Below are 136,476 nucleotides of genomic sequence, written 5' to 3'. Positions count from 1 at the left end.
TTTAATTCTGGAATAGTTTAAAATGTATGGAACAGTTGCGGCAACAGCACACAGAGTTCCTGCCTACCTCTCACCCAGTTTCTCTAAGGTTAACATGTTACGTTACCATAGTACTTTTGGCAAAACTAAGAAGCCCATATTAACATGTTAACTCCAGACTGTATTCGATTTCACCAGTTTTCCCATAAATGTCCTTTTTTCTATCCCAAGATCCAGTCCAGGTACCATATTGCATCTGGCAATCCATATTTTTTTAAATACGCGGAAAGAGGCCCTCTTATGCTACACCCGTGGAAAGGCAACTGAGGTTTCGCAAGCCTCAAGGGCAGGTTTGCGTTGATTTGCAACAAAATCAGGCTGGGCTTCTTTCTGGACCCTGGACTGCTGGCCCTGGTAGGGTGTACCCATGTTCTCTCACCTTTGTGCAACTTCCCTTCTAGAAATACAGTCCAAGGAAATAAACATGGGCACAAAGATTTAGGTACAAAGATTAATCAGGAAGGAATCTTTGCAAACAACAAAAACAGTGCTGAGGACCTTCAGGAAGCAGGGATTTGTTGGGAGGTGCTGAGTAGCCCTCAGGATTGTAAGGAGTGAGGTGGCTTGACCTGGGAAAGATGACACGTTGGCCCTTTTGGGGAGTCCGGTGCCAGAAAGTGGTGGCTGTCTCTCCAGGGTGCTGCCAGCTGGTGACTCAGCTCCAACTGGCTTCCTTTCCCGGGTGCCGCCCTTGGAACTCAAATTCCCACGGCAGAGGGGAAGGGAGTCTGAGTCTGAGCAGACGTCTGCTCTGGAGTCCTGAGACCAAGGTCCTGGTCAGTGGGAGGCAGACTCTGCTAACCATTAACCCCACCAGTTAGGTGGAGGGAGGGAGGATCAGGTCTCTAAAGGAGGAAGAGCAGAGAGAACACCCACAGACGACCACCACAAAGGATTCGCAACATGGCCTTCTTTTATTTATCAAAACTTAAATGATTTAAATTGTTATTTTATAGTGGATGCATTAAATAAATTATGGTATATGCCACTTAATATGGGGAAATGTTTGCAAAGTAATGGAAAAACTTTGTAAAATAAGATGCATAGCGATGCTAATTACAAATACGATTGAAAGAAAATACATCAAAATAAGTGGTTATTTTGTGATGGTATCATGAATTTTTTGCTTTTTAAATATTTTCTGATTTTCTACAATGTCTTATCATTGGGAAAAAAATTTTTAAAGTCCATGCATGCTATTTGATCTAATAATTTCTCTTCTAGCATTCTATTCTGAGATAACAAATGTAAATAAAGATCTTACACAAAGATATCCATTACAGATTTGTAATAGTGAAAATGGAAAACAACAGTGCAATATTGTAGGAATGTTAAATACATTAAATATATGGGCTATATTATAGACACTAATAATATTTTGGAGGAAACTTTAAAGACATGGAAAAATATTTCCATGGCTAAATGAATACAGCAGAATCTAAGATTGCTTACACAGTATAATCTCAGCTATTCAACACAGTTTCTGTTTGATTCAGTGCTAACTACTATGTCACATTAAAGTATATTCTCTAGGACAGTTCTTCTCAAACTATAGTAAAAAATTACTTTAAAAAATTTCCATTGTATTGATATACCACCTTTTGTTTATCCATTCATTCTGGATGGACATTTGTATTATTTCTGCTTTTTGGCTGTTATGAATAATGCTATGAATATTTGTATACAGACTTTTGTGTGGACATACGCTTCCAGTTTTCTTGGGTAAATACCTAGGAGTGGAATTGCTGGCTCATATGGTAACTATTTAGCATTTTGAGGAACTGCCAAATTGTTTTCCAAAGTGGCTCCATTTTACAGCATCCCTAGCAATGCTTTCTCCACATTCTCACCAACACTCTGTCCACCTTACTGTAGTCATCCTAGTGCAGGTAGAGTGATATCTCATTACAATTTGGATTTGCATTTTGCTAATGACTAATGCGGTTGGGCATCTTTTCATGCGCTTTACCATTTGAGTATCTTCTTGGAGAAATGGCTATTCAAATTTCATTTGCCCATTTAATTGGGTTGTCTTTTCATTTTTGAATTGTAAGAGTTCTTTATACATTCTAAAAATGTATCAGGTAGATGATTTGCAAATGTCTTCTCTCATCCTGTGGGTTGTCTTTACATTTCCTTGATGGTGTCCTTTGAAGTGCAAGTTTTTAATTCTGATGAAGACCAGTTAACCTATTTTTTCTTGTCACTTATGCTTTTGGTATCCTAGGCAAGGACTGCCTTATCCACTCATGAGAATTTACATTTTCAGTTTTTTGAGTTTTATAGTTTTAGCTCGTGCATTAGATCTATGATCCATTTTAATCACTGTATATGGCATGAGGTAGGAGTCCAGCTTCATTCTTTTATATATGGATTTCCAGCTGTCCCAACGGTATTTGGTGCAAAGACTACTTATTCTTTCTCCACTGAACTGTCCTGGTACCCTGCACTTAGATTTTTAATGTTGCCAAATTGTCCTCCAAAGAGGTTGTGCTGGTGTACATGTCCACCCATAGGAGCTAAGGGCCAGTTCCTCAGGATGGGCATCAAAGGTCAGGAGACATGATGAAGTGCAGCCAGCAGGGACCATCAGTGTGGTGGAGGGGTGGGGTGGCTTGTAAGACAGTGCCTTGCTAGGGTGGGTTGGAGGAAGTAGAAATGTTTCTCTCAGAGAAGAGAAAAAGGTGGGGGAATATAAACTCTGAGTGGCCCTGAGTTTAAAGCCCTGTTCTGCACCTTATCAGCTGTGTAGCCCTGGGAGCCTCTGCTTCATTATCTTATAAACAAAAATGGTGACCGCTTACTTTTGTGGAGCCATGAGGAGTAGGTTTATGTAATATCCCAGCCCATGACAGGCCCTCGACAATAGCAGCTGCTGTGACATTTCTCTGTGGTATGTGTAGCTGAGATTGTGTGACTGTTCGCAGTGGGACAGTGTTGGACCATTCGGTGAGTGTGAGATTTTTAATGGGTCTGATCTTGTGTAGAAACTTCGATCTACTGGTATGTGTCACTGTCACCCAGAGCAAGAGGTACTTGAAGTCTTTGCTGTGACATGCTGAGAGAGGGGGAGGGGAGAATGTGACTGAGATTGAATGTGACATCAAGACAGGTCCTGAGTGACAGGACTGGAGTGTGCGGAGGCAGACTGCGCCAGGCCAACTTGGGGGTGCCCAATGGGGCCGTGTGGAGTTCAGAAGGCAGGGCAGGTACTGTCCCCTCGTCCACAGAATTCCCTCCCTGCTTCCTGAAGGCAGCGAAGAGGAGAGAGGGGATCTGGGTCCAAGTGCAGAACCTACAATCTAAGGAGCTGCAGCTCAAGCACCTTTGCTGTTGTCACCCAAAGCTCAAGAAAAGAACCTCCAGGAAATGTGTGCAGATGGGAAGGGTAACTGGACTCATTTATCCTCCTCTGGGCTGTAGTCTTCAGAGTGACTGATAAAAACAGCTTTGAAACCTAATCATTCCTTCCTCCTCTCTGTCCCCTGGCGGAGAGAGGAGAGGAATAACTGCCACATCTCATTAAGCTTTTACGAGCTCAGGCAGGCAGAGTGGCCCACACCGGAGGCGGGCGGGGGGCTGGGGTGCTGCGGGAAGGGGAGCCCAGCTCTCAGGGAGGATCTGTCCCAGACCTTGGAGGCCTGCACGAAATGAAATAAGGGGTTAACAACAGATGTGGGTTAACAGCTTTTATTAAAATTGAAATCAGACGGGCAGCGGGGACAGGAAGCTGTAATGTGGGGACAAGAGAGAGAGGGGCAAAGATGTAGATCTACTGAAACTGGAAGTCAGCAGTGAGGCACAAAGAGTCCCGAGGGCGGAAGGGAAGGGAAGGACTGCTTTTTGTACTGTATGAAGCTGAAAAAAATGAGCTCATAAATAGGAGTGGGAATCTTATTGCCTCTGATTCAATGTGACTTTAAATACAAGGTGAGATTGGTATGACTATTAGTTTGAATAGGGGAAATGGGAACTCTTTCTCTGCGCTCAAAAATATGAAAGAATTAAAACCATGACTGAGACTGCACAGGGATCCAGAGCGTAGGGGTGGGAGCGAGAATAAATACAAAGCAGACCATAAACCAAGGAATGAGATTGGAGGTGCACAGAGGGTCATTTGGCTTTACCACCACGATGCCACATGGCATGAGCGAGTGCTGCCTGCCCCCTGTCCTGGGCGTGAGGGGGAGAGGTGTCCCAGCAGCAGAGTGGCCTGGGCTTCAGCAGAGCAGGAACACCCACTGCTGACGAGGTGGGAGCTGGGATAGGGAGTCTGCAGACATATCTGGGCACCTGGGCAGGGCTTGTAGTACTGGAGTGGCCACTGGAGGGCAGCAGCAGCCTTCCTAGGCCAAGGGCAGTTCACACCTACCACCCGACTGGAAAACCATGGGGTTCTGGGACTGAAAAGCCACACAGCCGGACTCTGGGCAAAGCCGACTTTAGCCAATTAGAGCCCCTGTCAGCGGCCAGGTAGACAAACTCCTCCCAGTGGGGGAAGGTGTGAGACTCCGTGAGCCTTGCCCAGTCCTGAGCTCTGGGTGTCTGCAGCAAAGTGGAGTAGTGCCTTAGTGTCAAGATAAGCATCTAGCAAGATAAGAAGGGCTTGGGCAGCACCCACTCCCTGTCACTTCCGTAAGAATTTCTTGTTGAGGAGAAAGATGAGAAGGTTGACATTGACCTTGGCCTTGTTGAAGAGTTTCATAACAGCCACACCCTCATACTGGAGCTGCAGGAGATCCTAGGAGGGAGGGAGGGGGCGGCGAGGAGGGTCTGAGGGTGCCTCACTGGGGCCCAGCCAGCCTACACAGCACGGACACCTGAGAGCCTCACTCGGGCACCCACTGGCACTGGCTGTTGAACTGCGGCACTGAAATCCCATCTCCCAGATGAGTAAACCAAGGCCAAGAGGGAGGGACAACCGGACCAAACATCAGTGCAAGCGGAGCTAGGGCTTGAAGTCAGTTTTCAAGTTTTGGATTTAAAATCACTGTTTCCCTGAGCACTGACCTATGACTTAGACCAGCTTCTTAACCTTTTGGCAACAGAGCCTGTAAAACAGGGATAATGCTTCAGAGCTGAGCTGTGGAGAGGATTAAATGAGGTAACGTGTGAAGTTCCTAACATGTGATAGGGCTTCGAATATTAATCCCGCTTATGGCATCACCAGCCCACTGCACTCTCCTCATGCTTATAACTGGGGTGCTGTGTCGGGGCATGGGGACAGAAGGGCTTGGGCTGTGCAGACCCCCACCCTTTTCCTCAGAGGGGACAATGCTGACTGGGTAGGGAACAAAGCTGGCATCCTCAAGGCCTAGGCGAACAAGGCCAGCCTGCTGTCATCAGGCCAGCACCTAAAGCTTGGCAGGTGTCCTGAGGGTCCCCTCACCTGATAGTGAAGCTGAAATCGCTCCATGTCCACACCCAGGAACTTGGCATTTACTTCAAACTTTCCCGCTTCATTTCCAGGGCTGATGTCAAAGATCACATTTCTGAAGCTATCAGGGACGGTATTCAAAACGGGGACCCATGGCCTCTTTCCAGGGCCCAGCCCCACTCTCCCACCCAGGCTGCTCACTCAGGCAGTGGTGTGTCACCTAGAGCCCAGACATCCTCTCTGTCACCCCCAGGGCCACAGCTCTGTCTTTCCCCAATTCACACTGGCTCGCCACACCATCTCTCTTACACCTGCCTGGCCCAGAGGAGCTGCTGTCTCCTCCAGGAAGCTTTCCTGCATCCTCTACCTTGGTGGGTCTAGAACTGTGCCAGACCACATCCACTCCCTTAACTTTCTGTCTGGAGGTGTCCTGTCTTCCCCATCAATCTAACAGCTCCTTCAAGGTGAGGACCATGTTCCTGCTTCCCTTCCACTGGGTGCGTGGCCGGGAGGTCCACCCCCAGGTTAGGGCACAGGGAGGGTCTGACATTCTGCTTTCCAGAGACACATACTGAGAAGTGGGAAGATCTTCGATCTCCAGCAAGACGCCCTTCTCCAGGAGCTGGGCAGCAGTGTAATGAAGAGATGGCTGCTTCTTCCCTTTTCCAGAACTCCTGGTTTAAAAAAAGTCCCAGAGAATTCACCCAACAAGCCCTTCCACGGCAAAGACACTAGCTCTCTCTGCGGCCGGCAGGAAGGAAATCAGAGCCCGAGGAAGACTTCTCACTGATGGGAGACAAGAGTGGGGCTGCCCTTGAGTGTAAGACTTCGCAAGGGAGACTCAAAGCACGGTTTGGAAGGGACCCCGCTGTGCTGGGTGACATGTCCTTTTCAAAGCTGGTAGACAATGGGGCAAGGTCCACACAGGCCGGGCGAGGGGTCACAGGAAACCCTCGGAGTGCTGGAAGGGGGCACCTACCTGGAGCTGGGGGCCAGGTGGTCCAGGCAGGCCTGGATGTACTGGCTGTAGTAGTCGCCCTGCTCCTCATAGAAGGTGGTCTTGGCGCCCAGGCCCTGGAGCGTGGCCTGGAGCTTCACCAGCTCCGCCTTCCGCCGCTGCCGGTGCCTGCGCTGGTGGCGGATATCCTGGGGTTTGGGGAACCGAGGGAGGGGGTGAGTTTGTCCTTCCTGACAGGAGAGCCTCGGGGCCTAACTAGGGCCCAGAGCAACTCACTGTGAGGACCTTCAGGCAAAATAGGAAGAGGAAGACTTCAAGGCTTCTTTTAGGAGGAGAGCGATCTCAAGGGTTCTGTCCCGAACCCTCGAAGCATTTCTCTGGGTCTCTCTCCCAGCGAGGAGTAGCTCTTTTAAGACTCCTTGTATTTTAGTAAAAGAGGGCTGCAAGAACACCCCCTTTCCTGACTAATTTTAAGAACTTTCCTTCAAAGAGGACCCTTTAGAGGTCTCTTGGTCTTCCCTGGCTGGTGACAGTCTGGGTGGGCACCTACCAGGGAGAGGTCTGCCCTTGAGGTATCAACACTACGCATTGGTATGCACGTACACACGCACGTGCACAAGGATCCCAGGCCTAGGCTGTTACCTTGGCCAGTTCATCCACCAGCCCCTGGTAGCCGTCGCTGGCACTGACCAGCCCCAGGCCCTCGAGGCGGCGCAAGTTCCGCAGGACACGCCGCTGCTTCTCTGCCAGCGGCAGGAGCGAGTGAGCTGTCAGCGAGCGGTGTCGTCGCAGTGGCCCTGGCGTTTGAGCCTCACAGGCCTGGCGTCGGCCCATCATCCGCTCGTGGGCTGCTTCCTGGGGGACAGAGATGCTAGAGGGACTTACCAGGCTCTCCCACTCTGCCCCCAAGCCAGGGCAGCCCCCAGGGGCACCAGCCCCCAGGGGCACCAGCCCCCAGGGGAAGCCTGGGCATTCCAAGTACCACCAGGAGAGTCCCCCCAGGGGAGTGGGGTGGCCCATGAACACCAGAGTGTAACATCACAGACACGGAGAGGCCTCATGGATCACCACGGGGGGAAGTGGTCCAAGGGAGACGCAAACAGAGCTATAGCACAGAGGATTCTGGAGCTAGACTTTATAACAACAGGGCTTTGGGATGACTTCAGTGTATTTGGGGGCATTTCCCTCCTGTCCTGTGTTTTGGGACAAGCCTCTACTGGCTGTCCCCACCTTGTCTCTGGGAAGTCCCTGACTTAGTCTTCACTTTAGCTGATCCAACTTACCCAGGCCCCCCACCCACCCCCCTGCCACTTCCTCCTGCCTGCAGGCCTTTAGGCAGCCCGCCCCGCAGCTGCACGCCAGTCCTTCTGTGCTCTTCAGGGAGCCTTTCCAGACTGCGTCTCAGCAACCTGGCCCCCCAACCCCCCACAATGTCCAGCACTGACATCAGGGGCTGGTGTCCCTGCAGAGCTCACTCGTGCTTCAGTGGGCAATAGGCAGAGAGGTGGAGTCCCAGGACTCTGCAGTCTGAGGCTCCCCACAGCTAGGGCTGCCATCCTCAGCCTGTGGGCCCTGGGGCTGGGGGTCAAGGGCAGAGGCCTTGGTCCTCCTGAGTTCTCATTACTGGTGAGCACAGGTATCTGCCTGGGGCAGACTGCAGGTACGGTCCAGAGGAAGGAATCAGCAGGGCTGGTGGGGTGAGGTCGTTGTGAGCTAGCCTGGCTACCCACCTGCTCTCTGGACGCTGAGAGGGACAGGATCTCCTTGACTGAGTCCCCAGGGTGGCACTGCATGATGTCAGCCAGCATGTGCTTGGTGCTGCAGGAGAGGAGTGATGGAGGGGAGGTGAGGTCCCAGGGAGGGGTCTGGACATGGGGCTGACCAGAGAGCTGAGAATAAGCAGACAATGCCTCTCATCATGGCTGCCAGGGACACTTGGGAGGGAAGGACAGAGAGCAAGGAGGGAGAGACGGCCTGTGTGGAGAAAGGAACCCAGGAGGGAGACCCAGAGGTGGGCTGTGGGCCTGGGATACAGACTGCCATAGTTCTGCACACACTGTGCCCTTCTGTGCCTCTGTGCCCTCCCACAAATTATCTGTGAGTCCACGGGCTGAAAGTCCTTCCTCCATGAAACCTTTCCTAGCCCAGGCGGCCCTTCTCCTGAGCTTTCCAGGCACCTGATGCCCACCTCCCTCTTCCTTTCGGTGGCTCTGGCTGTGTGTTCAGCCCTAGCCCTGCGATATGGCCTCTGCTGGCAGGACAAAGCTGAACACCAGCTCGCTTTCTAGCTGCGAGGGAGGATGAGCAGAGGGAGCTGCCTTCCTGGCAGGGGGGCCGGGGTGGCGACTTCGCTCCTCTTCCATCCAGATGACCAGCCTGGCTCTGCTGAGGGTCCTCCCTCACTTCTGCAGAAATGGGGGCCAAAAGCTCCACGTCCACCTCCTGACCCTCATGCTCCAAGGACAGGGAATAGGCCATAAGCCTCACCGCGGACTGGCTGTGCAACTTTAGGCAAGCTGCTCAGGCTCAGTTTCTCTCCTCGGCCGTAAAGCAGGGAAACCATCACACACCTCACAGTTTGTTTCTAAGGTTAAATGATAGCATTTGAAAAGCATTTGGTAAACAGCATGACACGCAAACATCCATTGCTGCCAATATCCTAAAAATTCCTTTGCCTTCAGCTACAACACAAAGCTGAGCTTGCCCAGAGGAAATGCTGAGACCACAGCAAGGGGAATGGCAGTTGGGCTTCAGGGAGAACGTTTTCATAGATAAGAGCCCAGGGAGAAAGTGGGAAGGTCGCTTCAGAGGGGGGCCACTTTCTCAGCCTGAGTAGGGGCTCAGGCTGACAGGGGGCTGAGGCAGCCCTCACTCACCTCAGAAGCAGGCTCTGGACATTGGCGTCATCAGTGTCTGCCTCTAGCCCTTCAAACTTGTTGGTGAGCGTCAGGGACACTTCCAGCTTGCTCAGATCCACATCACCATCTGCAGCGATGTTCTCCCCTGAGGTCAGGTAAGGATGAGAGCCAGTGTCCGCGAGCGCACGCACAGGTGGGGTCCCGGCAAATGCACAGCTTCATGGGCCCCTCTTCCAGAAAGCTTTCCGCGCTGCCCCATGGCACCTGGTCCCCTCGAGCCTGAGCCCCAAGGGAAGGGCTGCTGCCCGCAGAGCTTACCCTTGTGTTACTGGGGATGTGCCTCTCCAACACCCTCAGCCTGGGTGCCCCGAGAACGGGGCCTGGGCTCCCCCACACCTGCAGCTCCTGGCTCTCCCATCACCACCTTCACCCTGCCTTTTCTCCCCTAACGGCTTCCTCCCATTTCACAGCTCCTAAAATCCCTCCTGCCAGAGAGTCTTTTGAGACCCCAGTCATGCCCACATCCCTCCACGTCTATCTCATATGGTTTAATTGGCAATTTACATGATGGTACAGGGTCCCTCTACTGTCTGCCCCCTCTTTCCACATCAGTCTGTGGCCATGTGGCCATCTCAGGACCAGAGGAAGAGAAGAGGTCAAGCGTATGGCTGGCTCTCTGACCCACATCCCGGGCTGAACAGAAACCTGAGAGAGGGCACGCTCATCGGCCTGTCCCTCCCTCCCTCAGGCCCCCTGGCTGGCCCCAGCTGCCACGGGTGGCACGTACCGATGAGGTCAGGGACGGTGGGCAGCTCCCCGAGGCTCTCCAGGAGCTCACACAAAGGGTCGTGGTGATCAGGGGCAATACAGTCCTGGTGCTCCAGCAACAGCTGCAGGATGGAGAAAGAAAGGGGATGCAGGGTCCGAGCTGGGCGCTCCTCTGAGGGCCAGCCCAGCACTGCATCACGGACTTTCTGGCACCCCCCAGGGTGCAGCCCCTCACCCTGTGGGTGTTGACCAGCTCCTCCACAGTGATGTACACCACGGGTTTGGCCACAGCCACCATGTCTGAGTACTCGTCCATCGCAAAGCGCTCTTCCGGCTCCGGCACCTGGCAGGCTCGGCAGATGAACCTCCTATCTCCAGAGAAAGGGCACATGAGGGAGTGGGGTGGGCCAGCACCCCCCACTGTGACCCACAGACCGCCCCCTGACTACTCAGGCCAACTGTGACTCTCCAGTCTCGGCTCTGGCACCTTTGTCCTGCCCGGCCTCTCTCTCATGTCTCCCCAAGCCAGCTTTCCTCAACAGTCCTCCCTTCTCTCCGCTCGGCAGTCCCTCCAACCATCTCTCCTGCAGCCCACTAACTATGCGCTTCACCTCTAGGTGTCTTTTCCTCATGGAGTCTAGAGAGAGGAAGCTGGACATGAAAGAAGAGAAAAGAGGACAGGGAAAAATAAGATGCCGGGACCCGAGACCTGAACTTGAGGTGCGTCTCTTCCAGATAGTCATTCAACACCTGCAGATGTTGGCTCTCCCCAGAGAAGGCCTTGCCAGCCGCAGCATGCTGCAGGAGTTGAGCCACAGCCCCCAGCGCATGGCGCTGCGGGGCGGCCAGGGCGCCACCTGCTGCCATGGCCACAATGTCGAAGGCGTCGGGGGCCACGACAGCCGGGTTCAGGAAGCGGTAGTACAGGAGGTTCCCCACCACCTGAGGGCAGGAGAAACTGTCCAGAAGCGCCCTGGGGTCCGTCTGGACAGCTCCACCCCCCCTCTCCCAACTCACTTGGCTGGAAGGGACCACCTGGGCCAACTCTGTTCATTTTATGGAAGAGAAAAGACCCAGAGCAGGCTGGCAACAAAGGTGACAAGGCAAACCCAAACAAGAGCTGGGAGTAGAACCCAGATCTCCTGACAAGTCCAGTGTTGTCCACTTCCGTTAGCTCATGTCCCAGTTGCCTTTCCACCTGCCCCATGAATCCCTGCTGGTGAGCCAGCATCATTTTACAGGGTAGAGAATAATTTCCTTCCTGGATTTTTATAGTATAGGATTTTCTGTCCTTTTGTCTCAGTCTGAGGGTTCACGGGCACCAGCAGGGCAAAGGAGAGCTCAGGAAGTCGGGGAGGGGAGACAACACTTGCCTTATAGACCTCATTCTCTGTGGCACTGGGGAACTTCTCGGCCAGAGTTGTCTTCAGGACCTTGGCCACGTACCGCATCCCGTACCTGAGGACAAAGCAATCCGTGCACTATGGTGCTGCCCATCTCCACCCGAATTCCAGGCTGAGCGCCTGCCTCCCTCGGTCTGTAGGCTCAGCTGGACCAGAACAGAGCTCAGGAAGCGGCCCTCCACTATCCCCAGCCCACTCCATGCTGCCTTCCTCCACGTTCCGGGCCTGTGTCTCCCTCCTGCCCTGTTGTCAGTACACGGGACCAGGGCCCTGCTGTCCACTAAGCTCTCATGCAGCCTCCAGGCTGACCCAAGAGTCTCTTCTTTGGCCTTCTCAAGCCTCCCCTGGGAAAACACCCTGGATCCCAATAGCCATCCACCTTCCCCCACAGAGGCACCATTAGCCTGTATCTTGGGTGTGCGGCCCCCACAGCCAGAACCCCGGGAAGCTCTGAGGCAGCCGTTTTTGTCTGTCATCACAGAATGGTTGTGAGGCACCTGGTCTGGGCTAAAGGCAGGGCCTGAGAATGCTGAACTGGAGAAGAAGCTCCAGTCCTGACTCCACCGCTGACCAGAGACGTCAGCTTAGGCCCCTTCCCTGCCCTTGTAAACCTACTCCCTGGTCTGGAAAATGGGAATGATCTCTGGGCCTCTCTATCTCACAGGCATTTGTGAGGATTAGGTGAAATTATATCCGTGAAAGTAATACATAATGGTGGAGTGCTATTTAAACATGCTAGACTTATTATTATTTCTATTATGGATGTGCCACCTATAGATTTAATTAAATTCATTTAAAGGTTACTTCCACCTCCTGGGGTACCTGAGACAGAAGTTTACAGCTCATTGTGTATTTTCCTTTATTAGCCCTAAGACAACCTTTGCTGAATCCTAACTGTAAACCTTTCATTGTTCTCCAGGTTTGGCAACAGGGCCATGAGCTCCGTGTGGGGCCCCCTCTCCAGCACTCCCACCTGGGCCTATGCAGCCCCGAGCAGCTGAAAGGGAGCGATCTGAATGATGACCTAGATGAGGCCCACCTTATCAATATTTTCAATCATTTGCTTTTCAAAAAACACCTATTGGTTAAATGCTCAGAAAGGAGAGAACTATGAAGTGCTTTACTGGTTTGAAGTATTTTTTAATTTTGACTTTGTGGACTGAGGAGTCCTATTTTTTCCCCCATTTGCTCTCAGATTATACTGTGTCCCCATAATCGCTTGCAGTTCCCTTCTCTGGCTCCAGGGATGTCCTGACTGGCCACACACAGACCAGCATGCCATATTGCAACTCAGGTCTTCAGCAGAGGCTTTGAGCATTCTCTACCCATCTCCTGGAAGCCCTCTGAGCACCCCCCGTTGTTTCCCTTCCTGCCCCCTCCCTTCAGGGCTCCTCTGCTCTCCCACTGTGGCCCTCTTGAGACCCCATGCCTAGGCTGGTGGGTGGGGCTATTGCACGTACGGAATTTGGTCCACAGATGAAATGATGGCTACAAGGAACTTATCAGTCATGGAGAGGAGGCTGCGGAGGGAGATGTCCAGTCGTCTCTGGACCTCAGGATGGCTCAAGGCCTGCTCTGGGGTGACATCGTAGGGGAGGTGGCTGTCGGAAGAAAGACACAAGGTATCAGCCAGAGTCCACTGCATGGCCTCTCCTCCATGAAGCCCTACCCTTTAAACACATCTTCTACTAACAGGATCTCATATGCACATGCTAAGGCCAGCCCAGCATGCTTAAGGGTTAAGGCCAAAATAAGAGAAAGGATTCAGGACTGGCGTGACATGGGGAGAAGGTAAAGATGGAGGAGTTGGAGTACCCACAGGGGTGGGAGAGTGTAAGAGGGGACGGAGAACTTGGGAGTCTGTAGAAAGACTCCTAAGCAGAACAGGAGGAGATCAGTGGGGCTGACAGGGAAGACTGGGCCAGGGCCTTGCAGTCCCCTGACCTCAGGCCTGTGTGCCACCCAGAGAAGTCACCAGCACTGCCCACTCTCCTCAGCAGTTCCATTTCCCTAGAACCAATTTCTCCCACCATCTATTTACCTATTCATTTGTAAGTCTGAATATTCATCTATACCCCTACCAATAAGGAGTCCATATCCCAACTCCTAGCAAATCTGACATATCCTTTGCAAGCACTGACATAGTAATTACACACATTTGCATATTCATCCATGCTCATTCTATGTTAAGCACACCATGTCTGGTGTCATTTACATCAGTTCCATGTTAATTACCAGAGGGGGTCCTAAAAGGCAACCTTATTTCATCCCATAGGACTGGTATCATATTTGCATAAATCAGCATGCTCATTTATATGCCATTTTCACAGCACCTCCAAGCTGTCCCAGTGAGGCCCACAACCAAGCTGATCAAAGAGAGCGCTCCCTCTGCCCATCTGCTCACCTGCGCTGTCCTGTCTGAGCCTCCGTCTGGTTGATCCAGCTCTTATACAGGTGGACGGGGTCTGTGTGGACGCTGAGCAACTTGTCCTCCAGCACATCCTGGATAACCTTGCCCAGAATCTCCTGCAGGGCACTCTGTCCCCGCCCATTACGGTAGAATCTCACCACCAGTCTCACCACCGTAGGGTTGCCTGTCACCATGTCCTGAGGCTGCTCCACCTTTGACCTGTGGTTCAAGAGGTCATTGAAGCTGGACTCCTGCCTTTGTGTAGGACATAGTTGCTTTCCCTTTTTGAGATTTTTGGCTCTTCAAAGCTTGCTCTGGTGTCCCTCCTCCTCAGGAATGTTTGGTATCCTTTGTGCTAACATGTCGGCCCATGTCCTCCCACCGTGCTATCCTAGGAGATTCTTATAGTCGCTCCACATGAGGCAGAGAATAGAGGTCTTCAGATTCCATTTCTATCCTTAAGCCTCAAAAAATGTGTCTCCTTGTGAAGGAGCCAACAGAGGCATCTCTTAACCCATTCTCTTCCCATTCCTTTGCACCTGGAAAACCTACTTGATTTCCTCCTGGAGTGCTGTCTTAAATAGCTGGAGCAGAAGATAGGCCTCGCGGCGGTTGGAAGCATAGCTGTATAGACTGAAGATCACTGACTCCATGAACTTGGTGGTTTTGTTCTGTGGCATCTGAAAGATCAGCTTGGCCAGGTAGATGGGCTGAGTCTGCAAGCAACGGGGGAATACAGGAGTGGCTGATAATTCACCTTGAGAGTTAGTGATCACATACAGAGAGGCTTTGCTGATGGGAACCTGGAATGGAGAAAGCACTGTCACACTTTCTCAGGGGTCCTAAAAACATTCTAGAAACATCCTAGACAAACAGGAGGATGCAGTCTCTTTCTCTGGAGTCAAGGAATTAGGATTATGGGAAAGGACATCTTACATGGAGGCAAAGGCATAGACAGGAAGGTCTCAAGGTCCCAGACCCTCAGGGATGGTGGCGCCATCTCCTTCCAAAGTCCTCGGCTCACCTGGAGCAGGTAGAAGAGGTGTTGGTAAGCTTCTAGTTTTTGCCTTTTCTCTTTGCTCAGTGACTTTAATCCCTTCTGCTTGTCCAGAACCATCATGTCCGACAACTGTTCCTTGTTCTTCTTGGTCAGCTTCTTGCAGTGGGAAACCACCTCCTGCAGTGGTGAGGGAGTGGGTGGTACAACCAGCCCAGGGCAGCAGAGAGTACAGCACATACGGTCTAGAGTCAGTGCCTTGAAAATCCAGGGCTTTCTGCTGTTCAAGGTATGCAAGACAGGAGCCCAGGGAGGTAACCAGTTCTAGGGTAAGGAGGGTCCCTCCCACTGCCCTGAGACTCCACCTGCACCCCTGCTCTCACAGGGCGAGTCCCCCAAAGGAACTGGGATGCCAGGCTGATACATCTGGCCTATTAGCTTTGCAATGATTTCTTATTAGACTATTGTACAAATGTGAGGTGGAGATAGCACTATATCAGCTGGGTTCTTCCCGACCTGGGTCTATCCCAGTGACCTCGCACCCCAACGACAGAGCTCTAGCTAGCCCTCTCTGACGAGCCCCCAGGGCCCCCATTCTGATTTACTCCTTGCTCTTGCTCTCATCCTTCATCCCAAGTTCACCTTCCTATCAGCCCTGCCTGCCCCACCCCATCACTGCCTATGTGTATGATAATTTACATTTTAAGAAGCTTTCATATCTATGTCTACATTTGGCCTGGCAAGGTGGGCACTCTCATTATTCCCACTTTACTAATGAGGAGACAGACTCACAGGTTACATGGCCAGCCCAGTCTCATCCCCAGGAATCAACAGAGCCAGGCATTTCAATTCCACGTCCAGTGCTCTTTCTACCATAGCCCGTTCCCTCCCCACAACAGATTTCTAGGACAGAGGGCCACTGGAAAAGGGACCCGAGTCAGGTGATAAAATCCAGACAGTTAAAAAAATATTTGATTAGCAGCAGAGAATGGTTAGTATCAGCTCTCCAGAAGCAGCTAGACTTGGGGGAGAGGGTGGGCCAGTGGGCCTCTCACCTGCAGGGTGATCCGGTTCTTTACCAGCTGGCCGATCTTGATGTCCATGAGGTTGAGGTCCTGCTCCAGCTGCTGATTGGACCGGATCTTTCTGACCACGTCTTCCTGGAGCCTCAACAGCTCTGCCTCAGCCAAGAAGTCCTGCTGGCTCTGGTTCAAGAGGTGGGCAAATCTGCGCACCACGCTGAGAGGGGGGTGGGGAGCATGGACTGGCAGGAAGGGAAGAGGCGTCAGGATTAGACATGCCCTCACCAGAGGCTTCCTCACCAGTCCCCTACCCCGGGTATCCCACCCTCAGCCCCTATTCTGCTTGAGGCCAGCAGGTCCCCAGCCTCCAGTCTTTTTCTAACTGGTTCTGCATGTAGTTGGAGGGCAGTGGGCAGCCTCCCAGCCAGTCCTGTCCCTGAGCTCCTTGTCTTACAACCAGGTACGAGCTGTCCTTCCCTTGCCTCTGGGTTCTCCCCGACCTGGGTCTACCCCAGTGACCTCGCACCCCAACGACAGAGCTCTAGCTAGCCCTCTCTGATGAGCCCCCAGGGCCCCCATTCTGATTTACTCCTCGCTCTTGCTCTCATCCTTCATCCCAAGTTCATGTTCACCTATCAGCCCTGCCTGCCCCTCATGCAACCTCCTGCAGCGGAGGGAGGTAGGAGGCAAGGGTAGAAGGAATGTTCAGTGGGTTTTATAATATAAGGAGGTCAGAGTTAGATGGTGATTCCCCTTGACTCTCTTTTAGAATGGGTATATAAGCAGAGAGGCCTCTGAGCTAAGGTCCAAGGAATAATAACAAAACTACAACTAAAACATAATGTTTACTGTAGTACAGAAACTGTTCTAAGTGCTTTACATATTTTAAACAACCCTGCGAGTAAGTACACTATAACTTACTGATGAGATCACATAGCACAGAGAGGGTAAGTAACTTGCCCTAGGTTACCCAGCGAGTAATAAAGGAAGGAGTCAGATTTAGAAGATGAATAAAACTAGGCCCTGTCCTTACAGGCAGTCCAGTAATGGAATTAGACAAATAAACCACAGTTCATGACAGTTTGGTCAGTGCTTTGAGAAGAATGAGCACAGGGACCTCAGGGGAAACAGAAGTGGGCCAGCCAAGTCCCCCGGGAAGTGAAGAAAGGCTTCCCAGAGGAGGTGAGGCCCAAGCTGATGTCTGTGAAAAGGAGGTGAGAGGGAGAGAACACAGCTGTCTGGGGCATTCTGGGTACAGTGCAGAAGGCCCCGGTGGTGAGGGCCAGGCCCACAGGCTGTGAGGCTAGAGGTGCGCAGAGAGGCTGGGTCACGGAGAGCCCTGGAAGCTGTGGACAGGGGACTGGCAGGAGGGGGATGAGATCACACGGACAGGCTGCTGCATGGAGGATGGATTTTCGAGGAGTGAAGAATGGGAGAATGGAAGACAATATTGATGGCTTCTTGGAGTAGATGAATACAACACATTAACTCATTTAATTAACAACCCCACAGATAGGGCTATCATGTCCACTTTATAAATGTGAAAACTGAGGCAAAAAGGAAGTAAAGTAACTGCCTAGGGCCACACAGCTGGTCAGAGGTGGTGCGCTGAGTGGAGAATGGGCTAATAAAATTGGGAGACAGAGCTGGGACAAACAAATTATTCCAGGAAAACTTTAAAGAGAAGGAAAAGAAGATAAAGATGGCCAGAGCCATGGTATTAGCATAACAGAAAGAGAAAAAGTAGACTGGCCCAGGCTGTGGAAAGATAAGGAGGGAAGGCAGCTGGCTGCCCAAAAGCAGATGGGCCAAGTGCCCACAGCCAAAGAGAGGCCTGTGGCCTCAGGCCCAGAAAGGAAAGGGCACTACCTCTTCAGGAACCCAGGGCTGGAGGTGAACTTGGAAACGGACCACTCGTCCACTCCACAAAAAGGAGGGGTACTTCCAAGTTGGGCTTCTGGACTTTAAGGACAGAAGCCAAGAGCAGCCTAGACAGACCTCTTTAATCAGATGCATACCCCGCTACTGGGAATATTCCACAGAGGGGAGACCGGCCAGCTTACCCAACATCCTGTAGTCATCCCGGGCTTTCCTAGCTCGGAAAAACGCCTGGATCTTCACAATGGACTTAACCTGCCATGAACACAGAAGGGAAAAGGGTCGCAGGCTGCCCTGGCATCATGGGTAAAGGTTGGTTATGGGGACAGGGAGAGCAGGATGACACTCACGTTCTTCTGGAAGTAGCCCAGACGCCTCCGGTATCGCCTCCGAGCTGCCCACATCCGGGCCCAAGCCTGAATCTGAGAGAAGACACACTACCTTAGAGCTCCAGGCTCAGGGGCCCACCCTCAGGCCCAGACCCACTTAGCCATCTCCAGAGGTCATGAGGAAGTGAGAAGACTAAAATATTTTCTCAGAGGGTCCTTCAAGAAAGACAGAAATCCACTCAAATCATGGTAGCTACCTTGATTATGGTATCCAAGTTTGCTTCTAAATACTGCAACCGTTTCAGGTAAATCTTGCGCTGTCTGTAACCCCTCCACAGAGCCTGTGCATTAGGAGAAAGAAAGAAGTGACCCCACCTGGTCCCTGGGGGCCTGAGAGGCCCCAGGAGAAGCCTTGCCTTGGGCTCTCCAGGGCAAAGGGGTAGAGAAGCGGACAAGTAGATGGGGGAGGGGAAACTGGCCTTGTTCACAAAGAACTTTCAGCTTCACAGGGGAGACCAAACATTGTACATAGCCAACCATACCCTCTGCCACAATGCCTGCTCCCGGCACACACATATGTGCACACACACACACACACACACACATGTGTACTACACAAACACGCACACCTATGCTAACCAACACCTCCTCACAGAAATGCAACAATAAGATACAAGCGTTAAGTATATTAATAAAGCACATAGCTGTTCACCAACCTCACTAAAGCAGGCACTCGGGTAGCTATCTAGAGGCCACCCACACACTATCACACACCCATCCTCCCTCCATGCCGTCTGGAGAGGCGCATGCCGCCTGGGTGGAAAATGTGTACAGGCACAGAGCTGGGCCAGTGGCCATCTGGGCAGCAGGGCACTAATGCTCTCATAACTTACACTTCTCGTTGCAACTGCACCACCCAGCTCCCAACACCAGCTCTAAGGAAACCTTCCCTCCAAGATCTCCAGTAATTCGGCTGTCAGTCTGATGGCCTCTCCCCTGGGTGATTTGCTGCAAACGGTTCATCTCCTCCATAAATCACAACCCCTTTGGTCTCTAAAACTCAAATCTCATGGCTCCTTTCCGTTTTGGTCTCCTGCTTAGGGGCCTCTTCCCTTTTATACAAAGCTTGTGTGACATACTTTTCCTAAAGCACCATTTGGATTATGTCTCTCTCAGCCCCAAAGTTTCCAGAAGACCTCAACCATCTGATCCCACACTCCTATCTGATTTTCTACTGGTTCCCTACTTTCTTAATTATTCTAGCCACATCAGACATTTCCATTTCTTCTAAACATGCCTTATGATTTTCTGCCCCTGAACCTTTGATTATGCCCCCCTCCCTTCAGCTCTATCTCTACCTGCTGAAATTCTTCCTGTCTTTTGGGGCCCAGGTTCAGGCTCTGGATGATTCCCTACCACTGACATTGTTGGTGTTTGGTGCATTAAGAGCATCCCCTTGCAGCCAGCTCCCCTCCCAGCTCCCCCAGCCAGGCTTTCCCCTAAGGCTTCAGCTATCACTGTGCTGGGAAAGGATATAAATGCGGCAGCTTGGCCCATGATACCAGCTGTCCATCTGCAAGTTGGGAAGCCAGGGAGCTCCATCCATGCCTCTCCTACTCCAGGTACTACCTGGCTTGCCTTCTGGACAGTTGCTGTGGTGAAAGGCAGAGGGGTCCCCTCTCTGCTCTTCCCCCTACCCACCACATGTGATACGTCCTTAAAGAGAATGCCTCTCATCTGAATGGTCAGAATTCAGGACTCTGGTCATGGTCAGGGTCAGAGCTTTTAGGAGAGATTAGTCCCAGTACATCCTAGCGGCCTCATTTCTCACTCTCACTTCCCTGTATCTGGAAGACAAGTGGCCTGAAGCTCTGGGCCACCCCTCTCTTCCCCTGTCTCCCAGGACTCAGACCAGAGCCCACACAGCTCCAGTATTAGTAGCAAGTCTGCCCTCTCTCATCCCCTCTCCCACTGGACTTTTCTGCCTTAAGAGTTGGTGTGAAATTCCAGTGTGGGCACAGAAGGGAAGAATTCCTATGATCAGATCACTAAATGCTAATTGCTACAGTTCTGCATTGACTTCTGGGACCAGTTCCCTGAAGTTTAACATCTGATGATGCTATACCAATGGAGCGCCTACCACACTAACAGCTACATGTGATTTCCTACTTAGTCCTCACAATCAGCATACAAGGAATACCATTATTATGAAGGGGGAAAACGAATGTTGGAGAGGGCCTAAGTAAGGTGCCCAAGGTCGTAGGATCCCGGAGTGCTAGGACTAGGAGGAAACCTTCAGCCTGACACCGAAGCCTAAGTTCTCAGTTACCACCCCACATGTCCTAGATCACAGTCTCAGCCTGTGCATGTCTCTCTCGGGGTTCTCTGGCGTTGCCTTTGTGTCCCCTACATCTAACATCAACTATATTCCCATTTCCATGAGGGGAGAGATGTGATCGCTCATCTGTGTCTCACGCCCGTCTCCCACCCCTGCCCAGCACGAAGTGGCATCCTGTGCAGATACTGGGCATTCAGAGATGTTTATTAAATAAAGTGTCTTTACAATGCCAGCATCTCCATGAGACCCTCCAGGTCACATCTACCTGGGAAGGCCTCTGTTTGCTCAGCGCCCATCATCCCTGGCTTGTAAAGTGCCTGGGCCGGAAGCTTAGCTTCCCAGCTGGCTGTGTGTCCCAATTATTTGTGGGTCCATCTCAGAGGCTACAGTGGACCATCCAGAGGTTGGAAAAATTAAGATGGAAAGGGCTGGCTGTAGAGAAAAGTTAGGTGTTCTTTCCCTAAGAGATGGGCCACCCCTTTTCTGTTTAGGCACTACCACCTCTTGACGACTCCTATTCTAGTCAGGAAGTCCTCTGGGAGTCTGCACCCTGGTGTCTTACCAAATCTGGTTCCAGTCTCCCCATGTGGAGGCTAAAAGCAGCTCTCATACCCTCTGGACAGTGATGATGAGAATAGTAACCAGCACTTGTCCACGTTCTTGCCTATCCACCAGCCACTGTTTAGGTGCACTTTAGATACTGCCTTGCTTAATTCTCCTAACAACCTTATATGGTGGGTGCTACACTTTTCAAACTCCTATTTTCCAGATGGGGAAACTGTCAGAGCATAACTTACTTGTTAAGGTCACCCAGCTAATAAGTGGTAGAGCTGGGATTCAAACCCAGGTAGTCTAGGCTCTAGAATCCACGCTCTTAACCACTATTATTCAAAGGCCATCATACCATCCCAACTCCACTCAGCAAAAAGGAAGTAGGAAGGAAACCCTGAAGCTCAGAAAAGCCCAGGTCTTGAAGACTTAGAAAGCCAGAGGCTGCCACCTGGATCCTGATGATTGCTGGAAGCCAGGCTCTCAGAAAGTGGGAACGCTCGGCAAACTTCTGCCGAACCAGGAAGCCTCGGAGACGGGCCTGGAGCTGGATGACGAAGCCAATGTTGGCCTTCCAGAGCTGCTGGCGGTCATGGGCAGCGGTGACTTTGGTGACGGCTGACTGTGGAGGCAGGAGGGAGAGCCCGTGGTACCCTGGTTGGAAGGGGGGCACCCTCTCTGCAGGGAATCCCCCATCCACGATTCTCTCCCTCACAACAGCACTGCCAACCTGGATCTCTTCCCGAGTCAGGTGGGAGGTATTGAGGCAGCAGCCAGGGGGTCGCTCCCAGGTTCCCTGGAAGGTCTGCAGGTGGAAGTAGTAGGAGGTGCCATCCTTCATGTCATGTTGAACCCAGAAAGCTGCATCCCCTAAGCAGAGCCAAGTGAGCAGAGAAGGCTCAGGGGTGGCAAGAGGTTGCCGGGGCAGGCAGAGGGTGAGCGTAGGGCCATTACCTGGATGCCGCTTCTTTGCCATGGCACCTTCCAGGACTCGCTGGTAGCTGTTGGCACAGTCAGGAACCACCCCTCGGAGGGCCACAGAGGGGTTTCGTAGCACCCGCACCGTCTGGGCTGCCTTGCCCTCCTTGATGGCCTGATTGATGGCAGCCATGCCAAGAGCCACTGAGAGGCACAGCAGGAGGGGCTGGTCAGTCCTTCCCTCAGTCCCTCCCATAGGACCTGTCCTGTCCACTGGGGAGGAAGGGACTCAGTGGAGAACACAAAGGCACCCTGCCTGACGGAGGGGACAGGGACCATCCTAGAATGGATGCAGATGAAAAGCAGCAGCCCACGGCTATGCAGTCTAGGAAGGCCCCGGGAGGCAACAGGCAGCTGGGCTGGGGCTTGGTGCAAGGAGCCAGCTCCTACAGAAGCTCAAAGGCAGCAGCTGGGCAGAGACCCCACCCCAGGACAGTTTTTTAGCAGGAGAATAAAGTCTAAGAAGTGTGGCACCTGCCTTCCAGTCACTCAGAAGATGGCCAGGGGGACTCCAGAACTGAGAACTAACACCGTAAGCACTCTGGCCAAGCACCAGGCTCTATCTGAAGAGATCCGGCCTGCTTTTCCTCAAAGCCAAGCCCTCTTCTCCACCGCCAACACTAAACATTCCTTAGCCAGTACTGTTAGAACCCAAATTCAAGCTACTAGCAGCAGACGGGATGGATTTTTGGCCACCACCTGGCTGCACACACTGCCGTTGCGGGGTAAGTGCCACAGGAAGGCACAGAGGGAGGAGGTGGGTGGATTACGGGCTGTCAACCCCTGAGAATTTCCTGCCCAGCTGACTGCTAAGAAATCCATCTTACCATCCAAGCAGCAGCCCTCCTGTTTGGATTCTGGCCCGCCTTCCCACCAAGGTTGAAAGAGAGGGGATGGGAGGTGACCTGATTACCTGGACTTCTGTGGAGCCCACGCCTCCTTTCTTGCCCCAGCCCCCTCACCTCCGCTCCTGCATCTACACCCCACCCCCACCCCAGGCATTTACTTCTCTGAGCTGTGCTGGTGTCCTCGTTGGCTCTACCCACTTCCTGGCGGATCTCTTCCAGCCACAGCACTGCGCCAGGATCCCCTGTTACCTGATGAGTTGAGAGACGGGAAAAGATGAGAGCCCAGGCTGGCCTCCCCATGTCCCCAGGCCCAGCTGCGGGGGGAACCACACTGCAGGCAGATATCACCAGCCAAGGGACAGCAATGTCCACTCCCCACCTCCTGCTCTGCAGGGGCACGGCCTGTGGCTCTCTGGGACTACCTCCCAGCTCAGAGGGCTCATTCCTATCCCGCTTTCAGGCTGGCCTGGGCATCAGCTCTGCTCAAGCACAGCACCTCTGAACCTCCTAAATGCTCTGCATCCTCCATCCTCTCAGCAGCCTGCTCCCTTGCCCTTGTGCTCAGCCATGTCCAGGGAGAGCTCACGCCCGAGACTCCATCTACGTGCACCTACTCCCCAGTTCCTTAAGCCTCAACCCACACCCCTCAGGCAGATCCTGATCCTGACCTTCACCGTCCCACCTGATCTATATTCCTCTACCATGTAAGGTAGTGGGAAGACTACATGTGATCACAGGTCAAGTGACAACAGGTCAAGTCTGCCACGATGTCAGCCTTGTTGCCTCTCTTGCCTCATCCAACCCGAACCCAAGACTCTACTCCCTCCCAACCCTCCTCACCAAAGAGTGGACTTTCTAAACTAACATTTTATTGAGTACTATGTTCCAGGCAGTGCTCTAAAGCACTGAAGCAATACTTGTAAAGCACATAAAACAATGCTTGGCACAGAGTGGGAACTCAATCAGCATTAGCTAATACTACTGCGATATTATCTCATTTAAACCCTGTAACTCTGAGGTAAGTTCATTATTATCACACGTTTGGAGTAAACTGGCACAGAAAGGGTAAGGAACACGGATGCAAACTCCAATAGTCTGGCACAGGAGGCCTAGCCCTCAGCACTTCCCATACGCCACATGCTCTGGGCATTAGAGCTTCAAAATCCTGCTACATTCTTCAACTCATGTGATTTTTACAGGAGGTAGGTAGGAACCAGGGCATGTGGTATTTTATGGATGAATAAGTAGAGCTAAGAGACATCAGGGATTTGCTGGAGACCACGTGGTCACCAAGTGTTAGAGCAGGAAATTCAGCTCGAGTTCTCTCGCCCCCAGGCTTGTTCTCTTCATGCTGGCAGCTAGAGCTCTGCCCAGCGCCCTGGCCAGATCAGAACCTCCTGCCATCCATCCGCCCCCAGAAGGGACTGCGTCCATCAGACCAGGGCTCTCGCGGGGTGCAGAGTAGGCGCAGCTCTGTCCAAGCGGGACGTTCCTCCTGCTCTGGTGACCAACCCAACCAGCCCAAACGTCACCTGAGCCTTCTGTCTTTTGGCTGCCACAAGGAGGAGATGGTATCGAGGGGCAACAGGAAGGCTGATGTCGTCTAGGCCAGCTGAGGGAAGCAGAAGGGCCGACAAGGTCTTCTCAGGGCTACCCTGTTCCAGAGCCTCGTTGATAAGGCTGACTGCAAGGACCTCTGGGAAAGAGAGATCTAGGTGGGCAGAGAGCCCAGACTGCCCAAAGTGGGCCATCTTCCCCCAGCCCTGGACTCCACTCACGATCGGTCTCTTCCTGGACCTGGTCGTTGACCTGGCTCACGGTGGCCTGCAGGTCGTTCCAGCTCAAGGCGGCCCCATTCACTCCACGTACCTGTCGCAACTTCACCAGAGCATCAAAGTAACTGGCAGCAGGGTGAGAGAGAATGACATGAGCAGCGTGTGCATTGTCAGCCAGAAGTCAAGGGACATCCTGAACCGCTACACTCACTTGGCCTCCAGGACATTACGTTCTCTTGGGTCTCTTCCAACCTCATAGGTTGTTCTTTCTCAGCCTCCTCTGCTTGGTCCTCCCTGACCTCTAACATTGGAGTACCCCAAGCCTGTCTTCAGACTGCTTCTCTCTTTACACTCACATCCTAGGTGATCTCATCGCATGGCCTGAGACACCATATTCTAATGACTCTCAAAAGCATACCTCACAATGCCAACTGCCACGTCGGTATCGCCACATGAATGTCTGATAAACACGTCAGACCCCACAGCTTACACCTGAACTCCTGATTCCCCGCATTCAACCTGCACCTCCCACAGTCTTCCCCATTTCGATAAATATTCACTCCAGCATCTCAGGACAAAAATCTTGGGGTCATACCCGACTTCACTTCCCCTCACACCCTATGTCCACGATGTAACCGAATCCTGTCAGCTTTCAGAATGCAGACAAATCTGACTCCTCCCCACCACCTCCACTGCTACAGCGCTAGGCCAAGCCTTCACGCCATCTCGCTGGACCACTCCAGTGGACGTCGGACAGGTCTCCTGTTTCTCCCTCTCTAACCCTGAGACGAGTCAGAGCCCAGCAGCCAAAGTCATCCTGTTAAAAGTAGGTCAGATCGTCTCCCTCCTTGCTCAAAACTTCCCGTGGCTCCTTCCTCACTCAGGGTGGAGTGGCCTCCATGGTGTGGCCACCACCAGAGGCCTCCATGGTGTGGCCGCTGCCGCCTCATCTCCCACTCTTCTCCCTTCCTCCCTCCATTCTGCCACACCACTTCCCAGGGTTCTTTGAACACACCAAGCCCACTTCTTTCTAGGGCCTGTGCCCAACAGCCTCGACAATCACTCACGCCTTTCGGGTCTCTCTCAAATGACCCCCTTACCAGAGACCATCCTAACCATACATTATAAAACAAACCAGCCATCCTACCATGTCCCCACCCTTTATATCCTTTGCCCTGTTTTACTTTTGCCATAGCTCTTCATCTCTTCTAAACATTTGATGTGTTTAATTTTTGTCTGTCTCCCTCTACTAATGTGTAAGTTTGAAGAGAGCAGGAATGTTTTGTTCACTGTTGTTTCCAAGTCCCAGTATCTGGCATGTGACTGGGTACTCACACCTCTGCTATGAAAGAAAGAATAAATGGCGGAAAGGGGAATGACTGAACCCACCAATCTTAGGAGGAACAGGCCAAGGAACTGCAAACAGACCCGGAGGGTGGGCCCGGGCCCAAGGACAGGGCACCATGCAGAAGGCTGAGCTCCAAGCAGAAGAACTCCGAGTCTTGGATCCATTCCCTCCATCCGCTCACTCCCAACATGGGGCTAAACCGTTCTTACCGCTGAGCATTCTCTCCTTTCACCTCGGCCAGGCCCGTGGCAGGGTTCACCAGACTGTTCCAGAAACTGCTGGCATTCCTGGCCTCCAGGGCCTGGTTAATCAGGACCACAGCAGAGAGCATCTCCACAGCTACAAAGAGCTCCTCCTGGCTGAGCTCCTACAACAGGGGGAGGACCACATCCCACATGGGCCAGTGAAGGGCCTGGGGGCCTACCTGCCATGCTGCCCCCCAAGACTCTCCTATATCCTAGAGTCTCTGTCCCAAAACCCCAATGGCCTAATTCACTCACTAAATAATTCATCATACTTAGTAGTTGAGAAGGCTTAGTCTGGGCAATATATAAGTATTTCACACACTTTATCATTTAATTGTCATAACCAGCCAATGAGGTAGGTACCATGAACATCCCCATTTCGCAGATGAGCCCAAAGTCAAATAATCTGAGTTAACTTCACTGCCTGATTCCAGGGCCCACACCTAACCAGTGAGCTCTGCCATCTCCTTCCTGGTCCCTGGGCACACAAAGAAGACAAAGTGGGCCCCTCCATGCTGTACCACGTACCCAAGAGGCCCTGGCCCCACTGTCCCGCCCAGTGTTCCCCTTTTCAAACATGTGCTTATGCTGTTCCCTCTGCCTGGAGCACCCATCCTGTCCTCTACACACAGAATATTGCAGAGAATAATAATAGCTCAAACATATATGCCAGGCTCATTTCTAAGCACATATGTTAACTCGTGTAATCCTTACAACAATCCTATGGGGAAAATACAACTACTGTTCCCATTTTTTATATGAACAGAGGGGCAGAGAAGGTAAATAACTTGCCCAAGGTCACATAGCTGGGAAGTAGCAGAGCTGGAATTTAGCTTAGGCAGTCAAAAGTCTGCAGCCTTCTCACTGGGCTTTCCCTCTTACTACTTAGCTTATGTTTCCTTGTACTAGTCTCCAGCGTTGAAACTGTACCCTCCTTAAGGATGGTCCCTGCTATGGGTATGGGGTATGATTCTCTCTTGAGTCTCCTCTCTCCCAGGAAGCCTTCCCAGACCTCCCTGGCAGCTCTGTTCCCTCCATTTCTCTAGTCTGAAGTCATCTTCCACTGCCATAATCTACTCTGCCCTCCCTGTGTCTCTGTCTGGACTCTCAGATGTATTCTAAACTCTTCCGACAGACTGGGAAGTTCCAAAAGGGGGCCCTGTCTCCTCACTGCCAGAGAAGCTGTATGGCTTGGAGTGAGGTGGGGCAGCAGGTGGCTAAAAGCTCAGGCTTCAAGGACATTCGTGTTTGCACTCACTCCCAGCACTGCCAGTAAGAGCTGTGCTGGGCAAGTTACTGACCATCTGCACCTGCTTCCTCATCTCTAAAATGGAAACACTACTCCTCAGCTTATAGGGTTCTTTTAGGGATTAAATGAGTGGGTACAACAGCATTTGCTCAAGGGTATTGGCTATTACAACACACTCAGGATGGCAAGGATGGAGCCCTCCTCCTTCCCCTAATCTCTTGCCAGCATGTAAGGGTGCCCTCAGACTGACTGCTCAGATCCCTCTCGCTGCTGGGGAACCCGAGAGATGGACTTTCATTTCTGGGGCTCACCCCCTGCTGCTGCCGCTGGAGCACTTCCAGCTCCTGCTGGTACACAGCTGAGGCAAAGGGGTGCACTGGAGGCAGCTGGGCTTCAGGACACATGAGCTCCTTCACTGTGTCCGCCGCCACTCCGCTCTGGATGGCTCTGTTGATTCTCTGCACAGCCCACAGCACTGCAGGGAGGAGGAAGAGAGGCTGCCCAGGCAGAGCATTCAGGGCCATTCGCCCTCTCCTAGCTAACTGGCTCCTGCTGGGGATCTCTGAGGAGGAATGGCTTTGTGACTGCTCTTGAAAACTGTCCTGCTAGGTTCACAATGCATTTCGGGAGGAAAAAGGGCTGGGCCACTTTAAGAAGAGGCTCTGGAAGAAGCAGTGTCAGACCTAGATGTTGAGCAGCTCAGCAGGTAACAGGGAGGGCTGTCATGGTGGAAGTGAGTTCCTAAGGTGGCGAGCTCAAGACTGACAGGAGGCGACGGAGTGTGACTAAGATGAGGTCAGTGAAGGAGCTCCAGGGACCAGCCTGGATGATAGCAGGGGGCATAAGGAACCAGCTCCAACAGCGAGCCAGTTAGGCCGCAAGGGGCGGGAGTAAGCTCCTTAAATGGGCCCGTGGCACGTCTATGTAGTTTTAGTTTTCAAATGCCAGGCCTTATAAAATGCCAAGCAGATATGGGCACTGGCATCAAGGAGCACACAATCTACTGGGGACAAATAAGGATACACTGATACCCATGGCGCACTGCTGTCATGCTTATGGCAGAGGTCCCACCCCTCCTCCAAATGCAGCAGAGGAGGGATCTTAGGGAGAGCAGAGGGAGACTTCACAGAAGGGGAAGCGCTGGGGGCAGTGCTGGGGGATGTCGTCACCTGCTTTCCACAGGTGAAAGTGTGGGACAATGTGTCCAGAGGGCCAGAGGCCTGGCAGCAGGGAAGGCTGGGGGCAATCAAGGAAGAGCAGGCTGTCAGGCTCAGCCGGGCTGGGGGGGAGGTGAAGAGATGGGATGGGGGAGAACTCGGAAGGGGAGTATCTGCCGCGCAGAGGAGATGGGACTAAAGTCTAGGGTAAATAAGGGAAGAACCAGTGAAGGTTTGAAGATGTTCAACAAAAAAGATGAGATCAGATCTGTGCTTGAGACATTACTCTGGCTGCAGGAATGAACTGGGCGATAAAACAAGCAGTTAGCCAGGAGTGGCCTGGGGGCTCCGCAAGCTGGCACCGAAAGCTGTTAGACAAAAGTGAGGGGTTACTGAGCAACCTCAAAGCCTGGCAGCAAGTCAGGACAGAGTCAAGCAGTGGTCTAACAAGCCTGGCATCCACAGGCTACCTCAGGGGGGCTCGGTACTCCTCTTCACTCTTGCTCAACACAGTGATCCCCCTGGAGGAACACCACTAACTCACATTCTTTAGTAAAATATTATAATGGACAGAGTGTTTTTAAGGCAAACTGAGTTGATCATGAGTTTCTCTCATGTGGGAAATCACTACACTTCAGAAGCTAAAGGAACTCATGCAGGTTGAAACTGTCAAAATACAGCAGAAGTGCCTAGAAGGAAGCTGCCTGCCCCAGGAGTCCAGCCTGACTGTCATTATCTCTAAGGCCTTCATGAGCTTATCGTTGTCCCTCCAGGCAAGCAGGAACAGGGCACACTATGTGAGGGGAGAAGTCTCTTGCCAGGCTGGAAAATCAGGTAGATTTGCATTGCCCAACACCAAAGCCAGCAAAGGTGTTAGATTCTCTTCCAAGAGCCAGTGATACACCCAGGCCAGGCCTCAGCCTGGAGGTGACTTACTGGCTTGTTCCTGATCACCTCTGATGTTGGCTGCAGCCACACCAGCTTGGACCTCCTCCTTTTCCAGAAGCTCCACGAGGCCCAACTCCTGGAAAGGGGATTAGTTGCAGTACAAGAGAGTCCAGCTGGAGCAAGGAACATGCTTGAGTTCCTGGGCGCACTGCTTCACCCACCCTTGACCCCAGCGCTCCTCTTCAGGTAGACTAACCTGCCCTCCCTCCATCCTATTGACCCATCTCTAACCTCTGGCTCTTTCTGACCCAGCAAGCATCTAAAACAACACGGGCAACACGAACATAAACAGACTCAGGGAGAGAGTCAACAGCACAGAAAGTAAGATCACAAAGCTGAAGCCCCAGTTCAGTGATAGAGCATATTATGTCTCTTGGGCTACCCCTGGGTGGCCCCGGCCAGTCTGAAAGATTCTCAGAGGGCAGAGGCTGATCCCTGTAGCCCATGAGCCTTGAGGTGATTTAGGCATCCTAACATGTAGTCAGCACTCGGTGAATACAAAGAGATGACCAAGGTAATGTCTTAGTATGAGGCCCACCCACCCTACAGTCAGCCAGAGGCACTAGACAGAGCCTGACCTGTGCTTTCAGTTCTCTGTCTGAGCTCAGCTGTTCCAAGTACCAGTCAGCAAAGTCTCTCCTCACTCCTCGCACAGCCAGGGCAGGGTCCTGGAGGGCCTCAAGCAAGGCCCGAGGGTTCTGTCTTTCCAGGGCATTATCAACAACTTCTAGAGCTCCATGGACTGAAAACAACCAAGACCCCAGAACGCGCAGTGTGAGAGCTGCCCCTTACTGTCCCCAGCCCAGCCCTAGGAATTTGCCCTCCTCTTGCTGGCCCAGAATTACCCCCATCCCTGCCCCCTGGGTTCCTGAGGCCCATTTGGTCCAGCCCAAATTCTTCAGCTCAATCTATACAGCCTCCGTGTCTGACCATCCCAGGCCCTGAGGATATCTGGACCAAGTAGGCAGATACCCATCCAGAGCCTTCAAGCAGCCCCTTCTGCCCTGATCTCCCCATTCCCCCTTCCATTCTCCACACCCCCTTCTTAAAGGACCCCAGTTTAACTACTCTAGCACCAAGGGCCTCTGTCCTCTCCATGGGTCTCCATTCAAACAGGAGCTCCCTTGACAGGGACCACGTTTCTAGACTTTGATCATTATAAAGCAGAGCACACACTGCCTTGATTTTGATCTTCCATTGAAACAAGGGTTGGCCCAAGGGTTGGCTTCTCTCTTACCATTGACATGGTTGATGCTGCCCTGGATTTCAGCCTGAGTCAGGTAGCAGTCATAGATATCCTGGCCTTCATCATCCTGAAAAAACCACGCTGAGGGGGGCATCTGGGAAGCCGATTCCATCTTCTCCTATTCCACCCTCCCTGTTCGTACCCATTTCTTTTTCTGGGGGTCTTCCCAAGGCCAAAGGTCAGTCTGGTCAGAAGCAATCTGGGGAAATCGTGGGATCCAACCCTCTGGCACTGACACAGTTAAATCAAACCACCCTTTGGAATCTCCAGTCCAACCTCATCCAGTTCCACGTTTGAGTCTCTCTCAGCCCTCCCTGAAGATCCATCCCCCCAGAACCTCTCTCCTATATTCTCTTCTGGACTTTCATTAGTCTCCTGAGTTCTTCCCCTATTTCTCTAAAATAACTGACAAATGAGTTTCTCCAAGCAACTTTGGAACCTAGACACAGGATAGATATGAATCCTGGTTTGACTCCAGATTTTCCAGGCCACCCAGCTTTTCATCTCCTGCACTCCAAGACCCTCCTTACGCAGTTCCTGGCATTGGCAGTCTTCTCCATTTTGGCCTGGGCCAGCAGCTCCTGATAGATGGCTGCCAGAGGCTCTCGAAGATTCCCCAGCAGAGCACTGGGATTCTGCAAGGCAGCCAGTGTGTCCTCGACCACCCCTCGGTCCACTGCCTCATTGATGGCAAGAATAGCTGCGTGGACTGCAAAGGGATAGGGAAATAAGGTCAGGAGGCCAGAACAAACCCCAGACCAGTGGGAGCACAACCAGCTGCAGGCCACTCTGACACCATCCCCTTTTTCCATCCACAGGGCCAGGCAAACCAAACCAGGTAGCCGGATGGCCCTGCCCATGGATGGGAGGTATCCAGAATCCAGCCGAGGCACAGAGGCTAAGAGTCCTCCCATTCTCCCTGAGCCTACCCCTAGCAGGGCAGGGCTCATTTCCTACCTGCAGCCTCATCTACTGAGAGCTCATTGGCCAAGATGCCCCCAATCTTGCTGAAGGCAGGCAGCTGGAGGCCATATTTGGCCAGTTCAGAGGCCATATTGCTGAGTTCCTCCGCTGCAATGAAACCACAGGTGCTCTTTATCAGGTCCAGAACCCCCAAATCCCTGCCCAAACTGTGGTGGTTAGGGAAGGAGCTGAGCTTACCTGTGAATTTCACTTTCCCATATAGATCATGTATCTGAGGGGCCAATCCCAGCCGGAAGAGGAAGAGACTGGGAAAGAATGGAAGGCATTGGTACCTATTCATTTTAACACACTACTCATAATGGGTTTGCAGGAGATATTATGGGGACTTGGAAATGAAGACCACTCAGCACCTGCCCTCGAGTCACCCCCAATTCACAGAGAGCAAAGTTATTGGAAGCTGGCCCAAGGCAAGATCTATAGAAGATAAATAAGATGCTAAGGGAAGCCTGGAGGGATTGGGAAGGCTTCACAGAGAAGGCACATTGTGATAGCAGGTCACTGGATGGAGAAAGAGGGCAGGAAGGACATCGCAAGCAGAGACCCACTGAGCCGAGGCGCAGAGGCTTGAAAGGACCTGAGAAATGAAGTCAGGAAGAGATGACATGGTGGGCACAGGAACCAGTCAATCACTTTCTATGCTTTAGCCACCTGGCTGCTGATAGCTGGCCGGGAGTATAAACAAACAGCCTTCACCGTTCACACGGAGTGACTTGGATGTGACACTTGACGGGCCCTGCTGATTCCTTTGCCCCTCAGTCTCAAGCTGAAGACCCTTCCCTGCCTGCCCTTTTCCTTCACCCACAAAGGTCACACATACATGTGCCCATAAATATGCATAAATCTAACACAACTACATGAATCTGAAATCTTTCTCCTGAGGAGAGTTCCCTCTGGTCTACCTCCCAACATTCCTGCTGCAGCATCTGTTGGTCGGTTGTTGGCATCCACGCAGAGGAACCTGGATGACAAAAGTTTGGGGTCACTCACCTGAGTGCATGGATGCAGTAGACCACCCGGGGCATGTTCTTCTTATCATAGATGTCGGTGGTCTCTGGGAAGAAGGTCTGGGGAGGAAACCAGCTGGTTATTGCCATTGGAGACCTTTAAGCAGCACCAGATACACAGAGAGGGGGCTGAGGAATGGGGCATCCTATCTGACCGGGGGTGTGCACCTTTGCTGCCTGGGGGTCTTAGGTCAGTATCCCCAACCACTTTCCCCAATGCACTCAGTGTGAGAAAGGCACTGGGGACGCATACTGAGCCACACACAGCCTCAGATTAACCAGACACCAGACAAAGCTATCAAGGCTATAGGATGCAGGCCATATCCTCCTGGGGAAATGGGCCCCCTAGTCGTCCTAGAGACAAGCAAGCTTGTGGCCCCTACTACGGACTCTCATCAGAAAGGTGGCATGTTTGAGATCTGGCTATGTTCCCACAGGGCCCAACGAGGCACATACTGCCAAGGCTCCCAAAGGGTGAGGGCATCCCTGGCTTGAAGCCAGAGGCTTCTGACCAGTGGGACTCCTCTAAGAACTGAGCTGCCCCAGGCATGGCTTCCCATGCCACCTGATGACCATAATGAGGTCTAATCTCAATATATCTTGGTTACTTTAGATTCATAAGAAAGAACCAAATCCAGAGACTCAGAAGTGTTTCAGCCTCACTGAGGACACATGGCCTCTACTGGTCTTTCCTCCCCACAACGCATCTTTCTTTACTGCCATTTCCTTGTTCACAAAGGGAGCTCACACAGCTCCTGTAATCCTCCTGACAACCATATCAGGTAGACAGGGCAGGATCACTACCCCCATTGTGCAGATGAGAAACAAACTGAGATTCAAAAAGTAAGAGGACATGCAGCATGTGTTCAGCTGGGGTCTTGGGCCCACACTCCACATCCACCACCTAGGAATAGACTTGGTAGGCCTTTGCTGTGTGCTATGAAATCTGATGGACGAATATGAGGCCCATCTCCTGCACTGCACAGGGCCGCAATGACTAATGGGAACAGTGCGACTTGAGCCTTCGCCTCCCTTTACTTCTCTTACCCACAGGTAAGTGGCAGCAGAGACCAAGTAACATGGTTCAAAGACACACAGCTCCAGAGAACTTAAGTCCTTAGATTAAGTTAGTTTAGAAGACACACGCCGTGAGAGCTAATGGGTCCCAGGAAGGTAAAGCACGTGTGTGGCAGGGGTGAGGTTGGGGGGACTGATGAAGAGTAGAGATGAGCCCCGATCTTGAGCCCAGTGTTACCGAAGGTAGGCCAACGTGGGCTATTGCAGACAGCCAAAAGTTGATGTTGTCTGTGTGACGGAAATGCAGCCCAGTTGCCTGAAAGGGAAGGGAAGAAAAGAATCCATGTTCACAGTTCTCAGGGTTCCCTATAGGCAGAGCCCAGACCACAGCCTGGAGATGCAAAGTGCAGGGGGAGCCGGGGGATCCTGCCCTCCGGGTCTCTGATCCCCCAGGACAGAGACACACAGAGAGAGACCACCAGCAATAGATGACCCGGCAGGTCATTTGGGAAGGATGGCACAGGGGTGGGATTAACAATCTAGTAAGGCTTCCTAGAAAAGCTTTCTGGAGCTGGGATGGGAAGGAGAAGAGGGTCGGGCTGGCTAGAGCACAGGGAAGGGGCAGCATGCCCAGGAAGCACCTTCAAGGTGCCAAAGCGCACAGCCTCTGAGTGTAGACTGAGGGCAGAAGAGGCTGAAGTCTCATCTCAGGGGCACCTCATGGCCCACCTAGCAAGTGTCCCCTCCTACTAAGGACAGTACACACCACCTGGCTGACAGTCGCCAATTGAAAGCAGTTGTCCCAGTGCAGTGATTAGTAGTGTCCCCTTTCACCCTCAGAAGAGTCCTGGTGAATAAGTACAGTCACCCTACTCTCACAGCTTTGGGGACAAAGGTAAATTTGAGAAGAACAAGGTAGAAAGTAGAGACCTGTATTCCTCACCTGGTACCGCAGCTGCTCCACATCATAGATCTTCTTCAAGGGAACCACGGAGGGTGCGAAACAGTGGCCCAGCTTGGCCAGCAGCACTCCGTTCCGAAGGCTCTCCTCTAGCTCCACCGGGGAAGGAAGCTCCTCCTTCAGGCAGGCCTCCATCCAGCTGAGAGCACGAGAGCAGCATGAGAGCACCTTGTCACCTGCTCCAGCAGGCCACAGCAGTTCATTGTAACCACAGGACCTTCCTCCCTCTCTCCTGACTCCTGATCCCGCCCTACTCCCAATTCCCGCTCCTGCCCAGTACCAGGCTGTTTCTATCCTGTCCCAAGCTGCCCCAAACACCTGGACTGGACAAACCTTAGCCCCCACCCACCCCAGAAAAATCTTGCCTGACAGAACCTGAACCTGCCCATCTTCAGTGAGGCTCAAGCCAGCTGACACCTGTTACGTGATATAACCTCCTATTCAGTCTGATTATGCATTGGACTGTTGAACCAAATTGGATCTGCTCACTTCTCTCATTCTGCATGTTCTCTGAGAACCCAGGCACAGAAAGGTCATGTCTGCCTGAATGACTTACACAGCTCATAACCCAGCTTTGATGATGATGAGGGTGGTGGGGAACCCCCAGGGTTGATGGGAGGGGAGCAGCACAAAGGGGCAGAAGGGCCACAGCCCTTGGAATCAAAAAACCTGTTTTCCACACCATCTCCCCTACTTCACCTCTCGAGCCTCAGGTGCATAGTCTGCAAAATGAAAATAATACTCTGCTCTCCTTCCTGTTTCAGTGGGCAGATTAAATGAGCCAAGATTAAATGAGCTAATCAATGTGAAAACACTGAAGATAAATGAAAGTATTATTATTGCTGATGGTTGTATGAAGGAGATAATGAGGGTTCCTCATATGGGATCTCCAAACCTGTCCACGTATTAGAGATTATAAGAAAGTCTGTTTTCAAAGAGAGAACCAGTCACACTTTACTTCATGCCTTCCCTGACACAGACACTTGATTTCCCATCTATCTATTCCTACCTTTTTTGGAGAACATTAAAAATATATTATTGATCAAAAAGAAAGAATTAAGCTTTTATCCTGTCTTTAGAGTCAATGTCCATTTATAGGAAACATGGAGTACAGAGAAAGGAGTTGGATGACACAAGGAAGCAAACAGATAAAACCAGAATGTAGGATATTCTACAGGGGAAATGACCCAGTTTTTTCAACAAGTCAATCACATGAAGAACTGAAAAGGGGAGGTGGGCTGTTCTAGTTTAAAGAAAACTTAAGAGACATAGTAACCAAATGTAATATGTGAACTTATTTAGGTCCTTATTTGAATAAGCCAACTATAAAAATTGATTATTTTTTTCAGACAATCAGGAAAATATGAAAATGGCCTGGGTTGGTTTTCCAAGGATTAATAGATCATTTAGTTGGGTATTATAATGGCACTGCAGTTATGTAAGCAAATGTTCATTCTTCTTAAGAGATATGTATTAAAGTATGTAGGGAGATATGAGGATGTGATGTTTTGTTCTCAGATGCTGTGATCATCTATGTAGAAAATCTGAGAGAACACAACAAAAAAAATCCTGGAACTAATAAACAGTTATAACAAGATTGCAGGATACAAGGTTAATGTACAAAAGTCAATCACTTTCTTCTATACCAGCAATGAGTAAGTGGAATTTGGAATTAAAAATGCAATACCATTTATATTAGCAGACTCCCCTCCCCTGAAGAAGAAATACTTAGGTATAAAAAAAAACTATAAGATCTATATGAGGAAATCTGCAAAACTCTGAATGAAATCAAAGAAAAACTAAACAAATGGAGAGATATTTTATATTCATGGATAGGAAGACTCAATCTTATTAACCTGTTACTTCTTCCCAACTTGATCTATAGTCAATGCAATCCTGAACAAAATCCCCAGCAAATTATTTTGAAGATATTGACATATTGATTATAAAGTTTACATGAAGAGGCAAAAGACCCAGAAGAGCCAACACAATATTGAAGGAAAAGAACAAAATTGAAGGACTAATACTATCTGACAGCTGCAGTAATCAAGACATTGTGGTACTGGTGAAAGAATTGACAGATCAATGGAACAGAATAGAGCCCAGAAACAGACCCACATAAATATAGTCAATTGATCTCTGACAAAGAAGCAATGGAGCAAAGATAGCCTCTTCAACAGATGGTACTAGAACAACTAGATATTTAGATGTAAAACAATCAATCCATAGACCTTACACCCTTCACAAAAACCAACTCAGAATGGATCATTAACCTAAGTATAAAATACCAAACTATAAAACTCCTAGAAGACAACAGCTAATATGACCTTGGATATGGCAATGACTTTTTAGATACAACATCAAAGGCACAATCCTTGAAAGAAATAATTGATAAAGTGGACTTCATTAAAAACTTCTGTTCTACAAAAGACAATGTCAAGAGAATAAGAAGACAAGATACAGACTGGGAGAAAATATTTGCAAAAGACACATCTAGACTATTTACTGTTAAAAGAACATATGGGATGTGAACAGTCCCCAGGAATGGGTTGTTTTAAATTGTCTGATTTCTCTCAGACTGTTCAAGTTCAGTTGGACAATATCCACCATATCATAGATAAGTTTTCACAAATGCTTAAGGTGCCTAACTGGTTTTCTTGGTTTCACTGGAGATGGCTGGTAATTATAGGTATGCTTTGGTTATGTAACTGTATTCCTATTATGTTAATGTGTGTGCGCAATTTAATTAGTAGTTTAAAACCTATACATGCTGAAGTTACTCTACAAGAAGATATGTCAAAGAAATAATCAATCTTCCCATGTTTTCTTCCGCCTGCAACTTCTATAGCTTTTCTTCTTCCTTCCTAATTACAACCCCTAAATAGAATTCGTGCCTCTTATCGAATTTACCATGTATCACAATTCTTCCAAGTGGTAAAGATACCTCAAGACAAATGCTGGGCATAGAAGCCACAGGGCATAAATATGCAAAGAAGTGAAAAACTAACCCTTTCAAACAATAAGGCTTCTCTCTCACTTACCAACTTTACATTTCCCTGTATGGCCCTGGAAGATGACTGGTTAGCCAGAGACGGGTAATATTCCTCAAGGGAGGAACAACCTAAGACAGGCACAGTTGCAGGGGGGCCATCAGATGAGAAATTGGGGATCAACAGAGGTGAGGCTTAGAACCCCCCCCCCCCGCGTTCTGAGAGAAATCTGCTGCATCTGTGGATGTCTTATTGCCCTTGTCTAGCTTGGATTAACACATAGTCTACAGGCACACACCTGATCATCTACATTTGCTCTCTTACAACACTAAACTATGTTTTCTACCTTTATCTTGCATCTACCTACCACGTCAGCATTTTATTAAAAATAATAATAATAAAGAGAGAAATGTGGTATCCACATATAAATCAAGTATAAAAATCAAACGAATATTCATATTTGAACTGACTGTTTATAGTTCATAATGCATGATCAAAACCGAAAGTTTCTGTGATGACTGCCCTTGTACTATTTACCATGTAACTTATTTATTATGTAAGAATTTGTTCTCCATGTAAGAACTTGTTCGTTATGCTTCAGAAGATTGGAGACTGACGAAAATTAGGCCTGGGGTGGATTAATGATTATACATTGAACATTGAGTCCCCTATACAGAATTTTATTGTTGTTAACAACCATTTGATCAATAAATAGGAGAGATGCCCTCACAAAAAAAAAAAAGAAAAGTGCACACTTCCAATTGTAAAATAAATAAGTAACCGGGATGTAATGTATAGAATAAGGAATATAGTCAAAATATTGTAACAACTTGGTATCGTGATAGCTGGTACCTAGAATTATCATGTATATAAATGTTGAATCACTGTGTTGTACACCTGAAACTAATGTAATACTGTGTGTCAACTACCCTTCAATAAAAAATAATTATCAAAAAAAAAAAAAAAGACACATCTAATGAAGGATTGGAACTCTTAAAACTCAACAACTAGAAAAACAGTAACCTGATTTAAAAATGGGCCAAACACTGCCATTAACAGACACTTCACTGAAGAAGATATACCGATGGGAAATAAGCATTTGAAAAGATGCTACATATCACATGTCATCAGGGAAATGTAACTTAAAACAACAATGAAATACCACTACATACCTATTAGAATGCCCAAAATCTGGAACACTGACAACATCAAATGCTGACAAGGATATGGAGCAACAGAATTCTCATCCTTTGCCAGTGGAAATACACAATGGTATAGCCACTTTAGGAGACTGGTGGTTTCTTACAAAACTAAACACACTCTTACCATAGGATCCAGCAATCACACTCCTTGTAATTTACCCAAAGGAGTTAAAAACTTAAGTCTACACAAATACCTGCACATGGATGTTTATAGCAGCTTTATTCAGAATTGCTAAAACTTGGAAGCAACCAGATGTCCTTCAGTAAGTGAATGAATAAATAAACTATGGTATATCCATACAATGGAATATTATTCAGCACAGAAGAGAAATGGGCTATCAAGCCGTGAGAAGATACAGAGGAACCTTAAATAGCATATTACTAAGTAAAAGAAACCCATCTGAAAAGTCTATATACTGTATGATTCCAAGTATATGACATTTTGGAAAAGACAAAACTGTGTAGACAGTAAAAAGATGAGCAGTTGACCTGATCATCTATATTTGCCCTCTTATAGCACTAAACTATGTTTCTACCTTTATCTTGCATCTACCTACCACTTCAGCATTTTATTAAAAATAAAATAAAATAAGGGAGAAATGTGGGATTCACATATAAATCAAGTATAAAAATCAAATGAATAATCATATCTGACTTGATTGTTTATAGTTCATGATGCGTGATCAAAACCAAAAGTTTCTGTGATATGACTGCCCTTGCACTGTTCACCATGTAAGAACCTATTCACTGTGTAAGAACTTGTTCACCATGTAAGAACTTGTTCGTTATGCTTCAGAAGATTGGAGACTGTTGAGAATTAGGCTTGTGGTTGATTAATGATTGTGCATTGAGTCCCCTATACAGAATTTTATTGTTGTTAACAACCATTTGATCAATAAATATGAGAGATGCCCTCTCAAAAAAAAATAATAATAAGTCAAAATAAATAAATAAATAAAATAAAAGATAAGCAGTTGCTGGGGGTAAGGGTGGGAGAGATGAATAGGCAGAGCACAGGATTTTTAGGGCAGTGAAACTATGATACTGTTGACCAAAAAAGGCAAAGCTATAAAACAGTTATGTTTATTTGGCATTTCAGGGATTGCAATCCCAAACACAGATGTGTGAGGAAACCCAAATATAAGCACTCTTTAGGGTTTTTAAAGGCAGCAAGGAGACTTGAAAGGGCTTACATGAGTTGTTTTGAAAGAAGTATAATAGGCTAAAGATATCGTAACCTACTTTTATCTATACCTAATTAGTTGCTAAGGTAATTCACTAGGTGAAAAGTCCACTTTGTTGCAAGCAGCAGATATTTGTCCAGGATGTTTATGGTTTGACAGAATACAAAGTTTAAGGTTCTTTTAAGAATAGTCAGTTTCCCAGAAGAGGAGTGCATAATAGACCCTATTTCCTTAATGGACCCTGTATTCTACTTGAGTTTACTTTCATTGTTAATGTTAACACCATTTTGTCTACATTTATCATTAAGTAATGATGGGTACCTGTTACTATACATTTGCCCAAACCCATAAAAGTGGAACAACAAGAGTGAACTCTCAGGTAGACTATGGACTTTGGGTGATGATGTGTGGGGGATGTTGACAATGGGCGAAGCTATGCATGTTGGGGGGCAGGTATATGGGAAATCTCTGTATCTTCCTCTTAATTTTGCTGTGAACCTAAAACTGCTCTAAAAAAATCAAGTCTTTTTAAAAAAAAGAAGCTATTTCAACTCTCCTTTTCCCATGGAATGGACTCTTGTCCTTTTGAATTTTCTTTGGGGGCAGGTGCCTGGGAGGGCAGGGTGGGAAAGGGGACCACAAAGAGGCAGCCCCTTGACTCACCGCTTGGCTTCCTCCAGCCGGCACAGGTACTGGTAAGCGACGTTCTGGCGCCTCTGCTCATCCATTTCCTCTGCTGTGAGGCGCTCATCTGAGGGATGAAAGGGGGTATAGTCAATGAAGTAACATAGCACTGAAGCTTCTTTTTTACCTGACTTTCTTAGGCAACTATGCTCAGAAAGCTGGTATCTCCACACATCTGGCCTCCCCTTCCCAGAACACCCTGGGTTCCAATCTTCTCCTATCCACTAAAGTGAACCCGTGAGTACCATGTTAAAGGATGGCCTCTCCACCCTTTACCAGAGGATTCCTCCTGCATAGGAGGGGCTCCTTCCCCTTCCTTGGCACCTGGCTTCCTGACCTCCTTCCCACATCTATTTCACAGCTTCCCTCAGTGCCTTCTAGCAGAGATGTCCAGATCCCTCCTTGGCTGGGAACTTAGCTCCTAATTTTGCCCCTAATTAGACTCTGAGTTCTCCAAGAACTGGACTTGGGTCATCCTCCTCAGGTATTCTCCCAGAGGCTTAGCAGAACCAACTAGGACTCATCATTCAACAGTCATTCATTTATTCAATACCTCCTATATATATGTCAGGCTAGTGGACCCTCTACTTTCAAGAAATACAGAGATTATTACTAGAAGAGAAAAACATGTGAGTAAAAATCTCCAACCTAATGTGGTAGGTGTGATTACAGCCATGGGTAGTCTATAGAAGCAGCAGAGGAAAGCAAAGGATTCTACCTATGAGTAGACTCTTAAAGAATGGGTAGGCAGAAAAGGGGGAAAGGCAGTTCAACTAAGGGAACAACATGAAAAAGGCCATTCACTTGGGATTGAATGGAAAGACACAGCATTTTAAAAGATCACAAAGGTATCTTTACTGTCTTTTTGACATAGGTCAACTGAGGAGAAAAATAATCTCCAAGCTAAATAAAATACAGATAATACTCTGATGACCAAACTCAAGAATAGGGAATCCTTAACTCAGATGGCACCCATATTCTGCCTTAGCCACAGCCCCCCTTTATCTTTCTCCCTTCTCCTCTCCCCCATCTCTTTAGTCTCTTAAGGGAAAAAAACCACACAGGATGACAGAAAGCTACACACATACACCAAGAAAATTAATTCAGAGGGCTTGAAAAGAGACAGAGCTTAGTCAATCTGCCTTTGACTCAGAACTTAATGTCAATCCCACTCTTTATTTCCTCATGTTGCATATCCTGCATTATAATTTGGAGGAGAGGCAGGGTTTATTTGAATTGGCAGTTAAGTTAAAACACACACACACACACACACACACACACACACACACACACACACACACACACACACCCTTCCACAGTCAGATTTGAAAGCACTAGCCAATTGCAGGAAATCCATCAGTTACTCCAAGGGGGTGGGTGTACAAGGAACAAGTGTTAGTTGCTAAGCATGGAAAAGGAACCAGTAAAGTGAATGACATCACCTCAGAGGTATGAATTGAGGACTGTGAGAGATGGGAGGGACTTTGTACATATACACACGGGAGTCTAAAAAAAAAAATCCGTTTTCCTGCCCTTCTCAAGTCTGGAACTAGCTTTCCTTCAACAGATCAGTGGAGGTGGACAATGGTTTTTGAATCCTAATGGAGAGGAAGGGATAGGGGGTGGATGAAGGAATTTTGCCTTCCATTCAGGTCAGGTGGAAACCTTTCTGCCGTCCCATCCTTCCGATCCCAGTCTCTTTCTAAAGCAGTGTTTTTGAAAGTGTGGTCCGTGGACCCGCATCACAAGTGAGGGAAGAAGCCCAGTCGTACTTGTTAGAAATGCAGATTATGGGCCCCAATCCAGATCTACTGGCGCTGAAGCTCTGGGATAGGGCTCAGGAATGTGCATTTTAAACATTCTTCCCGGATAATTTCGACACTGTGAAGACTGCGAGGCATTATTTCAAAGTGGCACCAAAAAGCCAAGGATCCCCCAGTCTCTAGGCGTCCTGCCCGCCTACAAGTATTGTTGCTATCGGTAACTGCTGGATTTTAAGGGGCCATCCAGACCACCCACATTCTCCCGGAGCCAGAGCGCCAGAATTTGGAATAAGGGAGGAAACTCTTTGTAAGCTTTGAAGCGCAGCAGAAGGTCGGGGCGTTTCTCTGCCCACGGTTCCACTCCAGCCCGCAGGAGTCGGCGCGGAGTGCTCCACCTGCACCGAGCACCGTCCCGCCGTCCCTTGCCTGGCAAGCCCGCGCCCACCCCTCGCCCACCCTCCCCCGGGCTGCCAAGCCCCTGACCCAGTGGCACCACTATGGACCCTCCACGGCCCCTTCTGGCACTTACACACCGCCCGGCCCGGGCCCGCTCCTCTCCCCTCCATGTTCCTCCTTCCAGGTTTGAATCTCCCGCCGCTGGGCCACCGCCCCTCACCGTCGCCGAGTCCGACAAGGCACTTCCGGTATGCGGAGCAGGGGCTCCTGGGACTTGTAGTTCTCGGCTGCGGAGGGGCACCTCTAACTTCCGGCGGCTCTTTTGCTGTTCCTCTAGGGCACCTTCATTGCTAAACCGCCTCATTTCAAGTAGTCCTTGCCCCTGCTTTCGCCGTTTTAATTTATCCCTAGTGTTTCCATTAACCCCGCGCCGCCTTTTATAGTATTCTGTGGTCCGGCTAACTTGAGGTGGTGCATATGCTGGGATAAATAAGAACAGTTAATGCTCTAAGGAAGTTTGCTGTTCTGGAGTGAGTGGTAGACAAAGTCAAACAAATTTGAGGTCAGTGATACACGGAGGAAGGAAGTAATTGCTGTAATTAAGATAAGAGCAATGAAGGACGGGAAGACCGCCTAGTGGAGGTGACAGGTGATCTGAGTTGAAAAGTGAACAAGAATTCATCAGCTTGAAGGAGACAGGAATTTCAGTCAGTGGAAACTGCATGTACAAGGGCAAGGAGGTGAGTTCAGGACCTAAGGTCTGTTCAGTTCCATATGAGAACAAAGCTCAGCTTGGGAGAGATCCTAAAGAGGACAGGGCCAGATCCTGCAGGGCGTTGGGCACCATGCTAAGGTGCTGGGATGTGGTCTGGGAGCAGTCATGAGCCAAAGAACACTTTAGATGCGGAGCAGAGCCAGATTTATATTTTAGAAAGCTTCCTTTTGCCCCAGGGGCTTGTGGAGTTGAGGCTAGGGACCAACAGGGAGTTTTTTTTTTTTTCAGTAACACAGGTGAGAGATAATATGGGTCTGAATTAATAAAAATAATTATAATCACAACTTTACTGGAAAAATAACTTTTGGTATATTACCTAATAGGCTTCCCTCATCTGGTATTTCTCCTTTTGCCCTTACCCCCATACCCCATTCAAGCAGCTAGGCAGCCTTGGCTCATAGCCTCAGGGGAGAAATTTGAAGGGCTAGAAAACAGAAAATATCCAAAGCTTCAGAGGAACAGAGGCGACTCAGGGCTGAGACAAAACTGGGAGAAGTGGGGTTTGAAGAGAGAGGGTGTTTCCTGAAACCAGAAGGGTTCCCTTTGCCCTCCACCAGGGGGAAGGTAGAGAATCTAGATGTTGGTGGCTCCTGGTGATAGAGGTCCTACTCCCTGCTTTCCTGGGAAGGATGTTAGGAGCACAGGATCTTGAGAAGGAACAGTTGTATAACGAGCCAGCAGATATGCCCTTAGACAGTTGTTCAGAAATTCCCCAAGCTAGCCAGAAAGGAAATACCTGGACGAGTTACCCAGTCCTGTGCTTGGGACCAGGGCCCCTGGGCCTGATAGATGAGAAGAAAGGGGATGTCAGTGGATAGTAAATATATGGTCAAGAGCCAGATGGGCATTCCCTCTCAAGTCTTTGTATCCCATACCTCCCCCCAGTTTGGACTTCACCTTAGGAAAAGGGAAGGGGCAAACCAAACTGACTTACACATTGTTTTCACCACCCTAGTGCAACAGAGGCTTGAAACAGGGGCTAAGTAGAGATGTATTTCTTGCATGCCAGAGTTATGGACAAAACACGACAATAACATTCACTGAGTATTATATGCTGGTCCTATTTTAGCATCATCTTATAAGGACCATCTTATTTAACCTTCACAGTAAGGAAACTGAGGCTAAGAAATATCACACAGCTAAAAACTGGTAGGGCTAAGATTCAAACTCAGATAGTCCAACTCCAAATTGGACTTGAGTTCTTAACTAGTATATACCATATGCCACTTCCAAGGCCATGGCCATCAGACTGCACAAGAGAGGGTACACTGGAGAGAGTTTTCAGAGGTAGAACTGGTAGGACTGAGAGCTGGAGGAGAGGGCGAGTCATAAATTTCTCTCAGATTTCTAGCCACTAACACTGGGCATATAGAACGGGAACATAGACTTAAGGAAATAGGAATTTGCTTAGACAAGCTAGGTACACTTAGAAATGACTTGCTTATCAGTAGTTTTAAAATCAGAGGAGTGGATGAAATGTTCATGGAAGGGTATGTAAAGAAAAGACCTAAGGACAGCGTGTTGGGGAACACTAGCATTTGAAAGATGGACAGAGAGCCTAGCAAAGGAGATGGAGAAGGAATTGTCAGAGCAGGAGAAAGAAAGCCAGGACACAGTGGATCATGGAAGCTAAGTGAGGAGAGAGTTTTGAGGATATATTAAATACAGTGGGAATCAAACCAAGAAAATGATCCAGAAATCATCACTTGACAGTGAGAGGTGATTGGAACCTTGATGAGAGCAGTTTCAGTCCCTGTCCCCTCCACAAATCATCCTCTCCCCTTAAGGGAAGCCTGCTGTAGGAAAAACAGCCTGAGCTGCATATTTGGCCCTGGCCAAGCTGTGGTAGCATCCTGAAGGGCCAGCCCCTGGGCAGAAGCTGCCTGCAGCTGGAAGAGCCTGCTTCAGGCATGGGCACCGTCCGAGGCACACAGAACCATGCTTGCACAGAGCAGGCACTCAGCAAAGGCTGCCAGCAAATGCAGGTGAACCAAGCTACTCCCTTAATAATTTTGTTTCTGGAAAAGGTCTCTCTGTTTAAAAGAGGCCTTTCCTCCAGGTAAATGAGGACATTTGCTTTCTGATGCAGGCTATCTTTGGTGAGTTAGGGCAGTAGGTGACCATTGTTGTGGGGCCTGCTGCCCTCTCATCGAGCAGAACTCGGAGGTTGCAGATCACTGGAGCTAGAGGGAGTCCAGGGACAGGGAGGCTCTTCTGATCTCCAGGCCTTTCCTGACCATCAGCCTTTCGCCCTGTTCCCAAATATGAAACTACCACTCAGAAGCACAATGTGTAAGAGTGTGTGTGTGTGTTCGTGTGTGAAAGGGTTCACTTCCGGGACAGCCCAAGCCTCATTATAGCTTGCACTCAAAAGGTAGTGGAAAGGATCCTAGGCTAGGTAGCCCAGACTCAGAAAACCTGAGGTCTAATCCCAGCTATGTGACTGTTCTGCAACCTCAGGCAAAGTCACACCTGCTCTCTGAGTCTGGTACCCACCTCTGTGAAACGTGGGTATGGGACAGATGATCTTTGAGTTTTTGACTAGTAACATGCCCATCCGTGATGCTTTGATTCATTGCTTGAAGTGAGGGACTTGAGATGTCTGTCTGCAGGGGTGGAGAGCAGTGGGGCAGGAAAGGCTGTGGCATCCAGGTATCTGTGCCCAAGCACCATCAGTGTTCAGTACTAAGATAGGGCACCTGAGCTGTCAATCAAAAAACTCCCTAGAAGTGGAGGGCAGTACCTGGTTGTCTAGTAACCCCGGAGGCTCTGAGCTAAGAGCTAGGGGAAGTAAACCAAGCCCCAGAGACCATTCCAGGAAGCCTGCTGCAGAGAAGATCGAAGTAGGTAAGGCATCCTGTGGCTAGGGCCCCAAGACCCGGTGCAGATGCCTAGGAATGCCCCAGGGGTGAGGCCTTGAGGGTGGGCTTCTTGGGTGTTCTTAGGAGCAGAGAGAATTTCTTTAAAAAGAATCACCTCTGCCTGCCTCCTCTAAAAAAGAAGAAAGATGGAAGAAAATGGGAGGGACTGAGAGCTCAGTGCCTGACAAGTCTTCTCCACTCTTATTCCTGCCTCCTGGAAGGAGAGTTCAGTGAAAAGGGGACAGATACAAACAGGGAAACACATGCTGGTGAGAGAAATGCATTTGGATTTAAGAGGACCCTGACTACCAGAGCAGGATCTTGGGGATCAGAACTAGCCAGCAGACAGTCGGCCAAGGAGTCAGGGAATGGGCAGTAAATGAAAAGACAGAATCCTCTCCTGGAGGCTGTCTCCTTGCCAATTCAATAGGCTGTGCAGCTTTGAGCCCCCAGAGCCTTGTATGGGTCCTGGACATAGCAGCAGATCTCGGTATTTGTTGAACTGACTTGAACTACATCTTGAGATTAGACAGCAGGGGTGCTTAGATTATGAGTGGATGGGTATATGAGGAGGCACAGCGTGGAGGAGATGATGGGGGAGAGGCCCATTGTGTACTCTGTTCATTTATTCATTCAACAAATATTTTTTTATTAGAGTAAAAAATATATAGCACACTCTTACACATTGTCCTTAAGATTTTAACCATTTTTAAGTGTACAGTCCAGTGGCATTAGGTATGCTCACGTTGTTGCAACCATCACCACCATCCATCTCCAGAACTTTTTCATCTCATTCAGTGAACATTTATTGAGAATTTACTATGTGCCAGACCCTTCGAGTTGCTCCAAACCTAGCAGGGGAGATAGACAAGAAAGTCAACAACTTTAACCCAGTATAAAGTGCCTTAAAAGACAGGCATAAGTAGCTCTGGGAAGGAGAAGGACCCAGTTGGGTGAGGGGGAGGAGGCTTTCTGAAGGAAGTCGTTGCTTAAGCTAAGTCTTGAAGGAGGACTAAGAATCAGTTGGGACACCAGAGTGAGAGCTGGTATGGTGCCCAGTGGGCTAGATGAAGCAAAGTGAGATGGCAGAGAGAAATCTTTAAAACCCTGGGCACGGGTAAAGCTGAATTTCCCTAGAGGGGTCCAGCTTTCAAGGAAGCCACCGGTGACATACTGACCCCTCTGCTCCCCACTGCCAGCACCATGTCTTCCCCCACCCCTGAGGATATCCCCCAGGAGCCTGAGCCCTTAACCTCTAAGAAGAAAAAGAAGAAGAGACGGTGGCCACAGCAAGAGGCCAGCATCCAAGCCCTCACCAGGGCAGGCCATGGGGCCCTGCTGGCCGGCCAGAGCCACAAGGCCTTGACCAACTTCCAGAGGGCCTTCCTCCTGGCCTCCAAGGTCCCACAAACCAGGGACACCTCTGTGCTCCGGGCCTGTGCCTTCAATCTGGGGGCTGCCTACGTGGAGACTGGGGACCCAGCCATAGGTCTCGAACTGCTCCTGCGAGCCCAACCTGAAGAGAAGGCACTGGGCAAGTGTCACGGTGACCAGTGTTTCAATGTGGCTTTGGCCTACCACGCCCTGGGTGATCTGCCTCAAGCTCTGGCCTGGTACCACATGTCTCTGGGCCCCTACCAGCCACTAGGTGACCAGGGGCAAGCCCAGGCAAAAATGGGAGCCTGTTACCAGGCTCTGGGACAGCCTGAGCCAGCAGCCCACTGCCTGCAGGAAGCAAGCCGGGCCTATGGCCAAGCAGGGCAGCCCCGGGCTGCAGCCCTGGCCTTGGGGGCTGCGGCAGGATGCATGCTGAAGAATGGGCAGCACGGGGTGCGTGAGGTGGTACAGGTGCTGGAGGAGAGCTGGAGGCTTGCTGAGAGGAGCACTGAGCAGGGACTGCTGGGTGAGGCCTTTGGGCAGAGAAGGCATGAGATCGGGGGTGATTCAGACCTGGTGATACTCCGAGAGGCGGGCTGGAAGCAGAGGCATTTCTGAGGGCTGGGGAAGGGGCTGAGGGGACCCAGGGAGAGTGGGCAGGGGCTGCGCCCATACACTTTACGTTGCATCTGACATGGCCACCAGTGACCCTGGCCATGCCCTCTAGGGCAACTCTATAACGACCTTGGCCTAGGCTACTCCAAGCTCCAGCTGTTCCCGCTGGCAGCAGAGGCCTTCCTGCAGGCCCTGCCCCTGTGCCAGGGGCTCGGAGAGGAGGCCACGGTGCTAAGAAACCTTGGGATGGCCCACAATGCCCTTGGCAACTACCAGGAAGCCCGGGACTTTCACCAGAGGGCTGCCAACCTGCATGGTAGGTGCCAGGTGCTGGGGAATGGGATTAGTACCAAGGGAGTAAGCTGGTGCCCCAAGGTCAAAGAGTAGCTGGATCTTCAGGATGTTATGAGACCTGGAAGCCAGAAATGGGGGGTGAGGGCTGGGGATGCAGGAGAAGGGATGGCCAGACAGGATGGGGGCTGTGGGTGCAGAGGCTGAGGCCTGGGGCTGGGAGGGCAGCAATGGGCAGAGGGAAGAGCAGTGGCTGGGAGAGGAGGCCCAAGTGGAGCCCAGTGCCCCTGACCCAATGACTGTGTGCCATTTGGCCAGTCGTTTTCACTTTCCAAGCTTCAGTTTCCACAGGTATAAAAATGGAGCTATGATTACCTGGCTCGCCTGCCTCACAGGGTTGTTGCAGGGCTCACACTGGCCAGGGGGAGGTATCCGGGACAGAACTCAGGACTGAGCAGACGCTGGTTTTGAGAGTCAGGACTCTGGTGCAGGAGCTGTGTGCTGGGGCTGAGACCAGGACTCCTGGGGACCCTCCCTTGGTTGTTGGTGGGTAGAGTCCTAATGCCCCAGCAGCCAAGTTCCCCTCTTAGGATGGGGCCTGTTCTGCCATCAGGCTCTGTGGGGCAGCGTTGGGAGCAGGGCCGGAGCTTCGGCAGCCTGGCATTTGCACTGAGCCAGCTGGGGGACCACGAAGCTGCCAGAGACAACTACCTGCACGCTCTGCAGGCTGCACAGGATGCTGGTGAGGGCAGGGGCACTAGCAAGTGGCTTGGTGGTGGTGGTTGGGGGACGGGGCAGAGGCTGAGGGTCCTTGGGGCTGGGAGGGAGGCAGATGGGGGGACCTGTGGGTGGGGAATACCCATGGAGGGGGGAGTCAGTGGGGTAGGGAGCAAGGGAGGACCTCTCAGGCTGTCTTCCCCAGGTGACGTGAAGGGGCAGTGGCAGGCCTGTGAGGGGCTGGGGGCTGCTGCAGCCAGACTGGGGCAGCACGATCAGGCCCTGAGGCACTATAAGGAAGCTCTGGCCCGGTGTCAGGTGAGACCCTGCAGCTCAGAATCTAACTTCCTGCCGTCCCTCCCGGAAGCCTTCTCCAGTGACACTCCTGCCTTCACTCTTGTCGTCTCCCCACCATTCATGCATTGGACACATTGCGTGCCAGGTCCGACACTATCAGGAAGAGGCTGTCCCTGTACACAGTCCTAGGCAGGCAGTGGCAGGGCCCTGGCAAAGGCATGTGGATGGGGCAGAAGAGAAGGAAGACAGCACCCTCCCCCCTCCCTTTGCTGTTTCTTTCTCCCCCAATCCCCAGACAACTGAGAAACCCATTACCCCATTATCCCTTTACCCGTTCCCCACCCTCTCCCCAGAAGGAGCCAGATCCCGTGCGGGAGCGTTTGGTGGCCAAGCTGGCGGACACCATGAGGACCCATGTAGCCCAGCGTGGGCTGGTCCCTACTCACACTCTGGTGAGATGACACCTGAGACAAGATGCTGGGGGTGGGCAGAGATTACCTAGAGAAGGGGGTGGCATAAACAGAGCTTAGGTCCCCAAGGGCCCTGAGATCAATCAGCTGCTGTCATCTGCCCTGGGGGCCCCTATATGGGACATATATCACTTTCCTGAGGCCACCTGGGGAAGTGGGCAGAAGATGTGGCACGTCTCTACCACTAGGGCTGTGCCATGGCTTTGGCTGAGTGGTAACTAGCCAGTGGGTGAAGGCCAAGGAATGCAATCAAGGATACTGGGCCACACCCAGGGGGAGGAGGAAACATTTATGTCCTTGACTGCAATTCCCCAAATGGCCACAGGATGGGGGTAGTGCTCCAAGGCAGCTCCTCTCCCATCTCCCATTCTACGGGGGGTCATTTCTCTGTCGCCTCTCCTCTGGTTCCCCCGGCCCCCACCTCGCAGCCTCTCTCAACAGGTCGATGTCTCTCCTACTGCCTCCTCCCTCACACCTTGAGATGCCCTCAGGCAACCTCCCACCCCAGAAGCTGAAACATATATTTATTCCATTTATTGAATAGGTTTTATGCCCCTTCTTATTTTAAAGATTAGAATACCGTATTTATAATTTACAAGCAAAATAAAATTAGTCTGGTACAGGCAGAGGACTGGATTGGGGGTCAGAACACCCGGGTTGCTTCCGAAGTCGGCTGGCAACTTGCTGTGACTTTGTCCCTGGAGGTGCCAGGCAGGATGGGGTGGTGGTCAGGCTCTGGGCAGGTCTGTTAGTCTGTGAGCCCAAGTTCTAACTTGAGAGGCACTAGCAGGGGTCTTAACAGAACAAAGGGCCTCACCCCGGAATTTATTCTCAGGCATGGGGTATGCCCTGGTCTGTCTCTAGCACTTCTCTCTCCGGGGCCACTGAGTGTGGAGGGCACACACACTCATGCACACATCCATAGCTGGGAAGGCTGCTTTTCTCAAACGGATCCCCTTTACTCCCCTTCGTTCCCAGAGGTCGGCTCCAGAGAGGCCCCAGGCTCCAGGTGGGGCCTGCTGCACAGTGACTCCAGCCAGGGTGGGAAGGGGCACAGCGCATGGGCAGCACAGGTGAAGGGGGCGGAGGCAGAGCTCCCCGGTGCATGTGGCCTCTGGAGGGTGTTGGGAGGTGGGCAGGCAGTGGAGTGGGACCTCAGGGGCACCTGAGGGAGGAGGGACCTGGCTGGGGCACCACTCTGCCCCTTCTCCTGCCCCTACAGATCTTCAAATGGGTGGGAAGAAGAAGAGTTAGAGGGGGTGCACCAGGCAAAAGAGGAAGAGGAGCTGGTGAAGGTTCCCATGGAGTCCTGGGCACCGAGACTGGAGCGTGAGTGGGAGCAGGCCGCCCCCAGCTGTGCCTCCCCTCCCCCAGGATGGGGGCACTCTCCCTGACCCCCTTACTGCCCTGTCCCCCAACCCTGTTGTTCCCCACCCAGCTCTAAAGCTGAGGCCTGCCCCCCATAACCTCCAGTTTCCCAGCCCTGACCAGCTCTCCCCCCATTTCTGCCCATCTCTCCAGGCCCTGGCCCATCTCCCCTGAACCCTGTCTGGAATCCCCGCTTCTTCCCTGCTTCCAGGGCTCCCTGATTTCCAGAACTTGGCACCCTGGAGCATCATGGTTCATTGAAAGCCCACTGCATGCCAGGGCCTGGGTACTTTTCTTACCCTAGCCTGCAGTTCACCAGTCTCTTCCCCAAAGATCTTGAACTCTGAGGGCAGAGCTCCTTGCTACTTCACTTGAATTCACTGATGTCTTCTTTTAAGTGTGTTTTCTTCCAGGCACCAGTGAAACCTTCCTATGGCCCAGGTTTGCCAGGCACCTACCCCCGTCCAGAGCATCGTCCTTGGTGCACCCTCTGTACAGTGACTAACGCATCCTTTGACACCCACCCTCTTTGTTCTCCTCCCAAAGCTTTCTCTTTTCCACCGTGATGGTTCTTGTTGAAGAGAGTCCAGCAATGTGTCTGTCCCTCTCCACCCAGGTCCAGGACCCAGGGCCCATCTTCCATTTGGAGGCCAAGGGCCCCTCAGAATGGAGCACCCTGGTATTCTGGTACCCCATGGCCCCCAAGCCAACAGGTGGGTCATCGGGAGAGGGGAGAAGACCTGTAGAATGGATAAAAGAAGTTGGAGAGGACGTGGCTTGGAAGATTTTAATGGAACATGACCTGTTAAAATTGGGGAAGATGTGGTTGGGTGCTTGGGAACATAGTGCTCTGAGCCTCTTTGTCTTTGCCCTGTAGCACAGTGAACAACCCTCACCCAGCTCTGGGGGCCCGGGGTGGTCCCTGCCTCCTGCCTGGCCTGACTGTAGGCTTCAGGGAAAGGGAGCGTCCTGCTGAAAGGGGGGAAATGCAGCTTAAGCCTCCTGCCTCCCACCCTGGAACCCACCAGCAGAGGTAAGGGCCGGACAGGGAAGCAGAAGCTGGAGCCGGGGCAGGCTACCTTCTGTTCTTTCCCCATCACTCCCACTGGCGGGCCCCTCCTACCTCCTTCAGGTCCTCCAAAGAGCCCGGGGAAACCCCCAGCGGGAACTCTCAGAGGAGACCCACCGGGTCTGGGTTCTGCACAGTCACGTGACCCCGCCCTGCTGGCCACAGCCCTGGCCTCTGTGGCAGCTCCTCAACACACACACTTGAGGGTTTCTAGAGACCAGGGCCCTCCCTGGTTGTCCAGTGCTGTGTGGACACGGAACACAAGATGGTCATGAAGTGCGCTCCTGAACCGGCTGGACAAGGGCTTTGCTGGACAAGCACTGTGTTTGCTCTTTAGGGTTTTTGGACTGAATAGGCAAAAAAAAAGAAAAGGAGATGGTGAATTTCCCTCTTTTCTGTCTGGGTCAAACTTCGTGACAGCTATGGCCCTTGCCAGTTCTAAAGCCTAAGACATCTTGGTCAAGAGGCTTTGGAAATAATGTAAATCAACTGTATGTCAATTAAAAAAGTAACAATAAAAATTCTTGAAAAAGAGGCTTTGGAGTTACTGACTCAAGGGGGATATAATACCACAGAAGATTCATCTTAACCACCCGATGCATCCACTGCCTTCATGAAATATAGCGCCTGCTGGAGCCCTTGGGCCTGTAGCCTGTAGGACACAACTGCTGCCAGGAGCCGTAACATTTTGTTTTGTGACATATTGATCACGTAACACATGCCACACACTATTCTAAGTGCCTCACAAGTGTTTTCCCCGTTAATCCTCACAACAGAGGAATCCCTTCACAGATGAGGAAAAGAAGACACAAAGGTTAAGTAGTTTGTCCTCCCAAATCATGCAACTAGCAAATGGAGAAGCTGGATTCAAACCTAGGCAGTGAGGTTTGTAATTTTAATATGCTATGTGGTTCCACTCCCCCAGTTAAGCCATTGCTTACCAAGAGTTGGTTGCTTGATATCAGATGTGTATGCCGGTTGTATGTGTTATTGTAATTTGCAATTTAATGAAATATTATGTAAATTGATTAATTGAAAGTGTGAAAACAAGCACTGTTTCAATGAAAATTAAGTTGAATCCTTAGAAGACCTGATTAAGGTGAGTCTCTTTAAAAACTGTTGAGTAGATTAAGCAAGAAAATTATTACAGATTGGAGGAAAATAATAAAAATCTAGATGAGTTTTGCACTCAAGATTACTTCAAACATACCGTTAGTTATTTGTTGTACCTTAAGGAAGCAAACTGGAAATTGCATGTTATACATAACTGAGATTTAAGCAGTAAACATGGAGAACAATGATTATTGGCCCTATCAAAGAAAAGACCCTGGCCACACTTTGACAAATGGCAAATCAATGTATTTTTTGTTTTAAGTTAAAATAATCCACTCCTGATCATTTAAATAAGAGGGCTTCTAGTACAAGGTGAACTACTTCACAGTGAGATTTTGAAGACTCATTAAAATATTTGTAGAGGATCTGCTACATGTCAAGCACAGGAGCAGGTGCTGGGGGCATTGCTGTTAATCTTCCTTGTCTAAATGAACCTTATTATCTTGTCAGGTATTCAAGATGTCTTGATGCAGGTTAATCAGCTGTAACAAAGGCCAATATAACAGTGCCTTTAAACAGAAAACTTTATTCCTTTCTCATATAAGCAGCCAGGGCTCACATAGTGTCTCCATGGAGCTTGGGGAGTCAGGCAGGATGCTCTGCAACCCTCAACACATGGTATCCTTCTCATGGTCCAAAATGGCAGCTCCAGCTCCAGCATAATACCTTCATTCCAGCCAGTAAGAAGAAAAGAGGAGGGGGAGGGAAACATTCATTTTTTAAAGGGTGTGACCTGGCAGTATACTATTTCTCATATCTCACTGGTCATCACATGTGCATGCCTACCTGCTGCAAGGGACACTGGAAAATGTAACATTTAGCTGGGCAGCCATCTGGCCAGATAAAACTCAGGGGTTCTGTTACCGAAGGAAGAAAGGAGAATGGATTTTGAGGGACAAGTCTGCCACACAGGAGTATTGCTACCGAGTCAGGCCAACCCACTATCAACCATCACTGGCTCTACCATTTAATAGCTGTATTGGGAAATTACTCGACTTGTCTTTGCTACTCAATTTCCTCATCTGTAACGTGAGGATAAAAGTACATCCTATAACTGACAGGATTTAGATAATGTATGTAAAACATCTAGAACTCAGCAGGTGCTTGATCCCCATGCCCTCTCTAAACTTTGAGGTTTTGAAGGCACTTCCCAAAGAAAACTTCCAAATCTGAAAGGCAGCAATAAGGTGGACTAGGTCTTGGGCATCACCTTCCTGGGGATATCTCTCATTTGCTTGTTGTATAAATTCTGGGGGTGTCGGGTGGGATATAGCTTGTGTCATTATTTTACAGCTACAATTGCATCAGAATGAAGTCAGCACACAGCCCTTTAATTACATACTTCTGCACTTGGGGAGGGCAGTTCAGCATAGAATTATGCTTTACAATATAGCCTCTAGGTCAGGCTGCTTGGACCCTAGCTCCACTGACAGCTATTGCAGTATCACTGGGTATGGCATTCAGTATCTTTGAGCTTCCTTTTTCTCATAAAATGGGAATAATAACAGGATTGCTGTGAGGATAAATGAGACAATTCATTTTAGCACTTGGCACATGCAAGTATTCAAAATATTATCTATGTCAAAGAAGCATGCTTCACGTTGTGTTTAGAAATGAATCTTCAGAATCATCAAATTAATTTTCTCAAATAGGCCTACCTCATAGGCAGTCTTGACTGATATATAAAAGTGAAGCTACTTATATACTGGTGATCTTATAAAATAAAGTTATGAGGTCTTGAATCAGATTATCCAGTTGTCATGTACACTCTACATTAAAATTTAGATGAATAAACTCAATTTCTGACCACACAGTCTAATGAAAACAATCTTGCACCACACGCAGTCTGATAAATTCAGTTTCCAAAACAAGCACAGCTGGAAGCCAACATTCCATAGGAGATGACAAACCTCTTACAATTAGAAAGGAGAACAATAAAGGAATAGTTAAAACAGGTGGGGTTCTTGACTTTCTCAGTGAACTCACCAGGAATGCAATTCGTAATACAGAAAAGAATAAACTAGCAGAAAAACAAGACTGTCATTCCACTTGGATAATTCTCTTTACCTTAATGCCTCAATGGTAACTGGCTTGGTATTCCAAAAATTTCTTCCTTAATCATGCAATCGTGTCTTCGCATTCTTACAAGTTCTCAGGTAAAAAATTTAATCTTCCTCTTTAGGTTTTCCTTAAAATGTCATCATGACATGAAGTCTCTGTTTTCAACTGCGTTTCTAACTGTGGCATACTCAAACTATTAAAGAATTGTAATTTTCAATTTCCATAGCTATTATCTTGATAAAAGTGGATAGGTTAGTATGTATGATTAAGGAAGTACAGCGCGCTATCTTGGTAACAAAGGTAGGGGAAGCAAACATACTACTGGGCAGAGGGGTCCTAAGTTACATAAAAAGCTAGTACTGTAAAAAAGAACATTATCCCCATTTTATAGAGAGGAAATTGAAACCAGGAGTGCCCAATTTCGCTCAGCTAGTGAGTGGTAGGGCCAGAAGCCCGGGCTAACGGCTATGCTATACACAGCTTCTTGAAAGGGCGACAAAAACACGAACAATTATTTTCAAAGGGCGATTGAGAGCAAAACACCACGGCCTGTCTGGAAATGTGAGGCAATATGTAAATGCTCCGAGGAAAAGGCTGGGGCCCAGGCAGGATGCAGCTAGCACACAGCGAGGCCGGGCCGGGTAGGACCGAACCCCCAGGGCGGGGCGCACCGGAGCGCCCTGGCCCAGCGACAGCCGGGACGCACACAGCCCGCCAGCGACCACTTCCGGGAGGGGCGTGCGGGCTCCGCCTCACTTGGGGGCGGGGCGAGGCGCCGGGCATGCGCCGGAGCAAGCCGGGCCGGGGGCGCGCGCTCTGCGGGCCGCATGTCCGGGCTGCGGGCGCTGCTGGGGCTCGGGTTGCTGGTTGCGGGCTCGCGCCTGCCCCGCTTCAGAGCCCCGGCCGGCGCCTGCCTCGCGGGTCCCCCCTGGTGGGGGCCGCAGCGGTTGAACTCGGGTGGCCGCGGGGACCCAGAGGTCATGGCGTGCACAGCGGTGAAGTACCTGAGGTAGGCGAGGCTCCGGGCGGGCACGGGCCGCTGGCCGGGGTTGGACGGCTCTCTCCCCGGGGCGGGGCCTGCGCCGGCTGCGCTGCCCCGCGCGGAGCCCCCGAGGGGCGGGGCTCAGGCTGTGGGTGTTCTCAGCCAGGAGGAGGCCCAAGCCGTGGACGAGGAGCTCTTTAACGAGTACCAGTTCAGCGTGGACCAACTCATGGAGCTGGCTGGGCTGAGCTGTGCCACAGCCATTGCCAAGGTCAGTGGCGCACCTCCAGACCTTGGGGACGAGTCATGTTTAAGCCTGCTGGCCCATCCACGATGGAGTGGGAAGGACAGTGGGGCGAAACCTGCGCCATTTCTGCCCAAAGACCTTCTGAACACCCTCTGACTCTGCCTCCAGGCATATCCTCCCACGTCCATGTCCAGGAACCCCCCTACTGTCCTGGTCATTTGTGGGCCCGGGAATAATGGAGGAGATGGCCTGGTTTGTGCACGACACCTCAAACTCTTTGTAAGTATGTGGGGAAGGGCTGTGGGCGAGGGTGAGATTTCTAGGATCTAGGCTTGAATTACCCCTTTCCTTTCCCTTAGGGCTACCAACCAACCGTCTATTATCCCAAAAGGCCTAACAAGCCACTCTTCACTGCACTGGTGACTCAGTGTCAGAAAATGGACATCCCTTTCCTTGGTGAAATGCCCCCAGAGGTAGGTGGCTCCACCTCGGTACCATACTGCCAGTGTTCTACTCTCCTGCCCTGTTTCCAGGCCGAGCTCATTTGCTTATTTTCCTTCCTAGATGATAAGTTCTTAGGGGGTAGGCATGGTGCCTGACTGAGAAGGTGCCTGAACAGGGCTGTTTGGTAGAAGCAGTGTAAGACCCTCCTCCGTGCGGTGGCTCTGAGTCGCCAAGGCCATCCATCCCCGGGTCACTCCTTTACTCTGCAGTCAGTTCCTCCCACCCTAGCATGCAGTTAACACGTTCTCTATACCATTTCAGGGGCTGAAGTGACAGCCTCATCCTAAACCCTTTCTGTAGATGATTTAGGGGAGGGGAACTTGAGAACTTGGTTTTATTTTGAGATTTCTTAACACATTTTACAGACAGAGTCTGAGGTGCAGAGAAGGCAAGCAGTTTGTCCAAAGTCACAGAAACAGATCACAGTGGAGCCGGGACCGGAGGCTGCCCTCCTGACTCCCAGTCTCAGGCTGTCCCACACTGTAGCCTCCCCAGTGGCAGACAGGCACTCAAACAGAGAACGTGTCTGGACTCGGCTTCGCCTCAGTGACCAACCTGCACTTAACTCTGGACCTCTCAATGAGATAAAATGTTTGTGCCTCTGTGAATGGTCTGTGGGTGCTGAGGACTGCCCGCTCCCGTTAAGGACCCTTTGTGCAGCTGCTGGCTCTGACACCCTTTCCTTTTCCTGCTCCACCACAGCCCATGCTGATTGATGAACTGTATGAGCTGGTGGTGGATGCCATCTTTGGCTTCAGCTTCAAGGGTGACGTTCGCGAGCCATTCCGCAGCATCCTGAGTGTCCTGAATGGACTCACTGTGCCCATTGCCAGTATCGACATTCCCTCAGGTGCTGGGACCAAGGAGGGCAGGGGGACAGGGAACCTGCCGTGTCTTGAGGCAAGTACCAAGAGTCCTGACGCTTGACTCAGGGCTCAGACCAAGTCTGAAGTAAGTCAGGTCTCCAGCAGAACAGAGCTTTGTGGATCCTGCAACAGGGCCAGGGAGCAAGGAGTTCAGGAGGACCCTGTACAGGTTGGCTCCAAATGCCCAAAGCCCAGGGGTACGTGGAGTTTCAAGGATGAGTTCTCAGGTGGGAGTGCAAGGGCTTCTCACTACGGACGAGGGGGAGCAAAGTGTAGTAGGGGAGCAGACACCTGGCCTGTGCTGTTCTTCCTGAACACGGCCCACTTTTCAGGATGGGATGTGGAGAAGGGAAGCTCTGGAGGGATCCAGCCAGACTTGCTCATCTCCCTGACGGCACCCAAAAAATCTGCAACCCAGTTTACCGGTCGCTACCACTACCTGGGAGGTCGTTTCGTGCCACCTGCTCTGGAAAAGAAGTACCAGCTGAATCTGCCGTCCTACCCTGCCACTGACTGTGTCTATCGCCTGCAGTGAGGGAACGTGGGTGGGCCTTCTTCCCACCAAAGATTTAGTGCCTCTCCCAGAACTGTGGAATACTGGGAGTTCTTTCAGCAATAAAGGTTAATGGGTGGCAGGAGCCGGAGCAACCCTGGAGTTACAGTGCCATCTCTCTGGGGGAACAGAACAGGCAAGAGTGCTGTGGCATTTGCGGGGAGCAATGAAGATTGACTCTCTGATGCTGAAAAAGGCTCCCCAGTGAGGTGTACTGTCCTTTACACACACGATTCTTAACCATTTGGGATGCACAGGGTTGTCCTCTTAGCTTGCTCCTTCCACTTAACAGTGTAGCAAGACTACAGGAGGCTCACAGAAGGAATTTCTTCAAAAACATCCAAGGAAACTTATACTCAGGACATTCCTGGCTGGAAATGGAGTGCAAGTCAGGACTTACATTTAGGCTAGGAGCCAAAGCTGGTATTTATTTAATCGTTTGATATAGTATTACAGACTGGCAACCTGTGGGAATTCAGTGCTTAGATCTAAATTTGTATGTTTTCCTTAGCCTTCACAATACTTAGAAATGTGTACTTTCACATAAGCATCCGTTTTCAGCTTTCAGCAAGGATGCCTCTTCAAAGGGTTTCTGCATTCCTGTTCCCACAGTCCCCAGCACTCTGTCCTGTGGCCGTCTGGCTCCTACGGGCACTGGAGTTCGTGGTGTCTGGGTCCAAAGCTGAGCTAGGGCACGGTGCTACGGCTCTCCTCTCAGTAGACTAGTGTTCAGCGCTCCGCTTCCTCCCTGGGAGGCACTCCTCACCTGAGAGGGTGCAGAAGACCTGCACTGACACAGGTCTCCGGCTTCAGCTCCTAAAAAGGAACTGACCGAGCCCCACCTTGACACCTTCAGTCTCTCTTCCGTCTCTTCTTCGCTCTCTGGTCAGTGCTAACTCCAGCTCTTTCCTCTAGTTGCTGCTGCGTCTTCTTTCCTCTGCTGCTTAAGCCAGTGTGTGCTCTGAGCTCTGCTTCCTTAGTCTCGCCCACCTCCTCATCTCCTTCATCCCTTGCACCCAAGGCATCCTCATCCTCTTGATGCCGCCGCCTCTTCTTGCTCTTGCTTTTCCTGTCACTGCATGCTCTGCTCTCTGCCTCCCTGGTCCCACCGTCTGCAACAGCCTCCTGGCCTGCTTCCTCCTGTATGTTCACGTGGTCCTCAGGCTGCCGCCTCTTCCTGCTTCTGTTGCGTGGGTCAGTGTGTGCTCTGCTCTCTACCTCCCCTGCCCTGACCCCACCGACAGCCTGCGCTCCTCCTCTGTCTGAGGTCCTCACTGCCACCGCCTCTTCATGCTGCTGCTGTGTCCTTGTCCTGAAGTACTGATCAGGTGGTTCTCTGCTCTTCGGTTCCCAGAGCCCACTTGTTCCTGTGGCCTCTCCTGCCTCACTCCCCGGTGCTGTTTCCTCTCTCTCACCTGCAACCTTTTCTCCCTGATGCTGTCCTTTCTTGCTCTTCCTGGCGCTCCGGTTGGTATGCTCTGGGGTCTCCTCTGCGTTCCTTTCAGTTGCTGCTGCTTCCTCTTCCTGCTTCCTTTTCTTCTTTTTCTTTTTCCGGTGGGGCCTGCTCTCAGACTGCAGTTGAGGGGTCCCAGGGTCCTGGCCTTTGAGATGAGCCAGGAAGGCCTGCTCCTGGGCCTCCAACCGAGCAAGCTTAGCTTTCATTGTGATCCCCAGACGGGCAGCCCTGAAACAGACGGGCCTAAGTCAGAGCAAGGTATCGGAGAATGGGCCTGACCCTTGAGACTGTGGGGAACATTGGCAGGGAGGAACTGCCTATCTTCAGGCAGCTTCGGACATGGGCAGAGGGTAGGACTCATTTGCATGAGATGGAAAGAGTACAGAAGTGGCACAGGCCATCCTCAACGGTGGACCTGTGATGGGGAGACAAGAAGGGATCCCAAGGCACTTGTCTCACTCACTTGTGTGCAGTTCGCCCCTCACAGGCTTGGAGCAGCATCTCATCGGTCAGACTGCAGTGCGGGGGAGATCAGGAATCACAAAGAGATCTGGTGGGAAGGCCTGTCTCTCCCCATGTAACACATTCCATCAACACTAAGTTCCTATTCAGGACCTGGCACTTCTAGGTGCAGGGGATACAAAGATTAGTACAACACAGTTCCACCCCAAAAGAGACCTAGTCAAGAATTAGACGTAGTCCTTTCTTAGATTTGAAGCCATCAACTCCCACACACCCCAGTGCTAAATGAAGTCTCACATCTTTGGAGGCCTGGGCCGCTGGTTGTCGTCATCACTGTAGCTCTCCACGTCCTTGTCTGGCTTCTCCCCACTTGGAGTCAGTGTGGCCGTCTAGAAGGGATCACAGGGGTGGACAGGGCCCACTTAACACCAGTGCCATACCTCTTCCCTCTGGAAGACCCCCCAGAAATCACAGCCATAGGCACACATTTGCCAGGACCCAACATTGCTCCTTGCAGACCCACAGAGTTGTGCCAAACTGCATACTTCAACTAGGGCAGGAGGTAGGCTGCAGTTTGGGAGGCAGGGGTGTGGGTGACAGTGGCAATCCTGGCCTCCCTGACTCAAGCTGGCTAGTAGGCAGAACAAGGGGGGGGAAGGACTGTCACCAGGTTTTCACAGTAGGGCAAGTGACCCCTGGTGGTCACCCCCACCTTTCCCTGTGCACAATACTTACTTAACCAGATTAACTGAGAACCTGCTGTGGGTCAAGGGGCTGGGGATACAGAGTGGAAAAAGAATGAGATGGATCCAGCCTGATGGAATCTACACAGTGGAGAGAAAGGAATACAGCAGAACACAGGCAGTTATGACAGAAGTGTTGCCTAAGATAAGTGGAGGGGCACCTAACTCAGACTTCAGGGTCTGGGGAATAGTTTCTAGAAACAGCTGATCTCTGGAAGGTAAGTCAGCAGATAAAGGGAGAAGGGAAGCAGAATGTCCCAGGCAGAGGGACTAGCATCTGCAAATACGTGAAGGTGAAAGAACATGTATCTTCGAAAGAATCCAAACCCATCTGGTTAAAGTGTAGAGATCCTGAGAGAACTGGCAAGGGACGATTCTAGAGAAGCGGCAGGGACAGGGCAGGAAGGGCCACATGAACCAGTCTGATAAATCTGGACTGTATCATCCAGGGTCAAGGAGGAGCCAGTGACACAATAAAGTCTGTTAGAATATTCTGGATGCTTTGTGGAGGATGAACTGATTGGGGTGGGGAGTGAGATTAGAGGCAGGGAGTCTGGTTAGGAAGCTGTGAGAGAAATTAGAAAATTATGGCCTGAATGAGGGCGGAAGATGGCCATAGAGATGAGAATGGGAAAGAGCTGCTAGATAGCATGCAAGCACTTAGCACCTAGTAAATGATCACTGATGCTTAGTGCCTTCTGCTGGTATGCTAGAAAGCAGGAGTCTGCAGACCTGAGCTCTACTGTCTGCCGTCACTAACCAGCTACGGGCTGTCTTCAGCAAGCCACTCCCCACCCCCCACACCTTTTGGCCACATCTGCAAAATAAAGATGGGTCAAATAACCTGTCAGGTCTCCTCTGGCTTCTAGGTCCTTGGACTCAGACATCCCCTCCCACCCTGCTCTGTCAACTCCTGAAGGTACCGCACCTCCCACTACCTATGCTGCCCCTCAGCAGATGGCAAGGATCCATGCAACCTGAAGACCTCAATTCTTGCTGTGGGTCTGGGCAGTCTAAGTGAGCAACTGCAAGGGTCGTTGGTCGCAGGATCCCACTATGTTATTAGGACTGTCCCGAGAATAGGTAAGGCATACAAGGCGACTATTTAGGCCCCAAGGGGAATCAGGGATGGAAAAGAGAATGGACTCTCTCACCTTCACAAACTTCTGATACAGCAAGTTGGGCTTGGGATGTTTATGACGGGTGGTCTCCTTAGAAAGGTGCCTTATCTGTACTCCATCCTGTGGGGAATTACCAATGAGTGGGTGATATGCCACATTTCCCTACACCCACATGTCCCAGGCCCTCATGTGTCATGTGCCCACTGTTAGGGCTCATACCTGCCTAGTTTCCACCACCAAGTTGGCTGCAGTCTTGTTGAAGAGCTCACTCCACCAGTGGTTTGTGAACTCCTTGGCAGGGTCATGGCCCACCTGCCAGAGGAAGACGTATGAACTCTGAGGACCTGCCCCACCCAGTCCTCAACGGACCTCTCTCCCATCCACACCGACTCTCTCAGCCTGACCGGTCTTACCCCATAAGTGTCCTGCTTCAGCGTCACCTTGAGGGCCTGGGTGATGCCGTTCTCCTTCCGGCCCAGGCCTTTGCCTGCAAAGGAGAGTAAGTGACTTGACTTATTCTGCTGCTTGCCCCGGGCCCTCCTAAGGCACCCCAACAATGCCACTCCTTGCCACTGCACACATGTAGCACTGGGCATATTCTGTACCTCTCGGAAGCCCTCCCAGTTCCATTCTCCCTAGACCTCTCCATGGGTCTCCCTACCTTTTGGCCTGAACTACCTTTTCCTTTGTAATTTAGGACACAGGTCATGTCTTTTCCTCCCTCTCCCAAACCTCCCAGTCTCTTCTTTCTCACTATCCATTGTCAAATTTCTTGCATTCTTTCCTTTTCTGGAAGTCAGAAAATTTCTTCCTGCAACTTTCCCTTTAAACTAGCTTTTCCTTCTCCAACTGAATGGACTACATAGGGGCAAATTGTTGAGGGGGTGTGGAAGGGGCCCCACGGGGATCACCATGATTCCATCCATGCTTTAGCAGCTGCTCCTCAGCAAACTTCATCCCACGACTCTTGACCTCCGGGGTGACACTCATGGTGAGAAAAGAGTCACTGTCCTTTGGCCCTCACCAGAGACAAGGTCACGATCACCCCTTTAAGGGAAAGGGAAAAAGAGCCCGAACATTAACTCCATCCTGACTGCCCTTATGATAATTCTTTCTTGAGCAAGGGGGAGATGCAGAAGGCAGGCCTAGTCCTTGGGGGTCTTCCTGTCTGATCACAGAGAGGTCAACATCAACATGTCAATAAGTCAAGGTGGACTCATGTTAATAATACCTAAACTTATGGGGGGCTGACCACAAGACAGGCTGTGCTAAAACTTAACATGGATTATTTCATCCAATCTTCCCAGAAGATTTCCTGAACTTTACATTCAGGAATATATTACTACCCCTGTTTTATAAATGAGGAAATTAAGGCCCTATGAGGCTAGGTGACTTGTTCAAGGTCACACATCTGATGTGTGTAGAACTCAAACCTGGCAGCCTGTCGGCAGAGTCCTCACTTTTTACCACTATGTGATAATGTCCCCCACAACTTATTACCATGTAAAAACAAAGTGGTGAAGTGCTTGTTAATGGGAGTTACGAGATAATAGTACTTAACAGAGCTTATATTCTATACCCGTTCCCCCAGCATTTATGTGTCCTCTAGATATAGGGGCTACACACCTCTCCCCCATTGCCACTGTCTTTCAAGCTTGTTGCAGCAGCCCTTCTGGAACACTCCAGCTTAGGAAGGGCACTCTTACCGAGCCTTTAGTGCATACCAGGTAGATTACACATATTGAAATACTGCTTCATTTAATCTGGGCAGTCCTGTGTAATAGGTATTATCCTTATTTTACAAACGAGGAAAGCAAAGCCTGGGTTTCTTGCCAGGCGTTACACAGCTAAGAGACCGAACTGGAATATGAGCCCAGGGTGCCTGACTCCAAAGCAACCTCTCTTCTGTCACCTCACCTGCAGTTCTTTATAGTCACTCAGATGCTCCTCCTTTTGGACCCCAGAGTGGCATCACCCAACCTATTACCAAATTTGCCTCTGAAATGGTTAGTATGGCTTAACACACAAGACATTAAAAACTAAGACTACTATTGCTGCACTGCAGACTATTTTTAAAGCTATTGCCACTACTGGAGTAATCCCGGAGCTTTCCAAGTGACAGCTTTGAAGGAGAAAACTTTTGAGTTCAAGAAGGTATAGTAAGTATGCCTAAAAAAAAAATTAGACATATCATTTAAGTCATCCCTCCTAATATTAGGCTTAAGAATGATGACTGTTTAATATGAAGAACAATGAATTCAGGATGACTCACATTTCTGTTCATATTTCTACTGTGAAGAATGCTTACCTGAAAACTTCACTGATACCATGAGAATCCCAAGAGAAAAGCATTGAGTAAAAAATGGTCCTATTTTGCTTCTAGACATTGTAAGGAGCAGCAAAATTCAAATACTGAGGCCTTTAAGGCCACCTCAAAACTGCCTCAGAAGTTATCTTTATCAGCCCTCAAATTTCAATAATATCTTACATGCATTTACTCAGTGCCAGCCTGTTGCTAATTGTTTCACACAGATTATCTCATGTAATCTTCCCAACAGCCCTATTAGAAGGTGTTACTACTGCAATGTGCAAATGAAAAAATGGCACTGAGAGGTTTGCCCAAATCAAATACCTGGCAAGTAGTGGATCCAGGATCGCAGACATTTCAGAACTGGTTCTTAATCACTACATTCCTCAGTCTCTTATAGTTCTTTGTGCTTTCTGCTTCCTTATCCCTTGTCTTAGTAATTAGAAACTATACGTCCCGTACGTCAGAAACGGGCTTTATTCCCCAGTTCCAAGGCACTCAATGAGACGCCAGGAATCGAGAATGCGTTTAGTCGTTATTTGAACTGAACAACATAGGTTGGGAATGGCATGACTTCTAACGGGTTAACAATGGACAACCGTGGACAGAAGCAACTAGGTCCCAAGCTGAGTGCTGCAGTCTTTGTGAACGCTGAGCGCACACTTTGTGGAAACGTCTCTCCGATCGGAGTTTCCTGGAGAAGTGGCCCAGGGTCACTCTTAACAGCGGTTCTAAAGAGCCGGCTACCCTCTCCCTGGGTCTCTGCCTCTTGTCTAAATTCTAGCCCTCCCGCTGCAGCTTCACTTGGGTAAAATTACTCCCGTGCTCTCACGTTTGCCGCTGAACCCGGGCTCTGGCTGCCACCATTCAGGGCACAGCAGCCCCTTACCGTCACCGTGAGGTTCTCTCCGCGGAAACATGTGCCCGTTCTGACTGGTGCGCCGCCATCTTCCCGGAAGTGTCGTTCCGGTCCTTCTAGGATGTCTAAACCATAGAGATGCCCCGCCGAAACTAAAACCCTGGTCCTCCCAGGAGAAGCTACGTAGGTTTCCATTGGCCTACATGGTTGCCCCAGAAACTCGCGCGCCCCCGCCCCCCCCCCCCCATTTCCAGAAGTTCTGGAGGTGGTGTAATTGCTTCTTCCCTTCTCTTCCGCAGTGTCCAAGGGTCTTCAGCCCTCTCTTGTCCTCTCAGGATGCCAAGAACAGCTTAGGGTACGACATTGGGCTAGTCCTGGTCACAAATAAGAGGAAGAAAAACTAGGGAAAAGCATCGAGAGTGCCTGAGATTCGTGGAGGCAGAGAAGGAGGTAGCACCTCTGGGGTGATCTTGCGGATATGTAAACAGCCTGCAGGGTCAGTTATCTATAAAAGCCTAGAGAGTAGAGGTTTCAGTAGTTTCATCAAACACTTTGTGCTAGGACCTGCCCCTTTGTTACTGGTGACACAAAGATGCGTAAGACACGAGTCCTGACTTCACTGGGGGGCTCCTAGTCTAGCCAGGGAAAGTTGGGACCTTGAGTGGAACTGGAGGAGATGGAAATGGGGCATGGAGAGACATGCAAGATCCCGGAGTGCATGCCAGGCTGAGGAGTTTGGGCTTGCCTTGTACGTATGAGGATCCACTGAGCAGTGGAGGGAAAGAAGATACTGCGAAGAAGTCAGCAAGAGGGTTTGCCATATACCCCCATCCCCACAAACTGTTCTAGGCTTCACTGAGCCACCCAGAACCAAAACCGGAAAGTTTCCTTCATCCTGCCTCGCTGTTATCAGTGTTGCCGGGTACTTAGCGCCCCCTAGGAACTTCCAAAGATAAAAAAGAGCCATTTCACAGTAAAGCCTTGTCACAATTGCTCAGTACGTCATGCTCCCTCATGCCCATTACTTTTAAAACATGCTACATGGTGACAATACTTTAAACAATGGGACTTGATTAGTGGAATTTTAGACATTTGAAGAAGGGATATGGAGAACTTCAAAGATACTCCTCGGAGGCTGGATTCAATAGGGGAACATTCTGTGAATGGGAAGACGATTTGAGTCCTTTTCCTACTCTGCCACTAACTGTGTGATCTTGAACAAGTCGCTCCTCGTGTTCAAGAGCACCCTTTTCGTGGTCTGAAAATTCGAAAAGGATGAGCTTTATGGTATGTGAATTATATCTAAAAAAAAATCAGTAGGCACACTAAAGGAAGAGAAGAACACTAACATGTTATAAACAGTCATTCCCAGGTGCAGGGATTATGAGTAAGTTTCCCCTTCTTTGTATCTTTTCCCTGAATTTAAAATTTTCTGTAATTAGCATATATTATTTGATCAGGGAAAATAATTTTGAAATAACAAATGGATACAACTCAGAGTTACTCAGTGCCAAGGCCCTTGGCACAGAGATGAGGATAAACCTGATAGGCAACAGGGGAGAACTTCAGAAGGAAGTGAATGTGGCGCTGGCATTACCAACTCTTGAATTCCTTTCCAAATTTCTGGAGCAAAATTAAATCCTAAAAATTAAGATACTGAGTTATTTTTCTATACTGAGTTTAAATCCACTCAAAGTGTTTTAAAAATCATACTATGCCAGCAGATCCCTATGGCTCATAAACTCCTAAATTACTTCTCTTCCCTCCATCTCGTGTTATTTTTCATTAGTGAAATCTGAGACTGAGGGAAGAGAAAATAGCTGTGGTTGCAACTACAATGTGAGAATTTTAAAAGCCTATATCACAAATACTGGCAATGTTTATGTAATAGACTTACTTTTCTTTCTGTTGAGAAAGAGAAGGTGTGTCTGTGTCTCACAGGGTTTTCCTTAGACTGACATTATTTCCTAATACTTGGCCTAGGAAGTGTCTATTTTCCTACTTCATTAACCATTTGAGTTCATGGTAATAAAAACATTATCCCTTGTGGTGCTTGGAAGTAAGGAACTGTGTTTTTTAATTTAAAAAAGTGGTTTACACTTTAAAATATTCTCACAAACATTGTCATATTTAATTCTTACCATACTCTCATGTTGTATGTAACTGCCCCATTTGTATGTAACTAACCTGACGGCCAGATAACCCAAGGAAAGGAAATGGAGCGAGAAGACAGGTCTCAGCCGCTGAATGCTGTTCCTTGAGTCAGTCTAGTAGGAGTTCTGCTTAAGGAACATTTACTTCTCTTTGAAGCACCACTGCTGTCTGGCTTGGGTACCATCACACTTTCCAGTTGGGGTCGAGACCTGTCTGAGTGCCGCATCACTCTAATTCTTTTCTCTGCCTTTCCCTGGCCCTGGTGTCTCCTCTGTGAGGGGCTGAAACACCCCAGTGTGTAAGTGCCTGCTGTGGTGGGGGTGGGGGGGAGAATGGAGGGGAGCGGGGCCCCCTTTCCTTTATAGCACCTGCAGCCACTTCCAGAGTTATCCCTAGACAAGTGCAGTTTTCAGGGGACAAGTGCAGTTTCAGGGGAGCAGAAACATCCATCTGGGTAGCTTTTCAATATTTTTAAAAATGAACTATTTCCAGATACATCAGTAAAAATGCCGTGCAAACACTTCTGAAAGGGGCAGTATAAGGACACCAACACGAGTGGGAGGGGAGGACCATGCTGGAAAGAAACCAGCAAGGAATCCCAGCCTCGTTCTTCCTCCTGGCACTGCTGTCACGGGGGCTAAGAAATGGCTTTGTGAAATCGGGGAGCTTAGCTAAGCACACGGAAAGCAAGCGCCTGAAGGCCGCGTCTGGAATTTGGAGGTCTCGGCGGTGGCGTTTCCGTCTCTGAACAGCTTTGGCCTCAGGCCGGTGGCGATCCCCCTACCGGGCGGAGGACGCGAACTCCGTCTGCGCTGGTAATGCGGCTCTCGCGCCACCTGCTGGCTCTATGAATTATTGCACGTTGCCATTTCAATCAGGACTAAAAAAATTGCACGTAATGTGTAAAACGTCTTAAAAGTGTGGAAGGACAGACAACAAAATGTCAAAATTCACTTTTTCTGTATGGTAGGATTAAGAGGGATTTTCATTTTTACTGTTTTTATGTTTGTCAAATTGTCTACAATTAAGTGTATCATTGTGTAATCTGTTCTTTAAAAAGCAATAAAAGTTGTCTTCCAATTTTAAAAATTATCATTATATGATTTATTCTGGCTTCATTTTTACATTTAAATCTTTAAGTTTCTTGGATTTATTTAGTTTAAGAGATGAGTTATGGATGGTTTTTTTTTTTTCCCCCAGAATGACTAACTAGTTGTCCCAACCTCCAGCAACCTAAATATCCATCAACAGGCAGGTGTCTTGTTAAATAAGTTGTGCTACAGCCACCACTGGAATATTATGCAGACAGAAAAGGATGAGAAAGCTTTATGTCATGTGCTGATAGGACAGATGCTCACAGCACATTACTAGGTGAAAAAAAGATAGGGAACAGTTTATATATGATTTCAAATAGATTTTTAAAAAGACTATATTCATGATGTAGGTTTCTATTTAGATGCATTCTTGTAGATTCTTTAAAACTTTCTGGACAGATACAGAAGAAGCTTAACAATGGTCTAATTCTTCTAGGAGGAAGGAAGGAAGGAAAGATTTTACTTTTCATTTAATCCCTTTGATAGTGGTTGAGTTCTTTTTCACTATGCACATGTATTACGTTTGTTTTGCTTTGTAATAAATAAAAATAATTCAGTGGGACAATGACTTTTACGTGTCTGTGGTTTTGTGTCCTTAAAAATCATGCTGTCTTAAGATCAGTCACTCAGTATGTGTTTTGATTGATTCTGTTCCCTTTGACACTTTCCCCCCACCAATATAAGGGCTGAAATGTATTGAGTGTGTTCTGTGAGTCAGGCACCCTTCTGATTATTGATGATGTCATTATCCTCAGTCGCAGATGAAAAGAATGAAGCAGAGAGAAGGTAGGGAAGTTGCCTAGTATTATCCAGTTGGTAGGGCTGAAACTTATCCACACTCACATTCCAGAGCCTGTGGGTGGAACTTAAACTACTATGCAATACTGCCTTTTGTTAAACTTGCAGAAATTAGAAGAAAACTTTAATTTTATTTATTTGTTCAGTAAACATTTTCTGCATGTCTAGTATATGCCAGGTAAGAAAGCTGTTAAACCCTTTTTTGCTTTTGTTAAGGAAGACTTCCTGGAGGAAGCACAGTGGCGTTGCAGTAGTGATGGTGGCCCACTGGAGCAGCAGGAAGGCAGGGTGGAGGACTTTTGCTGAGAAGGCCACCTCCTCTTGCTGTGCATTACATTGCCGGGCCTCTGTAGGCTGGAGCTAGTGTCCTCCCCTCAAAGAAATTTCAGTCTCTGGGGGAAATCATGTTAGTCCCACTGGTGGATCTGCTATTTGAGGGAAGCAGAGAGTGCTAGTGTGTTGCCTTTAATACAGAAGTGGAAAAACAACAATTCTCAAAGTTATTTGTTCACTCATGTCAAAGTGAACTCATTAATGAGGGAACCAGGAAGAAAAAGAGTAAGATAGCTAATTTAGGTATAAGACTGGTCAACAACTTTCTAGGGGAATAGAACCCAAATTCCTTTGTGGTAACTTTTTATTAGGCAATTAAACCCTATCATTATCAGCCACTAATAGTACAGACTGTAGATGTCTGTACCTTTGTTGATTGTCATTTATCAAACACACTGAAACAACTGAAGTGACATTCTCCAGGACAGTCAGATACATATCAAGCAAGCCTTTAGGCAAGGCTATGGAGTGATAACAAAACAACAAAAAACAAGCAACCCTCATTTTACTTCCTCCAAGTTGGAGGAATTATGCTTCCACATAAGAGAAGAACCCATTTGGCTTTAGAGATAAGCTACCTGGGTTACTTCGTAGCTAGATGACCTTGAACAAGCTACTAACCCTCTCTGGATATCAGTTTCTTCTCCATAAATGGGAACGATGATACTGTGCTAGTATTTGTATCACCCGTGTGAAAGAACATAGAGCCATAAAATGGGGCTCACTTTTTAAAATTATTCAAATTCTGGTCTGAGAATGGTTAATCAATACTTGCATATCTTCTTACTTCCGGGTTAAGTTTGAAGAGGAGCCAGAAGCTAGTTGCAGCATCTGCAGAGAACGCGGCTGCAGGGGGCAGGGACGCAGCTGTGTGTGACCTTGAATTTTGGTAGAAGGAAAGGAAGCCTGTCAGTCACACCCAGCCCCTCCCTGCAATTTCCCCGAAAGTGCCATCTTGCCAACTTTTCCAATCCTTCATGTAACCATCCCACTATTAAACGGGGCCCATGCTTGCCATCATGAAGGGTCAAGAAAATCGGTCAGCTCAATCTGCCTGGATGGTGGAGGCTGAGTCTGGGGAGTTGAAGAAAGAGGCGCCAGGACTCTATGCTTGTTCTAGATTATTCCAGCTAGCCCTGGTCAGTTAGTGGCAGGAAGGCAAAGGCCTCTCCTCAGAACAAGCCAGTTCAGTGAAAAGACACCAACTCAAGCCTGAGCAGACTCACCCCATTCCTATTTCGAGGTGTCTTGGGGAAAACTGAGAATGGATGTGACCCTGAGCAAATGAAACACAGTTTGGCTGCTCACCGTGTTCGAGCCATGGTCTACTCCTTTTTTGTTCTATCCTCAAAGGGTTCTTTTTGCTCCTAACAGAGTTGGAGGTCTTCCTCCCTGCCCATCTCAGCCGCTTTTTATGGATCTACATACCAGAGGCTTCCAAACCACAGTTCAGAAATGATCTGGAGAGAAAGGAGCGCAGAGGACTGGGCCTGGAAAGGGTGGCAAGATGAGCTTTCTACTCGCCCCTCTCTGCGGGAGGCTGTTTGTTCGAGCTGGGCGGAAGCCAGTCAGATGCGCTGGGTCACAGTGTCCTGGCTGAAGAGACAGGCGGCTATTTGTCTTCTGTGATTTGTCCTTCTCTCTGGGAGGAGGAGGGAAGGATTAGCAACGGGGATGGAATTGACAGGGAAAAAACAGTCAAATCCCTAAAGAGTACAGCGGGGGTGGGCTCTCTGGTGCCAGGTACCCCTGAGAAAACCCGGCCCCCTCCTCTGACTTGGAGAATGGAGGAGGTGGCGGGGAGGAGGGATTAGTGGAAAACTCCTCTGCGTGGTCTTGGGCAAGTCACTTCCCCCCATCTCCTCTTCTTTATCAGGTAACTGAGGAAGCCAAGCGTCCTGAGGTCCCCTCCAGCTCTGAAAGTGCATGATTCTAATAACATGAAGTTCCTCATGTGGGCTTGCTCAGTGGGGAGAAAAGAAGGCTAAGAGGTGGTTGGAAGCTTGAAATGTTTCCAAATGACTGTTTATGCAGGGAGTCCTCTCTCTGCACTGGGAGGAAACAAAAAAGAAGTGGACTTATTCTGGGAGTTGGGAATGTTCTGTATCTTGATCTGGGGAGTTTAGGTCGGTGGTGTACGCACATGTAACAATTTATCCAGCTGCGGACTTAAGATCTGTGATCTTTGTTGTGTGTAAATTGTACCTCAATGGAAAGGTTTTACAAATGAGTTAAACCTCAGTAGGAGTTTTGCCTTCATAAAGAACTTCCTAACAAGGGGAACTTCAGAGAAGTGAATTCCTACCCAGGGAGGTTAAGGATGTCCCTTCTCTTGAGAACTTTAAGATTACCCATCTGTGCTAGAGGAGGTGGGGGGAACAAATAAGATGACCTCTTTCAGGGAGAACCTCCCAAAGTCCTTCATCCTCAGAAATTCCCTTGTTCCTTCCCAGGCACAGAAAAATCTTTGCTGCCTAGCTTCCATCTCTTTTATTGCAATTCTAACCGCTCCCTCTGCCCTCCACGGAGCCCAGCCAGGCCCCTGGATTCACACAAAATCTCTTTAGGGCCTTGAAGCTTGGAGTATTGAGAGGAACCCCGATTCCACCTTCTCACCAACTATTCTCTCCCCCTCTCCTGTTCTCCTCTTGGGGATGTCAGTTACTGTTCTGAGCCCGCCCCTACCCAGGCCCTTTTTCCGGTGGTGTGTGCCAGCCCGTCCTGCATCCCACATCCCCAGCTGTTGACATTTCATTGCCCTTACCCACAAGACAAAGAAAGGGCCCCTTTTATTCAACAATAGGGGGAAAGATGGAGACAATGAGAAATTGTGCTTCCTGTGGGTGGGTCCAGAGAAGGACAAGACAGACAGACAGACAGACTGGGAGGCTGGACAGAAGGGTCTGGTTTCTTGAGGCAGCTGGAGGTCCTGGAAGTCTGAGTCCCACCTTGAGAGCTCTCTGCACAGGCAATGTGCACCCAGGCTCCAGCGGGCAGAGGTGAGGACTTCGCTGGGTGCAGGAGGGGAGGAGGCAGCTGCAGCTTGACAGCTATGGATCTTTGAGCCTCATTTGCAGTTCATCCCCGTGCCCACTGATCTAACATCCTCAGACCCACCAATCAGTCCACCCTTTCTCTGGTCCCAGAGCATCTGGAAGAGACGAGGCACCCCACTGTCCACATTCTTCCAGGTAATCATTCCAGGGCTGCCTCCCTTAGTCCCCCCACTTTGTGGGTCCGAACCCCTCATTCCAAGCCCCACATCTTCCCACAGCATTGTCCCCAGGACAGTGAGTGCCGCAGACACAATGCCTGGTCACAGGGCTGGACACCAGTCACTTAGCCTAGCTTAGTGGAGGGGCGGGTGGGTGGCTTGGCACCTTGGCTGCTTCTGTGAGCACAAGCCCTTCCTCAAAGGCCCAGAAGGAGTGACTGCACCCAGGGCCTCTTCCTCAAGCAGGACAGAAAGCTGCCAATCACTGCTCCCTCCACTCCTGTGAGGACACCGACTTCTAACCAGGTAGGCACTGGTGCTGCTGGCCACTCTCATTCTCTGTGAAGGGTGTGAAGAAGATAGGTGTGTGCCTGCTTTGAAATGCGGAAATATAGATCAGTGATTGACAGATCAATGCTTGAATCTCACCATCAAATGTGGCCTCAAATCCCAGAGAACTCCTCCTCTTACCAGCTGTGCGAGTGACCTCACTCAGGCTTCCTAAAATGGGTGTACCTTTGCTTGAGCATGTATAAAATGGGATTCAAACTCATTCCTACCTCCCAGGATTGCTGAGAGGAGTAAACATAAAGGTATACACGCAGAGTGCTTAGAGCGGGTTGAGGCACATTCACCTTTACACATGCTAGTGCCAGTTCTCATGACCATTGGTGCCTCACTCAATCTCCTGTGCCGCTGTGTCCCAGGCTCTCCTGTACAGAAGTAGCGCTCCCACTCATGTCCCTGTCCCTGATACTTTCCCTTTTAACCACTGGGAAGTTCTTTGGGTGCCTAACCCCCATTTCTCCTCTTGTCAGCTCATCTTCGGCCTTCATCTGGAGAAAGGAGCTCAGCTCCTTAGCTTTCCGACTCCTCCTCAGTGTTACCTCCCTCTCCCCATGTCCCAGATTTCCTTTCCAGAAGTCCTTACTGTGAGCTCATTCATTAACACATGATTTAGCACCTACTGTGTACCAGAAACTGCTGGGAGCTGCACATAATAAGCTAACACATACACAGCACTCGCTTCATATCAGGTACTATTTTAAGCATTTTATGTATGTTATTTCATCTACTCCTCAACTACTCAGTAGATGTGCATTATTATCTACACTTACTCATGAGGACCCTCAGGCAGAGAGAAGTGAAATAACTCCTTCAAAGTCATGCAATTAGGAAGTGGAGGTAGAAAATGAATAAAGCTAAGTTGAGGTTCTCGGTTCAATTTTTTACAATGGTCAAGGTGATGTAAGTACCGTGAAGAAGACTGAAAATCAATTACTGAAACAGTTGTGCTTGAAATAATTTTTACATTATAATTGGATATTTTACAACTTTATAATTACTGGGAAGCTCACTACATAGTCTAGATATGCATATGTATTACTTTCAAATTCACAGTTATTTAGTTGCTAATAAAAGTACTTCTAAGAAAAAAAAGTCCCCAGTCCAGTGCAGTAGGGGAACCCGATGAACAGGTCACAGTGCACTACAGGGTGGTGAAGTAGGGGAGAGGAAAGGTTTTCCAGAGGAGGTGAGGCCCAAACTGATGCCTTTGAGCAGAGGTGAGAGTGAACTTGGACTATTTTGGAGCCAGAAGTCTAATGTGTCTGGAGCACAGGGCCGAGAGCACAGGAGGTGCACAATGTTGGAGATGTGGGGAGAGGCTGGATTCCAGGGAGCTTGGAAGCTGTAGTTAGGAGACGACTTTATCCTCAGGGCCGAGGGAGCCACTGTCTTTAGCAGAAGAGTAACCAGATCACATCTACTCCGGTTTTGGATGGAGAGTGGGTGTTGGGAGCGCATAGAGACCGGAGCTGGCAATCAGGTGGCAAGACTTGGGAAGTAGCACTTGTGATGAGAAGTGGGGAGAGGTAGAGGACGTGTTAAAATAGGACCTGCTGACTGAAGCGATGGATGTGAGAGGATGAGGGGTGGGCCCAGGAGGCCTGGCCCAGAGGGGAGTTTGTTATTGCCCTCCTGCCCCCATCACCTTCCTTTTGCCACAAACGTCAGCTCCTTTTCTGCCCCCACGGCTTCTGGCTGGACAGTCCCCTCTGAGGAACCCCTGATGGAGACCATCTCCATACCCCCCATGCCCTTAGTCCTAAGGAACGCCCACCGTTTGTGCCCTGCAGACCTTGCTGGGCTGCCTCCCCATCATGCCAGGCAGGCTCAGCCTCCCCGCACTCTGCTTCTTCCTTCTCCCTTGGGCCTTCACCATCTGGCACAGAGCCCTGGGGGACCCAGGTAAGACCTCAGCCCGGCCCAGAGTCCGGGGAAGAGTGGGGCAGAAGCTCCAGGTGTGTGCGAAGTGCTGAGGGCAGCTGCCGGAGGTGCCCGGGGAGAGTCATTGCTGAGTGAGCCATGGAGGAGAGGCTTGGGGGAGTCTGGGGAACAGGGTCTGGATGGGCACTTGGGGCCGTGGGGCCAGGGGATTCCTGCCACTGTGACCCCCTCTGCCCAGCACCCCACCCTGGCCCCCACTACCTCCTGCCCCCCATCCACGAAGTCATTCACTCTCGTCGTGGGGCCACGGCCACGCTGCCCTGCGTCCTGGGTGCCCCGCCTCCCAGTTATAAGGTGCGCTGGAGCAAAGTGGAGCCTGGGGAGCTCCAGGAAACGCCGGTCCTCATCACCAATGGACTGCAAGCCAGGGGCTACGGGCCCCTGGGGGGGCGTGCCAGGATGCGGAGGGGGCATCGGCTAGACGCCTCCCTGGTCATCGCCAGCGTGCACCTGGAGGACGAGGGCAGGTACCGCTGTGAGCTCATCAACGGCATCGAGGATGAGAGCGTGGCGCTGACTCTGCGCCTGGAGGGTGAGGCCCTTCGGGTCCCGCCTCATTCTTCTCTTGCTGGGGTTCAGCCGCCTCCTCTCGGGGGTCCCAGGGTTCCTCTCCCGCCCGCTCCCGGGGTCCCCACAGCCCTCTCTCCTAGACTGCGCCGCTCTCCTCCCCACGTCTGCCGGCCCTCCCCAGGCTGTCCGCCACCCCCCAGGTGTGGTGTTTCCGTACCAGCCCAGCCGGGGCCGGTACCAGTTCAATTACTACGAGGCGAAGCAGGCGTGCGAAGAGCAGGACGGACGCCTGGCCACCTACGCCCAGCTGTACCAGGGTGAGCGGCCGAACGCGGGGACTGCCAGGCCCTCTCCGGGCTGCCACGTGGGCCCCAGCGGGGGCGTGCTCGCGGCCGGCGCCCGCGGGTGACGCCCCCAACCCGCCGACCACGCCCCCCATCTCCCGCCAGCGTGGACGGAGGGTTTGGACTGGTGTAACGCGGGATGGCTGCTCGAGGGCTCCGTGCGCTACCCTGTGCTCACGGCGCGCGCTCCGTGCGGAGGCCGAGGTCGGCCAGGGATCCGCAGCTACGGGCCCCGCGACCAGAAGCGCGACCGCTACGACGCCTTCTGCTTCACCTCCGCTCTGGCGGGTGAGGGGCGGGGCGAGCGCACCCCTGCGACCGGAGGGGGTGGGGCCCGGAGGGCTGCGGGGAAGAGACCCTCCCTGCCTGCCACGGGTGCGGAGCGAGCGAGCGTGGCAGGGATTTGGGGCGGGGTCTGAGGAATGGGGCGGGGAAAGAACTGGCTGCTGCTGATCCCCCGCAGGCCTAGTTGTGCCTTTAGGACATTGCCCCCCTCCATCGCTCCGCCCACACAGGATCCAGCCCTCCTCCCGCAGCTCCACCTGCGCGCCCCCGCCTCTATGCTCCCTCACCTCCTATCCAAGTTGGGTTCCGCCCCTCCACCGGCTGCCCCCGACTCCGCTCCTGCCTCATCCCGCCCTGCCGGCTCTTGGCCAGTCGCTGACCCGCTCCGGTCCCCAGGCCACGTGTTCTTCGTGCCCGGGCGGCTGACGCTGTCTGAAGCCCACGCGGCGTGCCGGCGGCGTGGGGCCCTGGTGGCCAAGGTCGGGCACCTCTACGCCGCCTGGAAGTTCTCGGGGCTGGACCAGTGCGACGGCGGCTGGCTGGCTGACGGCAGCGTGCGCTTCCCCATCACCACGCCGCGGCCGCGCTGCGGGGGCCTCCCTGATCCCGGAGTGCGCAGCTTTGGCTTCCCCAGACCCCAGCAGGCGGCCTACGGGACCTACTGCTACTCCGAATAGCGGCCCACTGCACCCCCTCGGCGTGCGCGACAAAGCCTGCGAGTCCGGGTGGGTGTTGGTCTCCCCTGTCCCGCGAACCTCCCCTTCCGTCAGGCTAGGAGCACCCCCTGCTGACCCGCCTTCCTGGCCGAGGGCTGCGAGCCACGGATCCCGGCTGGCTGGGTGTCGGGAGGGGAGGTGCTGGCGCCTCTGGTGGCAGGGTGGGCCTTCGCACCCACGGGATTGAGGACCAGCAGCGGTGCGCCTGCCTCCGCATCTTTTGCTAGGGGGCGGAGGGCGCCCAGAGGACATTAACTGATTTCTGTGTTTAGCAATAAAATAACTTGAGGACTCTGTGTTGGGCGAAGCTGTAAGCGCGGCGAGGCATGGCGGGTGAGACGGATGACCTTGGACTCAGCGTGCTGACTGTGCCCCAAGAAGACAAAGTAAGAGGAGGAGCTGTTGCCGCTGGGGAGTGGGAATTGCGAGGAGAGGGCAACAAAAGGTCGAGGGAGACTTGGAAGCACCATCGTCAGCCTGGCGGCGGAGTGACGCCAGAGAACTCAGGATGGTGTTACGCCAGGCGCCACGAGGGGGCGCCACACACCAAAGCTTAGTTCAAATCTGCCAGGAGAAAAGCCCCAGGTCTACCCATGGCACCACAGAACAAACATTAGATGGACCTAAACATACCTCAAAATGTGTTTGTATCCTGCCAGTCCCCCAGAAGGACTTGCAGGACTGCTTAAAGACAGGAAAGTCATACGGGGAAGTAACTCTGCAGGCACCAATGCCAAAGAGGTCCCTGCTAGGTTGCTAGTTCAGGGTGATTGTGCATAGGGTTTAGCATTCACCACCATTATGGCCGCCAAGGCAAAAGGGCGACCCGAACCATGAACATTCTTAACATCTAGCTAAAGGAAACGTACCAGGACCTCAAGACACAAACTCAAATGTCAACTCGTTTTTCTTTAATATATAAATATTTTTGGATTTTATTTAAGCGGTCTAACTACAACACAAAAAGCCTGCGCTAGAGAATAAGAGTGACTGGAGCAAAGGATGTGAACTTCCTAACAGTGCTCAATGCGTATTGTAAAACTGCTTTCTAAGAGGGTTCTTGCAATAATTTTTTAAAAGACTTCTTACGGGACTTTATATACAAGGAATGATCAAACGAACAGCATACCAGTAACCCTCGTGCGGCAAATGCAGTATTTGTGCCAATTCCTAAGCTTTGGTTTTCTCTTCCTGGTCGCTGGATAGTAATATTTGCCTCCTAAGTTTGTTGTGAGCAATTAACAGGCAATGCATGTACTAAGTAGTACATGTCTGAAACACATAAGGGCCACTCAGAAAGTGGTACCTATAATAATAAGTGATTATTATTACTATTATAACAGAACTACAATAATAATTATTATCCAGATTCTTACCAGGTAGAATAGGATTGGTTGCTGTATCACACTCTATTAGGATAAGTTAACTATGCTGTGATAACAAACAACTCCCAAATCTCAGTGGCTTAAAACAACAAAGGTTTGTATCTCACGCAGGCTACATGTGCATCCTGGTCAAAAGGAGACTCTTCTCATTTTAGTTATTCAGGAACCCAGGCTGACAGAGTGGCCTCCATAGCAAATGCTGTCAATCATCATGCTAGAAGGAAAAAAAAAAGAGCCCTGGAGCTCAGACGGTCACAGAGGGTCACTACAGCCTGGAGGGACACCTGTCCTTGTCTCATCTGTTCACAACTCATTCTCTTCTGTGAACTGATAACATGGCCCCACTCAGTCACAAGGAGGCAGGAAAGAGACATCTTATCTTGGCCTAGAAGTGGAACTGGAAATATTTGATTAACAGCACTAATATCTACCATAAGCACAAAAGAAGACAGTCTAGAATCTGGGGCCTATTGGTAGTCACCCATTCTCCCACTGCATGCTCTTCCAGGTTTTCTAAGTTCTCGCCTATTTTGAAGTCAGAGCCCCAGAAGGCCAAGACTGTGGGCCTAGAAGCTCAGCAGCTTCAGCCTTTGTCAAAAGACCATATGAGAAGTGGTCACAGGAGTTGTTTTCCATTTGTTCTGGAAAGTTCTGGTTCCTCAACTATAGTATTGCCTGACAACTAATTCTTACAACTACTCTCCATACTGCTGTAACAATTTTTTTAATGGAGAATTTCAAACATACACACAAATAGAATAGTATCACGAATCCCCCATCATCCAGTTTGACCGTTTCACAATTCTGCCCTTCTTGTTTCATGAATTCCTGCTTGTGTTTTCTTTTGCTGGGGGTATTTTAAAGCAAATCCCAGACAGTCTATCATTTCACTCGTAAATACTCAGTACTATTTCTAACACACAGTGACTTAAAAATAACCACAATTCCATGATCACACTCTGCTGACTAAATTAATGTCATCTAATATTTAGTTCATGATCAATTTCTCCTGCATATCTAAAAATATATAATATTATAGTTGATTTGTTCAAACCAGGACTCAGCTAAGGTCTACTCACTGCATTTAATTAATTTTTTGGAGTTACTTTTTAAAGCATCTTTTAAGCTGTGCTTCATCCTTCTTCCTCTTATCTATGCCATTTTGTTTGTTTGTTGAAGAAACTGGGTCATTCTCCTGTCAAGCTTCCCATATTCTGGATTTGGTTGAGTGCATCCTTGCAGTGTCATTTAACATGTTCCGCTGTCCCCTGTAAATTACATTTATATTTTTATTTAATTTGATTTAATGTTCAGTTTGATTAAATGGCCATTCACTTTTTCCAGGAATATTTTATGAGTGATACCATATACTCTTTTTATCACATCAGGAGGTATGTGGTGTCTGGCTGTTGTATTAAAATAGTGATGCTAAGGTTGAGCAGTAAATTCACATAGTGTCAGTCTGATCCATTCAAAGCTCATTTCATTAGTTTCATATTAGCTGCTGTAACAAATCACCACAAACTTGATGGCTTGAGACAACAGAAGTTTATTCTTTTACATTCTGGAGGCCAAAAGCCCAAACTCAAAATGCTGGCATTTCCTCTGGTGACTCTGAGAATCCTTTCCTGCCCCTTCTATCTAGTGGTAGCCAGTGGCATCCCTTGGCTTTCTGTCTTCAATCTCTGTCTCTGTGGTCACATTGCCTCTTCCTCTTCACGTGCCTGTGTCTTCTCTACTGTCTCTCATAAGGACACTTGTCACTGGATTTATCCCACCTGGCTAATCCAGGATAATCTCATCTCAAAACCATTAACTGTGTTTAAGGAATGAATTCATGTAATAAATTGTATCTGCAAAGACCATTTATCCAGACAAGTTAACATTCACAAGTTTCAGGGACTAGGATAAGGACATAACTTTTTGTGCCTACAAGTCAACCCACTACACCCATCAGTTTTTTACCTACTGGCTGCTGACAGTCATTGTCTAGATCCAGTATTATATTAGGAGTGCAAAATGGAGATGTTCTAATTTCATCATTGCTCTTTCATTTACTAGCTGGGAATCATCTATAAAGAAAAATTTCCCTCAATTATTTTATTACTCTAACATATAATCCACTTGGGAAAGGTAGGCTTAATGCCTGATTCTCTTCCATTTGTCTTAGATAGATGCAACGGACTAAATGTTTGCATCCCCCCGACCCCCCCAGCCTCCCACCCCACCTCAAATTCATATGTTAAAAGTCTACTGTCTAAGGAGATGGTATTTGGAGAGGGGGCCTTTGGGAGGCAATTAAATCATGAGGGCAGGGCCCTCATGATGGGATGGGTGTCATTATAAGAAAAGGGAGAACTTGCTCCCTGTCTCTGGTCTCCACCATGTGCGAGTGCAATGGGAAGACACCAGATCTGGGGGCCTCCAGAACTGTGAGAAATAAATGTTTGTTGTTTAAGCCACCCAGTCTGTGGTAGTGCGTTATAGCAGCCTGAACTAAGACAACAGGGTTCCCCCAAAACAGATGTTGAGCCAAGACTCTGAGTGTGAGTAGTTTACTTGGGAGGTAATGCTAAGAGGCACTGGTGGAGTGGAGACAGACGGGGAAGTGAAGGAAGCCAGTGAGAGGCGTACAACAGAGCAGGGAAGCAACCGCGGCTCAGTCCTCCTGGGGAAGTCTGGAAGACCGTATAGAGCCCATCTCAGAGAATCCCACCTGATGGACAAAGAAACCCAGATATTACTCGTGAACTTCCTGGGTGAAAGGTGACGCCTGCTTCTGGGGGCATTAGCCCTCTCACCTTCCTAGCTAGCCCTGAGCGCAAACATGCTCCCACAGCCAGAAAAAAGGACCTCGGGCAGAGCCACAGGTGTTCACCAAGAAGCCTTCCCCCTGTAGAGTGAATGCTGAAGGATAGGGTGACAGCACAATCCACCCTCTGCACTGCTGCACTCCATTTGTGCCCCACGTTAAGTTCAGGTTGTCCTGTCACTGATTCTCTAAGGTGGTGGCTGACTACAGTTTCTAATTCTTTAAAGAGAAAGCAGGGCTCTGCTTACAATAGTGGGGCTCCTCGGGCAAAACTACAGTCACCATGGCAGCAGCTGTTTCCAAGGCCATAATCAATATTCAGCATCTCCTTCCTCCAGGTTCATTCTGTTGGTCTTCGGGCCTTTCACAGTGGAAAAACCCAGACCTTCATCCCTGAAGGCCTCAGCCTTTCATTCCGATGCCCTTGACAGGCCAACATTGCTGCAAATGCTTATCTGTGACTACCTCTGGACACAGGATAATCAAGATCAAATGTCTTTGCCAGTGTAATTCTTTTCTTTGCCTACTGGTCAGTTGGCATGAGGTGCCCCTAATATCCCAGAGGCTGCTGCAGCCTTACTTAGGTTTGGTGGTGCTCTTACTGTGACCCCTGGTGGCACATCTCCCGCCCTAGGAACTAGGCAGGGCTTCTCATCCTGCAGAGCCTCAATTTATAGGGACAGGAAGCACAAATTCCCCAAGTGGGTCTCTGGGACTGATGGTGAGAGGGGTATTTTACTTGTATACCTTGCTGCTGTATCCATGATTTCTAGCCATCTGGGATACAGGACAATAATGGCATTGGTTCAATATATATACTGCATTTTGAAGGCCAGGACCCTCACCCCAGAGGATGTTTTCCCCAAGCTGGTATTTAGATGTGCTATAAAGAAGCTATGCTAATGTGCTGGCAGGCTGGCACTTTTGAGGCCTATTGTAGGGCCAATGGATCCTGTGGTCATGTGCTCATTGTCACATTCCCTTCACTGATTCGTGGTGATACTACAGGGGAGCTCAGAAGGATAAATAATTTTCTTTATGTCCTTGGATGTTGGTTCTGACCAAGGCACTCAGGCAGGGAAGGCAAATCATATCCGGCATATGTGTTGATACCAGTCAGGAGATGCTGCTCCCCCAGGCAGATTGAAAGAGTTACATTGTAACCAGCATGCTTCTCAGTGGCTGGTTGGTCTCTTTGAAGGATGGGACCACGCTGAGCATTCAGCACCCATCTCTGCTGCTAACAGGTTGAACACCCAGTAGCCCTGATGAGAAGGAGCCCGTGTTGTGAGCTCTTGCAGTCTCCTTTTCTACCACCACAATTCCTTGGTTCACAGGCCCACTGGGCAAGCCCTGGCATGGCACAGGACAAAGGCTGACTGTTCTGCACTGGAGTCCCTCTGGCCCCCTGGCTTTTCAGTGTGTCCTCTGCAGTGAATGTTCTTTAATGACACGGCCGTAAGACACAATGCCCACTCCTGTAAGTCTATCCATATAGCTCTTCCCTAGACTTCCTTATCTCCAACCTTCCAGTCCTGCCCAATCCTGGCCTGGCCAATCAACTACGCCATTTGCCAATGCTCGAGAGTCCATGTATATACTTCCCTTAAGTCACCTCTTGCTGCAAAGGAAGTGGCAGTGCACTGTGTGAGACCGCCTGTTCCTCACTGCTGTCTCTCAGGGCCAACCCTGATTGGGGCTGCAGTGCGGCAGCGGTCCACGGTTAGCTCCCATCAATAAATCAAAGTGACCCATCCATGAGCCAGACTTTTTCCTCTGAAGCCTGACTGCAGAGAAGCCCCGCAAGGCTATGGGTGAGCTGAGAGGGAGGCCTGGGCACTGCAGGGGTAAGTCCTGTGGGAGTTCCTGCTTCCTGCTCATGTAGCTTACTTGTACCCTCTGAATGCATTCACACCCAATCACAAATGTACCATTTTGGATTGGGCTGTGCGCACCCATGTGTGCTCAGGACTTGCTCATCGAATTCCTAGGTATTGATAGGAAAGTGAGACACGGAAGGGAAGGAGTCCAATAAATAACTGAGCAAATTATCCAAACAATTGAACAGGTTGATGATTGTGGGAGCTCAGAGCTAATGGGAACCCTGGGACATGTAGGGAGCTTGCCTCACGGTATTCCCACATGCCAGTCAAGGGGGCCAGAGTTTTAGTTGACTACTCGCCCTCTGTCAGTTTCCAGGGACACGGACTCTCGTGCACTTCTGACTTGCTGTCCACTTTGGCTGAGCACACCTCCACGGTCAGAAAAAAATCCTCAGGCAGTCAGCAGCAGCCTCAGGCTTGTGGAGGGGACTGCTAAGGGCATATAGTATATCGGGATCTGCAGTTCCCCATCGATTTTCAAAATTGAGAGTTGGTGCCCTATCAATGTCCAAATGTGACCAGTGATTTTATTTTTTAGTATCATTATGAACACATATATTTGATGTGTTTCAATTTCTTGTAGTCATTATTCATTTTAATTCTGCCCTTATTCAAATAATGCTCCTTGGACATTAGGAGTCTTCTGAAATTGGCTCCTCGGCCCTTTTGACAAGAGCCTGACTTGAGTCTCCTAACTTCCTTATTCTCAAGTATGACAACCTTTCTTGACCCAGACCTGGAGTTTTCAACTAGAGTCCTGTCCTTTTAGTGGAAAGGGCTAGTTAGAGACCATAATCTGGGCCAAAGGGAGATTCATTGTTACTGGGTTGTCACTGGCCTTAAGCCTTTTCAGTACACCTGAGATATATATACAAATCTTGAGTTCATGCTGTTATTTCCAATTCAGATTGCTTTCCTTACACTGAAAATCTTAGTTCCTAACACCATTACTATAATTACTTGCTTTATCACACTAAATAGTGCTTTTCAAAATAATGCCAACATTAAGATTTCTCCATGGTTCTTTTTGTTCTCAGGAATGTGTTGTCAAAATGCTGAGTTTTATAATCACTTAAAGAAAATTCTTCTATGTGGCTTTGCCTCTAGCTTCACATGCTAGGTGTGTTTACTTCACTTTGTTTTAGATTTTTAGAGAGTGCATTACTTCTTTTTAATTAAATCTAAAATCAATTAATTTTTTTCCAATTCAATTTTGTTTTAATTATGTAAGACATTTCCATGGTTCCAACACCAAAACCATCGAACAGGGTGTTATTAACATTTTGCAGGTGAAAAAGCTGAGGATCAGAGAGAATGGTACCTGCCCCAGCACCATAGAAAGTGAGTAGGCTTTCACCATCAGGAGGCAGGGAGCCTGAAGATGGGCTGGGCTGTGTCTCAAGTAGATTTGGGTATACTCAGACTCAAGCCCTCCAGTGCCTTCAGTTGTTCTTTCTGGAACAGTCTGTGGTGTCCTTGGAACACAAGAGTTTGCACCCTCCAAAGCAAGGGTGTATCAGCTTGGGGGGACACTTGGCTCCTGCTCATGCACCAGGGGCTCTCCCACAGTGCTGTTCAGCTTGTGGGTCCCATCACTGTCTTCCCACCCCCACCCCCAATGCGTTCAGCTGCAGGAGCCCTGAGAGCCACACCAAGTCATTCCTGGGCTGGGGTCCCGTGCTTCCTGGCCCCTTTCAGCAGCTATCAAAGACCCCATTCTCCAAACACAGCTGTGCCAGCGTTCAGCACTGCATTCATCCCCCCCTTTTCAGCCCCACTCCCACGTCCCCACGGCATAGGACCCAGGTGCCTGTGTAATGTGCAGGGCCTCTGAGAGGAACCAAGCTGCCTGTGCCCCCACCCCTTGTGCCCCTAAGTGGGGGGCAGGTGTTCAAGGGGCTGGAAGGACAGGCTCTCCCAGTGGCCACTGTGGCTACGAATCCAGTAAGGAAGGCTCAAGGCTAATACTGGAGCTGGAGGGAGCTGGTGGGGAACAACTTGGAGGTGGGATTCTATTTCCTCAACTTGGGTCATGGCCTCAGCTTTGGCCTGGATGGGGGATGTCAGGGTGGAGGGGGAGCGGAGCAGCAGGAGATTGATTGTTCTCATCCAGAGGGCCTGGAAAACTCCCCAGGGCTCAGGACGCTTGGAGATGAGCCAGCTGGGCTGCGCTTGGGAAAGAGGAGAGCTGCCCCCTCTCTCCCTCCTTCTCTTTCTTCTCTCCATCTCCCCCATTTTCTCTCCCCTGAAAGAAAGGCAGCTTGGGGGGGCCTGGAAGGAACCCTGGCCTGGTAGTCAGGACACTTGGTTTTTGGTTATGGTCAGTCATTGACATGCTTTGTGACCCTAGATAGTCACTTCATCTCTGGGTCTTAGTTTCCTTGTCCAGAAGCTACCTACGGTTACCTGAGACATTCTCCTTCTGTTACTGGGGCAGGAATTCTACTTGAAATCTGACTTCCATGCTTTCTGTGTCCTTTGATCCTGTCTGCCTTCAGCCAGTCCCTGAGGATCCCTTTCTTAGACCTCCAGGGGAAGGCCTTGGTTCTTGCCTCTTCTCAGAAAGGGAATAAAAATGGGGGCCACGAGGGAGTTACCTGGTCATGAGTCAAGATTCAAGTAAAGATAGCAAAGGAAGTCCCTGATCAGCAATTGCCAGTTCAAACTGCGACAGGTGGGTTAGACTTAAGCCTGTATTTCTAAAGCTGGACATGTTGGAAAGGTCTCGGGGAGAGGCTCAGTCCCCCACCTGGGAAATCCTGGGAAATGACTCCTCTCTCAAATATGGAGCCTTTTCCAACCCATTCACGGAGGCATGTCCCGAAGACCTCTGCAGATGGGGGCGTGTGAGTGTAAGAATGTGTGTGCGTGCGTGTGTGCATGTGACTAGCTAAGAAAAAGGACTAAGTTTTGCTGAGCCCAGCCTATGGGCCAAGTGCTTCCCTTACCCAGCCCAAGTGCAATAGCTATTACCCAGTGCAGTGGGTACCGTTCAGCTCATTGTACAGAAGAAGAAACAGTTATGGTGAAAGGTTTTGCTGCTGCAAATGGCAAAACAGGAGTTTGCCCTTGGTGCCCAGAAACCTGACTGTCACCAATTTTCACAGCAGCAGCTGTCTTCTCTCTCACCCTGTCTGGTTTCCCACCAGGGATCTGCCTCTTGGAACAGACTGTCTGGTGCCAGCCCTTGTCCAGATCCAGGTGCTGCGGCCTCAGTCAAGGTTGGACTCCCCCAGGGCGCCAAAATGTGTGCCCATGCTACTAGTCACGAAGGGAGGTGGCAAAGAAGGTCATTTTCTTGGTCTTTCCTGATTACAGCCGGGTTTCCCGAGGCGAGAACTGTGGTTACATGCAAGCCAACACTGGGATTGAATTTCAGCCACTTGGTTGCCTGGCTCTGCCTGGCGGGGTGCGAGCCCCACGGAGCCCCTGTAGAGCCGAGCGTAGCCCGTGTGGGGGCAGGCTGGATGCACACATCATTGCTGAGGCTGTCCTGGCAGAGGGGAGTTCTCTTTCAACTCAGGGATGCAGGGTCTGGGGGGAGCAAAGGAAGGTCCTAGGGCTACTAGGCGCTGCCCAGGTCTGTTCCCAAAGGCCTTCTCAGATCGCCCTCTCCACTAGAGGACTTGGGACAACATTACCAAGGCCTAAAATAAGTGCCTGGTCCAGAGTGGACATTCGGACATGCACTTAATACTTGTTTAATGAAATGAATAAATGGAGGTCTCTTCTTCCCCAGACTCTCCCAGACATCTTGCTCTGCCCTCTTCATCTCACATCCCTGCCAGGGCATTTCTCTTATTGAGGGATCCTACCATCCACCACCCCCAGGTTTTCTTGTCCTATCTCTAGAGTAGATAGATCTCTGGGAAGGGGCCCATCTTACCTTTAGGTCATCAAGGATTTGGGGAGGAGTTTTATTGTGAGCTTCTCAAAGCCCTTGGGAACCAAATCCACAGCAATGGGAATAGAAGCGCAGGCAGTGGGGAGCAGAGCAGCTGGGGCATCAAAAATTCCCACACATGCGGGAGGGATATGGGGGCGGTCTAGACCGAAGGGCAAGGACCTGCCTGGAAGTTGCACTTGCATTGCAGGCACACCACTTTACCTGGGATATTTTGGGGGTACTACTGAAGATTATGGGGATCAGAGCCCCAACAAGCTCTCCTTGGTGCTACTATTGGTATCCAGGGTAGAGAATCCAGGCGTCTGGCTGCCCACAGTCTGTGCCAGGGGCTTTGCCTCTAGTCCCAGGAGGGAGGAGGGAAGTAGTGGGGATGGGGGAGAGGAGAGCCTGGGAAAGTGGACGGAGGCGGAGGCCCTGGAGCCGGGGAGGAGTGTGTCATTGGTATTCTGGATGCTAAGAAGTCCCCACTGTCTGGACAACACTCAAGGCCCACCCCCTGGCACCGGGCAGCACATTCATCAGCAGTAGCCCTGGCCAGAGGGCCCTCTGGGCTCCCAGCAACGCCTGCATTTTGCACATTGGTTTGCATGACCAGTAATATCCATTCCTAGTGCCACTCCTACCCCCTCACCATGTCTAGAGAGTCCCTGACTTGTTTTGCTTAACTTATCAATCTACTGTCTAACCTCCATTCCTCCAGCTGCAAAGTCAGCTCCTCCTCTGTGCAGGGAGTGGGAGCGCCACAGGAGACAAAATCCAATCAGAGCTTCCTCCAGGGAGGTGCCTATGGTCATTTGCACCTCATTCTGCCTTCAAAAAGCAGCTTCCTGCCCCCATTTTTATGTGGGTGTGGGATGTCTCTCCAGGAGCAAAGCTTCGCATTCTCCCTTCCCCCTTCCCCCTACTATCTAAGCCTGGGTCCCTCCTCCTCGCCCCAGCGGGAAGTCCCTCCGGCTGTCTAACTTCCATCCCTCTTGCTGCAACATCATCCTCGGCCCCAGCGCTCCCGCCCGCCCCTCTGCCCTCCCTCCCTACTCCAAGTCCTCGGCTTCTCAACCCAGAACGATGTCCTACTTCTCTCGTCCTTGCTCTCGCTGCTGCCGCCGGGAACCGACGCAGAGAAGGCAGCGGGTCCCGTGACCTTCCTGAGCCCCCCGCGTTCCCGGTCAGGGGGCGGGGGCGGCCCTCTGGAAGGGTGGGGCGGGGCGGGGGGAAGAAAGGGGGTTTTGTGCGGCGGCCGGCGGCCCGGCGCCCTCTTCCGAGCGTCCTGCGGGCCCAGCCTCTCCCTGCGCCCGCGCAGTCCCCGCCGCAGTCTCGGCCGCGGCTGCAGGACCAAGCCGTGGACCTCGAGCAGACCCCCGGAGGAGGCGGCAAACTTCGCGGTGCGGCACCCCCACCCCAGCCCAGGGCCGCCCGCCGGCAGGTGAGTGCGTCCGCAGCCCGGAGCGGGAGAGGAAAGGCAGCGCCCACCGCTGCCCGGGGTCCGCGCCCCCTCTCGCCGCCCTGGCCTTCAGAGGCTCCGGCTCACTGGACTCGCCAGCCCCCGGCACCTGCGCGAGGTCCGCTGTGGGCCCGCCCGGAGCGCTACGGCGCCTGCTGCCGGCGCCACCTCTGCCGCTGGCCCCCCATTGCTGCTTGCAGTCTGCCCGGCAGCCCCCTGGAGTCGGCGGGTTAAGGGGAGCGCCCCGCTTGGTCCTTGGGTCCTCCTTCCTGCACGCTCCAGGCCCCGCGCCGCGCCGAGGTTCCTGACCTTTTCCTGGGCAGGGCGGCGGCGGTGCGAGGCAGTCCCCGACTTCGCGCCCACCCGCCGTGGAGGCAGCCCCGCGGGAGGAGCCGCTCCCAGCACCCTTCCTCTGGGGACACCTCCGCGGAGCCCGAAGGACAGCCGTTAGGAGCCGCTGTAGCGGGTGGTCGAGGCGCCCACTGGAGCTGGAATCCTAACTCTGCCACTTACTTGCTGTGCGACCTTGAGCAAGTTAGTTGACCTCTCTGAACCTCGGGTTCCTCATCAATGTAGCGCATAAACAGCATTTTTCTCAAAGTTGAGGTTATACCTGGAAGCACTTAGTAAAAGCCTTGCTCAGCAGGTAAGTGGGCAGAAACTGTTAGCTGGATTCCAGTTACCACTCCTGCTTTCCTTCCTAGCACCACTGGTGGTCTGGGAACCCCTCCCACTGTACTTCCGTACCTACCTCCTATCAGAATAGCTCTGCCCACGTGTTTCTAACAGCACCAAGAGATCTGCCATCAATTTTTGCACTATTGCAGCACTGTTTTGCACAATGCAGCACTGTTAACACCTGTGTTACTTCTACCCCAGACAATACCAGTAACATCAGGGGGCACTGTTACCCATAGACCCTCCCACAGTACTACCAATGCCTGTGTCCTCATGGGTAACAGCACCGTCCACATTTCAGATGTTATCCTAGGAGGAGCTGCTACAATAGCTCAGCTGGTGATGTTGCTAATAGTATTATTAGTTGTACTTCCAATAAAATAGGACCATTTATGTGATTACTGCAATTACTCCTGCAGGCCCTGCTAAGGCCTGGCCGATACTGTTCGTGTTGCTGCTTACACAGCCACTAGGGATAGCTGAGAGGCTCCCTTCTGCTGTGATGGGAGCTCTGACCTCCTGTGCGTCCCTGCCAACCAGATGAGTGAGCGCTGGAGCTATGTTCCTATGGAGCAGCCAGCTGGTGGGCATTCAGCATGGTGATGTGGGTGTTGGGTGTGTGTAGGCACGTGCACTCATGCATGTGTGGGCATGCACGTGCTCGCACACGCGCATGCACACACACACAGAGCCTGCTCTTGATTCTCTGCGGATTGGGTCTATGGAGACTGTGAGGGAAATGGATGTCCGTGGTCAGACAGGAATGATAATGTAACAGGAGGGAAGTTTCCTAAACAGCTCCAGAAATTCAAGACAAGGAAAGAAACTTAGAAGCTGGAGTAGGAAGAGAGAGCTGGAGAGAAGGATGATGTGGCATCAGAGAGGGATAGGAAGACCGCTGAGCTCTTGAGGTTAGAGATGGAGTGGCGTGTCCTGCTCGGGAGGACAAGGAGATGGAGGAGAGGAGGTGGGTGAGTGTGTGGAGAAGGCCAAGGCCTGGACCCCTAGGTCTGTGTCTGGTGCTGGATGACAGGATGCTTAACTGTTCTCAGGACTCCTTCCATACAGGGAGGGGCTGAGTGAGGCCCAAGCTCGGTGTGGTTAGGGGGCAGGAGGGGAGGGGTGCAGCACTCTCTGATTGTGAGAATCATACAATCAGGACCACCCGTTAGCCTCTCTCGGGTCAGTGACTCCTGGTCCTGGAGGTGGGAGTGAGACACCTTCTATGTTCCAGGGTGTCCAGGTCCTCCTCAGCCCTGGACCTCCTCCCTTCATTCCCCCATCTTCCAAACAGAGGTGAATGGGAGTCCAGAACGTTGGTCCCAGAAAGGCTCCAACTATATGGGTTTCTGGGCCACCTGTCAGAGAGCTGGGACCAGGTCTGTGAGCAGTTCCAGCTCCAGCCCAAAGAGAAGGGAGGGAGGGTGCCAGGAAGGGGCCTGGCCCAGGACCTGGCACAGCTCAAATGTCTCCCTGGCAGGCACTGGCTGCTGATGCCAAATGGTCCTTCCAACCCCCAAAAGCAGTCCTCCGAAGGGCCCCCCTCCCCAGAGCTGGTCTTGGCGATCCTCTGATCTGGCCCCATCAGTAACCTCCTCCCTCTCAAAGGTCAGAGAGAGACCCTGGGCATCTGGCTTCTGCCACTCCTCCCCCAACTCTGACCCCAAGGAGATGATACTCAGGCACAGTGGGGGAAATAAGTGGTAGGGAAGCATCCCTAGGAGGGTCTGGGATCCCTGGGAGGATCTGGGAGAAGACGGAAATTTCCCATCAGCTTAAGCTCAGGAAAAGGGAGGAAGGCAGAGCCTGAAAGGGTGGGGAAAATGGGGTTGAATAATGGGCCTGCAGTGGGAATGCACAGCCAGTGGGAATGAGCCAATCTCTAGGAAGTCTTGACTGCAGATTAACCTTTATCCCTCCTGCTGGCCTGGCCTATTCCAAGGCAGACTTGGGTCTCCATGCTCTTCTAAGTCTAGCCTGACTCCTAAAAATGATGCTGGACACTAGCTCTGCAGTCTTCCCTCCTGGGTGCACACTGGCCTGGTGCCTGACTTGCTGTGCTGGGGACTCGGGGTCAACTCTCTCCCTCTCTGGGCCCCATTTCTCAATGTCATATCCCCTCATCTATCAGTTATGAGAGTGTAAGTGCTTTAAGATCTTCAGAGGAATATTCTGGGTTCTCAGAGTTTCTGATAGCTAAGGGTGGGAGGAAGATGGCCCCTCCTATTTATTCTTAGCCCCCCTGAGCCCACTCTGCCAGCCTGGGACTGGGGTGAGGGAAGTGAGAGGCTGGATGGAAGCCAGACTGGCAGAGACAGGGGCTTTGTCCCAGATGCTTTCTGAGCCAGGAGATCCGGTGGGAAAGCCCGTGCCAGGCAGGAAGGAAAGGCTGGGAGGAAGAAGGGAGAAGGCAGCCAAGGATGGGGGTGGAGTATCCTGAGGAATAAAGAGAAGACTTTCCCTGTAAGTAATGGTGGGGTTGGGGGAGGTCCAGGAGGGGTTGGGCTGGAGAGAAGTTGTACAGTGCCCAGGTTCAGTCTAGGAGGTCCTCCTGGAGGAGCTACGTGGGTATGGCATTCAGGGAGGGAAAGTTCAAGGCGTATTGTGGGAGGAGTCTGGCACTGGGTGGAGCAGAGGGAATTCTTAGTATAATAGCACCCACCATTCATGCTCTAAGCACTTATTGAGCTCCTACTGTGTGCCTGGTGCTGTGCATTTGTACCGGCCTTTTCAGATATAAAGCACTCTCAAAGCCCACGGCCTCATCACAACCTGTGAGGTGGTAGTAATGGTGCTCTTTTACAAGTAAGGAAATAAAGGCCCAGAGAGCATAAGTAATTTGCCTTACATCACAAAGAGAGCTGACTAGGACCCAGGTGTTGGCTGAGGGAGAATCCCTTGGCAGGCAGACAGGGATCAGGACCAGAGAGTTAATGGTGAGGTGGGGACAGTGGGTTTAAGTCCCTGTATAAGTCCAGGGACCAGGACCTGTGTAAGTCCACATAGATGTGGTACGGAGCCAGAAGTCTATCCTGAGGTCTAACCCCATCTTTCCTCCTCAAGTCCCTCCATCAGCCTGCAGCATGGCCCCATTGTTCCTGCCCCTGCTGGCAACCCTGGCCCTGGCCCAGGTCCCTGCGGCCTTAGCTGATGCCCTGGAAAGGGACAGCTCAGGTAAGCAATCCACTTAGGATCACTGTCTGTCTCCTGCATCTCCCCTGTGGTGGGGGTGGCCTCCTGTTGGGCCCTACCGAACTCTTCCAGTCTTGGGAGACCCAGGGAGGAGATGGAGTTGGGAGGACTCTGGGGGAAAGTCCGGGCTGGGACACTTGAAAATAAGTGGGCTCCTAGGAGGTGGTGGAAACTTGGGGTAGAGCCGGGGAGGGGCACTAGGTACAAGGCTGCCAATCTGTGGGGGACTCTGGGACCCAGATGAATGGGGGGGACACTGAGAACAGGATGAATGCAGCGAGGCAGAATGGGGATGGAGCTGGGAATCTGGGGGTCAAGTCTGAAAGTGAGTCTGAAGGGGACAGACTGGGAAACAGAACAAGGCTGGAGGACCCAGGGAGGAAGGTCAGAAGACCCCGGGGTGTGGCCCAGGACCCCCGTGGAGGTACCAGGCGACTATAGGGGCAGAATTGACTGGGAGACTTCGGGGCAGATCTGGAGACCATAGGGGTGGGCCCTGGAGACCTAGAGGTGCTGTTTGCAGGACCCCAGGGGGCCAGGAAAACCCAAGGGTGAGGAGGGGCAATCCCGGGGCTGGTCTGAAGAATCCTGGAGCCAGGCAAGAGGGATCCTTGGGCAGAGCTTGGAAACCCCCTGTGGGACTGGGTGGGACCAGAGCACGCATTTCCAGCCCACCCCACCCGCCCACAGAGGACCGGGCCTTCCGTGTGCGCATCGCGGGCACCGCGCCGCTGCAGGGTGTGCTGGGCGGCACCCTCACCATCCCATGCCACGTTCACTACCTGCGGCCACTGCCTGGCCGCCGGGCTGTGCTGGGCTCCCCGAGGGTCAAGTGGACCTTCCTGTCCGGGGGCCGGGAGGCCGAGGTGCTGGTGGCCCGGGGGCTGCGCGTCAAGGTGAGCGAAGCCTACCGGTTCCGCGTGGCGCTGCCTGCCTACCCGGCGTCTCTCACCAATGTCTCCCTGGCTCTGAGCGAGCTGCGGCCCAACGACTCAGGCATCTACCGCTGCGAGGTCCAACATGGCATAGATGACAGCAGTGACGCTGTGGAGGTCAAGGTCAAAGGTGAGAGGGCAGGGACAGGGAGAGGTTCCTGAGAGAAGGAGGGAAGGGCGCCTGCCCTCAGGGAGCCCACAGTCTGAGAGGGGAGCCAAGACACCTGGAAGGCACAGACTGAGTTGAGAAAGGAGTAGACACAGGCTTTTGTTACCTCCTTTCTCCCATCAGGTGGAGGCAATTCTACCCACAGTCTAACATAAGCCCCTCATGCTGATTAGTGAGCGTGATTTGAGCTTTCCCCTTTGTGTCCTGGGGTGTGACCAGGCTGGTGAGGGGAGGTCATTGTGCTGGGGGATTATGCCTCAGGAGTCCCTTCTGCCTCTCAGGGGTCGTCTTTCTCTACCGCGAGGGTTCAGCCCGCTACGCTTTCTCCTTCTCTGGGGCCCAGGAGGCCTGTGCCCGCATCGGAGCCCGCATCGCCACCCCGGAGCAGCTCTATGCCGCCTACCTCGGGGGCTATGAGCAGTGTGATGCTGGCTGGCTGTCCGACCAGACTGTGAGGTGGGCTGGGGCTGTGGACCAGGAGCTTCTAGTTGTCTCTGAGGCAGCTGTGGCCTCTGGTCCTGCCAGGGGCTGCCTGCTGCCCCAGACTAGCCATACAGGGCCCCCCACCTCAGGGGAATGAGGCTGGTCTGCATAGAGTGAGTGAGGACCCTGCCCTGGGAGTGTGGGTCCCTCAGAGCTGGGAAGACAATTGGCTGTACTGAAAGGCAGTGTGATTCAGGACAGATGCCTGGGTGTGGCTCCCTACGGAGGGCATCTGTACCTCCTTCCAGGTATCCCATCCAGACCCCGCGAGAGGCCTGTTATGGAGACATGGATGGTTTCCCTGGGGTCCGGAACTATGGAGTGGTAGACCCAGATGACCTCTATGATGTCTACTGTTATGCTGAAGACCTGAACGGTGATTGGGGTGAGGGGTTCTTAGGTTAGAGCTCCTTCTCCAGTGCTACCCATAGTTGCCCCTGGAGCCTCTGCTGGACCTTCCTGTCTGTCCCTCATGTGTTTAAGGGGGTACCCAGGGGGTAAGGAAACAGTCAGTGTCCCTCCCTCTGAACCCTGTCACAGAGGCAAGTTCATGGCCCAAACCTCAAATAGGTGGTAGGAGACTGAGTTTGAGTTTTGACTCTGCTGCTACCTGCTGTGCGTGCACTTTCTACCTCTTGGCATCTCTGGGCCTCGGTTTCCTTCTTTGCAGAATGAGGAAGTAGGGCCATTTTCCTTGAGCAATCCTGTCCATGCCAAGGTTCTCTCCAGACTTTGATCCTATGAAGTAGAATAGTTGAATCTGTGTTATGGACGAGAAGACTGAGGCCTAGAGAAGCCTGCCCTGTGTCTCTGAGGGAGCCAAGGGTGGAAGGGGATGCCAGCATCCTGGTAACCCAGCCTCCCCTTCCCTAGCAGGAGAGCTGTTCCTGGGCGCCCCTCCAGACAAGCTGACGTTGGAGGAGGCACGGGCATACTGCCGGGAGCGGGGTGCGGAGATTGCCACCACGGGCCAGCTGTATGCAGCCTGGGATGGTGGCCTGGACCGCTGCAGCCCGGGCTGGCTGGCCGATGGCAGTGTGCGCTACCCCATTGTCACACCCAGCCGGCGCTGCGGTGGGGGCCTGCCTGGTGTCAAGACTCTCTTCCTCTTCCCCAACCAGACCGGCTTCCCCAACAGGCACAGTCGCTTCAATGTCTACTGCTTCCGAGGTGAGCCGGCCTCCCTGCAGAGGCAGAGACCAACCCCAGAGAGGCAGGGCAGCACGCTAAAATCCTACGCCAGCTCTGAGCTTTTGTCTCTCAGGTCTTTGCCATGTGCTTCAAGGAGCCTTGGGTGATGCCCAGCTTGCCACTTCGGGTTCTAATTCTGGTCATGCCCTCTGGTTTGGGCTGTGTGACCTCACGGAGTACTCACCTCTCTGCCTCTGTTCACCTGCCTTCACATGGCGAGTCTGGTCTTGTCTGTTCTAGTTTCAAAGCCACCTTTCCCATATTGGGCTGCCAAGTGTGTTTTCATTTCCGGTCATCTTAGTAGAGTAGAGATGACCAACATTCTCTGAATCCAGCAAATGATCTGCTCCAGTTAACCAAATGCCCTCAAGGGCCCTCAGGGCTGTTTACAGAGCCGTTAGCTTGAAGTTGTTGGATCTTAGGCGCCAAACACTGAAGAGCAGACACAGGTCTTCCTCAGGGAGCAAGTCCTCAAGGAAAGTCGGGTGTAGAGATGGCCTCCTGCCCTCATCTTATACTGGGAGCCAAAGGGGAGGCAGTGCCGGGGGCAGAGGCCTAAGGTGACTGGCAGTCAAGGAGGCATTGCCATGGATGTCTGGGCCCTTGCTTCAGCTGTAAGCCTGTGGTACTGGTGCGAGGGGTGGAAGCAGAAGTGGGAGAACAAGGTACAGCCTTTACCCTCGGGGAGCTCTTAGTCTGAAGGGGGAAGACATGGTTTTTGCCATGGGCGCCTCCAGTCTGCCGGAAGATGAGACACTTTGCTCCCAGCATGAAGTGACACTGAGAGAAAATAATTACTTCTGCTGGGACAGATCTCCAAACATCTTTGGCCTGGGGCTAGGGAGGGGTTGGGAATTGAAGTGCATAGGAAGACATGTCCACCTGGAAAGGTTTACTGGATTGGGGTGGTGTGATAATAATAGCTAACAGGTCCGTCCACTGCTTATGATTCTGTGCTTTTTAGTGTTCTAAAAAGAAATGGAAGGAGGAATTGAATTAAGAGGAGGGCAGAGGGGAGAGGATGTCTATGGTTGGAAGCAGGTGGAGGATGGAGGCAGACAAGGGCACAGGTTTGCTTGTCTTGCATGAGCAGGGCTCAGTGGAGTAGGTGACGAGGGCAGGCCGTGCTGTCCTGTCTCATGTGGCTGAGCACAGACGGCCCTCAGGGCTTTTCTTAGCCCAGTTCCACCTTCGTTTCATTGGTGTTGAGCTCTTAGCTCCCTTGAGACAAGGTGATCCATTCTAGAGCTCTGGTTATTTGAAGGGAACAGATTGCAGAAGGATGGGGCAGTCCATTCTTTTGCCCTCTTGCCCCGGCATGAGACCGTCAGGTGGAGACTGTTGAGTGTTCTTGCACCCTGCCCTTCAGCTCTCCTGTGGTGATGGCAGCCTATCCCTTCCATTTCAAACATCTTGGGAGCACTGGGATCCCTCACACCTTGCCCCAAGACCAGGATCCCGAGGTGCTGAGACGATTCTGTCCATCCTTCTGCCTCCAATTCCTCCCTCAAGGGACTGTCTCTTCCCGGAGCCTCTCCTGACCATCTGTCTGAAGCAGTAATTCCCACTATCCTGTCTCCTCACTCTGCTTACTTGCTCTCTATGTGGTAACATTATGTTTATTTGTTCATTGTCTTATCTAGCTTATAAGTTCCCTTGACGGCAGGTAGCTTGCTGTTTTGACACATACTGCGCACTTGATGAATGCTTGAGGAATGAGTGATAGAATCTCAGAATGTTCCCTGGGTCCCATGGGGAAGATGAGAGAGAATTAAGAGAATTCCATGGTCTCTGGGTCTACTACAGAACCCTCACATGCCACCATGACCTGGGAGGGCACAGCTGCGTATTTAACCTCCCACTGGCACCTTCCTCCTGTCACAGACTCTGCCCAGCCCTCTGCCATCCCTGAGGTCTCCAACCCAGCCTCCGACCTGGCCTCTGATGGACTGGAAGCCATTGTCACAGTGACAGAGACCCTGGAGGAACTGCAGCTGCCGCAAGGAGCTGTGGAGAGCGAGTCCCGAGGAGCCATCTACTCCATTCCCATCGTGGAGGATGGAGGAGGTGGAAGCTCCACTCCAGAAGACCCAGCAGAAGCCCCTAGGACCCTCCTAGGTAACTCAAATTCCTTATCCTGGGAGAAGATGAGGGCAGAAGGTGCAAGCCCAGTGGATGCCGTAATTAGGGCTTGGGTTAGGGCTGGGGTTATGGTGGCATGACTCTGCCCTGTCATTTCTCAGCAGCTCAGTGTGCAGGGCATCTCTCTTGTCTCTCTCCAACCTTTGCCTTTCCAGCAAATTCCACTCCAAACTCTCTGGGTCTGGAGATGCTTGGACTAAGGAGCTGCCTTCTGGGAAGGAGGGGCCTCTTTTTTTGGTCCCTCCTCTTCCTCACCTACCCAAAATAGACTAGAGAATTTTAACAGGCTAGGAGAGGGAGATGCAATGACCGTGTTTCCCTGGGGACAGCTCACAGAACCTTCCCAAGTGTTGCCTGAACATTGCAGCTCAAGTTGAAGTTCTTTCAGTTTGGAGCAAAGACAGCTCTCCCAGGACAGGCTCTTCCCTCTGGCCCCAAGCCTCACACCCCCAGCCCTGCCTTTCTTGCCGTCCCCCTTCCTGCTTTCAGGCCCCTGGTGGGTGCTGTCCCTGGTGCTGAACCATCTGTGCTTTGTCTAGAATTCAAAACCCAAACCATTGTACCTCCCTTGGGGTCCTCAGAAGAGGAAGACAAGGTGTTGGAGGAAGATGAGAAATACAAGGATGAAGAGAAAGAGGATGAGGAAGAAGAGGAGGAGGTGGAAGATGAGGCCCTGTGGGCCTGGCCCAGCGAGCTCAGCAGCCTGGATGAAGAGCCCTATCTCCCCACTGAGCCGGCCCTAGAGGAATCACTTTCTGAGGCAACCCCGCTGCTGACAAGGGCAGTCCTACAGCGTGATGCATCACCACCACCTGATGGAGAGCCAGAGGCCCCTAGGCCTCCAGGGGTCCTTGGACCACCCACTGAGACTCTGCCCACTCCCAGGGAGGGGAGCCTGGCACCCCCACCGCCTTTCACTCCAGCTGGGGCAAGAGAGGTTGGGGAGGAGACTGGGGGTCCTGAGCTGTCTGGGGTCCCTCAAGGAGAGAGTGAGGAGACAGGGAGCTCCGAGGAGTCTCCTCTCCTGCTTCCAGCCACAAGGGCCCCTGAGGGTCCCGGGGACCCGGAGGCCCCCTCTGAAGAGAATTCTGGAAGAACTGTCCCAGCAGGGACCTCAGTTCGGGCCCAGCCGGTGCTGCCCACTGACAGCGCTGGCCAAGGCGGAGTGGCCGTGGCCCCCTCACCAGGTAACTGTGCCCAAGGCTCAACTGCTGTCTTTCTCCTTCTCTCCCTGCAGCTCTGGTGCACCTGACCTGTGGTCCTTTAACCCACCATTGCCCCAGCCTCTCTTGTCCTTTGCCGTCTTTATCCTACCCACCTCTACCTGTAGTTTTCCGAACTTGGATGCCCCACCTGTGACCTCCATCCCAGCATTCTGATCCCTCACACCATCATCCCCAGCTCCATGACTCCCATCCTGTGACCCTCTCCCTGTTTCTGAAGCCCTCACCCTGGGACCCCAGTCCCACCACTGACCACCTGGGACTCTTCCATACTCTCAGCTCTCCACCTGTAACTCACATCTTACTGGCTCATGGGATAGGGTACCCTGTCACCTATTGCACTCTTCGGGTCCCAGGCCCCTCTTACACTGCTCCCTTCCCTCTCCTGTGTGCCACCTGCAGCCCCTGCAGCCACCCCCACTGATAGCAGGGAAGCCTGGGGTTCCCTCCCTGCCCCTCATCCTCTGGGGTCTAGGAGAGTCCTTACTCCTACAGAGCCTTAAGCAACTACTTCTGTGAAGTATTTTTAAAAACTGTTTCATGGAAAACAAGCCTTGGAAATAAATCTCTATTAAACCTCTTTATAACCAATATCTGGCACCCTCTGTCTCTCCCCTCAGCTGTCTGCCCATTTCAGTCCATGGATTTGTGTCATGGGTAGCTCTTTGGTGCTTCTTTTTGGTACCATCTCTCTCCTCTCTTTCTCTGTGTCTGTGTGTTTTTCTCATCTGCAAGCTTTCCTGTCCTAGCAGTGTAACAGCCCCTTGCTGTTCCCTTCTCCTCTTCTTCTCCTACCCACTTTCTTGCCTGACTGCTGCGACCCCAAATCTGACTGTTTGCATTACCTCAGAGAAGTCATTGCGAATCAGTCTGCAAGAGTACTGGGAGTTGTAGTCCCTCACCCCTGATGGGGAGAAGCCTCTGCAACCCGGAGTGTGCCCTGTGTGTGTGTTCATTTCTGATCCATCTTGATGGCTCCCGTATAGAGCGATGCATACAGAGCAGTGACTGAAAAAGTCCCTTTTAGAGACTGGTCCCTGCGGTCCAGGTGTCCCGGGGCCCTGTTCCTAGCATCTCAGCGGGTGGGTTTTATCTAGCACTCGTCCCCGCTGCCCTCAGCATCCCCCTCCTCCACTAACCCCTGCACTAATGACCACTCAGCCCCCTAGGAAGAATGGATTCACCCTCCTCCCTGAATCCAAAGGATCTCAAGGTCTCTAATGTTGGAGAAGATACAAAGCAGGGGACGAGGATGGAGAGGGACTAAAGAGGAATGAGGGGTTAGGTTCTGGGGCCTGAGAGAAGTCCTACCTATTCGGGGAAGGTTGGGCTTGCCAGTGGACACCCCTGGAAAAGGCCGGGATCCTCCGAGTCCCAGATGGCCCAGGTGGGCTAGAGGCCCCTGCATCACACCCAGGCTCACCCATTTCAACGATTGTCTCCTGTCCAGCTGGCCTTGGGGTTGAGCACTGCGAGGAGCAGGGAGAGGAGCAGCATAGGAAGTGCCTGCCATGTCTTAGTTACCGCCCACGGAGGATGAGTGAAGGACCCTCTCACACACCATTGCAGCAAGAGGGAAAAGAAAACTTAATTGTGTATAGTAGCCAGCCCAAAGAGTGGGAGGAAGGAGGACCAGAAAGTTCCACAAGGAGTCTCTCCACCCAACTCTGCCTGTGCTGATTCAGGTTCTGCAGCCCACAGCCAGGGGAGGGACTTATGGCCTGGGTAGGGAACCAGGCACCAGGTTTGAGGGTCTCTATCCCTTAGGGTTGGGGGTTGGACAGAGGAGCAGAGAGGACAACAGGAGGAGCAGGAAAGTGTGAGGAGTGGAAGGGGGTTCAGGAGACTTACCCTCTGTGGGAACTGGTGCTTAATGGGTTAAATAAAACACCTCCCCTCCTCACCTTTGCCCAGGAAATAGAACTACCAGTTTGGCAGGAGGGAAGATGACAGGGTAGTGGTGCTGGAACAGCTGATTCATTTTACCCAAAACAGCTAGGGCATCCAGCAAGATTCTTTGAATCAACTCCAGCTTCTCCTCCCCCCACCTCTGCTCTGATGCCCATCTCCCCCCAGGCAGTGAGTTCTCAGGCCAGAGTGAAGCACTGTGGGCTTTGCCCTTGGCTGCTAAAGGCTGATGGCACAATCTAAGGAGTCCCGCCCAGGGGTGTTCCACATCCCAGGGCTGAGAGCTCCGGCCTGCACTGTGTCTGTCTGTGGTGCCATCTTCCCCTGGGTCATCTGGAGCAGAACGAAGTCGAATCTGTCAGCCCTTCTGGCACCCAGGGCCAGCCTAAGAGCTGCCACCTCCCACCCCAGGACCCAGAGAGGATCGAGCCCAGGAGGAGAAGGCAGATGGCCTTGCCAGACAGAGCTGGGCTCAGACTGCAGATGGCAGGCCTTCAGTGAAGTGTGTTAGTCTAAGAGGACTACCTGGAGGAGGGGGAGCCAGAGGGAGCAAGATGGATTGAAGGGATTTCTAGGCTGGGGGACCTGCAGAAGGCTGGAAATGGAGCGGGGAAGGGGAGCCTGGCAAGGGGGAAGAGTCTGGGGAGATGAGAAGGGAAGCAAAGGGGCCTGATGGTGATGACGGCAGGACAGAGGGAGCCGCTGCAGCGTAGTTCCTGGGGTTGGGTTGGAGGCACAGAGAGGGAAGTGGATCTTCACTAACAGTTTCTGGGGCTGCCTCTGCCCAGCGGACGGCAGGAGGAATGGTTAGCTCCCACCTGGACCACCCCAGTATCGGGCCCCAGAGCAGTTAAGGGCAGGTCACATCTCACTGTTGCTATGGTGACTCTCCTCTCCTCTCCCCTCCAGGTCCGCCCTGCCCACCTAGTCTATACCAGACTGGGCTGGGACCTGGCACTGGCACAAAGACAAGGGGTGGGGGACTGAACTCCAGTCCCAGAGTAGTAAAGTGATCTCCCAGTGTCACCCAGCACGTCCAAGAGCCAGATAAGAGTCCAGGTCTCATGACTGACAGCCCGGTATCTTGCCTCTTGGTGGCGCTGGGTCCTGAGGGCCTTCCTGGTCACTTCCTCCAGTGCCTGTTGGACTAGGCCCACACTGGCAGGCGTGACAATAACCAGCGTAGGGCCGAGTCAGTGCTGAAGTTGGGGGATGGGGAGGAGGGGCGGGGTGGGGAAAAGACCTAGAACTAAGACAAGGAGGTCAGGACTGGGGACTCTGAACCCACTCCTGGAGGCCTCGGATGCAGAGATGCGCTCTCCTGCTCCCCCCATCTCACTTCTCTTCCTGCCAGGTGACTGTGTCCCCAGCCCCTGCCACAATGGTGGGACATGCTTGGAGGAGGAGGAGGGGGTCCGCTGCCTGTGTTTGCCTGGCTATGGGGGGGACCTGTGCAATATCGGTGAGTGTGTTGTGGGGCAGGGTGGGTGGGGGTAGATCTGAAGCCTGGACTCACAACATGTGTCACAACGTGCTAGTTCCCAAGGGAGAGGGTGGCACAGGTTTTGGCCTTATCTTTGATGAACCCACATTCCCCCATTTAGGCAAATCACATAACCTCTCTGAACCCTACCCTCACTTTCCTCATCTGTTAGTGGAACCAAAAATAGCTTTCTCAGGGGGTCCTGTGAGAGGAGTGCTTAGCATACTCCTGGTATTTGGTAGGCAGTCAATACCTGCCAGTTTCCATTCTCCTGGGAGGAGAGGAGGGTACAGCCATTCTGTAGGAGAGAGGATTGCAGAGACCCAAGCCTAGACTCCAGACCTCACCCTGGTCCCTGTGACTCACTGAAGGAAGGCACCAAGGTCCTCTGCCCTAGGGCCCCACTGGACTCCTCCTCACCCCTCATGCCCTACCTTTGGCACCACTTTACTGCCCTTTAGCTCTGCTTCTATGGTCTGTAGTGGTGGGAAAAAGCCCCCTTCCAGGGAGCCTGGCCTGTCTGGGTCCCAGGGTCCTTCCACCTAAGTCACCTGCCCTTCTGTGCCCCAGGCCTCCACTTCTGCAGCCCGGGCTGGGACGCCTTCCAGGGCGCCTGCTACAAGCACTTTTCTACACGAAGGAGCTGGCAGGAGGCAGAGACCCGGTGCCGAATGTACGGGGCGCACCTGGCCAGCATCAGCACGCCTGAGGAACAGGACTTCATCAACAGTGGGCTGGGGACGGGGCTGACGGGGACCCTGTCATCTGCTCTCTCTCTCATCACTCACTAACCAATCAATTAATTAAAGAGTGAGTGTGCTAGTTAATTAATTCCCTTATTCATTAATTCAGGTACTCGTTCCTTGGTTTACCTCATTCATTCATTCATTCATTCATTCACTTCTCCCTCTGTCTCCCTCCTTCCCACCCCACACATGGCTAGTGTGGCTTCAGGCAGGGGAGGGCTGAGGTTTGCTCAGGAAATGCACCTGCATCAGCCAGGTGGCTGCTGGGCTGGGGGTGCGGGGTGGCTTGGGAGGGGGCCTTCCGTCCCTCCGCACCTGCAGGCCCTCCTACCTTCATCTGCTTCCCTCGACTCTGACCTCCTTGCGAGTTTTTACTCTTTTCCCAGCTTTCAGTTTCTAGCCCTGGTGGCATTTCCCCCACCCCCAGCCCCGTCCCTGCCTTCCATCAAGCCGGTGCGCAGAGGTTGGGGAGAGGGATGAAAAGAGGGGAGCGCGGATCTGGGATCGCGGGAGGGGCTTCCTCGCGGTCCCCCGCAGACTGCCGGGTGGCGGGGAGTGGCCGCCACCTGCTGGCAGTGGAGCTCACTGCGCACCCTCGTCTTCCTGCGGTTCTCCCCCAGATCGATACCGGGAGTACCAGTGGATCGGGCTCAATGACAGGACCATAGAAGGCGATTTCCTGTGGTCAGACGGCGTCCCCCTGGTGAGAGGCTCGGCCGCCCCTCACACTGTCAGGTCGCGACTTCAAGGCAATTTCGCCGACCGCCCCAGCGACCCCATCCCTCCCTCCCCTTCTCCTGGCCCCTTCCCTTTCTCCTGCCCCTTCCCTCCTCTGCGCCCTCTTCCCTTCCTTGTCCCTCTCGCTTCTTTTCTGGTCCCCACGATTCCTTCCCCCAAAGTCCCTGACCTCTCCTTCTTCCTTCCTGGGCTCCCCAGCCTCTTGGCCCACAGCCTCCCTCTCCTCATTCCTCCAAGTGCACCTGGTGTCAGAGCCCCTCGCTACCTTCTCCATCCCTGTCCCCCCAGCTCTATGAGAACTGGAACCCCGGGCAGCCTGACAGCTACTTCCTGTCTGGAGAGAACTGCGTGGTCATGGTGTGGCACGATCAGGGACAATGGAGTGATGTGCCTTGCAACTACCACCTGTCCTACACCTGCAAGATGGGGCTGGGTGAGGGTGGCAACGGGCGGAGGGGTGGAGGCTGAGAACCGATGTGTGCCTAGAAGGAGGGGGCAGAGCTGCACAGAGGAGTCGGAATGGGTGCCAGGCCATAGCCGTGGAGGGATAACAAATTAGGTGGTCCTCTCAAAATCCCTGCTTTTTTCATCCCTCTTCCGAGAACTGTCACCCACAGAGCCAGGCTCCTAGCTCCTGACTGTGTCCCCCCTGCAGTGTCCTGTGGGCCCCCACCGGAGTTGCCCCTGGCTCAAGTGTCTGGCCGCCCACGACCGCGCTATGAGGTGCACACAGTGCTTCGTTACCGGTGCCGAGAGGGGCTGGCCCAGCGCAACCTGCCACTGATCCGCTGCCAGGAGGATGGTCACTGGGAGCCCCCCCAGATCTCCTGCGTGCCCCGTAGGCCTGTGAGTGCCAGGAGGAGACAGGCGGGAGGCACTAGCCAGCAGCAGCCCTGGGCTCCAGGCCTAGCTCTTCCAGTCCTTGGCTGTGTGACCTTGGAGTAATCACTGCCCCTCTCTGGGGCAAAGGGAAGGTGGCTGGGTGCTCTGGGGTCCCTTTTGTTGCTGATGTCTGAGAACTGTGGCCACACTCTGGGCACTTAAGCTGGGGTAAGTGTTTTGATGTGGTCAGGGGTCAAGGAGCAATAGCACCAGAAGTTAGGCTCTAAGAAGAGAGGGAAGGAGGAGGAGCCCAGGGTGGAGGGTGAGTGTGTGTGTTTTCCCCAGGCTCGAGCTCTGCACCCAACGAAGGTCCCAGAAGGACATCAATGGAGGCTCCTGGGGCACTGGAAGGTGCGGTTGACCCCTCCTTCCAGTCCTGTTCCAGGTCCCTAGGGGGCAAGGTCTTGTCCACTGCTGCCCCCAGCATTGCCCTCTCCCCACAACCCTCCCTCACACCCTATGCTCTTCCCATCACAGGAAGTGACCACATGAGAGGGGTGGGGCTGGAATCCAGAATTCCCTGAAGGGACTTCTGGGAACTACCTGGGCAGCTCCAGCCCAGCCTGAGCCCTCATCCCTGCTCTGTGAGTCAAGTTTTTCCCTCAGGGCCTCGAGTAAGTCCCTAAGTGCCTCAGCTGCCCTCTCCTTGCCAGCCATCCTGTCCCCTCCATTCCCCTGGGGGGCACTGTGCCCACTCTCTATTTTCCAAGGGAAGGGATTTGCAGGATGGAGTGCCTGTAAAGCCAGCAGGAAATACAGCTGCATTTGGACACAAGGGGTTTGATTCTTCTGTGTGTGAGAGAAAGAAAGGAAAGTGGGACTGGGCTGGGCCTCACAAGATAAAGAGACTCTCTGTGTTTATTAGATTCCGAAGGTCTGAGGAGTCCCCAGCATGTCAGTGGATAGAGCAGTGTCTTGTAAGAAGAGCTGCGCAGCGAGTGTTCATGGAATAAAGAAGCCCATGGGGACTGGGCGTCAGGATGGTTGGAAGGAGCTGGAGTGCCCAGCTTGAGCAGAGCTAGACGAGTTCAATCTAGGGAGGAATACAGGCTGAGGGCCCAGGAGGAAGCCAGAGGTCGGTGCCTCCTTGTCCCAGTTCTGAGGTTCCTCAGGGAGATTTGAGAGGGTGCTGTGTGTGCAGGGAACGCAAGTCTGGGGGTTGGGTTCTGGGAAGGTTTACCTCCAGCAGAGAAGGCAGAGATGCAGGAATGGGGAAACTAGGTCCCCAACCCTGACGCAGACTGGGCTCTGGGGAAACACCTGAAGGTCTTCTAGGCTGTGGCCAGAAGAAGGCGGGACAGCTGCAGGCAAGGCGGCCCGAGAGTGTCTTGTGCGCTTGCGTGAGTGGAGCCGGGCCGGAGGAGCGGGAGGGTCCCAGGACACCGCCAGGGGGCGCAGCGACCTTTCTTTTCTAGGAGCCCAAGGCAGGGAAGGGCTGTGGAGGGGAGGGTAAGATTTCCGGCCAGGCGCCCTGGCCATGGGGGCTGTGAGTCAGCGGAGGTTGAGATGGTGAGGTCACTCTCTGAGAACTGAAAGAGAATGATGCCTGGCTCTGTGTGTGTGTGTGTGTGTGTGTGTGTGTGTGTGTGTGTGTGTGTGTGTGTGTGTGTGTGTGTGTGTGTGTGTGTGTGTGTGTGTGTGTGTGTGTGTGTGTGTGTGTGTGTGTGTGTGTGTGTGTGTGTGTGTGTGTGTGTGTGTGTGTGTACTTCATCAGAGTGCTCCTGTGTGTGTGTGTGTGTGTGTGTACTTCATCAGAGTGCACAGATATGCCCTAGTATGTCTTATAGTTAAGTAAGCATGTGTCAGGATGCCGCGAGTCTTCATGATGGGGTGACTCTTATTGCTGCAGATCCTCACACTTAACCACACACATGCACACACGTGTGTACACTGCCATGTGTTGTGCCCACTGTTACACCACATGGGCAATTGTGTTCTTCCTAGAAGTCAGTAAAACCTGATAAAACTAAGAGACAGGGAGACAGATCCAGAGGGCAAAGGGCTGACAGCCATATGGAGAGACCCAGAGACAGCCAGGCAAGATGCAGAAAGACAAATGCTTCTGGGAGGACCTGGGGGCTCTCCCAGGCCATCCTGCCCAGCTCCTGGGCCTTCTCCACCCTGTATGTAAACCCCAAACCAGCTGGTCTCTAGGATACCAGCACTGACCTCCCAGACCCACCTACTACTTACCACCACGTTCCTCTCCTCACCCCAGGGCCCACCTGCTCCACTTTCTGCCCTTCCCGCACAACGCAGTCTAGCATAGCTAGGCAATAGGGCTGTTTCGTGAGGAGCCACAAGGAAGAGAATGATACTGGGACCAGAGTAGACCCCCCCTTTATGCTATACTACCCTGTGATTACCCACTCACTGCGTTTTAGGGATGTGAGGGTATCAGCTGGAATTGTGAGTGGATCAAAACCAAGGCGGACCTTTGAAGGCAGGGACTGAAGAGGAGGAGAAGGCTGAGGAGGGGTCGGTGTCTGCCCTTGGGTTCTTAAGGGAGGTTCTCCACACAGGGAGCAAAAGATCCACACACAGGGGTTTAGGCAGTGCACTGGATTTCCCAGAAAGCTCCTGGTGGTAAGCTGGGAGGAGCTTTGGTTCCCAGGCCTGTCATCAATACTTTCTCGCTGAATGTCCCCCGTAGCGGCAGTCAGGGGTCCACCATCTTCTCTCCTCTGTGGGTGAGGAGCGCTCCAGAGGTTGATATAGGGTTGGAACTAAAAACCTTTCCCAGCTCCTCGGCACCTGCTGGGCTGCTTCGCTGCCGGAAAGCGGAAGCCTCCTGGCTTTGTTGGACTTCCTGGGGAAGGGGGAGCTGGGCCAGGGATGACTCAGCACCCTGCACAGAATCAAACCCTGCGCGTGCGTGTGTGTATGTGTGTTTGTGTGTCAGGGGGCTGGGGTCTGTCCTGGCCTGGGGGCGGGGAGGGGGCATTAGGCCCTCGTGGAGTGTCAGCCCTATCTCTTTGAGAAGCCATATCTGCATCTGCGTCCAGGGCACAGCACAGATCTGACTGGGTGCCCACTCCTGCCAAGCCCCTAGATATGGGGTTAAGCTCTCAGCTTCTTTCTTGCATGTCTAAAATGGGGTCTCCCCATCTCTGGGGATGAGGGACGACAGAGAGTATATGGGCATACATGGAAAAGGGAGGTCCAGCCTGGGTGAAAGTTAGGGGCTTGGGTATTGTGGAGGGAGGGGCCTGAGGGCCTGGTGAGATGGGCCTTCCAGAGGTCCTCCAACTGCCAGGGGCCCTGGCTTACCCCTGGGCTGTTCTGATCCACACCCCACCTCCGCATTCGTCCCCCAAACCCCCACTCCCACACACTGCCCCAACCTCACTGGGGCCTTTGTCCCGGCCCTGAGGCCAGGTCTGTGGGCCTGTCTCCTGCACAGGGAGAGAAAGGGCCCCATTGTCCTGGCTGCCTGCGTGACACAGCAGCTCCCAAAGACTTCCAAAAATGCCCAGCCTGTCAGACACCCTGTGGGTGGGAGGGCTCTCCCTGGGGGCTGCAGTCAGTGCCTGGCGTGATGACTCAGGTGCCCTCTCTCCCATCCAGGCTGGGCGTCCTCCTTTCCCAGCCTGTGGACCTTTCTGAGCTGTAACTTCTAGTCTGCTTGCTACAAAGCTGACTTCTCCCTCCTGGGAAGGAGGGGCTGAAAGGCTAAGGCAGAGCGTAAGGAAGGGCCTGGGAAGCAGAGGACAAAAGAAAAGAGGGAGAAGGAAGAAGGATGTGAGGAAATGCCCCCCACTGCAAGACTCTGGGCTCCAGCTAATTGTCTGAGGGGGTGGATCTTGCGGCCTCTGTGTTTATGCTCTGATGGTTTTCCCTTAGTTTTTAAATAGCTTATTAACAAAGGAAAGGCTGTTGACTCCTTTCACCTGGAGCATTTAAAGGAAGAAGCCCACAGCCTCCCCGTGCATGTTGGATGGACCCCGAATGGCTTCTAGGGACTCAGTGTCGTGGGCAAGGGATCTCTCCCCATGCCTCAGTTTCCCTATCAAGGTGAGCGGAAGTTCTCTCTGACATTTAACTTCCTGGCAAATGAGGTGAATAGGAAAGGAAGGACTCCAGGCTGGGAAGGGGCCAGGGAGGAGGAAGGTAGAGGAAAGGGTGTTGGTGAGTGTGAGTGCGGCTCAGCCGGACCAGGAGGGGCCAGCACCAGCAGGGCATCTCCCACCCCCAAGGTCTCCCAGCCACCCCTCCTGGGACCCTGGGGCACCAGCTTGTCAGCAGCTGAGCCCACAGCTGCTGGGAGGAGGTTCCTCGACGGTGGCCCCCTGGCATCCGCCCCAGTTTATTTTTGGAGCCACAGCTGAGTCATGGGGGTGGGGAGAGTGGATGGGGCTTAGGGGCGAGTTTGTGACTGGATGAGGAGACCCTGGGACTTTGGGGCCTGGGGTTTGTCCCTGTGGGGCAAGAGCAATGGATGCTACAGCATGAGGATTGGCGTTAGGTTATAGGTGGGACATTCGCTCTGGAGACCCTGGAATAATGCAGCTTGGGGAAGGGGTGGGGGAGCAGGAGGCGGAGTCCACCGCTCCCTAAATGTTGGAGAAGAGCCAAGCCTGATCCGGGTGCTATGTTAGAAAGGGGAGAGGGGAAGGGGGCCCCAGGGCAGACGAGGGCTGAGGGGCGGGGCAGGCTCTTTGTGCTGTGAGAGACGGAACAGCACCCGAAACAGCACTGAGCTTTCCTCTGCTTCCTGTCACAGAGTCCAGGGCCCTCACCTGAGGCCATTCAGTCCCTCTTCCTGCCCTGAGCCAAGCACTCCCCTTCTGGTTCTTTTACTTGAGACTTGCCTCTGTCTGTCTAAGGTGGGCCTGCAGACAGAATTCCCGGGTCGTTTCTTTACCCACTGGTCCTACATTCCCAAGAATGTACTACCTTCCCACCTCCAGGGAGGTCCATTCTGCTGCAGGACGCATCTAGAGCTGAGCCTCCGATGAGGTGGGGGCACGGCCCAGGAGGGACCCAGGGGCCTGTCCCCACGCCCAGAGTCCTCTTGGGTTTGCTGGACTTGGAGGGGCTTGGTCTCCGTTCCCCACCCCCTCTCCATGGGCAGCCCCAGAGAGCACATTCCAACCCAAATTAAACCACATTCCTCCTGCCCTGCCTGACAAGGATGGCCACCTGACAGCAGCTGTGACACCACAGGGTCAAGCGGCAGCAGCTGGTTTCCCAGGGAGGGGCTGAGAAGAGGGGTGCTGAGGGACCAGGGCCTTGGGAAGCAATGAATGAACTCTTGAGTTCTTGATCTCCAGAGGCCAGAGCAAGAGGGGCAGACGCTGCAGGGGAGGGTCAGAGGGCAGACCCCAGAGTACCATAGCCTCAGGGAATGCCCCAGTCTAGCCAGTTTTGTACAGATGAGAAAACCAATGCCCCCAGTGTCACCTCCTGACAAGACCCTGGGGAGACACCCCCCACCCCACCGCTGGACTGGGCTTCCAGAGCAGATGTGAAGGCTGAGGGGGCCCTTTAAAGGGCTGCACTCTGAGCTCCCTTGGCCAGAGCCCAAAGCCTAGGCCTTTGATTTCCTCTGAGACTCTGGCAGCAGCCAGCGGCAATGGGGACAGCATCAGGCCGGCTGAATGGAGAGCTCAGCCCCTGACCTCACCCTCCTTGGCGCTTCGGCCCGCACAGCCTTATAAGGAAGTGCCCCAAACAAACCAAGGAAGCCACCTCCGGCCCCCCACCCGGCCCCCTCCCCGCTTAGAGGCTATATTTATCCACAGGGGCCCAGAATAACCTCCCACTTGTCCTCATGCTGGGGGGGATGCGGTGAGGATGAGACAGGGTGCTGCCTCCTCACTGTCCCCTCTGGGGACTCCACCGTCCCATGTTCCCTGTGGTCTGACCTCACCGCAGTTGTTCATTTGTTCATTCGTTCGTTCGTTCATTCATTCATTCAATATACATGGTTCATTCATTCATTCATTCAATACATGGTTGAAGGAACCTAAACACCTCAGGCCCAGGCTCTGTGCTGCAAAGTCTGTGCTTCCCTGCAGATTTCTGAAATGACATGGTCTTCTGAGGTACCAGGGTCCCCTGGTCCCCCTACTCTCTAGCCTCTCCTTCTTCAGCTCCTGCCCAAGAGTCTCTTTGTCGAGATTTCCCTGGCAGCTCTGTCCTGGCCTCTCTCTGGGTGATGTCTAGGCCACTGACCCTCCAATTCTTGTCTCCAAACTGGTTCTCTCTCCTGAGCTCCATGCATCCACCCTCCCCTAGGAGAGTCACAGCTTCCTGCTGGATTCTCCAGCTCACCAGACAGGACCATCCTCTCCCAGCGACCCAGGCTAAGCACCTGGGAACCTCTGCTGCCATCTGCCCTGCTCCAGCACCAGTCCTGAAATTCTGCTTCCCTTACCTCTCTTCTCTCCTTCCCCCACAGTCATCACCCTCTGCTGGGACCTCTGCAGTAGCCTCCCTGAAGCTTCCTGCCTACTCTGATCCATTCTCACCCAGCAGCCAGGTTTTGTTTCAAATGCAAACTTGGTCATAGCACCCCCGTACTTAAAATCCTTCAGGGGCTCCTCATTTCTCTTAGGAAGAAGTCCTTATTTCCTGGCTGCCTGGCAAGGCCCCAGCCCCCTGACTCCTAACTATCTCTTTAGTCTTGTGAACCCTCTTCTCCCTCGTTCTCTACTTTCTGGCCACACAAGGCTTTCTGCTCCTCAAATACCCAAGCTCACTCTTCTTGTCTCCGTATTTTGCACTGCTGTTCCCTCTGACTAAGATCCTTTTCCTTCCCCTCCTTCCTCCTCCTCCTCCCTTCACTGGCCAGCTCCTGCACCAGTGCTCAGGGCAGTCTTCTCCAACTGCCCCCTCCCCTACTCTCCCAGCCCAGATCAGATGAGATTGCTGCTCTGTGCTCCCATAAACCCCTGCACTTTTGTTCTCAAATATGACTTCCACTCAGAAGACTTGGTCGATTAGAGGAGAAAGCTCCCTGAGCAGGGAATCCTGATGCCCAGGGCCTGTATAGTACATGGCACATAGTAGATGCTCAATAAATATTTGTTGCAAAATAACATTCTCTCATATTATCGCCATCAGGAATGTCCCTGACATTATCCAACCATCATTTCTCTTGCTGCATAAGCAGACTACCACTTTCAAAGGGAACAAGGCCCCCACTACATACCTTTAGGAAAGTCCTCACTTATGTCTAACCCATATCCTCCCCCATTAGGGATTCTTAGCAGAAATGGCTGGTTTGGGTAACTATAGGGAACCAGGGACTCTGATGTGTGGGGCAGGATGGGCACACGGGCATAGGGAAGACTGCTTAGCTTGGTCTCTGTCCTTGGTCCCTTGCCTGGTGGGGGGTGCCTGAGTGCCTGGGAAGGTCAAGCACAGGGCTCCTCTGTCCATTTATAGGGCAGAGAATGGGCCTTACTTGTCTGGATGCCAGTGTGCTGGCTGCAAGGCCTGGCAACCTGGCAGGATCAGACAAAGCCTTGTTAGCATGTCCAGAAAGGAGAGTGGATCAGGCTGCCAGAAAGGTGGGGACGGATAAGATCCTGGACCCCAAGGGCAGGGATGTATGTGAAATGGGGGCCTGGCTGCCAAAGACAGACACTCCTAGATGGAGAAGGAGAAAGGCGTGAGAGGAGAGGCAGACATTGAGGTTTTGTCAGGAGGCCTTCTGTCCCCTTCCTTGGCCAGAGGGCATCAGTGGGGACCAGGGGGACCGGGACTGCATCCTTTCATCCTCCCTTGCCTTCAGCCTTGGGCCCAAGGAGAGGAAGAGCTACCCCCAGACATGGGATCATCTCCAAATGTGGAACATTTGTTTGGTAGCTCCTACCCTGGGATATTTAGAGGTTTCGCCAGACCTTCCGGCCCGCTGAGTTGGGCTGGGGAGTGCTTTCTATTTGGATACCCTGACTTCAAGGCCTTCAGACCTGGCCTAATCCAGGACCCTCTGGGCTCTCCCTGCCCCACCCAGGGAACCAAAGAACTCCCTGGAAGGTAGGGGAGAGGTTGTGGCTAGGTGGACCCCCAGCCACCCCATGGTCAGCGCAGTACAGAGAGCACCCCCGCCAGCTCTCTTGCGCACCTGACACCTTCAGTTCCTCTGTCTCTTCATCTCCATGTGACCTTCTGCTCTGCCTCCTGCTTCAGTGTGGGAGGAAAGCCCTGCTGAAGACTAAACTGAGCCCTGCAGCTTGCCCTAGCCTGCTTTTCCTGCCCCCGGAGGCCCCCATGTCACCCAGCCCAGCGCCCCTCATTGTGTGGCTGAGAGTGAGGCTCTGAGAGGCTAAATGCTGACCTGAGGCCACACGGCCAAAGACAGAACAGACCTCCCCTGTCTCACCCTGCTGACCCAGCCAGTCAGAGCAGACAGCACGGGCCGGACAACTGTTTGGATTGGAGACAAGGGGGCTTATTATGCTGGCGGCACTGAGGGGCTGGCAGGGAATACATGCCAGGGTGGGGGTGGCCCCAGGCCTAATCCCTATAATGAGCTCTGTGGGCAGAGGTGATGATTGGCTTGGCTTCTGCAGGCACTGTGGCCACCTGGACCGGCCCCCGGCCCAGCAGCACCCTAGCCCTCCCCGGGCCCCTGGCACCGCTGCCTGCTGTCTTGGTTTGTCTGCCTTGTCTCCCCCAGAGGCCCCCCAGGTCCTCCTCTCCTCAGAACTCAGCCCCTCCCCAGCACTAGCATCTCCTGCTCCCCAGTCTGCTCGGCAACTCTGCAGGCCTGAGGATCCCCTCTGCACGGGGGAAGGAAGAGTCCAGACTCTGTAGGCAGAGGCATTCCTTTATTCAGGCAGGGATAAACCAGATGGGACCAGAATGGCAGGAAAATGGGGGCTGGGACATAGGAGCAGCCCCTCACCCTCATGGGGTGGCCAGACATCCCGTGAGGATGCAGTGAGGTGGGGGAGGGCTGCAGCCCCCTCTCCCTCAGAGGAGCTACTGGGCTCCACGCCTTTCCCAGCTGACAGGTTGGGGAGGAGAGGGTGCAAGGAATGGGGCCTAGTCCTACAAGGACCCAGCTGGTTGAAGCCTCATGGGCAGTGTGGGCAGAATGTCCCCTTTGCAGGGTCCAATGGATGGGCATTTATTCCTGGAGCCCCACTCTTGCCCCCATTTCACCTTGGCCAGCCAGACCTCCTGGACAGAAACCACAGGAAGAGAGATACTAAGCTAAGGGTGCCGCCCCTGGGGGGACCATGGGGCTTGGTGACACCGCCCCCCACAAGTCCGCAGGGAGGGAGGAGGAGCTCTTTCCCTAGTCTTCCCCTGAGGTCCAGGAATCTCCCTCTCCTTCCCTCGGAGTGAACTTCAGGAACTGGCTCGGGCCCAGGTGGACAGCCCCTGCCCAAGGGGTCTTCAGGGCTCCTCCCTCCTCCTCCTCCAGGGGGCTCCCTCGGTCCCCCTCGGGGGCCCCCAGTTCCCCTTGCCCTCCTCCCTCAGTCTGCACCAGCCCATTTACCACCCCCCCATTCACGTGCTCCAGCTCCTCCTTCAAGCTGGGACCCTGGCCATTGACATCAGGTGTGTCCCCTACCCCCAGGCCCGTGTCCTCCACCCCACTGGGGGTGTCCAGAGGGCCAGGGACTCGGTCCTCCCTCTCCGAGGGAGCGGGGTCAGGCTCCCCCTCTGATCCGGAGGACTCAGTGCTGTGCCGGGCCTCGGTCTCCAGGGCGGTCAGGGGGGCGTGGGCCACTGTGCCCCTCAAGCTGTCATCCCAAGGGACACTGACAGGCACCGTCTCAGACTCTGGGAGGGTCTCTGTCTGAGGGCCACTCGGGGCTGGGAGGCTGCCAGTGGAGGACCCCGGGCCCCACCGCCCAACTCCGGGCGCCCTCTCCTCTTCCTCCCCACTCTCCTCATCTGCAAATCCGTCAGACTCCCCGTCCTGCTCCCAGGCTGTGGGCTCCACCACCTCCCTGGGGACCCCGGGAAGGAGAGACGCCTCGGTGCCCAGGTCCTCAAATTCCTCCGACAGGTCGGAGTCCTGGCCCCGCTCATCTCCATCCTCCTCCTCCTCCGAGAGCTGGGACCCAGGGCCCTCAGGGGCCAGGACGGCGGGACCCCAGCCTTCCCTCCCGGCATCCCCTTGAGGGGGAGGCCTCTGCTCCGCAGCCAGGCCCCAGCTGGGAGAGGCAGGGGACCTGAGGTAGAGGCCCAGGGGAGTGGAGTCGGGGAGAGTCTCCCCAAGCTCATCGGCCTCACTCTCTTCTCTGCTCTCCTCACCCTCGTCCTGGAGGCCCTCGGGGACCTCCCCAGAACTCAGCTCCTCTTGTTCGCCCTCTACCCTTCCCAGGGCCTCAGCCGAGCCCTGCAGCCCCCAGCTAGCCTCCTGGCACCCCTCAGCCAGGTGCCCAGGGGCATCTCCAGGGATTGGGGTGGGCAACCAGGGCTCAGGGGACCCCGGCACTAGTCTTGCATCCTCCGCTGCTTCCTCTGGCACCAGGGGCCTGGGTTGAGGGATATCACGTCCATCATGGCTCAAGGTGGGGAACCCGTCTGCCTCCCAGGGGGCCTCAGGCGCTGGCACCTCCCAGTGCTGAGCTGGCTCCCCGGGGTCTCTGCTCCCACTGGGTGGAGTGGAGAGCTCTGGCCCCAGAGCAGCTGCCTCCTCCAGCTCCTTCCTGGGCTCCCCCAAGCTCTGCACCCTCTTTGTCTCCAGACCTTCCTGCCCCGGGGGCGGCTCCATCGCCTCCTCTGTGGCCACATGGCCTGGATCCTCTAGCCCTGCCGCCTCCTGTGTGGTCCCCTGCTCGGTTCCCTGCTCTGTGCCCGCAGTAGACTCACCCACATCTGTCTCTAATCCCAGTGTGGCCTCTGAGGAGACTTGGGTACCCCCTGGGGCCTCATCCTCACCTTCTAACATCCGCTGTATCACTTCTGATGTTCCCTGGGGAGCCGGGAGGCCTGGGGCCCCCACATGCTCTGGCTGCCCTTCAGGGCCCTGGAGGCCCTCAGTGCCTCCTTCCCTACTGGTTCCCTCAAGTGGGACCCCCTGCTCTTTGGGCTCAGGGCTCCCTGGGTGCCCCTCAGCTGTGCTCCAGGCCTCCCCGGTGCCTGTCACCCGCAGCTCTCCCTGCTCTACAGACTTCTCCTTCCCCGTGAAGCCATCCTGGTCCCTCAGGTCCAGCCCTGCCTCATCCTCACTCTCTACTCCAGCCCTCCCAGGGGGCATTTCCTCATCCAGTTCTTGGTGCCCCACCGCATCCTCCTGCCTTCGCATGTTTGCAGACAATGGCCACCCCTGTCCTTCCTCTTCTAGGGACCCCAGCAACTCTTGCTTCTCTCCCTCCTCCAGGTTCTCTTCCTCTTCCAGGTACCTTTGATTTTCCTTGTCTCCCTCTTCTGTAGATCTCAAATTCTCTAGATTCCACTCTCCCAGAGATCTCAGTGCTTCTTGACTCTGCTTTTCTAGAGAGTTCACTGTCCCCTGATTCATATCTTCCAGAGGCCACAGAGGCTCTTGCATTTCTAGAGATTTCAGTATTTCCAGGTCTTCTCCTGCAGACTTTAGTGGTTCTAGATTTTCTGTTTCTGAAGATCTCACTACCTCTACATTCTCTTCTTTTAGAGACCTTAAGTCTTGATTCTCTTTTTCAAGAGGTCTAAATACCTCCTGGTCTTTTTCAAGAGACATTAGTGTCTCTGGTTTCACCTTTTCTAGAGGTCCCAGTGTCATCTGGTCTCCTAGAGATCTCAGTGGCTGTTGAGTCTCTTTTTCTAGAGGCCTTAATGTCTCCTGAACCTCTTCTAGATACCTCAATGGCTCCTGGACCTCTTTTTCTAGAGGTCCTATTGCCTCCTCGCCCTCTTCTTCTAGAGACCTCAGGGAGTCCTGGTTCTCTTTTTCTAGAGGGCTCAGGGTCTCATGATTCTCATCTCCTGAAGACATTAGGGACTCCTTGTTTTCTTTTCCTAGAGACCTCAATGTCTCCTGGTCCTCTTCTAGAGGCCTCAGTGGCTCCTGAACCTCTTGTTCTAGAGGCTTCAAGGTCTCATGATTCTCATCTTTTGGAGACCGTAAGGACTCCTGCTTCTCTTTTTCTGGAAGTCTCAAGGTCTCTTGATTCTTATCTTCTAGAGACCACAATGGCTCTTGATTCTCCTTTTCCAGATTTTTCAATGACTCAAAGCTCTCTTCTTCTAGAGACTTCACTAATTCTTGACTTTCCTTTCCTGGACATAAAAATGTCTCTAGACTACCTTCAAGAGACGTCATTAGTTTTTGAGTCTCCTTTTCTAGACTTTCTGGTGTTCCTAAGTTCTTTTCTTCTAAAGATTTCAGAGATTCTTGAGTTTCCTTCTCTAGAGATCTCAGTGACTCGTGGCTCTGTTTTTCCAGAGACACCAGTGGTTCTTGAATTTCCTCTTCTACAGACTTCAGAGTTTCTTTTTCCAAAGGACCTTGAGTGTTCTGAACTTCATTCATATCCGGAGCCCCCTCTTTTTGTTCTGTTTCCTGCTGCAAACTGTTCACCATTTTGACCTCTATGAATGTTTCTTTTTCTGCTAGCCCCCAGATTTGCCCTTCACCTTCCTCCTGGAATCTGCTGGACCCTCTAGACCCACTAGGTTCTCCATCTCTGGCTTCTAAACTGGGATGGTCAAGGCTGAGAGGTGGGGCCAAGGAGGCATGATCTTCAGGGGACTGTCCTGTGCTGACCTCTTGCTGCTTGCCCCCAGGCTCCTCTGGTTCTGGAAGGACCCTGGCAGGGATGGCCACCTTGGCTTCAGCCCACGTGGCCTCTGGAGCCTGTTGCCTCCCAGCCTGTGGCTGGAGCAGGGAGAGAGGGTCATTCTGAGCTCTGATTTCTGCATCTGTATTGGGGCAGGGAGCCTGAAGTGTGGGTAGGATAGGGGTGCTGGCCAAGGTGGGAGTACGGGCCTGGAGGAATTCCTGGCTTTTCAGAAAGGCAGGCACAGGTGTCTCGAGGCTATCAGGCAAGGGTGAGGAGAGGGGAGTAGGGCTCATGACAGAGAGCAAAGGTCCCAGATGCCGGCCCTCTGGGATCCCAGGGAAATTCAGCTCCAGCTTAGGGTCTGGAAAGGCATAGGGGAAGAAACAGTGTCAGTATGTACTGGCTGGCAGGGGACAGGCACAGAGCAACTACTACTTCTGGCCAAAGTGCCTATGGGCCCTTCCCTGCCCTCCCCCTGGCCTGGCTGAGAGCACGCTCACTGCTAGGGGCCAAGGAGTCAAGATTTAGACTGATGCCTCTCAGGAAAGGAATTGCTCTGGGGTATGAAGAGCAAAGGAGAGAGTTTGGGGGTGGGGGGGTACCTGGCCCCTCCTCTTACCCTGGAAGCTGAGGGGAGCCTTGGAACCGCTGCCAGCTGTCTGCAGCCGGGAGTTCTCAGCCTCCAGGAGGGTCCTGGGGAGAAGGGAGGAAAGCTGGGTCAGGCCTCTGCCACAGGCCCTTACGTAGGCAAACCGACCTGGGAAAACCTGGAGCTGAGCCTGCGTGTCCCTGACACTGCAGGCTCCCTCTTCATTCTCACCACTATCACACAAAAGCCACGCACAGGGTTCTGTTTGGCTGTGCATATGACGTCACATGGTCACATGCCCACAGATATCACACACTTGGTCACACAACATCACACACTTATTTGGGACACACAGACACACAAGCAGATTCCCACACAGTCGACACAGTGTACACACACCCGCATATAGCTTAGAGAGTCTCCTCCCCACCCCAGGCCCATGACCTCATCTTTCGTGTGGGGGGCCGATTCTCATGCTAATTGCTGCCATTGTCCGGGGCCATCTGGAGGGTCTGAGTAGGGGGCTTCCCAGGGGAAGTGGGAATTCTCAGGCTGTTCCCATGGGATAGGCTCCCCCCCCCCCGTCCTCCTCCCCCAAGGCCCCCCAGAGCTGGTGGCAGACAAAAGCAAGTGAATTCAGCTCTCTCCAAATCCTTTTCATGCCTCTAAAACGGGCGATGGCCCAGACCCTTTCCCTCAGTGGTTTGATTGGGGGTCAAGGCCCCCTCATCCTGGGACTTCTGTGTACTCTGGATCCCAAGCCTTTCAGGGCAATGCAGGTCTTTGTGACCATGCTCCTGCATCAGTGCCTCATGAGGACATAGGCGAGGTGGAGAGAACCACTCAGGGGAGGGGGCCAATCAATTCAACAAGTTACGCTGATGCATATGCTCTCTGCTCTTCATGACCTGAGCCTGGTTGGTGTTTTCTGTCCCAGCTCTGTCCTCCCCGGTGCAGCACTGTGCCCCGGGAGCTCTGCTGTCTTCCTTGCACCTACATCCCCAACGGCCTTCTCTCTCTGGGCCCTGCCTACACTCTTCTCCCCTCCTGCACCTGTCCCAGGAACCCTGCCTTGCTTTGCCTGGGGCTTCTGGGGGGCACTGTTCTCATACTTATCCAGCCTGGTCCCCACCCTGTGGGCTAGGGGTACGCAAAGCCTCTCCTTCCTCAGGCTCTATCGCTGGATCCTCAGCCAACCAGGCCAGTTTCCCAGAAGAGACCGCGGGTTTGCCCAAGGCCACAAAGCCAGAAAGTAGCACTTTCTCAGCCTCAGCATTTCCTGAGCCAACAGGAAATGTGGTCAGTAGAAGGGCTGGGCAGAGCCAAGGGCACTGGGGTTTGAGGGGAGTCAGGCCCATGACATTCAGGATGGAAGGGGCCTTGAACAGCACCCAGACCATCTCCCATCCCCCAGACGAGGAAACCGAGGCCCAGGTCAGGTGGCAAGTCAGGGCCACCACCCCACACGTGCAACTCCTCCTCCCTGAGGCTGTCCAAGGACATCACCCGCCCGGTGGGAATCCACCCCCGCCCGGTGGGAATCCACCCACACGAAGAGTGGGCTTTTCAGCCTCTTGGGGAAAGTCTGGGGGCAGACGCCCCACATGGGTCCAGCCCTCTCCTCTGAGGCCATCTTAGCCAGCAACATCACCTCTCTTTGGGGGATTTCCCAGGTGCAGGACACTTCCCTGGTCCTGAGCCCCTGGGGGAGCTGTGGGCTCAGGTGGGACACATCCTAGTGAGGAAGGGATCAGCCTAGAATCACAGAACCTAGGGGTGGTAGAGCAGCCACCCCCCGTGGCTCTGAGCCCCTCCAGCCGAGGAGTGTGCAGCTGTGTGCCTGGGTGAGTGGGGGTCCGTCCTTACCTGTATGTGGCCACCTCTAGACTGAGGGACATCTTGAGGTGTGCCAGCTGCTGCCGACCTTCCAGGACCTGGGCAATCTGGCTCTGTAGGCCCTGTTTCTCCTGCTCCAAGGCCTCCACAGCCAGCTGCAGAGCAAGCCAGAGGGGTCAGTGAAGGGGTGGGTCCTTCCTACCAACCAACTTGCCTCCCCCTCGGCTGCTGTAGGGGCATCTTCTGCTACCTGACTGACTTTGCTGAGGGGCAGATTCCTGCCACCCCTAACCCACTCCCTTGCCAGAGAACTGCCTCTGAAGCCCCCTCAGTGAGCACAGGGGCCCCTCTCAGCCCTCTCCCACAGCCTGGCTCCTCCTCTGAGGATGCCGATTAAATGGTAGCACATGTTGCTCAAATTCAGCTCCCCCTGGAAGGGGGAGGTGAGGGAGGAGAGGAGATGGGTTACAGAGGAGGGAAAAAAGTGGAAACAGAAGGAAAAACGATTAATCAAGAGGCTTGGAGCCTGCAGGACTGGAAGCCAAACAGCCTTGGTCCCAATCACTGTCTCCCACTCCTCGCACCAGGCCCCCACCGCCTCCACTTCCCACATGTTCTGGAATCTTTGTCCTCCCAGAGGAGGGGTGGGGAGGGGGCGGCCATGGTGAGGTCTCTGTCTGGCCCAGGCAGGAGGCTGTTTTCTCAGCTGCTGGTCACATCTGTGCAGTGTGGGGGGAGCAGCTGTCCCAGGCCTCTGGAATGTGCTCGGGGAGCAGAGAAGCCAGGGCATGGAAGAGGGCTGGTGGCCACTCATCCAGGGCCCCTCACCAGCTCCTGCCACGGGGGGAGGACAATCAAGAATTTGGAGATTCTGAATGGCCAGAGCATCAGATCAGCACTGAGGGGGAAAGTCCTGGGCATCTCCTCAGTGACAGCAGAGCACAGGGAGAGGCCTAGGGGCCGTGAGGGTGGGAAGGGGCCATCCCGTCGGGACAGGGAGGAGGCTGTCCCACTGGCCTTGGACCTGTCTGCCCTTCCAGGGGGTGTGTTTTGAGAGGGCTCTGAACCCCCATCATGCCCACCTTACTCCACAGGAGTTGTGAAGTCTAGCCTAGAGCCTCCAGCACCAGGTACGGGTTTTCTAAGAAGTGGGCTCTGATGGGCAGCCACCTCCAAGCCCTACTTCCCACTCCCTCCCCAGAAGGTCTCTGAACCACCCCCCAGGGACTTCCTGAAGCCCTATCTAGCCCAAGTCTCCCACCCCCACCACCTCACCTGGAACTTGTCAGTAGCCCTCAGCCGCTCCTGCCAGCGACCCTCTAACCTCTGCTCCAGCGCTGCCCTGCGCTCCTGGAGGCCACCGCGCTCCGCCTGGAGCTGCTGCAGCTCCAGGCGACCCTCACGGGCGCCCTGCACCGCGCGACCCAGCCGCTCGAGGGCCTGGCCCAGCGACGTCTCCATGTGCGCCACGCGCTCCTGGTAGCCCAACACGGCCCCGCGCCACGCCTGGCTCAGCCGCCGCGCCAGGTCTTCCACCTCGGGGGCCGGCGCGGGGCCCCCGCGGGGCGCGGCGGGGCCGCGGGGGACGCAGGCCGCCTGCGCGTTCAGCCCGGCGCGCTCCTCCTCGTGCGCGGCGCGCAGGGCCTCCAGCTCGCGCTCCAGCTCCGCCGCCTGGGTGGTCAGCCAGGCCTGGGCGCACTTCTCCGCCTCGACCGCGCGTCGGTGGCGGGCCACCTCCTCCGCCGTCCGCTCCCGGGCCAGCCTCTGACGCTGGTATCGGCCCGCCACGCCCTCCACCTCTTCTACCAGGTTGTCTCGCGCCACCTCGGCCGCGTGCTTCTCCCGCCAGCGCTGGTCGACGAGGGCCCGCAGGGCCGCCAGTTCGTCGTCTGCACGGGCCCGCCAGGAGGCGTCCCCAGACTGTGCCCGGAGACCCCCGAGTTCCGCGCTGAGCAGCTCATTCTGCTCTTCTAGCGCCTTGACTCTGGCCAGGTAGGCCTCCAGGCGCCGGTTGAGCTCCCACATCTGAAAAGATTCCTCCCCCAGGCAGCCCTCCATCCTGCTCATCTGAACCACCGACGGTGGAGAGACTCAGGGCACCGGGAGAAGCCAGTGGCCCTTAGAGCTTTTAGGACAAAAGGGAAAAAGAGACGGAGGGGACAGTGAACGGGCGGAGCCTGGAGCTGCCGGAGCTACTGAGAGTCGGGAGTGGGAGCTGGGAGCTCCGCTATTCATACTCCCGCCAGCGAGGCGGGAAAAGGGGCGGGACCCCAGGCCTTAACTCCTTAGAGTTCAGAGCAGCAGCGGCAGCCTCTGCCCTTGAGGCCCTGGTGTGCTGGAGAGTGAGGCTAAGGATAAGCCAGTCTGATGATGATGGTGTCTTTCTGCGGGAGGAGGCCAAGAACGGTCATAACCCCAGATAAACGCAGATTATGCACAGAACTGAACCTGTGGAGGGGATGCCAGGGGGCTCTGGGCTGATTCCAGTCTCAGTTACTGAGCACCCCATACAGTTATCACTTACTGAATTCCTCTAAGACTCAGTTTCTTCGTCTCTAAGATGGGAACAATGATGGAAATCTCAGCGGACAGCCGAAAAGATAGATGTGGTCACGTTTTTCATAAATAACAAGTGCTCACCTCCTAAAATACTGGAACAAAGCAGCATTGCTGAGAGAGGATAGAGAGACACTGTCTGGAAAACTGGAAGAATGTCCCTTTGGGAGACATGATACATGCACACACATCCTTTTACTTGTTTCCAGCAGGAAATGGAGAGGTCAGGTGAGAAGGTGTTTTCTCTCTTCTATTCACCTCCATCCTTCCTACCTCTCTTCCACGTAACCTGAGGTTCAGGTACCCAGGTTTAGGTAGTCAAACGTCCTCTCTCCGTTGTCAGGGAAGGGCTCCCCATCCTGGCCTCATAGTCAGGGATTTTTTGAGCAGAGGGCGCCCTCTGTCGGCATAAAGACGAGGCCAAGACACGTAAGCAGAAAGAAAAGGCAGTTCTTTCCATTATCACAAGCTCACATTGTAATGTGCCAAATTATATTCTAACATTTTACTTATATTATCTGACAGAATTCTCAAAACACCCGTTTGAGGGGTCTACATTTCTGGAAGCAGAGAGCTCACTGAGGGTGAAAGTAGTCGGGAGGGATTTCTGGAGAAGGGAAGGTCTTTGTTCAGGGGAGTGGGGGACCGTAGGACCCTAGAGTAAGGGGAAGCAGAGCCAGAAGGGGAGACTCAGCCTTAACGAGACCAAGGGAATCTTTGGGGAAGGAACTTCTGCTCATGTAAGTCCAATTTAGTGTTATGAAGTGTACATTGAACACCTACTATGTGATCAGCCCTCTGTCCCAACCCTGGAGTAGCACATAGTTCAGTGATGTCAGGGCAACAGCAATGAACACTGAGTCTCGTGGTGAAGACAAACGTAATAAGATTATTACAATAGTTAGCTCCCAAGGCATCCACAGAGAGTTGGGGTGCACAGAGAACATAGGGGAGCTTCTGGGTAGGAAGTACAGCATAGTCAATGACCAGGAGGCCACCCCACCAATACCTCTGCCACCCGGCCTTCGGAATTCACTACATCTATGCGGAACAGAGACCAGGGGAAGGCCAGTGGGTGCGGAATGGAGGGACTGACTGAGAGTTAGTTCAGACCGGGAGCCCAAGCCTTCTCCATCCTCACATCACCTCACAATCCTGCTGTTGGGTTTGGGCGGAGGGCTCCCGAGAGTTGTGTTCAGGAGAGCTGGATGTGGAGCCTCTCCCTCCTGTGGGGAGAAAGATACTGAATATTTGAGATCCCTGGGATCCTTGAGGGGGGACCCCTGCTGGCATTGGGGTGGAGAGCTTCTCTCCTTGGCCCCTCAATTTTACCCAGAGGGGACACATTGGGCACCATGTCTCATGCAAAGAGCACTGGGTCTGACTTTTACACTTTCTAGCTGAATGGCCTTGGACAAATCATGTAACTTCTCTAAGTAAGCCTCAGTTTACCTGTTTGGTAAAAGAGGTTAATACTTACCCATCCCTGTAAGTTTATTCTGAGGATCAAACAAGACTACAAACACTTTTTGAAGACCATTACCATGAAAGCTATTGAGCTGGAGCAAACTCTCCTCCCATGAACTACTCTCAGTGAGTTTTAGGGGTAATGGGGAACAGAGATGGCCTAGAATGCTGGAAAAGAGTATGATGTTGATTTCTCAAAAGCAGGAGGTGAGTTTCAGCAACCACAGCCCGGCAGAGCCACAGCAATGTTCAGAAGAGTCTAAAAAGACAACATCTGAAGCAATGAGAAATGAGGGAAATGAGGCCCTTCCTGGGGACCAGCAGGCACTCAGTGGGCATGAGGCTGTCCAACTGGCCTCCTCTCCTCCTCCAGCAGTTGCTCTGGATTACTGGGATTTTTGTGAGGTCCCTGGCTGCACACCTTCTGTTCCTGGGCCCAGGACACATGGGCTACGTGATACTACAGTGGACACAAAGTTCAGTAGCCATCCCCAGAGATGTCCATGAGGAGGGCCCCGTGGGCTGCCCTGGTTCTGTCCGTGGTCCTGACTATTACAAGTTTGTACTAAAGACTTGGATGAAAACATAGAAGCCATATTTATCAAATCTACAGATTATGCAAGAACTAAGATTTTAGATTTTGACAAAATAGGAAAAAAAGTTGAACCAGATGACATTTCACAGGGATAAATGTGAAATTCTGCTTTTGGTTCATATATATATATAATCTCAACAGCATAAGAAGGTAAGAGTAAAGAGTAGAATATACCCAGTGAAGAGAGCAGAGAGCCTGCGGGTTTTAGCAGACCACAGCTTGTTATGAACCACCACTGTGAACTGGCTACCTGCAAAAGTACAAAGGGTATAAATGATCAATAGATGCAAGGTGTCCAGATCAAAAGTGGCAACATTCCCATTGTCCTCCACACCTGAAGTGTTACCTGGACACTATTCCAAGAGGGACCTTGATCAGTTGGGATTGACCCCAGAGGAAGATGAGCGGATAGTAAGGAAGTTGGAATAATGTTTGATGACGACGTTCAGAACATACTTATGTCTCAGGATTGCAGGTAAGCTCTGACACTAAAACTATAGCCCCTGAGTACCACATACCTCCTAAGGAAATGGCTGGACCCTCCCAGAAGCCTTACCCTTGCCCGGTCTACCTGAGAGAAAGCAGGCAGAGTGTGAAGAGGTTGCATGCAGCCCCACGGGCGTGCAGTGTGGCCAGCCCTGCAGGGCAGGCTGTGGCTTCCCCTCCTCTGCCCAGAGGGGAAGGGTGGTGCCCACAAAAGCAGTGGGTGTGGACTTCCAAGGGAATGCCTTCTCGAGTTTGGGGGTCTGCCTGAAGGGCGTACTGGTGTCCCACTCCTGGCAGCTGCCTCTCAGGGCAGGAGGCTTGCTCATCTGCTCTGTGGGCATCACTGAGTAAGGGAAACACACCCTGGAGAGGGATGGCTGGAAACAGAGGGGCCACGGGGAGGGACAGGTGAGGCTGTGTTTGCCAGGAGGACTCTGGGAAAGGAGCCCCATGGGGCAGCAAGCCCTGGGCATCTCCAGCCCCAAGGGAGGTCCGCATCTGGGGGAGGCTGATTACAGCACTGGATGAGTGGCACTCACCCCTCTTTCCTGCTCCTTCCCACAAAGGAGAAGGAAGCTCAGAGGAGGTCTGCCAGACGGCATTAAGGAACAGGAGAGGGAGATACAGCAGAATGTTCTTGTAGGCAGTGGTCAGAGAGCCTAAAGCTGTTTCACTGTTGTTACCTCCCGTCTCCCACCTCTTTGCCTCAAAAATGCAGAGACTAGGGCAGGGGTCAGGAAGTCACTTTTGGTCCCCATTTCTAGCCTAGCCCCTCATTTTTATCTCCCTGCCCTCCCTTTCTGTGCCTTTCCACTTCCCAGCTAGATGGGGCCTGCTGGACATGCATGGCAAGAGTTAAGGTCAGTAAGAAGTCACAAGTCCTCTAACAATAGGAAAAGATATGGGGGAAGGGAAGTGAATGGGATGGACACCAGAGGGTAGGAGCGGAAACTTCGAGACACTCTGTACAGAGATCTGGCGATGAGGAGGTGATCAGCAGAGCAGAGGGAGGGCCTGGGACCCCTCCTGAGAAGCCTGGCTTTGGCCTGAGAGCTTTGGGTACTGGCTGTACCCTGCCTTCCCCTCCTGCCTTCCCTGTCCACACGAGGGCGTCTTGGAGCTGGAGCTGGTGCTGAGAGACAGCATGTTCCTCTTCATTTTCTCCTTTCCCAGCTGGAGGGGTGATGGGGCCTGTCTTGCTCTCTTCTTTCCCTCATGTCCGCAGCCAGGGCAGGTGGCCTCCCCATGCCCCATCCTGGGTCAAGGGGTTGAGGGAAGGCAAGGGGGTAGGAAAAGCATTGAACAAAGAGCCCATCTCTCTGTGCAACCTTGGACTAGTCAGGTCACCTCTCTGGGTCTTGGTTTATTAGAATAAACCATATTAAGCATCTATTGAATGCCAGGTACACTATAGGTACAATATAAATGTTTTGAAGGAATAATAATGACTAGTATGCAGCTCCTTCCCCAGGGAGCCTATGGGCATGTTGGAGGACAGACCTGAGAGCCATCGAGTGTTACCTGGGTGGAGAGGTGTGACAAGGTGGCCAACGGAGGCAGCAGGATGGTGGTGGCTGGCCTCCACCTCCAGGAACCAAAGAGCTATGGAAATGTCACCTAACCAAAGGGCAACCTGGTCAGAACTGCATCTTAGAAAAATCGCTGTGGAGGTGGGGTTGCCAGGAGACAGACAGGAAGGGCAGATGGGGCAGGTACCACCAAGGTTTGAGGCAATAAGCCTCAAACCTAAGAGTAGAGAGGAGAGAAGAGATGTGAGACTAGTTAGGATGCATCAGTTCCAGGAAGATGTGGGGATGAGGGGGGGATGGGGGAACTCCCATATATGTGGCTTGCTCTAGGGATGGAAGTGATTGTGGCATGAGAGGTGTCACAGAGGCCGGATGCACAGGGTGGGGTTCAGTTCAGGATGGTGCACCAGTGGAGCTGGTAAAGGGGGGATGAGCCCTGTCAGGGAGAAGGGGAAGAGGCACAGAACGACTTGGTCCCTTCTGTCTCTCATCTTCTGGGCCTGTGCTTTGAGGAGCACCTCGCAGAGGGGCCGCTGGCCCAGCTCCAGGCTCAGCTCAGGTCTCCACCCTGCAGAGAGGAGAAGGGGCTGCCACGGGGCCTGGCCACCAGGGGCCGCGGTTGCCTCAAGAAAAGCTACATTCCCTGGGAAACTGGACTTTTATAAAATCTATAAGATTTACATAGTGAGACGGGTAAAACCAGCATTGTTTTCATCCATGGTTTTCTACCTGAAGAGAAACCTCAAGAGGTTAAGCAGCCTACACAAGATCACACAACTAAAACTCGAACTCCCAGTTCTGACTCAGACTGCACCTCCCTCTATCTGGAAAGGAAGGGGACAGTGCAGGGTCAGAGGATGACTCAGAGAGGGCCTGCTGGGGAAGCCTTTAATCTCTACCATTCCTCATGTTTCTCCCATCATCTCACTTAGGGCCACCTGAGGCCACACAGAGCCAGAAGATGACCAGTTCTGGACTTAAAATTCCTCTCCCCTGGTTAAAATCAAGTCCTATCCTACCACCACCCACTCAATCAGTTTTGGGGAGAAGTGGACAGAGAAGAACTGAAGGCCAGCTGAAGCTGGCCTGGAGCTGAGATCAGGGGGCTAGGCTTGGACTGGGACAGCAGGAAAGAAGCTGAAGGTGAGGTCCGTATCTGGCAGTACCTGGATGCCCTGTCTAGGCAGAACACCCATCAGGTGTTTGCTGACTGACTGTTCAATCCCACGCTGGTCTGACCACACACCCGAGGGCTGAGTTTGGCTCTGAGCACCCCACAGAAGGAGGGCACAGACACACTGAAGTATGCCCACTGAAGGACCAGGCACCTAGAAGCAGTGTGGCAAGGCTGTTAAGAGCATAAGCTCTGCAGGCAGACCTGAGTTTGAGACCTGGAGAAACCACTTAACCTGCCTGAGTCTCAGCTTCCTCCTTATCTAAAAAATGGGGACAATAATGCCAACCTGAACACAGAGAGCTCACCTGTCTGTCCTGTCCAAATTCCCAGTGCCTCGTGCTCAGCACATGCTCAGTGGCTGTGAAATGAGTAAACGAGTAGGGCAGGGGTGTCTGGGTGGCGACCACCCGTGTCACTGTGAGCCCTCTTGCCCAGGCCTCCTGGAGCTCGGGCACATGCTGCTCTCTCAGGGGCCATCTGGGAGGGAATTGTGGTCAGAGGAGAGGTACATCTTCAACTCCACGGAAGGATGCCGCATTGCTTTTTAGAGTGGCACACCAGTTTACTGCCCGCAAATGGGATACATGGAGTTCCCAGGGCTCCGTACCGTCTCGGCACTGCCAGGTTTTAAAATTGCCCATAGTCGTGAGTTGTGTTCATTCCACACAACTGTGGAAACAAATCAACATAGTTGAACCTCTCAAGCATCATATTGGGAAAGAAAAGCAACGTAGTAAAATACGCAGAGCTGATGCCATTTCCATCAAAGACCAGAATCCTGCAGGGCCCTTTGTTATTTGGAGATTTGTACCTATGTAGTAAAAATATTTTTGAAAATCAAAATAATCAAAATAAAGGACAGTGGTTCTCTCTGGGGAGGAGGAAGGAGACCCAAGGGGGGTGAAGAGGTACTGTGTGTAATAGTTATTGATAAAGCACATGAAATATTTGAAAATAAATACATGGGGTAGGGTCATCTGAAGTGTCTGAAGGGCTCTGGGGTGAAAGGGCCCAGACTTTTCTTGTGTAGATTCAGGAAGCAGAATCAGGCCTGCTGGGTGGGAGCTATAGGGCCCAGATGCCAGCCCAGACAAAGGAAGTGCTCACGAGACATGTTTCTGCACTAGGGCAGATTGCCAACAGAGGGAGGGAGTGCCCTGTTAGGGAGCCCAGTCCAGCTAACAGCGCGAGGGTGATTCACCCTGAGGCCTGTCTTAGAAGACCTTGGTGGTTGCCTCAGTCCCGGGACTCCAATAATCTAGGGATGTACACTAGTGCATCAGGGTGCCGGGGAGCCTCTTCTGTGCTCTCTGGAGAGCTGCAATTCCTGCCCTGCACTATTGCCAGGAGGGTCTTTGAGCCAAAGCAACCGGCCTGGTAGTTCATTCCAGGAAGAATTTACCTGCACTGTGGGAGAAAGGAAAGGAAGACGCAGTGGTCTCCTGACCTCCAGGAGCCCCGGGAGCCAGGCTGCAGCCAAGGAGGCAGATCGACCTGCGGGAGGGACTCCTGTCCAGAGCTCTCCGGGTCCTGCGCCCGCCTGTGCCGCCCAACAGGAGGCTCCCCCAGGGCCCCGCGGCTGTGTGCAAGGTCTCAGGAAGGCACTAGGTGGAGCCGGGACACCAGGACACCCCCCACCTCATCTATGGGATTTGGGGGTCAAGCTGTCTTCCTGCTGGGACTCCAGGCTGGAGGGGGACCTACCAGGAGGAAATGTGAGAAGCAGGCATTAGAGGCGAGTCAAGTCTGAGGAGAGTGGATGAACGGCAGGAGGAGAGAATCTGGAGGGGGTATTGTCTGAGCAGGGCAGCTGGGGGGAAGGGGAGGTATATTTATCTTCTGAGCTGGTTGCATTAAAAATAACCTGGGGCCTTGAGAAACCCAAGCTCCCCAGCCTTCTCTGTCGGGGTGGAGGCCATCAGTGGGGACTGGTAGGGCAGTGATGAGGAAGGAGATGGGACCAGAAGGTCTCCCACTGCCCCACCCCCAGCCCGGGGCTACTGTGGCCTGGGGCTCGGCTGGTGCCCACAGGCCGGCTGTTGGGGGCAGGGAGGAAAGGAGGACGGAGTGGGGAACAGGACAGAACAATGCTGGCTTGTAGCCAGGAGCTGGAGTGGGGGACTGAGGAGAGAGGAGGGACAGAGAGAGTGGGGTGGAGAGCAGAGAAAGAAAGGAGAGGGGGGTGAGAGTGTCCCCACCTAGGGGCACACCACTGACCTCTCTCTCCAGGCCCTGAGGCCGCTTGAGGAAAGGGTTCCGTCCAGAGAGGGGCTGAAGCTCTGTCAGGAGGCACTGAGGGGAGCTTTGAGGAGGATCGGGGGCAGTGGGAAGGGGCGAGTCAGAGAGGGCTGTGGAACTGAGGAATCTCTGCTCCGTTTAGTCCTGGGACTCAGCTGGGTCAGGGCCCGGGTTCCTGCCCTGAGACAGGCTGCTGGCAGGCTGACCTCATCTCTCTGCCCCTGTGTTTCCACAGTTCCTTGGCTGATTTCTGCATCAGGGGCTGTGATAGCAGGACAATGACAGGAAAGTTTCACTGAGAGATTTAGCCTCCATACACAGCTTTGAGGAAAGGGGCTGGAGAGGAGGCCAGGCAGCCTGAGGATGGCAGGGACTGGCCCTCCTTCACACCCTGTTGCCCAGAGTGTGCTGTGGAGACCCCATCCTGGCTCTGGAACTGAGCAAGAGGTGAGGGGACTACATGGCACAGGGTAGGCCTCAGGGAACATGAGGACAGAGGAAAGCTCTGTGTTGTCTGTCCTCACCAGTGTCTGCCATGTAGCTGATGCTCCCTAAACGTGTGTGGAGGGAATGAATCCTGCCCATCTGCCCAAGGCAAGACCTGGGCCAGGGTCCTGGCTTGGTAGACACCCCTGAAAGCAGTGATGACACCTGTGTCCATGACCCAAGTAGGGGGGGACCTGGCCCTGGCATGTACTCAGGTGTGTCACTGGGTGGGCTAAGGGAGAGTAGGAGCTCGGTCAGGCCTCTGAGGAGCTGCTGTGTTCCTCCACCAAGCTATGCCCGGGGGAGGTGGCTCTCCCTCCCCAGGCAGCTCTGGGCGGAACCCAAGATTCCCCTGCCCTTAGGCCCTTGCTGAAACCTTGTCCTGTAATCCCCCACCTGAGCCTGAACAGCCCCCTGCACCTGTCCGGGCCTCATAATCTTTGGCCCAGATGGAGAAGAGAGAGGCCACTCGAGGGACCCGGGTTTGCCCCACTGCACGAGACTTTGGGGAAGAACTCTCTCCATGCTGAAAAATCACTCCCCTTGGTGGGCAGGAAGAGGTTGTGAGGGTCCAGCTGATACTGGTTGGGACCAAGCTGGTTTGTACTGAACCTAAGCAGCCCCCTCTTACGTGACCAAAGATTTCCCTGCTGCCTGAGTGACCTCCCCAAGGGGGCCACACCCCTTTCTGGTCCCCAGTTTTCTCTTGAACAAAGAAGATGCATGGTTGTTGAGGGCTCTTCCTTCTGAGACTGTTCTCTGGTTCTAGAATTCCCAGCTTCTAAGATTCCACCTTGGGGTGGCTGGAAGGGAGGGCTTCTTGCCCGGGACTGTGTGGCTGTCACGCTGCTCCAGCTTGAGTCACCAGCTTGAATCCCAGCCTGGCCTGACACACCTGCTCACCTCAAGGGGTGGGGGTTGGAGCTGAGCCCAGTCTCTTCCAAATATCCCAGGGTCTCCCCTGATGGCTACCAGAATTGCCCACCTCTCTGCTTTGCCATCTCCCATACCCCCAGCAAGCGGCAGGATCCCTGGGGGGTGTTAGGAGTGGCCAGCAACGCTGCGGAGGGCTGGGACACAAAACAAGGAGTGGCCTGGGGTTTCTAGGGTGCTGGGCAGGGGCAGAGGTCAGGCAGACATTTTATGAGGAGTCAGAAGAATGGAGGAAATGACCTTTTAAAGTCCGTTCTGTGTGGCGGTGTTGGGGAGGGGGGTGCAGCTCTAAGGCATGAGAAAGGGACCAGAACATCTCAGGAAATGAATGATGGCTTGAGAGGAGACCACGGGTTGGGGTTAAGTAGGGTCAACTCTGTCTCACCCTGCCCCCTTCTGTGCCAGTGCCTGGCTGACCCTGCGGTGGGGGAGCCATTGTCAGAGCCCTGTGGGGAGCCCTGGGGTACAGGGGGCAGAGGTGGTTCAGGCAAACAGCTGTCTGATGGGAAATGGGAATGGGGGTGGGCAGTGAGGGACCCGGCTTCTGCAACGTCCTAGGGAAGAGGCAAGGGAGGACCCCTGCCCCCTCCAAAGCCATTTGGAGACCTTCTCTTCTGGTGGGACCTGGGCTGGGAAGGAAGGAGGCAGTGGACGGTGGCAAGGATGGCCAGGAAGGGGCTGGGCAACCCGGTGGGCCTGCAGTGGGGAGATCTTGGCAGCTCCTGCTGGGGGCGGGGGTGCTGTCAGCCTGCCAGGTTTCTGCCGCTGCTTGGGAAGAGCCCAGCCCAGAGATCCTTATCCAGGGCAGGAACAGAACTGGTTTCTCGACTGGCAGCGCCAAGGGGGACAGGGGCAGGAAGAAGCCAGGGGGTCAGGAGGACAGCAGCAGGACTGGAGGAGAGGCGGGAAGGCCTGATGGGGGATGGGGCCCCTGACGGCAACAGCAGCCCGATCAGCCGCCTCTGCTGGGGCCTCACAGGCAGTTCGTTTGCATTTTACTGGCACATGGCTGCTTCGCTTTCTGTATAGCCTGAAGCACACGCCAGGTCCCCGCTGTCCCTCTGCCTGGTCCCCATCTTCCTCAGGTATGAGCAGCCCAGCCAGGAGAAATACCTGGTTGGACTCACTCCTCCCCTGCCCACCTCAGCCCTTCCCCATCCCCCACCAACACGCGAAGGCCCCTGAGGGCACTGTGGGGAGGGGTGGGGGGCCAACAAGACACGGGGCCCCTGGGGGACTCTCAGAGCCTGCTGCCTTTCATCCCCCGCCACAAAGGGCCTGGCAGCCCCAGTCCCATCCATCTTGTCCCAGTGGCGGTCCTTGGACAGCCCTTTGTTGGGGCCTGGGGTCAGAGGGCCTGACCAGCACACCCCCTCTCCTCTGACCCCCACCTCTGGAGCCCTTTCTCCCATCTCCTCCCCTCCTGAGTGTCTGAGCCCTCCCCAGTCAGGCTCTCCTCTGGGTCCCCACCCCTCTGCTTTCCCCTGGGTCCCTCCCCCCAGGCCCTCCCTCTCTCAGGGTTTCCTGTCTCGGGCCCCACTGCGGCCAGTCCCTCCCCTGTGGATTCCTGTGACTGGGCTCTTCCTGCCACACACAGGCACGGAGTGGCCCTGGGTTCAGAGGGCCTCAGAGGCACCCTGGGCTCCGAGCTCTCTCCTGCATCTTTTGGTTTTGATGTTGCTAGACCTTTCTCTCAGCCCCATGCTCTTGTCCTTTATGTGCACCTCAGTTTCCCCAAGATGCTAGCACATACTCTCCCGGTGCCTGTCAGTGCCCCTTCCGTGTATGTCAGCCTCCGGGCCCCTGGGGAGAGCTCCACATGCCCCCTCTCTGTCCCTGTACCCCTCCTTCTCTAGCCCTCCTTGCCCTGCCCCTCACAGGACTGGAGGCTGGATGGCCCAGGCCCCTCTGCTGCCAGAAGTGGTTCACCCTCACCTGTGGTTGGGCTCTGAGAAGTTTGGGATCTGCCCACACAGATCTCAGGATTTTCAGCATGCAGGCAGCGAATGGGGGCTCCTGTGCATTTGCTCTCAAACTCACTGCTGAGTAATGAAGGCCCAGGTAACAGCAGAGGAGCCCAGGCTGGCCTTCGGGGAGAGGAAGCCAAGTAGACTTTCTCACGGGCTGAGCCAGGCTAAGCCAAATGGGTGAGGCGGCCCCTCCCTGATCCCTGGGTCCAGGACTGGGACTTCCCTCTCACCTCGGGCTGGCAGGCAGGGAGGCATGTACTGAAGAAGCAGAGCCAGGGGGAAGGGCCCCACCCACAGAGAGCCCCAGTTCCAGGGGACTCACAGCCACTGCCTTCAGGGAGCCTCCAATCTGATGGGATCTCCCGGGAAAAAGAAATGTGCTTCTCTCCACCCTTCTCGGCAACTTCATTCCAGAAAGAGACAAACTAGGCAGAGAAACAAGAGCAGATATTCTGACCAGACAGCCACAACGTCCTGGGCAGTGGGCAGGGAGGAGTGGCGAGTGAAGTCAAGGGGGGAAGGGAGGCTGGGGAGCCAGCAGCCTGGATGGGGATCAGACAGCTGAGGTCCAGGCAGGGGTGGGAGGGGTGGAGGTGATGCCGAAAGGAGATGCAGCCAGGGCTCAAGCTGAGGAGTTGGGGTGTTTCTGGATTAAAACAAGAAAGTTGACATCCAGACTGATTCATGTTTCCAGTTCTGAAAATAGCACCACCAGCCCCCAGAGATGGAAGCCAGAGAGCCATTCCTGACACCTCTCCCTCTCTCCCCCGCCTCCATCCAGTCCACCAGGAGTCTGGACCCTCTGCCTCTGCGTTGTCCACCTAATTTCTCTCCACCCTCTGTGGAACATCTCACCAGTCTCCTGCTGTCTCTGCCTTCACTCCCCTTTTCTCTGACCCATCTCTTCCTGGCAGCCAGAGAGAACTCCTAAAAACACAAATGGATACCACCCCCTTTTAAAAACCCTCCAGTGCCTTCTCATTGCTCATGGAATAAAATAAATACTTGTCATGGCCCCCAAGTCCTCAGGGGCTGCATGATCTGGCCGCAGCCCCTGCACCCATCACTGGACCCTGGCTAGCCCCAAACTGTCCTCGGGGCCTTTTCCCTGTGGTTCTCTCTGCCTAGAGTGTCTTCCCTTCTGCTTCACCCCACTCAGCCCTTCAGGTCACGCCAAGTGCTTTGTCATCCAAACACCTGTTCTCCTGACACCTCTGCCCACCGTTGATCTGAATGAGGTGATGCTTTCTCCCTCTGCTCCCGGTTCTGTCACAGCACCTATGCAGAACTCAGATGTGCATTTATCCATACATTTATTTTTTGATCGTCTTGACTCTCCTCTCTCAAGGTCTGTTTCCTCCCACAGGCCCCAACGGGGCAGAGATCTTGTCTTTGTTGTTCAATTCTGTGTTCCCAGCATCTAGCTGAGCCCCCAGCTCCTAGGAGGTTGTCAGGAAGCAATATTTGCGTGAATGAATGGGAGGACCCATCATCCTCACCCCCCACCCCTCTCTCCCAGAGGGCTCTGAATGCTCTCTCCCCGTGCCCTGGCCCTGACCCTCTGCCCTCTGCTGTAGCACGTGGCCTTCCCTGGGGTAGGAGCGGCAGGCCTTGGCTTTGCAGGGAGGGTAGGCTTATCCAAGGCATAGAGGCTCTGAAGCGTGACTGCTGATTGTCAGCACCCATGTAGAGAGGCTGCTTCAGGCTATGCAAGGAGCTAAGCTTTGGAGAAGCTCTGGGTGCCAGTGTGCAAGCAGGGAGGTGAGGCTGGAGTGCAGGCCTGCCCAGAGGAGTACACACAGGAAGGGTTAGGGGCCACACCTTGCAGGGCCTCCAGTTCCAATTTGGACCTTATTCTGGACCAAAAAAAGGGGCTGCAGCTAAGGTTTCTGTTTTGTTTTGTTGTTTTTTAAATGAGACATGGCATAATGTAATTTATGTTTTGAAGGATCCCCATGGCAGCATTATGGAGGATGGATCAGAGAGACAGACTGTCATTTTTTGAGGGTTTACTATTGCTAAATGCTATGTACTTAGTGAGATTTATTTTATTTAAGTATTATAGCATCCTTTGTGAGATAGATGTTATATGTAATTGCTGTTTTATATATTAGAAACCTGAGACTCACAGGAACCCTCTTCACAAGAAAAGTGTTTCTTCCTATCCCATGGGATCTGGTGGGCTTGTCAATCACGGAGCCCCACCTGTTCCGTGCTATGGGTGTGGCATGAGATCAGGCCTGGCCTGTGCCCAGGCCCCGTGCCCTGTCAACAGCAACTAGATCAAGGGATGGTCATGTGATCCAAGCAGACCCCAAGTGAGTCCTTCTGGGATATTGAGGATAGGGCCCTGGGAGAGGGCGCCCTTTTCTTTGGATATGAAGCTGTGACCGTATGAACTTGAGGCATCGTTAGCCAGTTTCCCATGACTTAGAGATAACTTCCATGTGACTCAACTGAATGTGGCCAATGCACAAAAGAAACAGAGAGGAGGTGGATAGATGCAGAGGGAGAGGTTTGATGACCTCATTTGAGGCCCTGGGTTTAGCCACACCCGAAGTTAGACCCAGCTGCAACTTCCTAGTACATAAGCCATTAAGTTACATTACTTTGTGTAAAAAATAAAAAATAAAAAGTCACTAAGACTCAGAGAAACTAAGTCACTTGTCTGAGGTCATCCAGCTACCAAGTGGCAGAACCAGGACTGGAACCCTCCGATTCCAGCATGGGTGCTCATTCACTCTGTCACACCACTATGAGGGGAAGAGCAGGACAGATAAGCTAGGGAGAAGCCGCTGTGCATAGAACCAGGTGAGCCATGAGACAGTCTGGTCTAGGGAGTGGCCTGGGGAAGGGCAGGCATTTGAGACTTGGTGATGGAATTGGGATAGATCTGAGTGCAGAGGCTCAGGGAGGTGGGTGGGTGGGGGAGTCAAGAGGCCTGCCTGGCAGGTGTGGAAGGGGTGTGTGGGAGATCTCCAGGCG

General features: G+C 52.4%; 7 protein-coding genes and 1 long non-coding RNA gene across 38 annotated transcripts; 4 read left to right on the top strand and 4 right to left on the bottom strand.

The window, feature by feature from the left end:
• Nucleotides 1-3,713: 3,713 nt before the first annotated feature.
• Nucleotides 3,714-43,134, bottom strand: IQGAP3 (IQ motif containing GTPase activating protein 3). Of its 3 annotated transcripts, none has more exons than XM_073221400.1 (38): nt 43,039-43,134; nt 40,726-40,813; nt 34,669-34,825; nt 33,964-34,041; nt 32,692-32,768; nt 31,882-31,949; nt 31,678-31,791; nt 31,251-31,429; nt 30,712-30,787; nt 30,053-30,216; nt 29,463-29,550; nt 27,681-27,844; nt 26,085-26,242; nt 24,531-24,652; nt 24,285-24,448; nt 22,911-23,001; nt 21,881-22,048; nt 21,657-21,796; nt 21,378-21,548; nt 18,297-18,380; nt 18,061-18,132; nt 17,896-17,965; nt 15,866-16,074; nt 14,838-14,990; nt 14,366-14,616; nt 13,808-14,032; nt 12,864-13,004; nt 11,374-11,458; nt 10,710-10,942; nt 10,236-10,368; nt 10,020-10,122; nt 9,251-9,377; nt 8,105-8,192; nt 7,017-7,229; nt 6,396-6,562; nt 5,989-6,090; nt 5,429-5,537; nt 3,714-4,780 (listed from the first exon to the last, which is right to left on the bottom strand). In XM_073221400.1, the coding sequence occupies exons 1-38, from the start codon at nt 43,073-43,075 to the stop codon at nt 4,667-4,669; spliced, it is 4,983 nt and encodes a 1,660-aa protein (XP_073077501.1). In that variant the 5' UTR covers nt 43,076-43,134; the 3' UTR covers nt 3,714-4,666. The 3 variants fall into 3 exon arrangements, with proteins under 3 accessions (XP_073077501.1, XP_073077502.1, XP_017495279.3); XM_073221401.1 differs by having other exon boundaries at nt 5,429-5,510; XM_017639790.3 differs by having other exon boundaries at nt 14,366-14,529.
• A 3,313-nt stretch (nt 43,135-46,447) lies between these two features.
• TTC24 (tetratricopeptide repeat domain 24) lies at nt 46,448-53,247 on the top strand. 2 transcript variants are annotated; one of them, XM_073221489.1, is made up of 8 exons: nt 46,448-46,527; nt 47,741-48,444; nt 48,673-48,849; nt 49,438-49,566; nt 49,747-49,859; nt 50,192-50,290; nt 51,287-51,381; nt 51,531-53,247. In XM_073221489.1, exons 2-8 carry the CDS (start codon nt 47,745-47,747, stop codon nt 51,700-51,702), a joined length of 1,485 nt encoding a protein of 494 aa, XP_073077590.1. In that variant the 5' UTR covers nt 46,448-46,527; nt 47,741-47,744; the 3' UTR covers nt 51,703-53,247. The 2 variants fall into 2 exon arrangements, with proteins under 2 accessions (XP_073077590.1, XP_073077589.1); XM_073221488.1 differs by having other exon boundaries at nt 48,646-48,849.
• Nucleotides 53,248-54,364: 1,117 nt separating this feature from the next.
• Nucleotides 54,365-57,050, bottom strand: LOC108383328 (uncharacterized). The gene is made up of 3 exons (XR_001849757.3): nt 56,924-57,050; nt 54,645-54,715; nt 54,365-54,524 (listed from the first exon to the last, which is right to left on the bottom strand). It is a non-coding gene; the product is annotated as an uncharacterized lncRNA (long non-coding RNA).
• On the top strand, nt 56,681-59,166 carry NAXE (NAD(P)HX epimerase). Of its 3 annotated transcripts, none has more exons than XM_017639752.3 (6): nt 56,681-56,928; nt 57,064-57,172; nt 57,317-57,427; nt 57,508-57,621; nt 58,355-58,502; nt 58,851-59,166. In XM_017639752.3, the coding sequence occupies exons 1-6, from the start codon at nt 56,747-56,749 to the stop codon at nt 59,051-59,053; spliced, it is 867 nt and encodes a 288-aa protein (XP_017495241.2). In that variant the 5' UTR covers nt 56,681-56,746; the 3' UTR covers nt 59,054-59,166. The 3 variants fall into 3 exon arrangements, with proteins under 3 accessions (XP_017495241.2, XP_073077236.1, XP_073077237.1); XM_073221135.1 differs by having other exon boundaries at nt 56,686-56,928; nt 57,068-57,172; XM_073221136.1 differs by having other exon boundaries at nt 56,686-56,928; nt 57,068-57,172; nt 58,355-58,552.
• A 301-nt stretch (nt 59,167-59,467) lies between these two features.
• GPATCH4 (G-patch domain containing 4) lies at nt 59,468-66,184 on the bottom strand. 3 transcript variants are annotated; one of them, XM_017639750.3, is made up of 8 exons: nt 66,051-66,184; nt 63,765-63,900; nt 63,267-63,340; nt 63,073-63,165; nt 62,887-62,973; nt 61,287-61,378; nt 60,991-61,041; nt 59,468-60,755 (listed from the first exon to the last, which is right to left on the bottom strand). In XM_017639750.3, the coding sequence occupies exons 2-8, from the start codon at nt 63,841-63,843 to the stop codon at nt 59,924-59,926; spliced, it is 1,308 nt and encodes a 435-aa protein (XP_017495239.3). In that variant the 5' UTR covers nt 63,844-63,900; nt 66,051-66,184; the 3' UTR covers nt 59,468-59,923. The 3 variants fall into 3 exon arrangements, with proteins under 3 accessions (XP_017495239.3, XP_073077234.1, XP_073077235.1); XM_073221133.1 differs by having other exon boundaries at nt 65,994-66,110; XM_073221134.1 differs by lacking the exon at nt 66,051-66,184 and adding an exon at nt 65,486-65,931.
• A 7,071-nt stretch (nt 66,185-73,255) lies between these two features.
• HAPLN2 (hyaluronan and proteoglycan link protein 2) lies at nt 73,256-84,899 on the top strand. Of its 12 annotated transcripts, none has more exons than XM_017639772.3 (9): nt 73,256-73,398; nt 73,546-73,590; nt 73,817-73,919; nt 75,752-75,863; nt 76,081-76,434; nt 76,613-76,729; nt 76,862-77,044; nt 77,438-77,766; nt 78,030-84,899. In XM_017639772.3, the coding sequence occupies exons 4-8, from the start codon at nt 75,776-75,778 to the stop codon at nt 77,716-77,718; spliced, it is 1,023 nt and encodes a 340-aa protein (XP_017495261.1). In that variant the 5' UTR covers nt 73,256-73,398; nt 73,546-73,590; nt 73,817-73,919; nt 75,752-75,775; the 3' UTR covers nt 77,719-77,766; nt 78,030-84,899. The 12 variants fall into 12 exon arrangements, with proteins under 12 accessions (XP_017495261.1, XP_017495262.1, XP_017495260.1 ...); XM_017639773.3 differs by having other exon boundaries at nt 78,066-84,898; XM_017639776.3 differs by adding an exon at nt 75,333-75,441 and having other exon boundaries at nt 73,312-73,398; nt 73,860-73,919; nt 77,438-78,053.
• Nucleotides 84,900-88,431: 3,532 nt separating this feature from the next.
• Nucleotides 88,432-105,741, top strand: BCAN (brevican). Of its 13 annotated transcripts, none has more exons than XM_037016828.2 (16): nt 88,432-89,167; nt 89,509-89,719; nt 90,283-90,407; nt 92,927-93,037; nt 93,746-94,120; nt 94,441-94,615; nt 94,891-95,027; nt 95,519-95,812; nt 97,718-97,951; nt 98,515-99,162; nt 102,461-102,568; nt 103,160-103,318; nt 103,956-104,038; nt 104,362-104,506; nt 104,729-104,919; nt 105,241-105,741. In XM_037016828.2, the coding sequence occupies exons 3-16, from the start codon at nt 90,404-90,406 to the stop codon at nt 105,346-105,348; spliced, it is 2,772 nt and encodes a 923-aa protein (XP_036872723.2). In that variant the 5' UTR covers nt 88,432-89,167; nt 89,509-89,719; nt 90,283-90,403; the 3' UTR covers nt 105,349-105,741. The 13 variants fall into 13 exon arrangements, with proteins under 13 accessions (XP_036872723.2, XP_036872718.2, XP_036872719.2 ...); XM_037016823.2 differs by having other exon boundaries at nt 90,283-90,446; XM_037016824.2 differs by lacking the exon at nt 89,509-89,719 and having other exon boundaries at nt 90,283-90,446.
• Nucleotides 105,742-113,716: 7,975 nt separating this feature from the next.
• On the bottom strand, nt 113,717-122,277 carry NES (nestin). Its single transcript, XM_037016770.2, has 4 exons — nt 121,330-122,277; nt 120,085-120,209; nt 118,249-118,322; nt 113,717-117,990 (listed from the first exon to the last, which is right to left on the bottom strand). The coding sequence occupies exons 1-4, from the start codon at nt 122,119-122,121 to the stop codon at nt 114,209-114,211; spliced, it is 4,773 nt and encodes a 1,590-aa protein (XP_036872665.2). The 5' UTR covers nt 122,122-122,277; the 3' UTR covers nt 113,717-114,208.
• Nucleotides 122,278-136,476: the final 14,199 nt, after the last annotated feature.

The sequence above is a fragment of the Manis javanica genome, chromosome 14 (assembly GCF_040802235.1).
Source record: "Manis javanica isolate MJ-LG chromosome 14, MJ_LKY, whole genome shotgun sequence".
Classification (NCBI taxonomy): domain Eukaryota; kingdom Metazoa; phylum Chordata; class Mammalia; order Pholidota; family Manidae; genus Manis; species Manis javanica.
Note: the sequence above shows the minus strand (reverse complement) of the source record. Positions and strands in the feature narration are given on the sequence as shown.

Coding starts and splice junctions, on each gene's coding strand:
- IQGAP3 (XM_073221400.1), bottom strand. CDS start 43,075: ATGGAGGGGAGAGGAGCGGGCCCGGGCCGGGCGGTGT. Junction 40,814..43,038: donor GGGCCCGGGCCGGGCGGTGT/GTAAGTGCCAGA, acceptor TTCATCCCTCAG/ATGAGCGCCTCACAGCAGAG. Junction 16,075..17,895: donor GGATGACTACAGGATGTTGG/GTAAGCTGGCCG, acceptor CCTTCCTGCCAG/TCCATGCTCCCCACCCCCCT.
- TTC24 (XM_073221488.1), top strand. CDS start 47,745: ATGTCTTCCCCCACCCCTGAGGATATCCCCCAGGAGCCTGAGCCCTTA. Junction 48,445..48,645: donor CACTGAGCAGGGACTGCTGG/GTGAGGCCTTTG, acceptor CATGCCCTCTAG/GGCAACTCTATAACGACCTT. Junction 48,850..49,437: donor GAGGGCTGCCAACCTGCATG/GTAGGTGCCAGG, acceptor TTCTGCCATCAG/GCTCTGTGGGGCAGCGTTGG.
- NAXE (XM_073221135.1), top strand. CDS start 56,701: ATGCGCCGGAGCAAGCCGGGCCGGGGGCGCGCGCTCTGCGGGCCGCAT. Junction 56,929..57,067: donor ACAGCGGTGAAGTACCTGAG/GTAGGCGAGGCT, acceptor GTTCTCAGCCAG/GAGGAGGCCCAAGCCGTGGA. Junction 58,503..58,850: donor CAGTATCGACATTCCCTCAG/GTGCTGGGACCA, acceptor CCCACTTTTCAG/GATGGGATGTGGAGAAGGGA.
- GPATCH4 (XM_017639750.3), bottom strand. CDS start 63,843: ATGAGTGTCACCCCGGAGGTCAAGAGTCGTGGGATGAAGTTTGCTGAG. Junction 63,166..63,266: donor TGAAGCAGGACACTTATGGG/GTAAGACCGGTC, acceptor TTCCTCTGGCAG/GTGGGCCATGACCCTGCCAA. Junction 62,974..63,072: donor TGGTGGTGGAAACTAGGCAG/GTATGAGCCCTA, acceptor AATTCCCCACAG/GATGGAGTACAGATAAGGCA.
- HAPLN2 (XM_017639775.3), top strand. CDS start 73,371: ATGTGCACCCAGGCTCCAGCGGGCAGAG. Junction 73,591..73,859: donor CACTGTCCACATTCTTCCAG/GTAATCATTCCA, acceptor TTCCTCAAGCAG/GACAGAAAGCTGCCAATCAC. Junction 76,435..76,612: donor GCTGACTCTGCGCCTGGAGG/GTGAGGCCCTTC, acceptor GCCACCCCCCAG/GTGTGGTGTTTCCGTACCAG.
- BCAN (XM_037016821.2), top strand. CDS start 90,782: ATGGAGTGGCGTGTCCTGCTCGGGAGGACAAGGAGATGGAGGAGAGGA. Junction 94,121..94,440: donor TGTGGAGGTCAAGGTCAAAG/GTGAGAGGGCAG, acceptor TCTGCCTCTCAG/GGGTCGTCTTTCTCTACCGC. Junction 97,952..98,514: donor AGCCCCTAGGACCCTCCTAG/GTAACTCAAATT, acceptor TGCTTTGTCTAG/AATTCAAAACCCAAACCATT.
- NES (XM_037016770.2), bottom strand. CDS start 122,121: ATGAGCAGGATGGAGGGCTGCCTGGGGGAGGAATCTTTTCAGATGTGG. Junction 118,323..120,084: donor CTAGAGGTGGCCACATACAG/GTAAGGACGGAC, acceptor CCTTCTCCCCAG/GACCCTCCTGGAGGCTGAGA. Junction 117,991..118,248: donor GGCTCCCCTCAGCTTCCAGG/GTAAGAGGAGGG, acceptor ATGCCTTTCCAG/ACCCTAAGCTGGAGCTGAAT.